The sequence below is a fragment of the Pantherophis guttatus genome, chromosome 2 (genome assembly GCF_059756535.1).
Source record: "Pantherophis guttatus breed Tessera chromosome 2, ASM5975653v1, whole genome shotgun sequence".
NCBI lineage: Eukaryota > Metazoa > Chordata > Lepidosauria > Squamata > Colubridae > Pantherophis > Pantherophis guttatus.
Genome location: NC_142064.1, coordinates 173,803,347 through 173,947,525, shown reverse-complemented (window position 1 = coordinate 173,947,525; position 144,179 = coordinate 173,803,347). Strand labels below are relative to the sequence as shown.

The 144,179-nt window shown below is 40.0% G+C and overlaps 4 protein-coding genes across 7 annotated transcripts; 2 read left to right on the top strand and 2 right to left on the bottom strand.

Annotated features, from left to right (window-relative positions):
• The first annotated feature begins 20,473 nt into the window (after window positions 1-20,473).
• Window positions 20,474-32,487, top strand: LOC117659043 (CCN family member 1-like). The gene is made up of 5 exons (XM_087887330.1): window positions 20,474-20,781; window positions 21,818-22,031; window positions 24,747-25,073; window positions 28,519-28,724; window positions 29,669-32,487. Exons 1-5 carry the CDS (start codon window positions 20,731-20,733, stop codon window positions 29,975-29,977), a joined length of 1,107 nt encoding a protein of 368 aa, XP_087743456.1. The 5' UTR covers window positions 20,474-20,730; the 3' UTR covers window positions 29,978-32,487.
• A 5,672-nt stretch (window positions 32,488-38,159) lies between these two features.
• Window positions 38,160-59,631, top strand: PRR36 (proline rich 36). The gene is made up of 7 exons (XM_034407180.3): window positions 38,160-38,983; window positions 46,021-46,109; window positions 46,643-47,133; window positions 47,620-47,674; window positions 51,639-51,793; window positions 52,666-55,242; window positions 57,303-59,631. The coding sequence occupies exons 3-7, from the start codon at window positions 46,716-46,718 to the stop codon at window positions 57,713-57,715; spliced, it is 3,618 nt and encodes a 1,205-aa protein (XP_034263071.1). The 5' UTR covers window positions 38,160-38,983; window positions 46,021-46,109; window positions 46,643-46,715; the 3' UTR covers window positions 57,716-59,631.
• A 3,850-nt stretch (window positions 59,632-63,481) lies between these two features.
• On the bottom strand, window positions 63,482-71,724 carry SAMD1 (sterile alpha motif domain containing 1). The gene is made up of 5 exons (XM_034407189.3): window positions 70,807-71,724; window positions 69,089-69,464; window positions 68,553-68,643; window positions 67,163-67,271; window positions 63,482-65,514 (listed from the first exon to the last, which is right to left on the bottom strand). The coding sequence occupies exons 1-5, from the start codon at window positions 71,521-71,523 to the stop codon at window positions 65,356-65,358; spliced, it is 1,452 nt and encodes a 483-aa protein (XP_034263080.1). The 5' UTR covers window positions 71,524-71,724; the 3' UTR covers window positions 63,482-65,355.
• A 4,636-nt stretch (window positions 71,725-76,360) lies between these two features.
• PRKACA (protein kinase cAMP-activated catalytic subunit alpha) lies at window positions 76,361-143,892 on the bottom strand. Of its 4 annotated transcripts, none has more exons than XM_087887328.1 (10): window positions 143,638-143,892; window positions 97,420-97,481; window positions 94,093-94,221; window positions 93,905-94,003; window positions 88,093-88,175; window positions 87,392-87,518; window positions 85,476-85,571; window positions 85,214-85,336; window positions 81,924-82,088; window positions 76,361-78,469 (listed from the first exon to the last, which is right to left on the bottom strand). In XM_087887328.1, the coding sequence occupies exons 1-10, from the start codon at window positions 143,660-143,662 to the stop codon at window positions 78,344-78,346; spliced, it is 1,035 nt and encodes a 344-aa protein (XP_087743454.1). In that variant the 5' UTR covers window positions 143,663-143,892; the 3' UTR covers window positions 76,361-78,343. The 4 variants fall into 4 exon arrangements, with proteins under 4 accessions (XP_087743454.1, XP_087743453.1, XP_034263089.1 ...); XM_087887327.1 differs by lacking the exon at window positions 143,638-143,892 and adding an exon at window positions 143,369-143,596; XM_034407198.3 differs by lacking the exon at window positions 143,638-143,892 and adding an exon at window positions 126,036-127,820.
• Window positions 143,893-144,179: the final 287 nt, after the last annotated feature.

Genomic DNA, 144,179 nt, shown 5'->3' with positions numbered 1-144,179 from the left:
AGAATTCCTCTGCTCACACAAGCATGTAAGGTGTTACTGGGTCACTAGTTCTGGGTTATGTAAAGTGCAAGTTTACAATTGCCACAAAAAGTGTTATGTCTGGAATTATTTTAAACTTGCCTCTCTTGACATTTGGCCTGTGGGAAATGATTGGACATATTGTATAGAGGTGATCCATGACTTGGTGCTTAGATACCAGACAATAAACTTCCCCTGGATTCTTCTCTGACTATTGGAACTAGATTTATAATTTTCTAGCAGTGTCGTATGGGCTGAATCCAATAAAACAGGAGGTTGAGGTTCAAAGAATCTTATGCAGCTCTCAAAACTCCCTTTCAGCTGGGAAACACAGGAAAGCAGTAGCTTTAACTTATCATCGCTAAAAAGAAAAAGAAACTAGCTCATACTTAGTCATGTTTGCATTTCTAATTGGCTCCTTTTTGCACCCTCAACCTCCTCCCATTCTTAAATGCAGCCTTGGTCTCCTGCGTTGGCAGTAGAAAATTAAATAGGTGCATACTTAGCTTTACCAGCTACAATCACTAACTTATGTAACCTGCAATAATGATTTTTTTTTAAAAAAAACAGAGAACTTACTGGACTTTTTCTAACATGTTTCATTTCATGTAGTGCTTAATGTGAAATATTAACATGAGTGCTTTTGAGAAATAAACCTGTTTAAATTGGAAGTTAAGCCCATTGACTCAAAGGTTTTCCCTTTCGAATATGTATGATTGGACTCACATTACTCAGAGCTGATAAAGCCCAGTTAGCTGAAATATTCATGGCAGGGAAATCCCCATATAGTCCCTGTCATCCAGGATAGTCCCCAAACTTAAGCACCATAGGGATGATGGATAAAATATCTATAGTAATGTTTGCATTGTGCATGTGTCTCCTTATGGCGTGATGGGCAGAAAAAAGTTAATAAATAATATGTGTTTATATATGTCCTACCTTCATTAAGCTTTCACAAATTTTAATATGGATCTGTCACAGGAATAAAGATCAACTGTGCCGAATGAGGCACTTCTGGCAGTTTCCATATTAAGTCTGTTATAAATGCAACAAGCTGGTAGATGAATAAATATAGGATCTTTCCTTCGTGCACAGATACATTTTACATCAAAATAAAATATAAAAATAATAGCTAAAAACAATAAATTAAAAGAAAACAAAAAACAAATAAACACAAAGGGCAAACTCAATGGACCATTAGGTCTTTTTCTGCTGTCAGTTTTCTATGTTTCTATAAGAAAAAAAAAATCCCAAATGCAAAGTTCTTACCGCTTTTATAACTTGCCAACCAGAATGTTACGGAAGCACGCATGCTTTCAGATTAGGTGATATGCATAATGAGTGTGACACAGAGACTTTTTTTTAATTAGGAGATTATGCTACAGAGAACACCTTTACCATGCAGATGTGGACATTATCCAGCAAAAGTGCTGCTGTGCATTCTGGTGCCAGGCTAAGACAAGCTTTGCTTATCTCAGTGATTTGGGTGTAACCAAAGGAGGCTCTCAGCTCCTTCTCCCGGGCGATTCGCAGGTTGCTGGCATGCAACTAAGACTTGGGAGCAGGAGATCAAGGGCCATTTCTGTTGGAGTGTGGTACATTTTTCAGTACATAGAACAGACAGCCATCACTGGTGCCACATCTGTAAGCTTGTCAAGATTGTTCGCCTTTTAAAACCAACCTCCTGAAATGCTTCTAGAGTTTTGATTTCCAGCTGGAGGTCTTACAGACATTTCTGTTTCAAGACAAATCCCATTTCCCCCCATGGCCAGCTGTGTTCTAGGCTCCCAGTCTTTCAGTGTCACTGTACAAAGGCACTAAACAGCATTCATCAGAACTGAGACTACTTTTTGAGGCTGCTTGTGGCTCTGGCTACCCAGATACCATTTAGTGCTGCTGAAACGCAGGTGCCTCTGGGATGAGGTATTGCGCAACCTCCTTGCAGACTTGGGGCAAAGGCAAGTTAAAATGATCCCTTCTACAGCCATTATACAAAATGTTTGTTGCATGCTTGCATAGGCGAATCCTGGGCTAAACTCTGCACTGGGTGACTGAAGGCAAGTGACCTATAAAAAGCCCTTATTATGTTCTCAGGAAAACTGATCGTTAGTTCTCTGAATGGACTCAAAGCCTTTCATTGACTTGGTGAAATTCAACCGACCCAGACTTACTTCTCTAAACAAACATGCTCAGGTTGTCCATGGTGTTTTTTGCAGTTTTCCGGTCGAAACAGACCATTTCTTCTTGTCAGCAATATGTGTGTGGGCCTGGGACCAGGGCTTGGTGATGTTGCCAATTTTCTCCCCCCCCCCCCAGGATTGAAACAGTACAGCTGTGTGTTAGGGCCCATGACCCAGAATCTGGAAGCAACCAAGGAATGAAAATAAGCTGACCTGATATCCAAACTCTAGATGGTTGATAAATGTGAAAAGTTACTACCGATTCTTTGTTTCTTTTATAACCATTGTGTGGCTTAAGTATTACTTTACCTGGCGTTTCATGCTGACCATTTTCCCAAGGGAAACAATCCAGCATTTGGCAAATTGACTGATATAAATTTATACTGTGGAGCTGAAATACACAACCTGATACTCCTATGTTTATTCAAATTCAAGTGCCGATTCTGTCCCTGCACATTTACTCAGAAGTAGGTCTCATTAGTTTAAGTGGAGTTTACTCCTGTGTAAATGTTCATAGTATTGCAGCCTGAGCTCAATGTTTGTTTATCATCCACTCAATCAACAGCAAATGAAGGAAACCAGATTAGAGGTTTAAGAATGCAGTTCTGTGCAAGCATAAGTTGCCCCTGTATTTCGATTTGGTTGATGAGAAACACCCCCCCCCGCCCCAATATTGACAAACTGGTTGCATGTAAGCTTTTCTTCTCCAAGGTGCATCTCAAACATTCTTCCTGGTTCATAGTAGCAACTTACTCAAAAATACATATAATCGGTGTGTTCAGTGATGTTTCTTCGTTTAGAAAATAGGTTTTGATTTGGAGCCTTTGCCTTAATTTCAAGTGAAACTGGCATTCCTTCAACAGAAAATGTAACAGGTAGAAAACAGTGGTGTTCCTCAGACCAGCCCTCCTAAGAGGCCTGGGGCAGAATGTTAATCTGAGACCCGCCCAAGTTTCTTCAGACTGTCAACATACTTCTGTTGCCATTTTTTAAAAATCAATTGAAGTTAGTGCAAACAGAAGTACTAAAGATTGCAAATGCAAAGATTGCAAATGCAGAATATTGAAATAACTCCTGAAGCTGTTTTAGCTGCCCTGAATGAAAAGTATTGATCCATCTAGTCACATTGCATAATGAGCAATGGTGGCATCTCCACATAAAGTTTCTAGGGCAATTGTCCCCACTGCTGCCCCATCCTATTCCAGGGTAAAATCCAAGTACAGCTGAAAACATCCTCTCTATACAGGGCAGGGTTTAAAGGGCAGCCTTGGAGGCCCCCTTCTGACCAGGATTAAGATTCAAAGCAGAGCTGTCGCCAAGGTGCTTTTTCAAAAGGCAACTGGACTTCCTTTGTTTTTGCTTGAAGACGTTTCGCTTCTCATCCAAGAAGCTTCTTCAGTTCTGTGTATGACTGAGAATCTCCACAGACATTTAAAGCAGAGAAAAGTAATTTCAGCTTGCAAGTTATATCTGGACCATCAGGTTTTATATCTGCTCCTCTTCCTCCTCTTCTTCTACGGAGGTCCATTTCCTCCACCATTCTGAAAGGAAAGATGAAAGAGAAGGAAACCCCTAAAGGAGTGCTTTTGGGAGGATCTTGAAGCAGCAGCAGCATTTGCCTGCTTCCCACTTTCCCTAAGAGGTGGATGCAGCCTGCTCCTGGGAGACTCAATCAAGGATATCCTGGAATCATTACTTTCTCGTGTGTTATTAGGGAGGGTGTTGAACGTACTCCAAGAGCTGGAGAGCAATTTCCTAAAGAAGGGTTGACGTCAGAAGGTGGGCTCTCAGGGAGAGTCTTCATGGAAAGTGTTTCCCATCTCCTGGCACTACCCATTCCCTCCAGCCAGGTGCATTTCCCCACCTCTGTTTTCAATTGTCATGTTTCATCCTTCTGATGTTTATTCCTCCTTTTTTGATTGCCCTCCTCCCCTCTTGCCATGGCCTAAAGCCAAGGCGTTTTTACTTTATACTTTCACACTCCTCAAGTGCATTGTGAGTGTCATGGAAACCAATGAGAGAAGTTATAAGTGTTAACAGCATCATAATTAGTCACATAACTAATGAAGGTTTAATAGCAACCAACCTTGTTGCCATACTGCCAAAACAATATTGATGAAAAAGGATAGGTGCATCAAGCAGGCACATCGTTACCCAGATGTGATGTTTTGGAGTACATTCTTGAACCAGAAGAACAAGAACTTGACAAGATATATCACCAGTAATTATTTTGTTAGAGCTGGTAGAAGAACAAAGTAATCTTCTAGGTTTATGTACCTAATTATGTGTGGATTTTCACTGTTGGCCATAATTACTACATCTTATTTTCTTGAAAATAATAAGGTAATAACAGATAACAAAAAAAAGTTACATAAATATGGAATAGCAAAGCGAGAAGAGAAAGAAAGAAGGCATAGAGAAGGGCAAACAGAGAGGGGGGGGATGTTGTCAGTGTTCTTTTGAAGATTAGAGAAAAGCAATCAAAATATTTTTAGGAGACAGAAGACCCAATCTGTAGTCCCCTAAGAGATATACTGGACACTTTGAGAGTCCATCATCACCTCTCACTATCCCTTGTTTTCAATCTATGGATGAGCCATAATAAAACACAGTGGTAAAGCACTTTCCATACATACAAAAGGTCTTAGGCTTTTTGGTGGAGAAAGACCACATCCCTGTCTTAACCAGTTGTGGTCGTCAGTAATACTAAGCTAAATATAGGCTAATATTCTGGGTAGAAACTAGGGCTATTATATACTAATGTCTCTTCCTTGGATCTTATGGGCAAAGGAAAGTCCATCTGTTGTGAGACTAGTAGACTTCCTTGGGCAGTTAGTTGGTCACCGTGAGAACATAGTGCTGGACCAGATGGGCCAGAGGTCTGATCTAGCAGGTCACTACCCATGCTCTTATGTTCTTCTATCTCTGAGCATATGGGAAGATAATGATTATACAACTAAACTGTGTGGAAAGCTACATGAATAAGGGCAGCAAATTTTAATGGACCTGTGTCCTCCATTTTTCTGCTCAGAAAAGCCCATTATGGCACAGAGCTAGATAGGGACTCCCTTTCCCTAAGGACATCTATCGATCCTACAAAATCAGATAGGATGGGTGTAGTCCAAGTCCCTTCCCTCTTGCCATCTGATGGGAGCTTAGAAGTGTGCTTTTTCTGTGGCAGCCTCTTCCCTATGGAACACTCTGCCCTCAGCCCTGTACTCTCCCAGCCTTCCATAAAGCTTTTAAGACCTGACTTTTCCCTCAATTGCTGGGACAAGATTAGATAATTGTACATTGGAAGTTTGATGGTGCCAGGTTTTTATGAAAATGTATGGCTAATATACATAGAAACATATATGGAAATTAATTATTCCAGATGTTATTTATTTGTTGAAGTCCATGCATCTTAAAGTTGCAAAATTGGGAACCCCATGCTAGCACTTCTCCTGCAGCATTATCCTATTTAATGAGCATTTAATTGGTCTCTGGTGCTTTTTTATTTGACAGCTGATCCACTATGCAGGTAAATTCCTTAATATTTATTTACCTATTTCAGATATTTTCTGTGAAAATGTTAATTTGTTCATTTGCTCATTTGATCTAGTGGTGAAGGTGGAATTCAGGTCCCACCTTAGCCATGAAAGCCAGCTGGGAGGCCTTGGGCCAGTCCTTCTCAGCTCAACTCATGGATTTTTTTTTATTGTGGGGGAAATAGGAGGAAGATGTGTTGGATATGTTTGGCACCTTGGCTTGTTTGTAAAAATAATAAAGGAGGGATACAAATAAATAGAACTTGTAAGTTTCTCTGTAATTTCTTTGGTCTTAAAAAGTTTCCCTTTTCTCCTTCCTTTTTATATTTTTCTAGAATATTGTTGACATTATTGACTAAGATATTTATCCTTGTCTCTTTTTGCTTAATATAAGAAGTTTGCATTCATACAAAGTTCTTACATACATACATACACACTTTTGTTACTTAAAGTCCTCCATCCTCCATCTTTTCCTAATTATGATGACAGTTTGTTCTGAAAGCAACCTACATCTTTTCTTCTTTGAAATATGGGATGTTTCTTTACATTATACTTATATTGTGAGGCATGTTCTCCAACTCTAATGGAGCCCATTTAGCTGCAAGATAAAAGAGGATGATTTTTTCCCCCTTTTAAATATCTAATTTTCTTGGTCTGGGATTTTGAAAGAGGAAATCGTTTGAATGGAAACTTCAGACAGATTTGTTTAGTTCAGATGAAAAGAGAAAAAGAAAAAAAATGATTTGTTTTGAAGGTTTTTTCCATTATATATTTCTAAAACTCTTGCTGTCAATACCTTTTAAGTTTTAACTAGGCAACATACAGCAACAATTTTTGAACCAAGGTACTAACTTACATTGGGCTAACTTACAGAATATGGCCAAAATCTGGGACACAACTCCTTAGGAAATGAAATTTGGGGAACTTTTGGCCACCTCACCTATTGGTTGTGCTGAGCTGCTGCTGCAGTCACATGATCTTCATTTTCAATGTTGTGTGACAGTTTCCCAGCCAGTCTTGCAATCCCTTGCTCCCTCCCCCAACCATCAGCAGCTGCTTACCTGCCTGTTGGGAAGGGAAGGGAAGGGAAGGGAAAGGAAAGGAAAGGAAAGGAAAGGAAAGGAAAGGAAAGGAAAGGAAAGGAAAGGAAAGGAAAGGAAAGGAAAGGAAAGGAAAGGAAAGGAAAGTTCCAATACACCCTGCCAAATTCTCACAAGGAAACTCAATGGGGAAACTGGCAGGAAGTCAGAAGTTGTTCCTGCTCCCACTGTTTTTTGTTTGCTCTTGGTCTTTCTGTTTCTTTGTTTAGACAGAAAAATATTTCTGAAACGATGATTCAATGGGGCATGAGCTGTCTAGTATTTACTATTTTTGTATTTGTTTTTGTTGGAAATGGGGGTAGGGAGGGTTATACTGTAATTTTGGCATTTCCATTCTGGAAATCTATGTTTTTCTAGTTGCTTTACTTTCTCCTCTCTTATTTTTATTGTTTTCCTTTTTTTCTGGTTATTTTTAAAAAATATATTTTTCAAATTTGCTCTAAAATACTTTCTAAAACTCCTTTTTTTCTTTTTATTCTATTTGGGAGTTTTAATTGCGTGGGTATAGGTGTTCATGTCTAATGTGGCCTCAGTCATATAAACATTACTTTTTTACTTCAGTCTTGACTCAGTTTTATATTATGTCATTTTTAGTGGTTTCCTGGACTACTAAAAGCCATAGGTGACTTTCCAAGAGTAAACACATTTTTAGTAAACTAAGTCATTTAAAACCCGAAGCTGCATTTTTACAAGAAACGCACATTCTCTCACAGGAAACCCAGGGATGAATCTGTCAATCTGGCCACTTCTCTGTTGCCATTCCTGTCCTTCTACTAGTATAGAGAGACAAAGGAACATAGTTTTGTCAATGAAGGCTCCCTGAAAAATGTGTCTTATGACCATTTTTCACAGTTACAACCTTTGCAGCATCCCCATGATTGTCTGAACAAAATTCAGATGCTTGGCAACTGGTTCATATTTATAACCATTGCTGTATTCCAAGGTCATGCGATCACCTTTTGTGAACTTCTGGCAAACAAAGTCAATGGGGAAGCCAAATTCACTTAACAACTGGGTTACTAAGTTATCCATTGTAGTGATTCACTTAACAACTTTGGCAAGAAAGGTCATAAAATGGAGCAAAACTCACTTAATAAATGTTTCAGTTAATTGTGGTCGCAAATCGAGGACTATCTGTAAAGTGTACCACAATCTATAAAGAATACATGTCGGTCCAGAAGGATGCCTGAGTTCAAGAAGATTTACTCTTGTCAAGTAAATTTATTTATTTATTTAATTCAACTTATATACCGCCCTTCTCCCCAGGGGGACTCAGGGCGGTGGACAGCCAAACTTAAAACACATATAGTACAAAAGTTAAGAAAAAACTAAAATAAATTAAATCATCAGCATTTCCAATTTAAAATCCCAAGTCTGCAAAATTGAAAAGTTCCCAATTTAAAACCCAGAATCAATAAAATCGAAAATTTAAAAACCCCATTAAAACCATTTAAGCTAGGCCAGCTTGTTGGAATAAATAAGTCTTCAGGGCCTTTCGGAAAGCGCGGAGGTCCGGGATCAGTCGTATTCCAGGAGGTAGCTCATTCCACAGGTTGGGTGCCCCCACAGAGAAGGCTCTCCCCTGTGGGCCGCAAGCCGACATTGCTTGGCCGACGGCACCCTGAGGAGGCCCTCTCTGTGCCAGCGTACTGGCCAGTGGGAGGTTATCGGTAGCAGCAGGCGGTCTCGCAGGTATCCCGGCCCTATGCCATGGAGCGCTTTAAAGGTGAGAACCAACACCTTGAAGCGCACCCGGAAGACCACTGGGAGCCAGTGCAGCTCGCACAGGAGAGGTGTTACGTGGGAACGCCCTGTGGCTCCCATAATCACCCGCGCGGCTGCATTCTGGACCAGTTGGAGCCTCCGGGTGCACCTCAAGGGGAGCCCCATGTAGAAAGCATTACAATAGTCCAGGCGAGACGTGACGAGGGCATGGGTGACTGTGCATAAGGAGTCCCAATCCAGAAAAGGGCGCAACTGGCGCATCAGGTGGACCTGATAGAAGGCCCCCCTGGCCACGGCCGACATATGCCCTTCCAAAGACAGCCGTGAATCCAAGAGGACACCCAAGTTGCGAGCCCCCTCTGTGGGGGCCAGTAACTCACCCCCAATAGCCAGTGATGGCACCAGCGGGCTATACCAGGACGCCGGCATCCACAGTCACTCGGTCTTGGAAGGGTTGAATCGAAGCCTGTTCCTCCCCATCCAGACCTGCACGGCTTCAAGGCACTGGGACATTACTTTGAGGGCATCATTGGGGTGGTCAGGGGTGGAGATGTACAGCTGAGTATCATCAGCGTACAGTTGGCAATGCACCCCAAAACCACAGATGATCTCACCCAGCGGCTTCACATAAATGTTGAACAGGAGCGGCGAGAGGAATGACCCTTGCGGCATCCCGCAAACGAGGCGCCTCGAGGTCGACCTCTGTCCCCCTGCCAACACAGACTGTGACCGGTCGGAGAGATAGGAGGAGAACCACCACAGCATGATGCCTCCCACCCCCAAGCCCTCCAACCGACACAGCATGATACCATGGTCGATGGTATCAAAAGCTGCTGAGAGATTGAACAGGACCAGGACAGAGGAGCAACCCCCGTCCTGAGCCCTCCAGAGATCATCCACCAATGCGACCAATGCCGTCCCCGTGCTGTACCCAGGCCTGAAGCCGGACTGGCACGGATCTAGATAGACGGTTTCATCCAGGTACTGCGGGAACTGTCGCGCAATCACACTCTCAACAACCTTCGCAATAAAGCAAAGGTTGGAGACAGGACGGTAATTTGCCAGAACAGCCAGGTCCAGAGAAGGCTTCTTAAGGAGGGGCCTCACCACCGCCTCTTTCAAATGTGTAGGATGCCTGGATTTAAAAATATTCTATTATTGCAGGCTAGCTATGCCTTCTGTTACAAAATGGAGATGACAAACACTGTCTGCTAACCTGCAGATAATCCCACAGGGAGAGAAACTGTACCTGTAGTAATAACCTGAGACTGGAAAAGACTCAGAGAAGGGATTTGCACCCAAGGTCTTCAATAAGGAGGGGAGGTTGTAATGGGCCAAGAAACTGAAAGGAAGTTATTAATCTTGAAACAGGACAATGCCGAAGAGGGAGAACAGCTAGTAGGCATACACTGAATTAGGCAATCTCGGATTGCCAAAAGATTCAGGGTCCAGGATGATTCAAGACCACCGAAGTGGAACTCCTATGTTAGAGAGAGAAGGAATCAGCAAGGGGTTCTGTCTACCTAGCATTGATACCCAGAGAGAGGCAAGAATCCAAAGGCATGAGAAAAAAAAAAGATAAATGTGTCATAGATGTGATAGAGGTTTTAAGTTTAATTGAAAACCCCTGACTGATTTTCTGGAGATTTATGTTGTTAGTTGTGAAGTTGTGTCCCACCCAACGCGACCCCATGGACAATATTCCTCCAGGCCTTCCTACCATCCTCCGGAGTCCATTTAAACTCACACCTACTGCTTCAGTGACCCCATCCAGCCACCTCGTTCTTTGTTGTCCCATTCTTCTTTTGCCCTCAATCTCTCCCAGCATTAGGCTCTTCTCCAGTGAGTCCTTCCTTCTCATTAGGTGGCCAAAATATTTGACTGGAGAATTTAGTAATATCCATATATTTTAGCTACAGCTTAGGATAGGCACACTGCCATATTGGCAGACTCAAGCAGGGAGATAGTTAACCTTGAAGTAGTAGAGCAATTAAGCCATTAAGTAATTCACTGCATTCCATTCTCCTTGGAAAGCAGATGCCAAAAGAGGGAGAGGGAGCTGATGTCTGGTATGGTTTGACTGAATCCACCTGCATTCAATTATGTGGCTGGCAGAATCGTAGAGAAACCAGTGTCTTTCTATCCCTGATATGCTACACATAAGGATTCACAAGGAAGACCTTGTGTGCTATGATGGTCTGATCAATCCTGAGAATCTATAATACTTACCATCAGATGTAATTCTGCATTCAAATTTTATTTCATACAGTGCAGTGTGCACATCTGTCAGAGAATTCATAAGTGAAGTCTATTAATTAAATTAAATTGATTTAATTTTGAGTTAGTATGCCTAGTAACTTTCCCAAGTTGGTTGTCTCGTGTGTTGAATTAAAACTCCTGTAACGTCTAACAGACCAGTTTATATTTATTTATTTATAAATACAGAAATAATAGTTCTAAATAGAAGTTAATCCCATGAATATTTGTACTAAAGGCCTATACTATGCTCTAGAATCTTCTCCTAGTAGAACTTTTAAACAGCAAATGTCATCTTTCTTTTAACCTTTTTTTTTTTTTTTTGGCTTCTATTTTGCCTTCAGTTGCATTTTTATTGCTAAATAAAAATAGCCACAAGGTGGAGACCAGGAGACGTGATCCAGCTGAGTGCTTCCCCCCCACACCTCTCTCCTCCCCACTCTCTCTTGTGTGTGTGTGTTTGTGTGTGTGTGTATGTGTTTAGGGAAGTTCTTTCCCCCAGGCTAAAAAAAATATTCTTAGCTTTTTCTGATCCTACTTAGCATGCAGAGAAGTGAATCCTCTTCCTCACCAAAGGCTGCATAGATAGCACACAATCACAGTGGCTGAAAATCACAGTGGCTGATTATAGTGTCCCATTTTTTTTTTTTAACAGAAGAGCAATGTCTCTTGCAAGTCCCTGATGGAGAGACAGATCCCCAAATCTGAACAGATAACAAAATAATAAAGATTGAAAATCAGATGGATTGTGATACAGGATTTCGATAAGAGAAAAGTGAGTAAATTGACATTTGAAATTAGAGAACAGGAAGACAAACAATATTATAAGATATGGGATTTATTTTATCAATGGCTCGATAATAAAACATGGAAATGAAATATGAAATGAATGTAATAATATAATATATGAAAATAATTTTTATGGGATGAAAATGCCGCTGATAAATAAATGACAAATGAGAATATTAATATAAAGATATATATTAGATTGATAATATGAGAAATTAGAAAATTAGTAAATTATGAACATGGGATGAAGCACAAAAGATTTGTAACCAACCGACACTGCTTGCAATTGTATTGGATGATGGATGTTTTATGTTTTGTTTAAAAATTAAAAAAAAATTTCAAAAAAAAGAGAGAAAAGTGTCGGGGACCAACACTATTAAAAGTGTTTGCCATGCTGTTATTAATAGGCAGCGTGTTTATCAGAGTCGCTTTCGCAGGTATAGGCATCTGGTGACCTGGCTCTGCCGATGGGCCACTTAATCCCAAGGGGCTTGTAATGGGAGCATTAGCCTAAACTTTCCATATGCTCCATTTTTATCCTGTTTGTAGGAAATCTCCACACACACAAACCCTTTGTTTACAATAGTTATTGAAACCCAAGTCAGAGGAGGGAAAAATAGAAGTTGGCAAAGGGCCATGTTTACAAGCTCTGTTAAGAATGTCGCTAAGGGAGCAATCCTATTCCTATTTATCTGAAGCAAGCCCCCTGACCTAAGCGGATCTTCTTTTAGAACAGCCATCTGTATGATTGCCATGTTTCTGGATTGTTGCCTATGACTGATCCACAGCTCCAAACCTCACCCAGCTCCTGGTCCTTAAACTGTTTCGGTAGCTGGAATGAGAGCTCAGACTAAAAGATGGAGAACTGGAAAGGGAAAAATAGTGTCATCCCATTTCATAGAGTTTCTAGCTCTGGCTGTGTAATAGCTCTTGCCCTGTTGCAGCCTCCTGTTGCGGTACACAAACCACCAGTCCAAGATCTGCATCTAGGAATACACAATTTGTCTCTTAGGTATTTATGCTGATTTGCACTCCCCCAAAGCTAACATCCACTGCTTTTGCTATGGTTTCCCGAGTGACAATCCAGCACTCTGAGTGGCGACAGACAACCTTTCCATTCTTCAGAATTCGGATGTGCACATGCATGGTACATGCACCTAGACTCCTCCACAGTGCTGTGTATGTGTGTGTGTGTCAAGGAACTGCAGGGCTGATGCAAAGAGAGCTGCTTGCACACAGGCTCCTTTGTCCTACAAGGAGGTTTGCCAAAAGGAAACTGCCTGAAGGTTCCACAAGCATCCCAGGAATCTACAGTGCACACAAGCTGATGGATATATGGATAGGTGAGCAGCAAGAAGGAAGCTTGGGGTGGCCTCCTAGTGTATATATGGTCATTTTTCAGACAGGCAGCAAAAAGGATCACACCACTCCACAGAATTCAGATACTCCAGGTTAGGTATAGGTGTCTGTTCTCCAGGTTAGAAACATGCAGCCTAGATGTAGCACTCTTTGGCATGGGGGTGGAGCAGAGGTGGGTTTCAGCAGGTTCTGACCAGTTCTGGAGAACCGGTAGCGGAAATTTTGAGTAGTTCAGAGAACCGGTAGTGAAAATTCTGACTGGCCCCGCCCGCATCTATTCTCTGCCTCCCAAGTCCCAGCTGATCAGGAGGGAATGGAGATTTTACAATATCCTTCCCTGGAGTGGGATAGGAATGGAGATTTTATAGTATCCTTCCCCTGCTATGCCCAGCAAGCCATGCCATGCCACGCCCACCAAGCCACGCCTACAGAACCGGTAGTAAAAATTTTTGAAACCCACAGTGGGGTGGAGGGACTTGTGGGTCAGGGGCGTTTCCCTGAGAGCTTCTATTTGCACACAGGTATACATTGGCAAGACAATTCTGGCTTCATCTGCTCTCAGCAGTAAGCAGGATTCTCTCAAGTTCCAAACCTCTCTCCCCATTTCCCAGTCTCTCCCTGCTCCACCCCCTACAATATTTTTTGACTTGCTCACTTTGTAGAGATAGATCACCCAACATTTCCTTGTTCCCTAAAGTTCAGCATACCATAGCAACAGCCAACATCCTACTGGAAACAGTAAACAGAAGAACTGTCTAGCCCAGTGCTTTTTGAACCTTTGCAACTTTAAAATGTGTGAATGTCAAGTTGCAGAGCATACATTCTTTGAGTTTGGGTGATCATGGGTAGAGTAAGATTTTAAAGAAGTTAAGGAACTGTACACAGGTAAATCACAAGATGTATTTGTAGTATAATGTTTTGGGCATATCCAGGAAGTTCTATGTTCGGGGATGGAATATTTCATCATAACCGACTGGTGTGTGCCCAATTCCAAGGCAAATATTGTGCTGTATAAGCAGGAAAACTGACGTATGGAGTGGTCTGTGAAAGTCCAATGTGTTTGGAATGGCAATGAGAAAGTAGGAAAAGGCAGATCATAACTTGAATGGGATGAGATATTGTTTTGTTCTCGGGCTGGGAAGGAATTTGGGATTTTTTGCTTTAAAAAAAATTGGTGTGAAGACTTATTTGGAGGCTCCCATTATTGAATGCATTTCTCATCTGAGACCAGGGGTGAAATGCTCCCGGTTCGGACCGGATCGTCCGATCCGGTAGCGATGGAGGCGGGTGGTTCGGAGAACCGGTAGCAAAAATCCTTGCCCTCCCCCCATGCCCAGCTGAACTGCACGATCATCAGAGGCTTTTTTTTTTTTTAAAAAAGCATTTTTTCTACAACCTCTTCGGCTGAAAAAATGCTTTTAAAAGTAAAAAAAAAATCCTCTGATGTTCGCAGGGCTCATCTGGGATCGTCAGAGACTTTTAAAAGCACTTTTTCTACAACCACTTTGGCCAAAGAGATTGTTTGAAAAAAAATGCCTTTCAAAGCCTCTGACGATCCTAGCTGAATTGCCTGATCGGCAGAGGCTTTTTTTCTTTTAAAAGCCTCTGCCTATCAGGCAACTCAGCTGGGAGATTGTCAGAGGCTTTTAAAAGAAAAAAAGCCTCTGCCGATCAGGCAACTCAGTTAGGACCATCAGAGGCTTTTAAAAGCATTTTTTTACAACCTCTTCAGCCGAAGTGGTTGTAAAAAATGCTTTTAAAAGCCTCTGACGATCCCAGCTGAGTTGTCTAATCGTCAGAGCCTTTTAAAATGGTTTTAAAAGTAAAAAAAAAAATGTTGGCCACGCCCACCCAGTCACATTACTCCCCCACCAAGCCACGCCCACAGAACTAGTAGTAACAAATTTTAGATTTCACCACTGTCTGAGACTGAAGAAAATTTGTACTTGCAGCTTTCAGCATCAAGAAAAGAGAAAAGAACAGATTCCCACCTATAGTTGAAGAGGTTCAAGATGCTCAACCCTGCCCTAGGCTTAAGGTTTGCATGTTGAAAAAATAGTACTTTTCTTGTCCTTTAGCTTTCTTATGTGCCTGAATTACATATTGGTATTATTTATTTTCTTTCCTTAATGTTTTCAGAAACTTTACCCCAAAGCTTTGTAGATCACTTGCACAATGTAGATAATCTTTAGAATTACAGTCAGTCATATTGGAAGTCTAAGTCTATGTTAAATAAAAATGGAATAGATTACCATTTTGGTATTTTTAGGTATTGCTGTGTTCAAATAAGCTACAAATGTTTACCTTCTTAAAGATAAATATTAATCAAAAGTGTAATCGCAAATCTGAGCTAAGTGCCATTGTGAATATTTCCTAGTATATTAAAAATCAGTCATAGATGAGCATCTATTGTATTCATGAAATTAATATTCAAGAATCAATAATCAGATAAAAAAGTAATTAAATACAGAGAATTCAAAATATTCTGACCTGTAAAAATGAATCAAAATGCCTAATTTTTAAAAGCACTTTTGTTTGGTAAGTAGCAATGGGAATGGCATTCCCTGGTAGGGCATCGAAAGTGGAGGAAGAGTTCCCCTTGTAAAGATTCTGACTTCTGGTTTTGATAAAGGTCTCCAGATCATTACTTCAAAGTTTACTAAAATTATAAAAAATGGTTGCTGGAACTGGGTATGTCTAGTTTAATGAAAAGAAGGACATGGGGTGACATGATAGCAGTGTTCCAATATCTCAGGGGCTGCCACAAAGAAGAGGGAGTCAAGCTATTCTCCAAAGCACCTGAGAGTAGGACAAGAAGCAATGGGTGGAAACTAATCAAGGACAGAAGCAACTTAGAACTAAGGAGAAATTTCCTGACAGTTAGAACAATTAATCAGTGGAACAACTTGCCTCCAGAAGTTGTAAATGCTCCAACACTGGAAGTTTTAAAGAAGAGATTAGATAACCATTTGTCTGAAGTGGTGTAGGGTTTCCTGCCTAAGCAGGGGGTTGGACTAAAAGACCTCCAGGGTCCCTTCCAACCCTGTTATTCTATTCTATTCTATTCTATTCTATTCTATTCTATTCTATTCTATTCTATTCTATTCTATTCTATTCTATTCTATTCTATTCTATTCTATTCTATTCTATTCAGCTGAAGAATGCATCATCTGGCTATAACATGTCTTCTCACCTGTTCCTTAAATTATTATTTTCTCTAATGAGCTGTTGGAGCACAGTGATTAGAATGCAGTACTGCAGGCTACTTCTGCTGACTGCCGGCTGTCTGCAGTTCAGCAGTTTGAATCTCGCCAGGCTCAAGGTTGATTCAGCCTTCCATCCTTCCAAGGTGGGTAAAATGTGGACTCATATTGTTGGGGTCAATATGCTGACTCTGTAAACTTAGAGAGGGCTATAAAGCAATGTGAAGCAATTTATAAGTTTAAGTGCTATTGCTATGTTCCAAAGGTACTGCATGTTATGTTTTATAAATGTAATTCTTTTCCAATCAAAATACTGGAGAAGTCATTTTAACAAAGTGCAATAGGGGGTAGACATTTCTCTTTCTCCCAGAGCAATATTGGACCATCTAGTGGAACATTAAATATACATGCACACACGTACATACGTACATATGTATCCCAGAGAGCAACACAGAGTTGCAGTTTGTCAACAGAAAAAAAGCCCAGAAGCTTGTGAATGAGATTTCACAGAACCAGGGCTGCAGAACAACTTAGTTTACGTAGGTAAAACCTGGCTAGAAAGAATATGTACATATGTATGTATGTACGTATATATGTATGTATGTATGTATGTATGTATGTATGTATAATCTCCTGTGCAGATGGAAAAGCAAATGTAGATACTGTATGGGAGTGAATTATGAAAGGCTTACAATATAATCTGCCCAGGAGTCTTCATTTTTCATGACGCCACAGGAAATTTTATTAATTTTTTTCTGAAACTTATTTTTAAAAGTCATTCAGAAATATCCATTTGGTATTACTGTTTAACTTTCTTTCCACTACTAAATTCAGGAGATGCTTTTTAAACTGGAAAGCTTAAGACAAATCTAAAAAACTTCAAGCAAGAAGTTCTTAGCAACTGTCCCCACCTTTTGGCCAGTTTCCCATACAGATCAAACATTCTTAGAAATGAACATCAACTATGTCTCTCTGATGAGTTTTAACAAATACAAAGTTTTAGACATGGAACCTTCTTTTTCACCCTCACTCTCACTAAACTCAGAGTGTAGGCTAATGTATAGAATTGAGAGCTAAGATGCAATAGAATTACAATTATATTAGCAGAAGACTCTTTATCTCTTAGAGACATATTATAAAATTAAAAAGTTTAAAAAATAGATCTTTTTTATCCCAGAAATGTAGGAAGAAGGCATATGTTTGATAAAAGAAGGTCCAATCTTCAAAGGCTGGGAGGTTTGAGAAAAGCAGAAACAAACCAGAGTATCCTGGGGTGAAATCAAAGTTGTTGGGAAAGGAAGAGTATTTGATAGGATAAATTGGAGGCAAAAGAGTATTACTTGTGAAAGCTCAAGTATGCCTCCCTAGATCTCTGGCTATGCCTAGGCATGTGCTTCAGAGAATTGCTTTGGAGGATGCTCTTTGAGTGGATGTGAAATAATTCCATGAAATCAGAATAGCCAAAAAGAAATATCTGAAAACAAAAAATGGTATAAGCCTTAGAAGCAGGGGTGAAATCCAGCAGGTTCTGACAGGTTCTGGAGAACTGGTAGTGGAAATTTTGAGTAGTTTGGAGAACCAGCAAATACCTCCTCTGGCTGCTCCCAGAGTGGGGTGGGAATGGAGATTTTGCAATATCCTTCCCCCCGGAATGGGGAGGGAATGGAGATTTTGTAGTATCATTCCCCTGCCACACACACCAAGCCACGCCCACCAAGCTACACCACGCCCACCAATCCATGCCCACAGAACCGGTAGTAAAAAACATTTGAAAATCACCACTGCTTAGAACTATAGACAAAAAAGGAAGGTATACATTTATTTTAGCTTGAAATGCCTTTTGTAGTGGGGGGGGGGAGAGATTATTAAACAGAATCTCTTCAGAATTTAGAAACCATTTTGTTGCCATAGTCATGGTACAAGCCCAGAGTCTATCCACTTCCATTAACTCTCAGTACCCAGGCATGGCAGCTGGGAGGAGCTGTCCAAACTAGTCGGTGCTGGATTTCTGATGGGCTCTTCTTATCTTCTCAGGTGCATGTTATAACAGCCTCTTGTTTTCCTTTGAAAGCTATAAAGCAGTATGAGCCAAGCTGAAAGATTCTAACATTGTGTAACATTTTGTTTGCAGTGTTGTGCAAGCAACTTGCAAGTGTTGTGAGATGTTGATTTGGCATGTTTCAGAAGACTAGGCAACAGCGGCTGAGCTGAGCATAGATTATAAGAAGTAAGGTTATAAGAGAAGGACACAATACTCATAAGTCACCAAACACTGGTTACAAGTTGACAAAAATATGCCCCTTAGTGTAAGTAAACTAATACATTTCCTTATGCATCAGCAAACATCGAGTCCTCAAGTGTTAAGTAATTCTAAATCCATGTTTAAACCTGTCCCAAAGCTTCAGTAAAAAGTGACAGATTGGACTCACTTCACAGAATCATAGAATGGGAAGGGTACATCAGTTGGAACGGGTCATCGAGCAAGTCCCTTGCTCAAAGCAAGGATCTAAATTAAAGCCACTCAATGGCTGTGCAGCCCCTACTTGTGGTGGTGGGAGGGAGAAGATTTCTTTTACTTCTCTGGCTAATTGCCTCCCCTGTTAAACTGCTCTTAAATTAGGAAGCTTTTTCTAACATCCAGTTGAATTCTCTCTTCCTGTAACTTAACTTAAAGCCGTTATTCCATGTCTTATGTTATGGAATGATGGATCAGAGGTCTTGACCTTCTGTGTGACACTATTTCAGCTATTCAAAGAATGCTATCATATGCACCCCCTGTCTAACATTCGGTTAACATAGAAGCTAAGAGCTGGCACAGTCCTTGTGCTGTCATGATTATTGGAAGCCAGATGAGTCTTTGGTTGAGAAAAGACTAAACCTAGCTCACAAAAGAACAAATTAACATCCACTCCACCCAGGCCTCTACTGGGCTCAGTTGAGGTCCTGAGGGCAGGCACTTTTGTCATTCTAATTCTAGTCTGCCCTTTACAAAGATATTAATGGATACCCATTTCTGGGTATGTGGAAAAATAGGTCAACATGCGTGGATGCATGGGGAAAATTGTATTTTGAGATGATCGAAGCTAGGAATAACCCCCAGGACTGTGCCAATTGTTCACCCAGGCAACTACTCTGTATAGCCAATAAAATCTAAGTTTGTTTTCTTAAAGTTTTTTAAACATTTGCAGATAACGGAATATCCTGTGTTTTATTTTCTTCTGAGAAATTGTTGTCGTGAAATCATTCTACATTTTATGGAAGTGGCAAAGGTTGTTTTTAAATTAGTTTATGATTTTATTTCCTTAGTTTAGAAATTTATTAGTCATCTTACAATCAAACATGCTAGGCAATAAAAGATATATATATATACATACATATATATACATATATACACACTCCAATATAATGAAGAACAAAGCCATCCTGCTTGTGGTTAAAACAGCAAAGAACAACAGACCATATTTCATAATTTCGAAGGTGGGCAGAGAGAGGGAAACTATTGAAAGGCCCTTCATCCCTCAGCATATGAGGTGCATTTACATGAAACAGGGACGCAAAGATTGTCATATGGCTTCATAAAAAATGAAAGTTGATAAATTAAACCACAGTGTGCAGATAACTCTAGGAATTGTATTTCTCCCTCCGAGGAGTTGAGAGCAGAACAGATGCCAGTCTTCTCCTCTTCATAATTGTGTTTTGCAGTACTAGCCCTCATTTTTTCTGGTGTTGTCTATGTCCACTTAAGATTAAACCAGATTCATTGGTATAAATTCAGCCTGACCTGACACTTGTGCATTCTCCCCAAAACTGCACAGAACACCTCACAGGCATAATTACATTCAGATTATCCATAGTAATTTCAGGCATCTGATGTTCCTGGTTCCTACAGCCTTTGAATCTACCTTAGAGTCAGATCAGAGATTCGCTGAGCGAAAGGCAGCGTTGGCCTCCTTCCGTTTATTTTTTCTTCTTCCATGATGTTTTCCTTCTGCCTAATTTGTTTTTTGGCAGGTCAGGAATGTTTGTGGCTACTCCTCACACTGGATTGCCTATGCGGCGATGTGCCCCATGGGAGTAAGAACCTTAATTCAACAGTTTGCATAAAAAGTGCCTCTCTGCTTAGCGGAACATCTTGGCCCGCGCATGACTAAACGCACATCGCCTCGGAATGCACTGGCTTTCTAATTTTATGAATGACTCTATTCATGCGGCCCCTCCTACCTTTCCCAAGTCCCACCCCTGGAATGTTTGGAAGTCCGCCACCGTTGCTATTGGCTGACAGGAGGTTCCTATTGGCCCTCAGCCCGGTAGGTGGGAGGGCCTGGGGAAAATATAAATACAGAAAGAACGGAATAGCACTGTAGGTACTGAAAGTAGCATAAAAGGGGGTGTGTGCCAGGGTCCTGAGACCTTATAGAGGCAAGGGATCTGGGAGACTATTTTGCATCAGCTCTCAATTCTGTCTCATCCCGATCCTTCATCCTTCAGGAGTTTGCTTCCCTGGTGCGTTTGCTTCTCTCCTTCAGCAATAGTCGCCCTCTTCCTGGCCGTCTTTTCTCATCGAACAGGAATGAGAGTGGCTGCCCTGACCCTCGTGGCTTTCCTGCTGTGTTTCTCTCCGGTGAGTAGTCTTAGCTAGACTAGCCCTTCGATAACTGAATTGGGGGTGCAACATTATTGTCAATATGACAGTAAATAATGCTGTCAAAACAGCTGAAATCATAATGGGGTTGGATCAAATAGCAATAGCACTTAGACTTACATACCGCTTCACAGTGCTTTACAGCCCTGTGTACAGAGGGTTTACAGAGTCAGCATATCCCCCCCCCCCGCCAAACAATCTGGGTCCTCATTTTACCGACCTCGAAAGGATGGAAATTCTCATTAAATCCCCAGTAGCAGATTCTAGCTTGCTTAGCCCCCAAGGCTTCCCTGCGGGGGAATTTGGCTGAGTCGGATCATACCAGGTGACGGGTTGGGTGTACTTCCATTCGTGTTCCGGCTTCATCTGGCCACCGAATTCGGCTTGACAAGAGTAACAGAATGACGGAAGGCGCTTTGGAGGTCGTCTAGTCCAACCCCCTGCTCAGTCAGGAAGCTCTATATATCATTTGACGTCCGAGCACTTGCTAGAGGTGTTCCGTAACACCCCAGGAGGGGATCCGGGGCCAAACTTCACCGCCTGCCTAAAGCCGGCAGCTCCACGCCGGTCGAGATGGGGAATAGCAACAACCCGTCGGGGGTGCGCAGCGGTTACGTTTTCCTCCTCCGTCGATTCCCAGAGGGGCAGGTCGCACGGCCTCCGCTGCCTCACGCTTTGATTTGTCTCCAGAACTGGATCCCCGCGAGGTTGACGGAAGGGAGACCTCGGCGCGGTTGGTGGAGGGTGGGGAGGAGAGAATGCCGGGACTGCGCGGCACGTAGCGCCCTCTAGGAAACGACTTCGGTGTCGCCTTTAAAAGCGGGGGTTGGGTGGGGGTGGGAAGCCACGGGTGGAAAAGCGAAAGCCTTCGCTCCTGAAGAGCCAAAACGCAGGAAGGGGGCTTCGTGGGTTTCTTCTGAACGTGGAGGCCGCTGGGAGTTGATTAGCTGGACGGTTTTCCTCCCAGGGCTGCCGAACGAACTGCCTTTCCCGGCCGCTCTCGCTCTTTTTGCAGGTCGCGGGCCGCTGCCCCCTCCCATGCCGCTGCGCACCGCGTCCCCTTCGCTGCCCTCCGGGGGTCAGCTCGGTTTTCGACGACTGTGGCTGCTGCCAAGTGTGCGCCCGCCAGCTCAAGGAGGACTGCGATAAGCTGTCGCCCTGCGATCCCCATAAAGGCCTGGAGTGCAATTTTGGGGCCGACCCCTTAGCGAAGCGGGGCATCTGTTGGGGTAAGAGGCGCGTTATAGCCTTAGCACGCATGTGACCTGGAGCTGGAGGAGCCGTTCCTAATTTGGTGCTTCTAGATGAGGTGTGTGGGGGACCGCTTCCTCCGTTCCCAGCGATCATGGACGGTGCCGTGCTGGAAGAGGGGTCTGGAAGAGGCCCTCTGAATGACAGAAGGTTGGAGCTCCAGACTGGAGTTGTTGTATGTCTAAAAATCTACTGTTGGGAGAGAAGTATCAGTGGGTTATTTTTAGCAATTTTTTTTAAAAAAAAGTCCTATAAAACAATTGTGTAAGCTTTTATACTGGGATTTCTGCATGTTTCTCCTATTAGAATACCCTGTGTTAATAATTAAGAATTTGCAGTGAAGTTTTAAATGATTCTGGTTCATAATATAGTGTTCACCTCAGTGACGTTTCTAGGTGATTAAACGCTGTAAAATGCTTGACCTAGTGAAAAACAGGTTAGTTACTCTCAGTTTCACAAGATGCAGCATTTTATTTGGGTAGCAGGGAATGGATTCAAAATCCATCTGTTTTAGAAAGATGCCTTCATTCATTGCTTTGTGGTTGATTTGATAGAGCACAATCTTTGCAAGCCAAAAGTCACAATATGCTAGATGACAGGTGGAAGGCTTATAGCACCACTGCTCATCAATGTGTGTAGACAGGTTTGGCTAGATGGACCAATGGTTTAACAGAAGGCAAGTCTGTTTGTTCAGGCTATTTAGCATATAAATCTGAGCTGGACTGATCTCCATGCCCAGTGATATTTTTTGAGAGATGTTAAGTGAGTTATTGGAAATAGGGAGATCATTCATAGCTAATGAAGATAACTTGTCTAAGTGTGATGGAATGTGCACCTGGAGGAGTAGTGGGAGAGTTTTGGCAACAAAGAGCTTTTCCAGAAAGAGGCCCAGATTAAGAGACTGCACAGTCCTGAGCTGGATGCGGAAAGGGGAAAGTGGTTCAGGATAATCACACCCTAGAATCTCTCAGGATACATCTGTTAGGTTAGAAAGTTACAGCTTTAGTTTGGCAAGAGTCTGTCCATTAGGTGCAAGCAAATAAAACATTGGACTTGATTGGATCTCAGTGTCTTGTCTCTGGACTTGGACCTTACAGTAAGTTTCCAAAATACTGTGTGTCTTATCCCACCTTCCTCTAGATTACTGGCAAATAAGATCACTATGTAGCACTTAGTAACTTCTGTGCTCAATAGGAGAGTAAGAGATCGGGGCAGTGATAAAAATCCAGAAATTTGAGAAAAGAGATATTTTTAATAACTATGCAGAAGTGAAAGTAGAAAAAATGCACATAGAAAACCAGATTGCCAGGTTTGATTCTTAGCAAGCAGAGCAGATGAAAATTTTTATTTCCATAGGTAAGACTTCCAGGATCTACATACTTGCTGGACTTGCAGACTTGCTTTAAAAACTGTGACTTCCAGATGATCTAGCTCAGGGGTGTCAAACTCAATTTCATTGAGAGCCGCATAGGGTTGTGTTTCACCTTTGGGGGGGGGCATGGCCAGGGTGGGCATGGCCAGCTCAACGTCACTCATCGAGGCTCTGTTTTTGGCCGCAACAGCTGGCCAAGGCTCCGTTTTCAGCCGCGATGGCCTCCTGCAGCTCTCTGCCAGTCAAAACAGAGCTCAAGGAGGCTATGTGTGGTCTGCCTGGGCTTCGTTTTCGCTGACAGAGGGTTGCAGGAGGCCATTGTGGCTGAAAACGGAGCTTGGGAGGGCCACATGCAGCCCTCCCAAGCTCCTTTTAGCTGGCAGAGGCACCACGGGTCGGTCTTTCGCTGTTTCTAGAGTGGGCTGCGGGCCAGATCTAAACACCCCATGGGCCAGATCCAGCCTGCGGGCCTTGAGTTTGATACTCCTGATCTAGCTATAGCTTCATATACCCAGTGGAAAAATATACAGGAAATAAAAGAAACCCTATAAGCGCATATAGAACAAGTGAAAAAAAGAAGACAATGTTGCAGAACAAGGAGATGAAGACCACATCCTTTTAGGCTAGAATTCTTCTCAGCAGACCCTCCAGCAGAAGGCCTCCAGCCCTCTCCCAAGCCACTGCAACCTGATCCCAGGCGGTGTGTGCTTTTCACATCCTGTTTTCACATGTCTATTTAAAGCTCAGAACACTCGCCTCTTGTTGACGTGGCCCCTAAAAACCCAGTTCTGCAGATAAATATTTTCCTCTGATTTCTAATGGTGATAGCCAGGGATTTGCTGTGTTTTTCACTTCTGCATCATCTAACTCTTGGGGTTTCGGGTACCACTCCCAGCTTCAACTGAGGTTGTATGTTAGCGCAGACCAATGGGATGTGACCTTGAAGTCTTCACAGTACCTCTTGGTTATTTTTCTGGTCTGTGTGAACAGTGCTCCCTGGTGACTATGAAGGTGAAATCCCAATTAAATATAGGTTGGGAAATCTTTGTGCTGAAGTTCAGGATGATTTAAGACTTCTTTCTGCAGCTAGATCAAAGGGTCACATGTATGTATGTTTGAAAACAGATTAATAAGAAATTACCTGGCCTGGGGGAGGAAAAAGGATGATTAGTGATAACTTGCTCCAACACAATACCTTGGTAGTTCATGCAATTTGTAACTTCTAACAGGATCCTCTCTTATAAATGTGTACGTCATGTATGATTACACTTTTAAACACACAACTACTAAATGGGAATGTCTTTTTTCTTCCCTTCCACAGCAAAGCAAGAAGGTCGGACCTGCGAATACAATGGCCGTATCTACCAAAATGGAGAGAACTTCCAGCCTAGTTGCAAACATCAATGCACTTGCATTGATGGAGCGGTGGGTTGCCAGCCTCTTTGCCCATTGGAATTACCTCTGGCTTCACTAGGCTGTCCCAGTCCCCGGCTCCTTAAAGTACCTGGTCAATGCTGCAAGAAATTTGTGTGCAGCAAAGGACCCAAGAAGTACAAAGGTGTTACCTTTGAGTACGACTCAAATGGAGAGGCCAGAAGCAATGAAATTATCTATGTGGGCAAAAGTGGACACTGGAAAAATCTGCCAGGTGAGTGGGCAGAAGACAAAAACTCAGCAAAATTGAGTTACTCAAGCCCTACCAGGGTTAGTGGGTATGTTCAGTTAGGAGCTTTAATATTTATATTGGTAAAATTGAGAAGAAATCATAGGGAAAGAGGATTTTGCAATTTATAATTGCTTCAAAGATCTAGATGGGGTAACTATAAGAGCACAAACCACCTAAGACTAACACCCACCTATCTCACGTGGAATGCTGCCAGAGAGCTAATTTCCAGACGCAGGGCAAGGCCAAATTTGGCACAGAGTCATAAACAGACTTTTCCAATCTTGAATCGGCCAGATGAACTAATTGCTTCCTGCAAAAGCTCAGGTCCCAATCACTCTTCTTTTATGTCTTATGGGAGGGGCCAATCATCTCCAAGCCTTACTCCCAAGTCGACCCTGTTTCTTTAATTGTTCTTGTCGTCTGGCAGCTCTGCGCATGTGCCCACTGGGAACAGACTCCCGCTATTCTTCTGCCTCGCTGCTGTCAGACTTCGGAGGCTGCACATAACTATCAGATGGCCTTGGCCCCCTCTCTGCCTCCGATGCAGAGCCCTTATCTGAGCTTTCAGGACTGGCCCAAATTCCTCCCCAACCTCCTCACGGTCCAACTCTGCTGCCAGCTCTGCTGGCTGCGGGCAGGCCACAACACTAGGCTCTCTGCATGGTGCTACTGTTTCAGGACAAATTTATTGTTTTTGAAGTAGTTTGTAGGAATACTTTCTTTTACGATTATATAATGGAAATAAGACTTTGTAGGCCTACAGTAGGTATTATTCAGATTAGGTTAATGGGCAGTACATGGAAAACCGCAGCAATATAATCTAAATGTGACCAGATATGAAGTCAATAGCCAAGGCAGGCTCCTAAATTTGTTTGCACTCTCGAAAGTTCGTGCTTTGAGACGATAGCATAGAATAGAATTCTTTATTGGCCAAGTGTGATTGGACACACAACAAATTTGCCTCGGGTGCAGAAGCTCTCCGTGTAGATACAAGCAAAAGATGTGCATAGGATATAACGAGCTGACCTTAAAAATAGTTTTGTTTCAACAACAAGAGATTAAAAAGCTAACCTTGTGTTGGGAGGTGAGCCTAAGTAGGATGGGAACATTAAACAAAAATAGGGGTAAGAATGGCAGTAGCCTGTTGCCCTTTTGGGATCTAAATCTGATGTTCCTCAGGGTCATGAAATGTGATACTTTATTTGCATTTTGCTTTGGTTTCCAGATGCTATTTGTATTAAACATGACTGTGGTGAGGGTGGGGTCAGAAAGCACTGCATCCAAATGAGGGTTTTTTTTCCACCTGATGTCCAGAGCATAACTTTCTCAAGATCTCAGTGGATTGCAAGATAATTCTGTGGGTTTTTTTTTTTAAATTAAATTTATATACCGCCCTACTCCCGAAGGACTCAGGGCGGTGAACAGGCACAAAATAAAATACATAGATACAAAAGTTAAAAACATAATTAAAACCAGATTAAATAATTTAGCCTGAGACAATTAAAAATCCCAATAATTTAAAACAGATTAAAATTTCGATTTAAAAGAATTTTAAAACAGGGGAGAAAATTAGGCCAGGCCAGCTTGCTGGAATAGGAGGGTCTTAAGAGCACGGCGGAAAGTGCGCAGATCCGGGATCCTCCGTATCTCTGGGGGGAGCTCGTTCCAGATAGTGGGTGCACCTACAGAGAAGGCCCTCCCCCTGGGGGCCGCCAGTTGACATTGTTTGGCTGATGGCACCTGGAGGAGCCCCTCTCTATGAGAGCGTACCGGCTGGTGGGAGGCTGTTTGTGGTAGTAGGCGGTCCCGTAAATAATTCATTCTCACATCCTGCTTGCTGCAGCACAAAGATGGCTGATTGTTTTGGTGGAGCATATCCTAACGGCATTACTTCCTTCTCATCTCCAGCCCATAATTGAGGCAACCCAGACCCATTCTTAGTTGGAAGAATTTTTTTCTTTCCCAGTGGAAAACTTCTTATGTAATATGCAGGCATGTCATGGAGTGGCATGGTCAGGGACATTGTCTGCTCAATTCCAATTGGCCCAGGTCAGCCATAGGAACACCTCTCCCCATCAATTGTTGGGCACTGGGCCTCCCTGAGTATTTTGGTTTTGGCTGCAACCTGGTCTTTTTATCTTTACAATATCGGACTCCCAGGACACCGATAGATCTTCAACCAGGAATCTTGCTATCTGGTATGAGTGTACAGTGTGGATATGTGTGTGTGTTGAGAAGATTGTAAATAAATATATAAATTAGAAAAAGCCTAAGAGGCACACATACCCTCAGGGAAAGGAGAATGGGAGGAAGAAAAGATCAAAAATGATTTGCAGAGGAAATTGGCTTCAGAGTGGGAAAATAAAAAAAATCTGGAGGCAAATGGTGTAAAGGCACAATAACATTGAGTTCTTTCTGGTTCAGATATTTCTGCATTTCCAATGAGCTCTTCTGATCTCTCAGACAGACTTTTTGGGTGGGGAGGCACAAATTCTTTGATGTAGGCTAGAATGTATTTTTAATTACCATTCTATAATGCTTTCATAGATGCTGCCATCTAGTGGTTAATTGGATCATTGCAGGCTTTATAGAGGATTGTGGATTTCCTGGGAATTTGATGTTTGTCAGAAGCATGTAGTAAAAGATAAAAATTAGATGCTGATTTATAACTCCACTCTGCACATGTTCAGGAGAGTGATAGATGGCTGATTCTTCTTCTGGAAAAACTAGCAAGAAATCCACCAGTCACTGTCCTGAAACTACTTTGTGTTGAAAGTTGCATGAGGGAGCATCACTCTCCATTCATGTTGCTGAGTCATGGTGAAGATACCATAGTTGGTGGGAGCAACACCATTTATCTCAATATAACTTCTTCCCAGAAGAAGGGAGCAGGAAAAAAAAACATGGCTGTTAAGAGTCAGCCCTGACTCTTGCTTAATTTTCCATGCAAAATAGAAATAAGAAATGTTCCCAGACAGTCTTAACATTATAGGAGTGTGGAAGAGGAAGGCAGATATGAGGTGGGCCCCAAAGTTTTAAACACAGAAAAGTTGGTACCTGAACCCTAGAACTCAAATTCGGTTTCTTTTGTCTTCTTTCTTCTGTTTTCTATGCTATAACCATCTGATGCATGGTTTGGTTTGACCTCTTCATGAAATGCCCAGTGGAGTAGCAGAACTGCCACAGAAGCTCTTCTTGGCATAAGAAGATTTTCACTGGACAAATCTGAACATCTAAATGATGAATTGCTCAGTTTCCGAAAGTGCCAGCCCTGAGCTACTCACTATCAGTGCACTAATGGCTGCCCACTACTGGTCCATCAACAGCATCTTGTTGTTTGTAGTCATTCCAGTTGCTGGGATGTTGTTTTGCTCCCTTGGGATCCCTATGATGGTGAAGTAATGAGATTTTTTATCTCTCTCCTCAGCATGGAGACCATTCTTCCAGGATCAGAATACCAAGCAAGAGCGCAAATGCTTGGCCCAGACCACACACTGGTCGCCGTGCTCTAAAAGTTGTGGTTTTGGCATCTCTACTCGCATCAACAGCAATAATCCCCAATGCAAGCTGATCAAAGAAACCCGATTGTGTCAGGTCAGGCCCTGTGAGCAGCCTGATTTTTCAAAGCTAAAGGTGAGATGGCAGAACCAAAAGAAAAGGAGGGCTAGTGTTGGTTACAGCAGCCTTCCCTATTGATCTTAAGCCATATATCACATCTGTGTGGAGTTGACAAGAGTTGCAGTCCAAATGGGGAAGAGACCTTAAAATTATAATCCAGTTTCTGGAAATCAGAATGTATATATTAATATATTAAGTATAAATTTTAAAATATGAGTTTCCTGAAGCCAGGTATTGAAGAGGTTCTGGGTAAGGAATGGGGCAGTGGTGAAATTCATAAATTTTCCCCACTGGTTTTATGGGCGTGGCTTGGTGGGCGTGGTGTGGTGGTCATGTGACCGGGGAAACCAACTATCACACTTTACACAAAAATAACCCAAAAGCTACACAACTGACTCACACACAATGAAAAAGCAGCTGGATTTCACACAAAATGGCCCCTGCAACAAGCAGGAACCTCACAGAGAGTTCAAAAACAAACTATCACACTTTACACAAAAATACTGGTTCGGGCAATAGGTAGTAAAAAAAATGCTTTAAAAAGTAAAAAAAAAAGTTCCCATGATCGCGCAGCACAGCTGATTGTCACAGCTGATTGCGGGAATCTTTTTTTTTTTTACTTTTTAAAGCATTTTTTTACTACCGGTTTGGGCGAATCGGCCTAAACCGGTAGCATTTCACCCCTGGAATGGGATATCTAATAATAGAAGTCAGCATTCCCTAACCAATGCTGATTTGTGGTTCTTACTTCAGGCACCCTAATTAAATGTTTGATTTTCTCCAGGGATATTTGGGAGAATATCTCCAGAGTTTTACTGGCCATGTTTGTAGGGAGTTTTGGATGGGTTGCTGCAGTGCACTACCCTGGGGAAAGATGTACTAATTCATAGCAGTCTGGGCCTGAGACAGGACTAAATGGGTAGCATTAAATGCTTTCTCTCCCCCCCCTTTTTTTTTAGAAAGGCAAGAAATGTCTGAGGACGCACAAAGTGCAAGAGCCAGTGAGATTGAGTCATGCCGGTTGCAAGAGCCCACGTCGTTACCAGCCAAGTTTCTGTGGGGCCTGCCTGGATGGCCGCTGCTGTGTACCCCTGCGCACTCGTACGCTAAATGTACCGTTCCATTGTCCTGATGGGAGCACTTTTAGCAAGAAGGTCATGATGATCCACACTTGCCAGTGTGGGGCAGCTCACTGCCCGCTGCTGAGTGAAGCTGCCATGGGCCCCCAGTATCAGCTGAATGGGGACATTCACAAATTCCTGGAATGATGGGGCATGCCGACCTCTCTGCTGGTGGCTCTGACGGAGTTCCCAAATTACTTTGGATCGTCCAGGCCCCCTGCTTGATCCATGAAGCTAAAACATGCTGTAGTTGCTCTGCTTCCCTGAATGCTAATCCGGAAGACAAAATGGCATTTGGAAATGGCCTAACCCTTCGGTATTTGGAAAATGCATTGAGCCATATTGGGAGTATGGCTTTCCAGTGACTGGGAACGGATCGAATGGCACTGATTTCAGTCTCTCTATTCAGTCCAGCCAGGCTCAGGCTGGAACTGAGTCTCATACTACTACAGTAGTAGAAGATCAAAGACTTCTGATTATTATTATTTTTTAAATTTCATGGCCCTCGTGCTGGAAAGGTTGAGGAAGCACAGTATTATGCAGTATTGTTAGCTGGGGGAAGGGTGTGTGGTTCAGGTTGCTAAATCTCAAATTGGGCAGTTTTGACAGTTTCAAGATCCCAGAATTTGGAGGAAAATAGTACATTTTAGGTTAAATAAGAGTCAGCTATGGTTGAATAAGCTGTCTTTCAAAAGAGCCATAATTCTGATGAGTTTGGGATCTGGCAATAAAACCTTAAAGCAACCTAATGAATGAGGAATGAAAAGGAGATGTGAAACAAAACTCAGATAACAAAGTATGTATTCCCTGCCCTCCCCCCCCCCAGGCTCCTGTGATTTTTCTGACCAACTGGCCAGAAAGAGAAGCTGATCGAGTCTTCTCTCCCTTATCTCACCATTGTTTACTTCTGCTCCTTGGTTTGCTTCCTCCTCGTCCTTCAGTTTGAAATTGGCTTGCTAGTTTGCCCATCTTTACATCCAAAGGCTGCCCTCCCGACTGCCCACAGTGCCCCCTAATGGCAAGATGTTTTCAGGAAGGAGTCACATTCAATGACCCAGCAGGAAGGGAAATCCGTATAAAGACGCTGCTCTCATCCATGGTCTACTTTCAATCTTCTCTAGTTTGCACTCTGTTAGGCTACCAGACTGCTGCTGCCAGTCTAGATTTTAAGCTTCACATTCATGAATCTCAAACGGGAAAAACGAAATTACTTTATGGGCATGTTTTAAAATGAGTTAAAGTAGAGTTGAAAGAGGTTTGTTCCATATGTGCAGCCACTTTAATCTCTGCTTGAAAAACTTTGTACAAAGATGATAGTTGCACAAAGAATTATGTGTTGGGCTGCAGCAGCGGAGACGTATAAAAAGCAGCATTTGAGATACTGTCCATTCTCCAATCAACGATTAAGCCGAAAAGCAACCTTTACAAAAGCACTTTTTAAAAAACAAACATCCTATTCCAATTCTGTTCCTGGTGAACAGCAAAAGTACAGCAAGGCTGAAAAAAAATTCAGGGCACAGTATTAGAAGGGACTTGAGACATTTTGGGGCAGTTAGGATAACCTATATTTATACGGGCAGCAAAGCTCTCTCTGCTCTGAAGATTATTTTATGGAATATTTTTTTTTATTTTGTTTGTTTTGCATAAAGAAAAACTTCAACAATAGACTGGAGTGATGGCTATTTAGCTTCATAATGAAGCCTTCTGTGCATTATCTTTTGTATGCAAAGCTTTTATTCCTATTTAATCTTAGGGTTGCTACAGTGATAGATCAATGTTTATCATTTTAGTCTCTGTTTTATGACCCTTCCTGCTTGATAGAAGGCTCTGTAGCAGAAAAACAGGATACTGCCCTTTCAAAATGATATTCCAAATGGGCTTGATGTAATGCTTCCAAAACAATCTTATGCCAGAGATAGACGATGGAATGGATATATCTAATGGACGTTGATTTGACTTTATCATTTGTAGGCATTTGATGCCCACTAAATCTATTCTGCCATAATTAACATCAACCGGAGTCAAAATGAATGGTGGCAAAGAATTGTGGAACCACCAATGGTTCCCAATCTGTGGAGGACAAAGGTCCTCCAGGATGGGTTGTAAGGTATACCCATGAACATATACGCACAGCCCAAATTTAGAGAGATTACAAAACCTTGTGAAAGGGTGTTACTGCTGACAACCACATGAGATTTTGACATTCTTTATTTTGGCTTTTTATTTTAAGATTAAAACTAATTTTTATTTTGTTTAGGGATCCCATGTACCATGTGTGTTTGGAGCAGGGGTCACATACCATGGTGAGTGCAGGCACTACGTGGCTGATCTGTGGCTTGTGTGGCAGTCCTCAAAAAAAACCCTTCCATTGTAGGGCTTCAAATTAAGGAAAAAATGAGAGTCACTTGGAAGGCACCAGCATGTTTTTGATTCTTGGAACCATCAACTCTGAATCTGCATCTCTCTCAAAAGGACTTTAGAGATGGTTATAGTACAAGTAGCTGACTATTCTTGGGCTGTGGAGATTTGAGCATTGCTATGCTACTTGCATTGGAATTGTATTTTGGACTTTTCCCCCAAATCTGTAAGGGAACAGGCAGGACCTGGCCTTATTTGGAATGCTTCTGCTATTTTAAAATATATTTTATTCAAAGCTATGCTGATTCTTTGTTTCAATGAAGATAATGTGGCTATAATTCTGTACATTGTCATGTCCACGAATGAAGGCAAATCTAAGTGTCCCAGGATATTGTTGTAAAATCCAATCTGAGTCGGTCACCAGGACCAGAGTTTTAGTCTTCCAAGCTTTCGGACTCCTGCTGGAGCCCATCCATTGTCATGTCCCTCTCCCTGCCCCTTGGTGGAAGATATACAACCCCTTAAAGAAGAAAATTGAGAGAAGTAAAATACTTCTGAATATCTGGAGCAGAGCAAGGAATTCCTGATTCCTTCCAGATAAACCTCTCAAACACCCCTCATTTTGCAGAAAACATCAACAGGTATTGACTAATTAACTGAGCAATCTCTCAGTATTTGGGAGCACAGCAGCAGAAGGCAGAGGCATAATTGTTGAAACAATGCCCGTTTGGAAAGACAAACCACCCAACCTGCTGATGAGTATTGCCAAGTAAAGCAGTCCTCATGAGTTGGAATATTCAAAGGCAATTTTGCATACTATTCAGCCAAACCCTGTGTGGAGTTTTGGAAGTCAGATTTAAATGTGTTTGCATCAGAGATGCAGGTTCAACAGTTTTTTTTTAGATCAGCCCTCAATTTGTGGGACTCATTGTGCTGCATTTCTGTAGGTAGGTTCCGCTGTGTACTTAGCAGAATGCAGACTTGCACATATACGCATGTGCTACTAAATTAGGCCCACAGACCCTATTTCTAAGGAAACATAGTTACCAGTATGTCCTGACATAGTTAGCCAGAGATTAGAAGGATCAATAGTAATGGAGTACCCCCCCCAACCAACACTATTAATACCACCTGTATACAGTCCCTACTGTGTTACAATTACCAGAATTCTTTAATCTTTTTTCAATTGTGGAAAAATAATTGGAAAATACTAGGCTGGGGAAGATGTCGTCCATCAAATGTTGTTGAATCAAGATCCTGTCAATTCTAGTCAACATGATAAAAACATAGGAATGAGTTGAGGTTATAACCCGACATCTATTTTTTTAAAAAAATCACAGCAGGATTATTTTGTCCTAAAATCTACAGAGATCAATGTTTCTTTTGTCCCTCTTTGTTCATTTAGTATAATGATTAAACTGTTGGATGAAGATAGAAGTTGGGTGAATAACATTATCTTCACCTCAAAGAGATGTTATGAAGATAATTTCAGAGCAATCCTACGTACTAAATGCAGCATAGAAACCAACGTGTAAATAGATAATGTTTACATGGATAGATCATTTATGAATTGTAATTTTAATTTTAAATTTTTCTTTTACTTTCTTCTTGGGTTAGGAAGAGATTGGGAAAGATGGCATAAATTATTATATTATATAATATATATAATTTTTAGTAAAGGAATTTTAAAATAATAAAAACAATATAAATTTTGAGAGAAAAAAGTAAGGAAAGTAAGGAAAAATAATAACTGAAAATGTGCAAAGAAAGAAAGAAAGAAAGAAGATAAAGGAAAGTTATAAAGAAGATATTTCTGATTTTAACAGCCATTGCAAATACCTTTATACCCTCTCTCTATGATTACAGCAGAATTTGCTTCTATCTTTTCCAATCATCAAATCCATAAAGCAGCAAAAAGTCCATAAGTGGTTTCCAGTCACAAATCAATATTGTCCTTTCCCTAGTCAGGCAACTAAATTTCTTGATCTCATAAGTCTGTTATCCTCACCAGCCATTCCTGAATTGTGCATATTTCAGAGTCTTTCCATTTTTGTGCATATAATCATCTTCTAGCAGTGATTGTATGCAGGGGTGGGTTCTACTTACCTTTACTACCAGTTCGCAATGGGGCCATGCGCTCTTCTGCACACGCGCAGAAGCTTCTGTGCATGTGTAGAAGCGTTCTGATGACGTCAGGGTTGGTGGGCAGAGCCTCCCGCCGGTTTTACTACCAGTTCTATAGAACCGGTCCGAACCGGGGGCAACCCACCACTGATTGTATGTAAAAGCAACTTTTTTTTTTAAAAAAAAAATTCTAATTATCTATCCATTAGTTCCAACACGAAAAGTTCTGGTTTCAATTGAACAGCAGATTACCAAGGATTTTCAGTCTATGATCCAGGTACCCAAATACTGTTCTTTGCTGAGTTCTTTACCTAAACTATACGTCAGGGTTCCAAGTAACACCCCTAAAGAAAGAACACTCTGAGGCTTGAGTTTCCTCAAAGTTCCATTTTATTAGAGATGTCATATTGGCACATATGGGAAAACCCGAATCTGAAAGTTTCCAGGTTTTCCCCACCCAAAGGAAAGTTCAAGTTCCTGCCCAACACCCACATGTCCGTCACAGGGCCCAATCCAAACACCGTGGCAACTGGAGATGCCTCCCACTTCCAGCTTCCAGATGCAGGGCAAGATGTCCTTGACTTTCTGAGAAAGGAATGTTATTATGACTATATATCACCCCTGCTCCATACAATCCCCCCTCCCAGTTTCCCAGTTGTAAAAGTGGCAGGCCTGAAGATCCAACGGAAAAGATGGCTTCCAGGCCTGACACTATATTTATGATATTGTGTGTTGATCTCCATGATCAATCAGGAAAGACAACTTTTAAGTATTCACTCTAGGACTGAGATCTGGTTAAGAGTGCTAATAGAACTTGTGAAAACTATTCTTTGCTATCAAAACTATCTCAAGAATCATAAAGAGGGAATAAAACAAATGAAAGGCTTTCAGCAAAGTTTTGTCTGTGTTTTAGTAGGCAGCTTCACCTATCATAACACAGAGGCCCCAACTTTCTTTGTCCTGACTTTGCATGTAGACCATTTAGTTTCTTCTCATAACTGCCCTCCCTTCTCCAATTATAACAGGAATTATAGCATAAAACATATCTGTTATATTATAGTAATTATAGTATTTATTATACCCTGTTACAGTAATACAAATCCTGGGGCTTCACTTCCTGCGATATTGCTCCCTGTCCTTGTAGAGGCAATACAGTTGCGCCCCTTTCTGGATCGGGACTCCCTACGCACAGTCACTCAAGCACTCATCACCTCGTCACCTCTCGTCTGGACTATTGTAACGCTCTCTACATGGGGCTCCCCTTGGGGTACACCCGGAGGCTCCAGCTGGTGCAGAATGCGGCTGCGCGGGGGATTACGGGAGCGACGGGGCGCTCCCATGTGACTCCTCCTGCGCAAGCTGCATTGGCTTCCGGTGGACTTCTGGGTGCGCTTCAAGGTGTTGGTGATCACCTTTAAAGCACTCCATGGCTTAGGGCCAGGGTACTTACGGGACTGCCTTCTGCCACCAATAGCCTCCCATTGGCCAGTTCGCTCCCACAGAGAGGGCCTCCTCAGGGTGCCGTCGGCTAGACAATGCCGGCTGGCGACCCCCAGGAGGAGAGCCTTCTCTGTGGTGGCACCTATCCTTTGGAACAATCTACCCCCAGAGATACAAGTGATCTCCGACCTCCGGACTTTTCGTTGGGCCCTAAAAACTCATCTCTTTCAGTTAGCCGGTCTCTCTTGATTTTATGATTTTATGGTTGATTTTAAATTTTGATATGGATTTTAAATTGATAAATTTTAAACTATGGGCCAAATTTAATTATTTTAAATCTATTTTTAATCGTACTTTATGTATAAATGTTTTATTTTGGCTGTTCACTGCCCTGAGTCCGAAAGGAGAAGGGTGGTATAGAAATTTGAATAATAAATAAATAAATAAATAATAAATATCTCAATCATTTTCTTCTTCCAATAGGCAGCAAGAGTTGACAGATTTTTAGGTAAGGTTGAAGGACAGTCAGATATAATAATGTTATATTGATATATAACATTATATGTATAATAACATATATAATGAATATCATGCTTTGGACCTTCTTCCAAACAATGAGATAATTTTAAGAAGCAATTTTGAAAACTATTTTCATTAACTCTTCTATTTTGCCATGTCAACAAAAAATAAATGTATTTATTTTTTACTATTTATATATTACATATAAATATTAATAAATATTATTAAATATTGATATATATATATAAATATATATTATTTATAAAAGAAGATCAGGATATTTTCTAAGATAAATAAGCAATTGGGCGGCTATTGTAATGTTTAGGCTGGGCTGGAGGAAACATTCTGTGATGGGAAAAAGTTCAGTTTAGCACAGGACTGTCAAATTCCCGGCCCACGGGCTAGATGTGTCACACACTGGCCACGCCCATGCCTGGTTTAGCGAAGGGGGAAAAAGTCATGCTGCATCACGCTGCCATGATGTGAGTTTGACACCCTGGTTTAGCATGTCTTCCTTTCTGCTAACATTTTAGCTTCTGGGTTACAAAGATGCGTAATTTTGCTCATATACTGTCAATAGTTAACATGTTTTCTGTTATCTTCTGGTTTCATGTCTGCCTCTTTTTCTGCTCATTCATATTCTCTCTTATGTAAATATTTGCAGTGGGGGGAAAACTACATTAAAAAGATCTGTGAAAAATGAAACATACGTAATGTAAGTAAAAATAAACTTGGAACATTTGCAAAACAGTTGAATCTCAGTTCCTTTGGCATTGTTGATATAATTAAACCTTATGTGTAATTCTTGAGAAATAGTATTAAATCTGATAAAATTCAAGTTCTGCTTTGAAAGCACACCTGAAATCAGTGAAAATGCCCTGGAAAGCTCACAGAGAACATGAGCCAGTTCAGAAGTGAAAAATTCTATATGTGAGTAAGTAAATGTAGACTTGACATTTTAGAATAGCAGTAGCAAGTTATTTACCAGTTTACCTTTGCCTTTAAAAAGGTAACAACAGGTGGCAGCCCTTAGCCAAATTTGACTAGCTCGGAATAGCAGGGCTAGTTCTTCAATGAGAGGCTATCAGGAATCTTGGTCAGAGACTAGACTTGGGAGCTGAGAATAAAATATTCGGAAGAAGGTACTGCTAAACCATTTCTGTCTCCTGTTGCCAAGAACACAATATGGTCATTCATGTTCACAAAGTCACCAAGATTTGAGTTTCAGTCAAAGGAGACTTTTTAGTTACAACAAAAACAGACAAAACTTCTACGCTAATTAAAAATGGTTAATTTTAAGTGATTACATTTGCTTCATCATGGGTTTGTAACGTGTGAATAATAATAATAAAAAAAGAAATACAGGAGGAGGGAAATGGAAGACAGCACACCTCTTTCTAAATGACAGTGGTTTAGTCTTTGTACAGGAAGCTATTGACTTATGAAAATAATCAAGTACAGCTGTTCTTCCCAGATTCTTTCATAGAACTATCAAAGACTAAAAGCTGTTGAAAGCTAAAGCTGCCTTTCAGCTGGAGGGAATACTTTGTGTTTTACCAATTAAATTTATGCAATATTTCATACTCACTACTGTTGGAAGACTTAAAAGACCAGGTTAGAGACAAATCCTCCCAGACAATATCTCTGTGGTTGCTAAGAGTCAACAACGACTTGATGGCAAATAACCAATCAAATAGTAACCACGCTAGTCCCTACTTTTTCCTAGAATTATACATGTACAACAGGATTGTAGTAAAGCCCATAAAGGTGTATCTAAAATCATTTGCAGTTTACGTGGAATGCCTTTGGGGCGGGAGTTATTTTGGACACGTCATTTTCCTTATTGCGGAATTTTAAATTAGAGAATTAACTTAGATGAATATATATTAAGGGAAAAAAAAGAGAGCAAAGTTTACGCGTGAAGGCGCCCGCAATATCCTGAGGGCGTGGATACTGATTCACCTAGGATCCCGTCTGGCCTATCAGATGAGCTCTTTGGCCGAGCCTCAACTCCCTTCTCCGGACAAGTAGAGCCTCCTCACGCAGCTCTGCCCCTGCAGGGAGGTGGGGATCCAGTTTAACCACTGAAGGCCAGTTTATTTTTGGGATTTGCGAAAAAACCCCTCGCCTCCTCCGTTCCTTTGCAAGGAATCCTGTTCACACTCCCAGCCACAGACCGCCGCGCTGTTCCCGGGTGCGTGAACCAGACCTATTTTCTACGCGACTAGGTTAAGAGGTCTTGAGAGGTCGCCTCCTCGAACTGCGGCAGCGGAAGGGTTAATGCACTCCCTCGCTTCTCCCCTTCCCCTTTTCCCCCCCTCCGGCTGAATTGATCTATTAACCAGCTGCCACATTAGCTGGGGTGGGGCGGGGGGGTGGGGCAAAGGGGGTACAATAGCTGCTTCTTGCAGCCGGAGACAATCGATCAGCTCAGCCCCGGCCTCTTCGCGGGAGTGACATCATCCCTTTCCAAATACCAACCGGCGCTGCTATTGGCTGGCCAGGTAACCGAGCTGGGCATTTCTGCTTTTCCCCCCGCCCAGTGCCTACTTTGCGGCGGCGGCGGCGCTGTTTGCTCGTCTTCTACACACGCCCAGTGCGAGTGGCCGCCGGCACCAGCAAGCGGCACCGACCGGCCTCTATTATTAGAGTTCTCTCACATCTACGCTGCACGAACGGTTAGCGTTGCTTCCCGCCGCAAGGCAAAGCGAGGTAAACAGCCGTCCACATGCACTGGGCTGGGGGTGGGTAGGGGTGGGGGAGGATGCCGAAGCCGAAGCTCCGGGGCTGGCGAGGCGGTTCCCGGCCGGAGCCGGAGTAACTGCAAGCAGGAGGAGGAGGAGGAGGGGGGAACGGAGGGACGCTGGATGACTCTCTGTGTCTTCCCCCTGGCTTGGCTTGTGGGAAGCGGGGGACGGGCGGGTGGCGTGGCGGAGAGAACTAGGCGGCGGCCGCCGCGCGTCTAGAGGCAGCTCGCCTGCAGGTGCAGCGAGAGACCGAGCCGCGCCTTGTTTTGGGTGGGTGGGCTGGGACTGTTGGCTTTGTTAAACTGGGCAGTTTTTGCACGGCTTCTTTGCCTTCCGGCCGAAAGGAAAGGCTTGCAATGGATCCGGAGTCATTTCTGGCCACGAACCCCGCTTGCCTTTGTGGCTACCCCGTTGGGGGGCGGGTGGGAAGATTCGCGTTTTTTTTTAACCCCGTCAGCTTCCATCGCGCCTTTGCCTGCCTTGGTTGCTGCCCTGCTAAACTTTAAAAAAAAAAAAAAAAGGATGGTTATCTGTTTGCCATCTGGGTTTGTGGCTGGTTTGTTGGATGGATTGATCCGGGGTAATTTTGAGAAACGGAATTCAGACGATAAGTGCTGAAAAAGGGGATGGGGGTCGGGGAGAAGAGTCTTGGCGGAGAAATAAAACAAAAAACAAAAAAGCGGGCCGCCGGAACAGTCCCCATCCCTCGAAGTCTCCATTGAGAGTATTGGGGGGGGGGTGTCGGTCAGAGGCGCGGTCGCCGGTCCGTTTTCTTTGTTAAGGGAGGGGTCTACGGTGGTAATGGGCGGCAGCCTCGCCCTATGCTGCTTTGTTGGAAAGAATAGTTATTTTTTGTTCCCCTCCTTTTTGAGTAAATCTCTTTAAAAAAAAAAAGTATGTATTCCCATAGTTAAAAAAAACAAGCTGAGCGAAATTGTTATTTGCTCATTCACCAGCATCCAATTGATTTTTTTTTTTAAAAAAAAAATCTTCACACAGGCTCTTGCAGCTTCCGTGAAACAAAGGAGTTGTGCTCTTCTGGGAGAGAAATATATAAAGGCTCTTCTAGTCTTAAAATTGCTCTTAAACTGGGGATATGTGAACATTTTGTATTAAAAATAAAAGAGTCCCTGCTCTTCTGAGTTGGAATAAGGGCTATAGTAGCTAAACTATAGTAATGATAATAACATGCTGAGTAGAATTGAAGCAAAATGGGGCTCTTAATGAATTAGCAGTTCTTAAAATGATGTGAGCTGTTCTGAAGAAGAAGAAGACACTTGGATGGTTAAAATAAATGGATGCTTCTTTAACCTTTAACCTCATATTTTCCAGCTGGCACTTCTAGAGGGCACTGGGTTGGGAAAAGGTGCCCTAACTTTGTTGCCAAAGAAACAGAATGAAGGATTTAAAAAAGCATTGATGAGGCCAAGAATGGTGGGCGATGGAAAAGAGGCAGTGTTCAAACAATTGATTTTAGATAGTGGTAGGAAAGAGAAAATGGTTTCCAACTGGAACTATTGACAGCAGATGATGGGAAAGGTTATAAAACTTAGTTCAAGAAGGTCATGTGAAGAAACACAGATATTGCAATGGATTGTGACTTAAGTGTAAGGAAATGGTGCTGCAGAGAAAGAGATCTATTAAATGCACTCTGTTCGCACTGAACAATCCTTTTACTGGCTCTGTTTTGCAGCAGCTCCCCCTCCCCACCCCCCAAAAAAGACAAGAGCTAATGCTTGGGAGTTGTTTCCACTGCAAGAACCAAACAAATGGATGAGATGATTCAGCTGACTCCTTTTAGTAGAGGCAACTGAAGAAAAGCAAATGCAGGCTCTGTTGCCCTTGGTCCTTCATGGCATTGAGTAGCTGTGTTCTCCCAAGTGGGCTTTTGGACCCAGTTTGCAAAGCCAATTAACACAGAGACTAGATGTTGGAAACATGGGGAAAAATATGGGTCCAGAATGTTAAATTTACACAGTCGCAGAATCTGAGGGAAAATTTTTATAAAATGTTTTATAGGTGGCATTTAGATCCTAAGAAATTATCGTGTATGTATCCTAATGTTCAACCAAAATGCTGGAGATGTGATTGCTTAGATGCCACATATTATCATATGTGGTGGACTTGTAAGAAAGTGAAGGCTTTTTGGATAAAAATTTGGTGGGTTATGCAAAATGTTTTGAAGATAAAACTTCAGTTTTCTCCACAATTGTTTTTATTGGGTATAGTCAAGGGTTTTACATTGGATGAAACAAAGCTGATATTGTATATGGTGACAGCAGCGAGATTATTGATAGGTCAATATTGGAAAAGTGATGCTATGCCCACTATTGAAGAATGGACTTTGAAGATGGCCAGTTTTGCAGAGATGGAGAAGATTGCAGCATATTTAAAAGACCGATCTCAAGAGTCTTATGTATGGGAGTGGAAAAAGTGGATAGATTATGTGCAGAATAAATATCAAACTAGGAAATATCAGATAGCTTTTAGCTGAATGAATGTATTATGTAGGGATAGATTAATTGAGTTTTATGAAGGTATAAATAGTATGGGGGTGGAGGGGTTTAAGTTTCATAAAATGTATTTTTGATTAGGATTTTATTTTGTGGAAGTCCTGGGGGGGGGAAAGGGGAGGGTTAGGGAGGGTTTGGGTTTTTTTGGGGGGGGGAAACTGGGGAGGAAATGTATTTGTAAAACTTTTCACATAAAAAAAAAAAAACACAGAGACTAGAGATTAAATGATTTTATTTATGTGAATAAAGTGTGGCAGGAAAAATGTTCCAAAGCATGTACACACTCTAAGCTTTGGATAAGCTTAGGGTGGATTCTTGCAAGGAAACAACATTAAAACAATTTCTTTTTCTGTACAGCTTTGTTCACAGACACTCATGCCTGTGTAACCTCTCATCTGGATTACTGCAATGTGCTCTACATGGGGCTGCCCTTGAAGAGCATGTGGAAGCTTCCGAGTGGTGCAGAATGCAGTTGCACCGGTAGCAAATGGTGTCAGATATTCAACACATGTAACACCCCTGCTGCTTGGGCTGCCTGTTTGCTTCCAGGTGCAATTCAAGGCGTTGGTTATCATTTTTAAAGCCCTTCATGGCTTGGGAATGGATTACCTAAAGGTCCATCTTCTCCCAGTGGTTTCTTTCTGTCCATCTCAGTCTGTTATGGGTCCTGTCAATCAAGGAATATCTGCTGGCAGAGATCAGGAGACCTGTCTTCTCTACTGCAGCACCATTCTCCCCTCTGAGATTAGGATAAGCCTGTCTGTCCCTGCTGGCCTTGAAGCCCTGGCTATATGCCAAGCCTGGGGCCTCCAGTGGAGTTCTTTTTAATTATTTTTGTGGTTTTTTATGCTGCTTAGGGTCACTTGTTTGAGGCTACATCTATGGAGATTCTCAGGCATCTAGGTCATGGTTGTCCCAAAGGTGCTTTTTTTCAAGAAGCAACTGGACTTTCTTTGTTTTCCCTTGAAGACGTTTCAGTTCTCATTCAAGAGCTGCTTCAATTCTGAAGTTGTTGAAACTATAGAAATAAGATGGATATAGAAATTATACCTGTCTGTCCTTCCATTCCCCTCCAGCACCACTATCACAACTGATGACGTTTCTTGGATGAGAAACAAAACATTTTGTCGTTCTTCCTCAAGGAAAAAAAAAGTCCAGTTGCTTTTTGAAAAAGCACCTTTGAGACAACTATGACCTGGGTGGCTTGAGACTCTCCACAGGCTGTAGAAATAAAATAAAATGCCATAAATTAGTAGGTCTTTGATCACAGTGATGTTTGTTTTACTGCCCCTCTGTTCTCACCATAAATGTTAATAGGAACCTACAATTAACTTGTTCTCAGCTTATCTCTTTCCTACGGAAATTGTCTGTTAGCTCCCAGTTATCTTGTTCAGTAATGGGCAGAACAATCACGAATGTCTTTTCCTCCTCCAATTCCAGCTGCACATGGAGCCATAACAGCTTCCTCCCTTTTTATTCCCATGTATTCTATTATCTCTGTTACCCTTCACAACTCTAAGCTACAAGGGCCTCTCGTTGCCCTTTCTGGATCAAATCTGTGAAAAGGTCATGGTTGAAGGATAGCTAAGTAAACTGTTTTACTTAGCTATCCTATCCAGCTAAACTCAGCTGGGCAGAGGAGGGAATAAAATACGTTCTTGATCAAGTAAGGGGGATGGTGTGGTATCTTGTGACCCTGGTTTACTATGTGTATAAAAAGCTTTATTGTGTTAATTAAAATTGCATTTCCATGTGATGTTCTCTCACTTCTGTATGTACATTCTGTATACTGAGGTTTTCCTGTGAATTTTCTTAAATTTCTGCCTTCTAATTACTTAACCGGTTTTCTTCAGTCACTGGTACATTTGCCAGATGCCTTTTTTTTCCCCCCACACAGCAGCTTTCTTCAGTCTTGGCCCATCCTTTCTCTAGAAGTAGCTAGGTTGGCTGGAAAACAGTGGAAGGTGCATTCCCAACACATCTACACAGCATGAAGATCAGGATGTCTTGTCTTTTTGTGTGCTGTATTAACAGTTGCCATGAATTATCTCAAAATTCTTGGGTATGCAGGTTGACCATGAGGCTGATCACTCAGATGAGGATTGGGGAAAATAAAAGAAAACCAGGGATGATGTAGTTCTCCTTTGGGTAGTCCTAGATGTATAAGTATTGCCCTTTGGTTACCAGGCTGACTTTGGGTACTTGGGTTTTTTTTTTTTTTTAATTTGATTTATATGCCGCCCTTCTCCGGAGACTCAGGGCAGCTTACAATGCGCTAAGCAATAGCCTTCATACTTTTGTATATTTTATACAAAGTCAGCTTATTGCCCCCACAAACTGGGTCCTCATTTCACCTACCTTAGAAAGGATGGAAGGCTGAGTCAACCTTGAGCCTTGGTGAGATTCAAACCCTGCAGTAATTGCAGGCAGCTGGTCTTAATAACCAGCTTAATAACAGGGTGCCTTAAACCACTGTACTACCAAGGCTCTTGGCAACTTGGGTTGGCATGACTTACTAGATCATATATTAGTAGCTAGCAACACTTTGTATTCTTTTTGAAAAACATTTTACTAGGATGATGGGCCAAAGGAGCCCAGAGATATTCTGGTAAAACTAGACAACAACTTTATTCAATACAATTTCCCATGAACTAGTAGAGAAGATGACAATGTGGGCTGGACCATGTTACGGTTTAATGGATACTAGAGCTGTTGAACACTAGTACATCAAAGGAAGCACTGAGTGGCATATCACAGGGTTCTGTTTTAGGCACTGTACTATTGAACATATTTATTATTTAGATGGTTATTTAAAAATTGTATTATCTTTGCAGATGATATTGGGGGGGTAGCAAAGTCTTTGGAGGACAATTTCAAGACTGAATGGGATCTTGTACAATGGAACATCGGGCGAAATTTTTTAAAAAATAAATTTCAGTAGAAACACATTTGTTTAAATTTATTGGCTGCGCAACTCTAGTGGACTCTGGGCAACATAAAAAATTTAAAAATCATAAAAACAGTGAGAAATGTTAAATCAAAAGGCAGCCCAGGATAAAATATTCAGAAAACAAAGCCCACAAAACAAAAGAGGAGAGCAATGAGAACTGTCAACCCTAGGCCTGGGACCAGTGCCAGGTTTTTAAGGCTTTCCAGACTCCTAGGAGAGAGAGAAAACCATCCTTATCTCTTGGGGGAGGGGGGGGGATGCTGTTCCAGTGGGTGGGGGCTGTAACAGAGAAGGCCCACTTTGTAAGTCCCACAAGATAACCATATTTAATGGAGGAGACCTCAGTGCACCTGCTCTGCTTCAATGCAATGGGTGGGCGGAAACTATTGGAGATAAGTGGTCTCACATATCCAGGCTCTATGCCATACAATGTGAATGAAAAGTGTTACATTTAGGTAGGAAAATTGGAGTATAGTGAAGGATGACAGAGACAGATGTAGAAATATATCTGAATGGCAGTCATGTAGAATATGTGACAGGTAAAGTTGGTCCAGAAGACATGGCACTAGAAAATGGTTTAAATTATATGGGAATAGATTTTGGTTGGACATCAAGAAAAATTTCCTAAGCTGCTAAGCAAGGGAAGAGATTGTTTTGGGAGTTTCAGGAAGGGCTGGATAACCTTCCTTTGGGGGGTATTGTAGTTGTTGATTCATGCATTGGATGAGAGACTGCATGTGATAAGGGTGATCTCTTCCAATCCTGACCTTCCGTGATTGTGTGATAACTGCAGCCTTGCTTATCATATCCTCAAACCAAATTAGAGACTAGTTAAGGAAACTTGTCCTGCTAAACCCCTCACTTGGAGTGCTTTGTGTTGAAGGGAAAGATAGGATATAAATGTGGTGTATTATTATCTGTCTGTGTATGAGTAGTAGTTGGTCCAAGCAGTGTACATGTATGTGCTGTTAGTGGCATGGACTCCTTTCTGCATTCAAGGTAGCCTGAATCCAATAGTTGCTGATTCTGCTTCTTGTTGTAATTAGTGATGTTTCTGCTTTATTTCATGGATAACAATTCACAAATTAGAGATACTAGGGGCATAAGTAAGATCAACACTAATCTAGGGAACTGTGCTGTGTGCCAGTTATTAAATTTGTATGCCTCTCACACATAAATATGCATCAATGCTTTCTGTGGTAACAATAAGAGAGAAGAAAAGCTCCCATTTCCCATTCAGAATCTCCTTTATCACTAATGTAGATTCTGGAAGGGTGAAGCCTCCTGATTCAGAAAGCTAATTGCTTCTGCCTCCCCCCATCCACCCGCCCCATATACACACACTCATGTTTGTATATATCGGACTGCTGGCTCAATTTCTTTTGCCGTGTTTTTTTTATAGGCAGTAGTACTTAGAGGAGAGCAGAAGTGTGAATATGCTGTAGATGAAAATGAATCGACAGTGTGTATAGGCATCTAATTTCAGTCTTTTAAACTGAACTTTGACCTGGGTCCATCTGTGTTTTTTTTGGAATGCAGCTCCTGACAGTGTGCGGTCTGAATGAGGTGATTTAACCTTGCCACAGCAAGCTGAAAGTCACTTTGCTCTGACGTGACCTCCCTAGAAGGTGAGTTTTGTGATACCCCAGCTATTTCGGATATGAATATTGTTGTAAAAGCCTGTGACAATAAAGTAAGGATAGTAGTATCAGTGAACAGATGACGGCATAGTCGGATTTCCTTGTGTGTTTTGTCAGTACTGACTTCAATCCAGTGGTGAAATCCAAATTTTTTTACTACCGGTTCTGTGGGCGTGGCTTGGTGGGTATGGCAGGGGAAGGATACTGCAAAATCTCCATTCCCACCCCAGTCCAGGGGAAGTATATTGCAAAATCTCCATTCCCATCCTACTCTGGGGCCAGCCAGAGGTGGTATTTGCCGGTTCTCTGAACTATTCAAAATTTCCGCTACCGGTTCTCCAGAACCTGTCAGAATCTGCTGGATTTCACTCCTGCTTCAATCCCATTTGTATCCAGTGTCATCTTCCACAATTGGCAAGGAGGATAGTCACAGTGCCTCTCTATATTCATTTACTGAGTCTTCTTGCGGGTCCAGCAGTAGGTATGGTTTGGGTCACCTTGGTCGTGCTCCTCTTTTTCAGGACCAAAGTGAAAACTGCAACCTGCCAAGCCATTCAGACACATACCACCCGCCTGGAGCCTGTGAATGTGAAGATGGATGACGGTGGCAGAGCTGCTAGCGGAGCCTCAGTTTCGCAGGCCAGTGGGGTGGCAACTGCTAGGAAGAATGTGCCAACTGCTTGTCCCCCTGCTACCAAGCAAAAGGCCAGCAAGCCCCCCCAGCCACCAAACAAGGTTCCCAACAAGAAGCAGCCAGCAGCCCCTGTAGCTGCTTCTCCTTCAGTTCCTAGTGGAGCTTCCAGAACACTTGGACATGGACCTGCCCGGAAGGCCAACATGCAGCAGCCCAAGCAGCCAGCATCCAAGACTAGTAACGTTGACAACTTGTCTGCTAGAGCGACAATGAAAAAGGCAACAGGGGACAAGGCAAGTGGACTGAAGACGTCAGAAAAGATGGCTGCGGAGAAGGAAGTGCAGCAGAAACCCCCAAAAGGGACCACACAGCCCATAGGTATGCTTTGCCCGTTTTTCAGCATGGAGTAATTAATCCTGGACTCGGTTCATTCCTGCATCTTTTGAGGATGGTTTGAGTCATGTTTTTCAAAGTGTACTAAGTGTTCTAAACTTACTGAGTTGTTTTTTTTATTCAGAAAAAAGCATTGAGAGCCATCTAATATTAGCGGTTGGGAAGAATGCAAGAACTATATGGATCTCTTTTCCTAGATCACTAGATACTGGGATGGCTTTTTATAACTTGTAACCAGGCAAGCGGTATTCCCAGCATTAAACTCTGTTAGCCATAAGACCAAAATTCTGAGGATGCTGCACCTTCTCTATTTTCTCTGATGTTTCTCTAAAAGCCATGAGATTCTGTTTTAATCCTGTGAAAAAGAAACCCTCCCTTGCCCTACATTCATTAGATGATTCTTGCATGTGTTCATTGAAATTTGTCAATTAATTGTTAAGCTGTTGCCTTTTTTTTTCTTTCTTCCATCAGCATCTAAAGCACCTTCAACAAAGCCCAGCAGAACTGAACAGACTAAAACTTCCAGGTATCGGCTTTGGGTATCAGTTTCAGATGCACGAGTCAAAGAGTTGGGATTTTAAATGTTCTGTATGAGTGTGCTGATTTGTGCAGAAATGCCAGGTTTTTGAGGTTTAAAGCAGAGTCTTGGTGGAGGGAATAGTTGTGAAATTATGGTGGGAGCAATTGTTTGTACATCAATATAATGTATTCCTTCAGACAGGTCAGGTTGCATATATGGAAAGCATACGCATGTGTCCTATTAAAGCAGTCCTTGCAGCATATGAGTGTCATGTCTGTATCTCGTTAGAAACCTGGATTTTTGCCACTCTGTGGCACTCTGTCCATTGCACCACTGTCTTTCTGACATGATAGCAATGTGATATGACCAGGGGCGAAATTCACTTATCTTCCCTACCGGTTTGCAAATGTGCTGCGCAGATTCTTGCGCAGTGCAGGAGAGCCGCGGCCCGCAGGAGAGCTGGAGCTCTCCCCTCCCTGCATCCGGCGACAGCGGCTGCTGTGCTGCTCCTCCCCATTCCCCTCCTTCCTGAGCCAACATGAAGGGGACCGCAGCTGGCGCTGAGCTGGCTGTGAAGGACACGGAATCACAAAAAGCAACTGGTTGTGGACAGTGCGGAAAAAATGCTAGGGGCGCTTCAGCCATGCAGCTCTGCAGAGGAGGCTCGTGCCTTCTCAGGGCAGATTGCGTGACCGGGTCAGTAGGGAGCCGCAGGAGAGGAGTCAAAGAGCTGCATGCGGCTCTCGGGCTGCGGGTTGCCAACACCTGCTCTATAACAAGGCAAACCGCAAGTGTACTGTACTATAGTATACTATTGCATACTATCACTGATGCAGTTGTAAATCCAATGAGCGCACATACAATCAGTGGATCATCATCATCTTGTGCCATATCAGTCATCGGACATTGGCGATCATGTTGGCAATCCTATTTTTGTCAACAGCCACATGAAAAAGTGCTGCTGAGTTTTGTCCAAACTAGTCCCTTAGGTTTTGAAACCATGATGTTCTTCTTCTGCCTGGACCTCATTTGTCTTCAATCTTTCCCTGGAGGATTAAATGAAGGATGCCGTATTTTTCTGGGTCTAAAATTTTTCACATGTCTAAAATATTCTAACTTTCATTTTTTAATGGCTTTGATGATTTTCCTTTGCTTTCCCGGGCGGCTTATCACCACCTCATTTGTGATTTTGTTAACCCAGCTTATACATAACAGCTGTCAGCATTCCAACTCCAATTAAAAACTCAGAGGCAAGCATTTTCTCAAAGTTCCATTTATTAGAGTAGGTATACTGGCACATCTGGGAAAACCCGAATCTGAGAGTTCCGGATTTTCCCTCAGTAAATCAAAATCCCCAAAACCAACCCCTCACTCATCAGTCCATCACATGGTCCAATCACCATCCGTCCCATCTCGAGACATCACTCCAATCACTCCTCCTCCAGATGCATGATTGTCCTGACCTTGACCGAAAGGAAGAATGCTATTTTGTCTAACTACATTCCCTCTACTAAATCTCCCCCCTCCTACTTTCCCACACACAAGAAGGTGGCAGCGTGGAAGCTTCTGGTCTAATATGGGTTCCAAAGCTGACAACAGCCATCTGTAAATCCACATTTCAAATGCTTCTAGTTTCTTCAACTTCTGTGACCAGGAGGTGATGGCAATCATGAGGTTATCCGAGGAAATTTTAGGCCCTGCACATGCAGAAGGATAGATATGGTAGGCCTTGTTTTACCTCAAAGCAGCTGTCCATACGTAGAGGGAATTTCTATTATCCCTTAGCCATGATTAGATCACATCCTGGCCTAAATGAAATTGACAATCACCCTTTTGGATTATATTGCAGTCTTGCCATGTTAGTTGAGACTCCTTTTTGGCCTGTGACAATAAAGTGGATAGGATGCTTTCCAGGGGATAGCCTCTGCCACTTGGGGTCTGGATCCTTGTCCTTCCTGCATCTGTGAGCGACTGGGGAAGAGGTGCTTATGTGAATCTAGGAGGTAGTTAACATTATTAGGGGAGTGGGACTGCCAGTAGTTTGAAAGAGGAGTGAGAAAGGGGGGCTGGGGTCAGGAGGCAATGTGTCAGACAGGAAGACCAGGATTAAACTGATTTATTGCTCATGCCTATGCACAGGAATCTAGTCAACTAAAGATTAGCACTATTTGGGTACTACAGGAGATAATGGAATTCAAGGGAGGTTGGATTTAGTTTGTGGCTACCTAGAATCTTTAGCGGTGAGCTCCCGTTCCAAGCTTCTGCCAACCTAGCAGTTCGAAAGCATGTAAAAAATGCAAGTAGAAAAATAGGGACCAGCTTTGGGGGGAAGGTAACAGCATTCCGTGTGCCTTTGGCATTTAGTCATGCCGGCCACATGATCCCGGAGACGTTTTCGGACAGCGCTGGCTCTTTGGCTTTGAAACGGAAATGAGCACCACTCCCTAGAATCAGGAACGACTAGCACATATATGCGAGGGGAACCTTTACCTTTAGTATCTCTAGGCTGATTTCTTTTTTGACTCTGCCCCCATGTTCTGCCACTCCTTCTCTTACACAGTCTCAGCACCAGCCTTTTGAAATGGCATCCTGGTTAGAATTCGAGTAGCTTTTTCTGTCAGAGCCTTCTACAAACAGGTTAAAACAAGAGTTTTTTCATATAATGTTTGAGGATCGACACCATTGATAGTTACATTTATTTATATTGTTTTTCTATTATGTTATTTTTTACTTTGAAAGGTTTAATCATATATATCGGGTGGGCAAATATGGCCCCTTTATGTCCTGTGGACTTCAACTCCCAGAATTCCTGAGCCAGCTTGGCTGTCTCAGGAATTCTGGGAGTTGAAGTCCACAGGTTGTAAAAGGGCCACAGTTGCCCACCCCTGATATATATGTATATCTCTGCACCAGTATGAGATCTTAATTGGATTGAAGTAAGATATAAATGAAATGAATGGCTTAACACTAATTAGTGGTACGGTATTTAGCCTCATAGTCTCTAAAGCATTATAGTCATTCTGATAAAGAAGGAATATGTAATTTTGTCACGTTTGGATTCCTTAGAGAAGCCCATCAGCTCCTCTATTAGCTGAATAGCTAATTCAGCCTTCCTGTGACTTTTTGTCTTTCAGAAATGTTTCTGACTATAGCTTAGAATTCTCGATCCCTATGCAAAACTGGAGTGATAATTAACACATCTAAAGGGCATCGGGTTAGGAAAGACTGGATTAAACCACACCCTGAACTGTATTTGGGGTTGTGTTAGTTGCGTAGAAGTGAGGTGGTTATCTGAAAGAGAAATCTCAGTCCAGCCTTAAATGCCAGTCTCGGAGAATGCAGTTGGAAACAAAGGTTTGGGCAGAGATCAAACATTCTGAAATTCTACTTGCTCCAAATTAAGGATAATTGAATATGCACTCTGATTATATTGCTGCAATCTCACATTTTTAGCCTCAGCGAAAATTAGGAGGAGGAGGAGATGGGTGAACAGTAAAGGAATGAGAGTAGGTTAGAATATATGCCAGATGCAGGGAATCTGAAATGCATCCAGTTCAGATAATTGAAAATAATTGGAGGAAATGGCTCCATTGCTATTTTGTATTTTTTTCTCCCTTGCCCCAGTTTATTTGAATACTGGAAGATGCCATCCGATGCAAGAGGTAGGTGGGTAGCTAGAAGGAATATATTTCAAGCTATTAACCAAAATGGAAACATCTTGTCTGGTTCTTGATCTAATGGCTGAGATAATTGAAGGTTTTTTTTTTTTTTTAACTAGTCCTTTTCTCTTTACTGCAAGTGTTAAAAGCTGGTACTTTTCAGATAAACTTGGCTCATAGACTCTGAACTGGCAAAAGCTTCAAGTGCATTTGTATTGAGGCACTAGATTTCTGAGACAATTGTGCCTTCTGTTTTCTAAGGGTTTGGACAAGGTTTTCTGCTGTGCATAATTGTTTGCTGTCTGTTTCAGGACTTGGTTGCCAGGAACAAAGAATTCAACCTCATCCTCTTTAAACAGAACTGCGACTAATGATAAGAATGTGGGCAAACATAAGCCAACACCACCACCTGCTGGTCAGGCCACGTCAGCACAGCAGCAGAAAAACACTCTGGCAACACAGAGAGGTACATCACAACACAGAATGCCTTACCAAAACCTGAACTTTGCAATGTCTAAATGGGAAAGGTCATACTTCACAGAAATATTAGATACTACATATAACTGGGAGTGATCAGGCTAAAGGCAGGTCATTATATAAATTTTTTTTTCAATATTTTTACAGTGATTTTAGTTTTCAAAACATAGAGCATTATTTTACAATTCAAGGATCATAACTCTCTAAGATCAATCAGAATTATCTACGTTGCAAATGGAGTATCAGGGCGGCAAAAGGTAGCTTCACTAAGCACACCTAGTAAGTTCTTGGCGGGGTTGTTCCACCCCTTAGAGAATTAGAACTATGTTTCCATTTAACCATTTTCCCCTAATGCTTTCCAATGTTTTTTTACTTCAGCTTAATTTCCAGTCATAGTGGCTTTTGTTGGCACATAGCAGCTTTTGTTGGTGTGACTTGCGAAGAGATTGTGCTGAATTCTAACTGCCATAACAATTGGCTAGCAAAACCACAAGGGATTGGAATAGTTAATATTCCACATCTGGAGAAGTTAGGTCACACTAAGCATTAAATACTTTAAAAATAGCCGCTTATTCCAAAAAACAGACTTGGGGCCTGCTAAGTACAAGGAGCAAAAAATTACATCATCGGTAAGCCCATTGAGAAAGGTAAGCCACTGAAGCATGACCGCTATATTATTCTTATGAATGAGCCAGTTCTACAATGGAAGAGCGTGTTCAATTGCCAAGGAATATGAACCTTAAATAGCAGAAGGGCAGAAATAGGCCTTAGGCTGCTGGAGGGGTTTCAGATATTCTGCATACATTACATGTTAGTTTTCTGAGTCCAAACAAATATGTAAGATGTCTTTTCTTACTCCAGATGCCTCTAGAGCTGCCACAGTTTTAAAGGCCAAGGTTTCAAGCTCCAACTCCTCTGTGAAGATAACACCTGCCTTAAAGCATCCCAAACACTCAGCCTCCAAATCACAATCTGAGCAAAATCTCGGAGAGAGGAATGTGACTGCACCTGTGAACAGCAGGTTTGCAACAAAGAAATTTTCAGACCCCAGTAAGCCCCAAATTCCAGCCAAGGCAACTGGTGGGAGTCTCCATCCAACCACTCTTCCAAGAGCCTTCGCTTCTTCTCCCAAACCTCTGCCTCCTTCAGGCAAGAAGCTTCTGAAGAAAGATAGTCTTTCCAGTCGTGAGCAGGTGTCCCCCCAAAAGAAGCCTCAAGAGACAATTGCCAAGGAAGGGAATGGCAAGAAAACCATCAAGGAAGCAGAAAGTGCTTCAGACAAGGATACAACGTTTCTAGAAAAGTTGGAATCTACAGCAGCAGAAGAAACTGTTGACCAGCCACTCTCCCAGGAGACTGCAAACTGTTGCATAACAGTAGTAGGGATGAAGCAGATGGAACCAGGAGACTTGGAAGAAGACAGAGCTGAACAGACAAACATTAATGCTTCAGAAGGGCTGCCTCCAGCACTCCTTGAGGCACCTGTGGTCTGCCCTGGACCACAAGATATTGGTATATCTTCTGTTAGTGAGATGCCTCACTTGACCACTCCTGATGTCCTGGAGGTACATTGTGATAGTAGTGATGAAACACATAATTTAGAGCCAGAACTCCCTTGTGAAACATCTCCTCCCATTCAGTTGGAGCTCTCTCACCAAACTTCTCCAGCAGAAACCTTATGGCATGAAGAAGGAGGCATGGACTCTGAGCATCTCAGAGAACAAACATCTCATTTTGATGCTCCAGTGGCTATTGAGCAGCCCCATTTCTTGCACAACCCTGACACATCATCTCTTGATGTACATCATATTTCAACAACATCCTTTCCAGCTGAGGATTCCCAGATTTTAATAAATGAGTCCATTCCTGTGCTTGAGAGATCTCCTTCTTCTGAGTCCTTGACCTTAGAGTCTGAATTGCTTGAAGAGACTCAAACTATAAAGCTAGTAGTTCTGGCTGAGCCACAGGAGGATCCCAGTCTTTCAGCAGAGCACTCTCTCTCTGTTAGCCAGGTTGATCCAACCTTAAACACTGTAACAGAGTCACTAGCAGTGGGCCACAATGACAGCAGTGAATTGGAAATGGTGAATAGGGTATTGAATTTGTGTCAGAACTCGGAGGAAGAACTGCAGAAGGAAGTGGTATCTCTAGAGGTAGGAAATGAAAGACATGAAAGACTGAAGAGCCCCCTAGATCTTGCAACTAAAGATAGTGAACTTACACAGAAAGTAGTCACTTCTCAGCAGATGGAGGATGTGCATTGTGTCCCTATTCGTGCTGAAAATGAAGAGCTAATGGAAGTTCTGCAAGTAGCAGATCATTTAATAATGGGAGCAGCTACTCAATACCAAACCCGCCTCCCTGTGTTTGTGGCAGCAACCTCAATTCCTACACAATTGCCTGGAGAGCCTTTTGAAGCCTATGATGATCAGTCTAGCAGCTTAGATGAATACCCCACCATTGGAGAACTTGAGGATGATGCAGTCATTCCAGAAGAATGCATGAGTAATGTGAAGCAAGAAGAGGCCACCCAATATGAAACTCCAGACTTCTTGTTTCATCCTTCAGGGGAGCTCTCACCAAATAGTGGTACTGCTCAGCTGTCAATGCACAAACCTCAGAGCTTGCCTTTGAAGAGCTTGGATTTGTTACAAGAATACCCAACTGAGTTAACTGAAATGCCAGAGTTGCTGTTAAGTAGTACAGAGCTGAAAGCTCTCTCCCCAGAGAAGGGAGGCTCATCTTCCAAATCCAGCACCCTAAGTGGGCCTGATCTAGCAGGTAAGAGCAGCAGTGAAACTAGCACACCTGAAGAGCTACGGGAGTATGACAGTAGCTCTGGAGTTGAGTCCAAATCAGATGAGAAATTGGAACAAACCTGTCATCAGCTCCTGAGTCCCTTGGAGGACCTCCCTGGTGAACTTGATCTGGGCATCCACATGGAAAAGGGAGATGATGAGGCAGAGACCCTGCCAGCAGATGAAGTCCTTGGAGATCCACCTACTGAACCCACTGTATCCTCCGAAGAGGAAGCCGAACTGGATGCAGATCTTCTGAAGGAAGCAGGCTTTCCCAAAACAGTATGCCTCTTGACATCACCTCTTCCAACCAAGTCACATTTGCCCCATTCGGTAGAGGAGTCTGATGAACCAGGTTCTGGTGATGCTGGCACAGAAACCCCAGCCTCAACCAACTCTGCAGCTTCGTGTGATGTTTTTGGTGCCTTCCATCTCCATTCAACTGACAGCTGTGGCAAAAGCCCCGGCCTCTCTTCCCTGGACAGCGAAGAACATTCCACCGAGGGCACTAAGGAGACCTGCAGCAAGATCCCCATGGATTGGGAGCAACACTTGCACCTCACCCCAACGCCCTTGAAGACTGGAGGGCACGAAGAAGAATCATCACAGCCTTTCCCTGCCGCTCATAGTCTGGCTGCAGGTAATGTATAGAAATCCTGCCCTGTCTGTGTTGGATGGGCCAACCTGTGGTATGTTAATGTGCAATAGTATCCTGTAGGGAATGGAGATGGCTTCCTTCCTCCTTGTGTATCTGTTCCATCTGTGTCTCTAGCCAAATGGGCATTTTCTTGTTTTTGTGTGTCTTAAAATCTTTTCTCTCAACTTCTTACAGACTTCTTTTGGGAAAGTTGTGTATATTTTAGTGCTTTTCTTAGTGGTGGTGGTGATGGTGGGAATAAACTTCTTAGCCTTTCAATATGTAAAATAAAGCATCACTTTGTCTATCTGATGTGGCCTGTATTGTTTTTCCAGAGAATCTGTCTTCTCCACCTACCTGTCCATACAACTTGCAGTTTTTAACTTGGAAAGAGGGGTGCCAAATAAAATAGCTGTAATGATTGGTTTCTGAAGTCCCACCAGGATGTTGTGGCTATAAGAAAGAAAATAACAAATCGTACCTAGAATGCAAACAGAAATTATGGGGTTTGCTATATATGAACTGGACAAATATATGAGTGGCATATGGGAGAAGCAAACTTTATTTAGAATATATGAATAAGTATCAGGAAAGTTTGATCCATCAGAATAGCCTGACGTCCTCATCCTGCTCAGCAGCCATGAGCTCCTGGGGGATGTCTTCTTTAATTATCCTTTGGTAAAGGTTCCTTTTTGCAATTTCTTCATGCCATCGGATTTTGCATCTTTTGGTGCATTGGGCTCTGAGAACATTTAGAGCAGGGCAGGGACTAAGCAGCATAATAGTGTTAAGAGTTCCACAAAATGCTTGGGCTGCTAGATGTTTTATGGGGCTCACAATCAATTTGAACCAAGTTGTCCGGCAATCTGAACCTGCCTTTCCTTTGGAATCATGTACATTTCTGTGTTTAGGCAAATATCCTAACCTTGGGTGGATTCATTAACATACTAAGCCAAAACCAAACATGCCATACTGAAGTTTAGGATAATACAAACCCAGCCATAAAAAGCATATTTATTGTCTATACCCTAGAAATCGGGGCTAAATTTAATAGATTTTTGATTGAAGAAAAATATTCCCACAACAAAAAGAAATGAGCATAAGAAATAAGTCATTGAAACTATCATGTTTCCATCACAGGAAGACTAGACAGCCATTTGTTAAGAATACCCTGCTTTCATGGAATGAACAAAAGGTTGATTAGCTTAAAAGTCCCTTGCTAATTAACCAAGGAAGATTTCCTTTAATGAAATCTCAGTCATTAAATGTAATAAATGATCGCAATTATTCTACAGGAAATAGACTGCATCTAGATCTTTTCAGGCCATAGATATTTTGGAATAGCAGGAAGGCCGTTGAGGAAAACTCACATTGCAATTTTCTGCCTGGGCATGTTTGTATGCTGAAATATTCCTAGATTCAAAAATGATTCAGCTTTGATATCTGCTTTAGTATTCATAATTAGATAAATAATTTCAGTTTACTAATTGGTTTGCTAATAGAAGCTGAGAAACAAATTAAATCCTCAAGTCCTTCAACTTCTCTTTGCTTCATTATTGCTGGTTGATTGAACCTGGAACCAAGCAGTCTATAGATAAATTAGATCCTGATAAAATGAAGTTTTAATCAGTCCTTGCATCTCTCTCTCTGACTCTGAGAAAATTTGAGATGATCGATGTGAACAGTTCCTTGGAGGGAAGCCATTCAGGAAGTAAAGGGTTAACAGTTCTCATTCCAAAGCCAGTGGAGCCAACTAGCAGTACACAAGCATGCAAAAATTTTCTAGTACTAGAGACATGCCCCAATGTAATCTCTGAACCCATTTTAAAATGAATTGGTTGGGAACACAACATTTTATCAGCCGAGCATTGGCACTATAACTGCAATGGAATGTATTTCTTGCAAATCTGAGAAGCATCTCCTTTTTTTTCTTTAAAACCTAGCCTCTTTCCACTTTCCCTTTTCTTTTTTGTTCTTGTCTGTCACTTCCTTTTTGTCTGTTGTGACCACTACCAATCCTGAGGGCCATCCGTTCCAACCCAAGCTCCTTGCCCTATTTGTAGGTGACAATGGGGCTGGCTTGCCCTTCCCCTGGGATCCATGTCCATCAGAGATCCTCTCCACTATCTATGAAGTAGAAAGTGGTGCTGAAACACCTGGCCCAGATGAAGAGGATGGGAGCCGTTGCTTGCGTGCCACCTCCCGAGAACAGGCTCTTCAGCTAGGAAACATCCAGGCTACAGTCGTACAGCAGCTAATCAGCCGAGCCCTGCTCTTCCCAACAGAAGCACCTCCTGGGGCTGTCAGTGGGAAGGGGGCCATGAACAGCGAAGCAGAGATTGGCAAATGGACAGAACTGATCTCCCCTTTGGAAGAATCTCGAGCCAGCATCACTTCTGTGACAAGCTTCTCCCCAGAGGACATGTCATCCCCCCATGGGGATTGGACTGTGGTAGAAGTAGAATCCTTCCACTGATTATTTCCCCCCTCACAAGTTATATATATAAGGCATTTTTTGGAGGTCATCCGAGTGTATCTATTAAATGTTCAGGAAGGGTAAGTATTAGCTGACTGGAGATACTGTTCTCCCCTTAATCTTCAGCAGCTAATGGTATGAATAATTAAGCACTTGTGAATCATAATTACTTTTGCCCCAGGCAGTTTTAGGCCTTAGGTTATTTTTGGTTCAATAGACTGACCAACTTTTCATGTTTGGGACTTCCAGGCCATACATTTATTTCCAGAGGGTGAGGCCCATCTTTATTTAGTCATAACATGTGATTGTGCCAACTATCGATATCACTATCTGTCAAACATGATAAAAATAAATCCCCTCCACGTACTTTGATAAGCGCTCATGTTCTTCATTAATGAAAGCTATCTAACAGAAGATGCTAGTGGGCCTGATTACTGATACCTCCGCATGGAAAGCTATGAACATTTGGTTGCCAGGCTGCCAATATTTGATTTTTTTTTTTGGTCATGGTAAACTTTGACAAAGTTTACTTTGACAAAAACCAAATTTCCTGGCAAAGGTGTTTTACCTTGAGGTTTTTTAAGGAAGTAGCATTTCGAAATTTGTGCTCACACAATATACTTAGGATGAGACCTAACAGATGAATTTGTATATTATCAAACAGCCTGGATTTGCACAATATGTTTGGTACAAGGACATGGATTAATTCAAAAAGTAGTTTAAATGGGTTGTGTGAATGTAGCCAGCATGGAAGAGAAATTTACAAATGAGGACATCTTAGTGTTTTTGAATGATTAGTGTATCTACTATTTAGAATGTGGTCACTCTATGCCTCTTGTCTACTTCTATGAAGTGGACAACTCAGCAACATATGCAACCTTATACAGTGGCTGGAAGATACCTTGGATTCAAAGGGAGATGTACTTTAGCATCCTAAACAAGACTAAGTATGAAAAGACTGCTAAAGAATCGGTTTTGGAATTTTTTTTCAAAGATGCAATTTTCAGACCACTTAAACTTCTTATCTGAATTGGAAAAGTTTAGAAAATGTAGGGACCAAGTTTCATTTTGATGCAATTGATTCTTATACTTGCTCTAGCCCAAGCTCCATGCTTATGTAGCTGTAGGCAACTCCCCTTTTTTTTTTCCTTTGTGCCAAGGGTTATGCCTGGCCAAATAGAGCTGTATATGTGTAGTTGTGAGGGGTTTTCCTGACTTGATTGGGGCCAATGCAGTGGTGGGATGAGGAATATCTGGCATAACTCTTTTAAGTTGTGAATTACAATTCCAAGCAGCCTCTGTCAATTTGTGTAACTGTTTAACGTTAAGACATTTTTCAGAGAGTCATAGATTGGCAGTGAAACCATGCTAGTTTTGCTCTGGCATTTGTTAGTAAGAGTAGTATGAAACTACGCAGCAGCTATGGGATGGTGTCCAGCAGCAGCATGAATAGATAAACTGACTCTATCACACAACAGCAATTGCTTAATAGTTCCCTTTAGCCCTGCCATATTTTTTTTTGTTACCACATCTGAGAATCTACATTAAACTGCCTAAATTCAGAGCAGAGATCACGATCTAAAAGTTAGACTGCCCTTCTAACCTACTACCAGATAAACAATGTGAAAAAGCTTTTTCTAATTGCCATATTTAAGAGGTACTGTACTCATGAAGCTAATCTGTTGCAATACTATCTTTCTCCTGAAATGTGAAATGTGTTTTTAAAAATGTTCATCTCAGTAACTCTGCCATCTTCCTATACCTACCTTCCCAGTAGTTCGATTAGTTAAGATTGATATAGAGCCTTATTGTCTGTAACAAAGTATTGATGTGTGCAACTTTTTTTTGTAACGTAGCAAAGTGTGATATAGATTTTTTTAAAAAAATAAAAATAAATTTGAGGTTATTCTGCTGTCCCTCTTTGAAAAGTGTTTGGTTTTTAATAGTTGGAATGCAGTGCAAAATCGGTTACACTTTTAATGGCTCAGGGCCTCTTGTGTCTACCTAAAACAAGGTAGTTGATTACTTAACTAATTCTTGAGAAGCCACTCTGCAGATTAAAGTTCTGCTGCAGAACCAGAGCCTTGTTAAAAGATACAGGCCAGGTCTACTTTTGTGTAGAAAACAAATGGCTAAACTGCAATGGCTGTAACTGCTTTAAATTCATAAACATTCTAGGTAGGCTCGAAGAAGTTAACGATCTGAGTTTCCAATGCTAGGTACTCATGATTGCATAGACATGTGGAATTAAGTCTTCTTCCATGGTAGAAATCTCTCTTTAGCCCTTTTTCACTTAAGCTGCTGTACAATCGTAACAAATGTCACTTGCCGAGCAAAAGTAGCTGAAATAGTTCTAATTCTTTAACTGGGATTAGCTCATGAATCAGAGAGTAAGGGCGAGTTTAAAAGATTATACCAAACACACTAAACTTGATACAGCATCTCCACCTCAGCCTGCTGATAGTAGATGAGCATCTTGAACTGCAAGAGGAGTGGACAGTACTGGTAGTCCTTGACTTGCGACCTTTTGAAGTTACAGTGGACTCCCCCCAAAGATACAACCCAATTCCGAAGTTTTAATGCCCTGCCACGACTGCATTTTGGCACTTGGCAACCGATCCATCTTTACAGATGTTTGCAGTGCCCCATGGTCACTGCAGATGGTTACAATTTACTTTTTTTGCCATGAAAGGGGGTTTATTGCTGGGTTTTGGCAAAAATGTCCAGTTAGCGAAAAATAGGTTTGCTTCACCACCACCACAAAAAAAGATGGGGTTGATGACATGGGTGAACCACTTTACAATCATTACAACTTATGACTCTTAATGGGCAGACTCCATTACGGTGGTTAAATACAGTACTAACTGTACAGAAATATTCCGATCTTTGCTATCCACTTTCCTGTACTAAACTATATTGTGGTAAACTTTTGCCTGGGACCTAGAAGAGTTTTCAGCCTTCCAGTACTTTACAGTATGTGTAAATCATACAACAGGTGATATTCACATGTAGCTTGCAAAACCTAAGTATTTTTGCATGTTCTGCTACTAATTTTGTGCTCCATTTCCAAAATGTGTTCTTTAAAGCATGTAACATGCTACATAGCCTTTTAGTCAATTGGTATTCTCAGTGAAAAGCTCTCCATAACAAAATAGGAGTTGTATCATGTTTCCCTATTCCTTGCCTTTTTCTCACTAATTGAGTACTGTTAATTCTGAGCTGAGATACCCAGAAAGTTCGGTTCAGGAGACTAAATCTATAGTCTGTGAATTACAAGTCAGGCTTTATTAAGGAAGATAGTAGGTTTGTCTGGCTGCTTAAAAACTCAATCCTGTTATATAAGGCACAAAGAATTGTATAACCAAAAAATTTATTCCACTCCAGCAAGGGGTCATTATTGCCCAAGGTTCTGTTCAAACACTTGAAGGCAGTTTCTCAAGATGGCTGCAAACACAATCCTACACCTGAAGCTGATTTCCTATGGAAGCTTAACAGGCATATGAGATGAGTTGAAAGCTCGGAGGACCAGTCTGAGAAATGAATTATATGTTTGAAGTGGAGTTTACCTTTGGAGGCACAGCAAAAGTATTTACTGGAAATCTTTGCAAGAAATGGCATCAGCCCTACTATTGTCCACATTGAAAAATAAACTCATGAAAAGGAACATTAAAGAGTTCTGATGGATTATGTCGTAGATATGCCTAAATCAGCATCCTATTTTTGCACGCAAATGCTCCAAAACAATCTCCCATTTCACCCCCAACATCCATGTTCTGCTTCCAAGTTGGAAATTCTTTTAAAGTTATCAAGGGGCTAACAACAAAGAAGAGTCCTAGCCTCTCTAAAGGTGGCACATTTTAGGAAAGGAAATTCAACCAATTCATTGTAGCACATGGTAAAGTAGTTCTGAACAGCATACACTATCCATCATTACAATTAGATGCCTCTTGAGTAATTTCGGAGGGAAATGCCAATTTTTTCCATCCCACAGAGAATTAACAATTTTTGACCTCCAGTTCAACAAGAAGTTGCAATGCTTTCACCTTTCCAGCATAAAAAAAGGATAATTCTTTGATCAAGTTGGCTACTTAAAATGTTTTTGTAATAAGGCATAGCATGGTGCAGGGACATCTTATAGAACCCCCAAGCCAATTACTATATATCCAAAATATTCTTGCTGAAATAAAAAGTAAATACACCATTATATTAATTGGGATAACTTCTGCTAGTTCTGCATTTATACACAATGCGCACCAGCAACTGAAGTTCTGTAGATACCCATAATTAACATCCAGGATACCTTTTTAAATGTGATTTTTTTAAAAAGATAAAAGATAGGTTACTTAGGTGGAACCAAAGATGGACACTTAACAGGAACACACAGATCAGTGGTGAGTTGCCCCGAACCGGTAGTAAAACCAGGAGGAGGTCCCGCCCACTGACCCGGACGTCATCATAGGTGATCTGTGCATGCACAGAAGAGCACACGCATGTGATGCAAACCAGAAGTAAAGGTAAGTAGAACCCACCCCTGACCCAGATGAACTAGAGATAAAACTATTTAAGACTAGACCCGTGACCACCTATGGGAATAAATTCTACTAAACCTGAGATTATTGGAGGAGGGGGGGAATGCAACAAGTGATAGATGGTCCTAATGCAATTCCAGCCCTTGTTATTTGCACATGGAATACTTATTCAGAAATTGATCTTAAGCACAGGTGCAGTTTGTTAGGTTCATGTTCCTAAAGAGCCACCATCCACTTTTGTGTAGGAAAGTGAGCTTGGATGGCATTGTGGCTTCACTATGGGTAGTCACATTTGACCAAGGTAGCCAAGATTCACATATCAAAGATGACCACCACCCAACCACCACTCCCCAAATGCCTCTTTCAGCATTACCCTGAAATGAAAATAGTTCGGATACAATTGTGCTGACCTGACCTTAGCCAATGCAGGGAAGCAACCTTCGTAAATTTTTGAGTAGGTAATCTCAAATATTTAAAATTTTCTGCTAGTGATTACTATGCCCTCAAAGGTGCTATAATAAAGTTTTGCATATATCATATAAAGTAGCTTCCTCTGTGGAAAGAAATGAAATGAATGAAAAAATCAACACGTGTCCAACTCACAATTCAGTAACAGATCTTTGGTCAAATCTATCATTTCATATTTTCAAGGTTTTTTATATTATGATTTGGGCACATGATGAAACCAAAGTCATTTATCATGCATATATATATATATATATATATATATATATATATATATATATATATATATATATATATATATATATATATATATATATATATATATATATATATATATATATATATATATATATATATGAATTTTCATCAGTGTATGACGATCATGTATTATATACAGTCTTAACTCTGAGAAAAATTCATGTATGTATCCACAAAGCTGCTACCAGCTTTTTAATCTTTCATTGCAAAGGTATGCTTTAAGCTGCTCCTTAAAACGTTTAAGATACACCAGTACAATACTCACTTCAATTTGGCCTCACTGAGCTTTCTTTATATATATATTTTAATTTACCTACTGCAGTTTAATCTTTCATTTTGTCTGGAACGAGTAAGAGTGAACCAAGAGCTCCATATCTATTACCAAAAGGAGTGAGCAAGATCAAAAGCCACTCCAGCTGCTGCTGGATCAGCCAGAGTGTTCTACACTGTATTGTGTATTACTTCTTGCACACAGCAAGTTTCTAATAGACAAAATACAAGGGGTTAAGACTGGTTAGAACTTAAAAATTTTGGTTTTTTTATTCCCAGCTCTGGACAAAAAAATAGGGCCTAGTGCAATAGAGAGGAATGTGTTGCCAGTATGTAAGCCCCTGAGGCACTTATGTGCTAAAACATCAAGAACCTGTGTTATCAAAGTTCAAAGTATAAGTTTCTAGCCCTCGTGGGTCGAAGGAAAATGTTGAGAACATAAAATTCAGTGTGCTCATATCTGCATTCTTCCTTTTAAGCAAATTGAAGTTTCCTTCTCTCTGCAATTACCGGTATGTAGTTTTCTGTTCCTAATGCACAGCTAAACAATAGGTATAAATTTTTCTCTCTCTCAATAAGATCCCCTTTACATTCCTAATTTATATCAGTTAAAGTGATCTGTCATGATTCTCCAATGAGGAGTTTTGGAAATGATGTTCTGTATACAGTCTAAGAACCTATTCTAGAGTTGTCCGCATCCTCAGTTCCCATTGTTTTTAATGCAAAACCGAAACTGACTTCCAATTGTGAAATAGATGTTTCCTAGCCAAGATTAAGTACAATGTGTCTTCAAAACCACTGAGAATCTGAAATGTTGAATAAGGTGCCCACCATAATGCCTCCATCACCTGATTTTTACAAGTTTACCACGAATAATTCTTAATATTGTATAGTGTCCTCTTGGCATTGCAATCTTTTAGGATTTAGCCTGCTTAAACAGGAAGAAGCCAATCCTAAGGACAGGAAAACCATCACCTGGATTTTTGATAGAAAAAAAAATGGTTCTGACCAATTCCATTCCCTATCCTTTTCTATGTCCCCAAAGCATTAATATTGGTGGTATTGTCTATTATAGTCCTCATATAAGAACACTCACTGCTAATGAAAATACATACACACGCACGCACATAGTTATAACTCTCTGCCCACTGGAAAGAGCCCATCTATAAATCCTACATTTATTTTAGACTTTTTGGTGATTATGTAAAGGTTACCGCGCTTTTATCCCACGGATTACAATACTGAAAATTAAGGTGGAACCCTTAAAGTCTATTCCCATCTATGGACTAGACAGAAGATAATCTACTCCCACTTGCTTTCTTCTTTCCAAAACTTGGTTACCAGATGACACTTCTCCCTAGAGCAGAACCCAAAATCTGGAGCCCTCTTGCACTCTTTTGCCCTTTAAACATAGTCATTTCAGCTGTTCCATTACCCTTTGTAGAGGGCTAAGGTATCTGGGAATACTAAATCATTTTTTTCCAGTTTAAATATTTATATTTTTTAAAAACGGGGAAGAAAAAAAATAATAAAAAGCAATCAACTCTGGGCAACAATCATGAAAATTGGAAGAAAAGGCTACCTGAACAGAAAAGAGAATAAAAAGCTATTTGATTAAAACCTCCTGGCACCTCCAGCAAGCTCTTTTTCTTGCCAATCACCGAAAGAAAGGAGGAGCAATCAGGGCTATCAAATACTACTGATGGGGAGAGGGAAGGGAGAAGCCATTTGGGTGCTGAAGCATAAATTATTTCAGCTCAGGTGAAGATTGGGAAGAGGAGGAAAACCATATTGCCTCATCTTTCCCCCAAACAGACAATGCACTATGGTGAGTGAAAAGCTTGGGGTCGGGTCAGATAGGCAAGATGAGAGAAGGAAGTGAGCTTTTAGCCCACTGAGCCCAGTCTTTTGGATCACCAGATAACCGGGATAGGGATGTCACGAAAGCTGGGTCATCATTTCTGCCTCCCTCCTCTCACCAGATATAGTCCAAGCCCTTCTCCTTTCCCACAACATTGTCTTGTTTTCAGAGGCAAAGGAAGGCTGAAATGGCTGAGACAGTAGCGTTGACAGAGTCCCTGTTCTCTCCCTCCCCCTCACTGGCTTGGCCCGTTCTTCTCAGCCCATGAAGGAGTCGCCCTCGTCTTCCTCGAAGTGGCACTGCTGGAGGGCCTTGATGTGATACTCGTAGATCTTGAGGGCCGGTCCCAGGCGAATAGAGAGGCCAGTAAGCACATCAGTGCGCTGCATCAGCAGCAGAGATTTCCCATCAATCTCCTGGGGAGGGGGAGGGATACACAAAAACAGAACGTCATGAGATCAGTGCACCGGCAGCACGCTAGGAAGAGATTTCTTCCTTTCTATAAAGCAGGAAAAGTGTTCCAAATCTAGTTGATTAAAACAACACTGAGGCATCCAGCCATGCATGCATATGTACACACATGCACTGCATATATGCATTATCTCTCACCAGTCTGTGAGTTGAGAAGAGCCATTACAGAATCACCACTGCCTAATTTGGAAGGGACTCTGTAAGACATCTAGTCCATTACTCTGCTTAGCACAGGGATCTACTAAAGAAAATGTGTTCTAGAAATAGATATGGCTGCAACTACTCTCTCAATAATACAGGTATTTTTAATTAGATTTTTATATCACTTTTATTAATCCTTCTTTAGTGACCACACTTGATACCAGCACCTCTTTTGTTAAACAAAGCAGTTGCTAAGCAAAACTATGACTCTGCTTATGATCTTACCGTATTTCAACCTTCCTTTGCTTTACAGATCTGCAAAGATTGTCAATGAAATCTTAGTTACCGGTACTTTTATCTCTGTCATAACTGCAAACGGTTGCTAAATGAAAATTATACCTACATTTACATTTTATTCACTTGCTAATTTCAAACATATTTATAATAAAACTAAAAACAGCCAACCCAATTGCATTGGCTTGGCCAATCCACCATTAGGCAAAGTAAGGCAGGTGACTGGGGCCCAATACACTCCCTAGCTGCTTGTTGGTGCTTGTCATTCTATTCCTACCTCTTAAAGTAACCAGGCACCCCAGGTGTGCTGGCAGATTTTGCCAATGTGGAAGTAAAATTCAATAATCAGTTCTACTGATTTGTCAAAATGGAATTCAGAAGTGCATCTATGATTCCTAGGCATCAAAATGGTTTACTTGCCCAGCACCTAAATGTGAGATGGAAATAAGATCTAAAAGATTTAAAATCTAAGCTTTTAGAAGGCCCAAAGCTTTTTACAAGCCTTTATTGCAAACTGAAATTTGTATTTTTGAAGAAGCCAAAAAAAGGCTATCTAACAAAGAGCATAAGCCACAGTAAAGAATTAGGGAGCATGACTGTGGGTGGCTGAAATAGTTTGGAGGCGCAAAAGAAGGATGGGGGGATCTTTCTGAAAACATGTTTTGGTGAGAGGTACCAAAATCTTGTCACAGCCTGAGCTCAAGAAAACTAGTTATAAAAAGGAGGACCACAAATGTCAAATGACATCCAGCGAGAGGCCGCTTTCTCATCTCAGTTTTACCATGTTTTAAAGGGAGGTTTTTTTTTTAATGAAACGGAAGACATATATTGTTACCGAAATAAACCAGTGATCACGCAGTATATAATTACTTTTAAGCAGTTTGTTCTCTTGAAATACCGAGAGCCTGGAATGGCATTGAGAATCACAAGGGTAAGAAACAGACAGAAGCACTACATGAAAGAAAACTGAACTTTGGATGTACCTTTACCCAGATTTTTAAAGCAATTGCCCCGGTCAAATGGGACCAAAACTAAAGACAGAGTTCTAGCACATCCCCCATCAAAATAAGAGATCAAAACTTTTAGGACTTATTTCATAAGCACTTTAGCTGAAATATAACCCTCCAATTCCTTTTCTTGGGATCCCCAGGCTCTCACCTGCTCCTGAAAGGCTGAAGCTTGCTCAGCAAACCCAACTTCTGTGAAATAATCCACAACGTCACTGACAGTCCATTCCACAGGGTCAGAAGGCCTCTCTTTCACTGAACTGGAGGAGGGGGAGAAAGTGAAATTGAGATCAGAGGCATTGCACAGTTTCTTCTCCAAGCCAGGTATTCCTCATCAGCACCAGATCAGGGGTATTGTTCATGTGTGCTTATGCATGTACACTCATACTACACTGTAAGAATTCATCACAAGTGAATTGTATAGCATCTTTCTGTAGAAGTTTAAATCTGCTTTAAAGCATCTACTTCAGACACAGAAAAATGCACCAATTTATACCCATGTTTTCAATCACACTGTCAGGAGAGATTATAACTTAAGGTAAAAATTAAGAAAATTAAATACCACACATCAGAAAATTGTAAGAGTTTCAAAAAACTGACAACCAAATGTAACGGCCTTAAAAACTCTGGGAATATAAAAAGTTATTGGCTTGAAGCTGAAAGCAGGTGTTAAGACAATTCTCTCTCGGGTCAATGTTCTACAACTGGGAATGACTGAAGATACCCTCTTTGCTCACAACTTTTCATTTTACATTACTGCTACCCAAAGGAGGCAATGTGAAGTTAAGCATATATGAGGCAGAGTGGCCAAATACTCTGATTCTTAGCTCTAACGATATCTAAAAGGTAATGAATAAAATAGTTGGCACAGTACAGGTGCATTACAATTGTTAACATCCAGCCATGCTTGGTAAGTTTGCAGTTGGAGTTTACATTAAATGCTGTTTCTGAACAGCAACCAAAGCCAGTCCAATATAGAGGGCATTAAAACAAATAGGCCAGGGCACAGAGAACTGAAGCCAGGATAGTCATGAGTCTCCTCGAACAACTGGAAGCAACCACCACATCAAGAGTTCTAGCATGGTATGACATTTCAAGGATAACAAACAAAACAACCCCAGTGTGGATATTTCAACCCCACAGCTCTTATTTTGCAATCTAAAAGGAAGAGGAGGCTCACTTCCTCTAACAACCATCACAGAGACAGTAGCCAAAGAATCCTTATAGCCTTTTTCCTGTTCAGGCCATCTTCCTCTTGTACACCAGTTTCCTTTCCCAAGGCAGGGCATATTAGATCCTTGTTGCCATTAGAACTAAGTCAATGTGTGGTGGCAGTGACCGTTATGAAAGTACAGAACAAGTAAGATATGACCAAGCTTTCTGAGATACCTTCAACCTACATTAATTGCTGAAAACACTGCTCTAGATTCTAAAGACAAGTGATGTAGCAGAAGATGGGTTCAAATGTATCCACTTTTTCTTTATCATAAATAAACCAGGTATAATTGAAGAATAGGTTGTGATCTCTGCACAAAACTTACACGCAACTGAATGGTCTCCCATCTGCCTGGATGCCAGGTCTCCCAGGAGATGAGGGCACAGAGGGATCAGCCCCTGCAACAGCTGGTGACACTGGAGAAAAAGCAGAGAAACAAACAGAGATAGGTCTTGTTCTTTATCAGTATAACTGGAATTGGACAGTACTGTGTTTTGGGTCCTTTAAAAGCAATGAAAAATGTTATTATCAATAGAACATTTTAATTTCCAAACTAGTCAATACCACTAACCATATTCTTGCCTTTCACTTGCCCCAGCTCTAGCTCCAACCTACTCTAGAATGCCAGTTAATAATTCTTAAAACTGAATGAGTCTCCATATTTATTGCAGAGCTACACATATACATTGGCATACAATGCAAGCATGCAATACATTAAATTATCATTAAATCCATGTATTAACGCTTAAATGACCTCCAATCTCAGATCTTTTGCCTTACTATCTACTAAATTTCCCAGAAAAGCCAAGTTTAGCCAACTAATTCTCCATCTTCTGCTACTTTTTCCCGCCTAACGCATACCTGCTCTGTCTGGTTGCTGATAGGCACTGCCATCTTTCTTGCTGCCTCCCAGATGGTGACAGGCACTTTCTCCAGGCCAAGAGGCCTTTGTGTGACATTGCTCATTTCCTTCATGCTGAGAATGCTCCAATCCTTTGTTCAAAGATGTTTCCTCTAGGGAGTGCAGGTCTCTGGGGGTGGCACTGCTGGGTGGGATCTCTTTCCCACCATGCTTGCTGTCCTTACAGTCACCATTCACCTGGCCTGTCCCAGGTCTGCTGTAGTTGCTGGCCTCAAAATCTTGTGCCACTTCTGAACCTTCAGACATAGTGGAGACTTCATCCTCTTCTTCGTCTTCGTCCTCGTCTTCTTCGCCTTTGATCTCCTCCCCTGCCTTCTATTAATATCACAGAGAATAAATAAGAACAGCAAACACATTTTAATTTCATCTATCATGAAGGCAGGTACAGCCACACATGGGAGCAAGCACAACTACTTTTGAGACACATCACTTCACTGTTAGTTACTTTGGATAAGACATCTCAGATCCCAAACCCAGACAGTTTCTGAGCCATTTTGTTTCACTTTCCCTTACTTGTACACACCCAGATATCTCCATGGGCAGTTGATGCAATCAGACTAAGTGGTGCTGGGATGGGAAACTTCTTAAATGTCTCCACTACTCTAGCAATGTGCTTAAAAGCTCCTCGAAGCAGGAACAGGAAACTTTTTATCCAGGGAGAATTTCGTGCTACTAAAACCACTGCCTCCTCCATCTTCCACCCGCAGCTTTTATGAAAATCTGTGATCATTCTCATCAATTAAAGATTGCAAAAATAATGAAAGAATAAAAAAAGGGGCCGGATTTTTCACCCCCTACTGCTAATCCCTCCTGGGTAATTTCAAGGCTGCTAACTTGAACTGGATAACATTCTGAGGGGATTGCTTCCCGACCCACACTGCATGATATTTTCCTCCCCACCTCCAGCTTACCCATACTCAAGTGATCATTCACCACTGCTCCCACCACCTCTTGACTTTATTGGAGGTTACCAAATTCTTTAGGTCAAGCACAAACTGACTCTTTGTTCTGTGTTTAGATGGAGCCTGGTACGACTGGAGTGGGGGTAGAAGGGGGCGCTGTTCTTGGCCCAATGTACACCAATGGCAGTTAAACTAACCTTATGGAAGGACCACACACACACAGGTGAGCTAAGAAAGCACCCTCCTATGTTGGAAGAGTGTCGTCCGTCCCGCCGCCCCCCCCCTCCCGAGAGTCGACCTTGAAGTTCTCTGGGCGCCAAAAGCCAGCCAGAGTCTGTCTTCCTAACCTTGCCAAAATACTTCGGAAACGTACGAGGGAATATTGCCCCGTTTAAAACCACGCACCAATCCTAGCGCCCCCTCCAGTGCGACACGATTTGATTGGGTGCTGCCCTCAACTCTTCCTTCCAGACACACGCACACCTGCACGGGAGCCCACTGACAACATCTGGGGGTTGGGCGCCGTCCGCCCGCCCCCAAACTGGCGGCTTTCTGGCGCCCACTGGCGCCCCTCCCCTCCCCCCAGCATTCGGGCACCCCCCCTGCGCGCGCACTCTAATCGGTCCGTTTCCTTCCTGGAGAGCCTCACCTGTTCTCAGCCGGTGCGTCCCCTCCGCCCCACGCCAGACACAGCCGCCGCCGCCACCCGCTGTTGCCAACCCATCCCCCCAGAGCGCGCCCCGGCGCCTCCTCACCTTGTTCCTGTATGGTCTGGCGTTGGGGGCCCGGGCCTGCGCGCCTCTCTCCGCCCTGGGCAAAGCGACGCTGTTGCTGCTGCTGCCGCCGCCACCGCCGCCGCCACCCAAGCGGGTTCTTTCCAGCCTCTCCTCCTGAAGCAGCCCCTGTGCTCGGCCTCGAGTCACTCGGCCGCCCCCCGGCGCGGCGCCGTCCCCGCCCAAGTAGCGCACAATCTCTCGCAGACTAACGGGGGAGGATTCCTCCTGGACTGCGGGCGGCGGCGGTCGCTCCCGTCCGGTCCGACGAGGCGGAGGCGGCGGCGGCGGTGGCGGCGGCGGCGCGACTGGCTCCGCGCGAGGCGCAGCACGCTGGGAGGACCGGGGCGTCGCGGTGGCGGCGGGAGCGCTGGGCGGGGAAGTGCGGGCCGGGCGCTGCGGGGCCGCCGGACTGGCGGCGGGCGCTCCACCTCGCCGGGGAGGCTGGACCCGCGCAGCGTTGCGGTACGAGATGCTTCCCTTGTAGCTGACTCGGAGCACGGCGCGTTGCTGGATGAGCTTTTCCAGCTCGGCGCGGGTGCGCTCCGGCTCCGGGCCGTGCCGCCGGCGCACCATGCGGCAGATGCGCTCCAGGTCCGGGCGCGCCTTGCGCGAGCGCAGCGAGTCGATGGTGTCTAAGATCCACTCTTGGTAGCGGGGCGCCTCCTGGCCCGGGGGCGGCGGCGGGGGGCCGGCCATGGTGTTGCCGCCTCCCCCGGGGCTTTGCTGCCCCCGTGCGCCGCTCCGCCTTGGCCTCAGCCCTTGTCCGCACGGCGCGAACTGGACCCTCCACCCGGCAGGCGCTGCTGCTTGCTGGAAGCGGCGGCGCGCGGGCTGGTCCGGGCAGCGCGAGCTCCTCCCTCCCCTTCCCCCAGCCGCACGCGCCGCCGCCTCCAACACCGCCCGAGCGGGACCCGCAGCCGCTTAAGGAGGCGCTGTTGCCTCCCGTAGTCTCCCTACACTTGGCGACTTAAGGTGGAGCAGGAGAATTCTCGGGCTTCCTTAGCGGCCGCACGGAGGGAAAAGGCGCTCTCAGGCCGCCTCCGTCAAAACTCAATCCCAATCCTACGGGAGAGGTCCAAGTCTGTGCTATTTATAGCGGCAGGAGTTTGCACCGTGTCCTCCAGCGGGCAAGTAGAAGGGAAGTTTTCCTCCTAGCCGTTATTCTGCAGTGCTTTGCTTTCTCGTCCCACGCCCTTCTTCATTAGTCCAAATAACAAATCACAAATCTATCCCCCGCCTCCTCCACAGCGAACCGATTCGGCAGCCCTGATGTCGTCTTACTGTCATAGTTACTTCCTATTCCACGGAAGTTTCTCTTCTGTGATGCCCCAGAGAGTCCACCGCTGGATGTAATGAGGTTGAATTTGGAGTAAATGCCGTAGACAAAGAATGGATTTAGAGGTCTGAACAGTTGACGCGGGGAACTGCCTTTCTTTTACAGAAAGATCTGCTGCCTTAAGTTTGCATTTTTCCCCTCTGGTGAACGTGGCCTTCATTTTCTAGATCTGAAGCATATTTTCTGTCTTGCATTCTGATTACTTTTCCTTAGGACCAAGGCCTAGATGCCTCGTATGAGAAGAGGAACAAAATGAAAGCAGCGATTTGTTTCTGATTACAAATACGATCAAAAAAAGAAAGGTTTCTGTAAAAATATGGATTTTACTGTAGTGCTGAATTTCATATCCTGCTCCTAGCTTCTTGAAAAATATGTGTTCACCCATTACCCATTATTGATTTAACCATGGCTTACTGAATTAACAGTTACTGAAGTATAAACTAGCGATACTAGTTGGGAATCCTACAATAAATTAAGGTAAAATATGGTTGGCTAGTTTGTGATTCAGTGTAGTGTGTGGACACAGTCAAAGAGTAGAGGTTTAATATATCTCAGAAGTGAAACTATACTATATAAAGACTTTATAACTGCTGCATTTGTCAGATATACATCTGTTCTACCAATCATCACAACACCTTCAAATAAGGAACCTATACATAATTGGTGACAGAAACAAAATCAAGATATTGAGAGTTTTGAATTAATATTTTCATCATAACCACAGAAAGTTGAATACTCAAATCATTTGGCATATCAAGTTGGATACACAAGAGCAATTGAGACTTCCATGTATTAACTCTGTATTCAGTCTATACTTCTTTGTAGCTAGCAACTTTTTTCCAGAGCTTTGTCAGAGGTAGAATTGCTGTTTCTTTTCATCAAATTATTTAGTATCTAACACTGATCAAGTTATGTTAGCAGTTGGGGAGGAGGGAAATTTGCAAGTATTTCTTCTTAGAATTTGAAATACAATTAAGACTACAGTATATAAAAGCTGATATTCCAACTCAGTTGTTCAAACTTCACATGATATAGGTGGCTCATCTTCACTTTAGCATATCAAGAATTGCTCGCAAACTGGATATATAGACTTAGGGTCATTACTTAGATTCTGGGTTGGGCGAAACCTCCGGCACTGAACTAGTTTGTTGGCAACTTTCTAACGTAATCAAAACTTAGCAACCGGTTGAAAACTGCGAAAATTGGAATTTGGTCCAATTGGACCAAAAATTGGAATTGCAGATCCAAAACTCCACCAGCCTACAGTAAATTAAAAAGATGCCATACAGATAGTCTTTGTTTAGCAACTGTCTCGTTAAGCAACCATTCACTTACAGTAATAATGAAAAAGTAACTTTGTTGAAAATTATAAATACAGACATGGTTTCACTTAGCAAATGTTTTGCTTAACAACTGAGTTGCCAGTCTGAATTGTGGTTGCTTACCTGTAATGAAACATTTATTTTCTGAAAGTGTCTCACTTTACTACCAATAGATCATGACTAGCAGAAAATAATAAGATAATTAAAATAATTTGATTTCATGCCGGAAATAAGATGACATTCTGTGATACTTAGTAATATAGAAGTTTCCTTTGCTGCATTATTATCACCAAATATATCCACTGTAGGATGAATGGCTTCTTCAGTGAAAGTTATAGACCCACATTGAGTTGTCCAGTGCAGGTTGCTTTTTTAAATTATTATTTCCCAAGCTAGGGCTGTGAGATAATGATTAACCCAATGTTATCTTGCCATCTTCCATGCCTAAGAGAGGAGAAGAACCTGAATCTCTTCACTACTAGATTATTTTGGGTTAAGTTAAAAGGCAGATCCAAAATTTTCTTTCTGAAATATGGATTCTCTGGTACACTGTGAAGTTTCCACAATAATTTTAATATATTTATACTACTAGAAGTTGAATTATAGTAGAGTCAGGATTTAGCAGTTATGAAGGCTGTGAGCAACAGTGGTTATATCGACCTACACACAGGAAAAGGAAATGGGTCCATATTCAAAAGCTGATTCAGTGGCAGGAAGTGGTCAAGAGTGAACTGCCTTTCAGTTGTTTTTTTGTTTTCAAAGATGGGAATAAATACATTTTTGTTTAAATTATCAAAATATCAATTGAAATTGACATTAACAGCAATTGTTCTGAAAGGGTGCTGTAGGAATTTTTTGCTATTCTAATACCACCATTTCTAATTTTAAATTTTTCTTTAAATTCCAGATTCATACCTAAATATTTAGTGTTAGAAGTAAAAGTTTTCCAAATATAAACAATTTCCCTTTCCTCTAATATAATGTTCAAATTTGTTTAAACATAAATAAAAAAGTTCAACTCAAAGTCTTGTTCCCAACACACACACACAACCCGTATTATAAAAGTTTTGACTATTGTGATATTGTAATTTGGACATACCAGTTTCTTAATAGCTGCCCCTCTTAGTTCATTTTACAAAATAGGAAAACACTCAAATTCTCAAAATGGTCTGAAATCCTGATAATCTATGAGATAATCAGTAGCTTTGAAAAGCTGCTGGAATGTTGGCCAGTTTTAGTTTACAATGCTAGCATCACTGCCTTTCTTTGTAGTTTTTGATCTTTATCAAGAACAATCCATCTTTTTCTTTTTGAGCAATCATTGGACTAAGGCGTCATTCTCTAGTCTATCCTACACTCTAGCTCACCTCTAACAAGATCTATACAGCAACAGAATTAAGTGTAAGAAATACTTCAATTTCCAGACATAGGATGGTGTTCTTGAACTAGGCACCAACAAAATGTGTTGGGATATAGCTTCCAAATTAGCATGGTCAGTTTCCAAAATCTGTAAGTCACTAGGCTCAGAAAGGTTGGCATGTGTCAGCTTCCGTTAAATTATTTTCGTGTCTTTTTTAAATAATACAGTTCCAGAAGCAAAGCAGAATTAATTTTCCCACAGTTTGGGGAAACCAGTTTTCTAATTTAATTTTTTTTAAAATGAAAGAACTGTGAAGAATCCAGTAGCTATTATTTTCTCCGATAACTCTTACTTGTATATAAACAGCCAGCTTGTTGCATTTACTGGCTGAGATACACTGAAAGTAGTAGTGCACTCAGCTTTTCAGTACACCTCATTCTATTCCGTTGAAAAAAGTCCCCTCTAAACCGATGTGGTAAAATTGGACTTATAGATTGTAATAATGTATATACCACATTACAGAATTCAATTTTTAGCATATACAATTTAGCCTTCAATATGTTATGATTCTTTGTAATTTTATTATTGGGATAACTTAACCAATGATAAGGCCTTCTTTCATGGAAAGAAGAGCTCTTCAAATATGTTCAAAACCTTAAATGCAGATGTTCAAAGACCTTGTAATAGAATTGTATTTCCAGTGATGATTGTGAATTTTCTTATAAACAGTTTTTACTACTAACCCATAGGAACTCAATTACTTTTGTTTTCAAAAGTGATTTCCATTTTGTCTGCCTAGTCTCAAGAGTTTGAGTATCTGTCTTATTTAGTATCTGAATACATTGCACAACAGCATCTTCTTAAGATAGTGCCTGCCAGATGCATTGGGCCACCACTCTCAGGATATTATAGGAATAGTAGTCCAACATATTTAGAGGGTATTGGTTTGGGGAAAGCTATCGTAGAACATTATGTAACTAGATACATGCCTTTATTTGCTCTGTATAAGTTTTTAAAAAAATACAAACAGTGGAAGAGCTTTCCATGCACATTAACATGACAGTGTGTATGAAATTCTAATATAGAAACTCAAGAATCTGACAATTCTGGGTTGCTCACATAAATTTTAGATAATTGACGTGTTGATTTCACAGCCATTTGATAAATTGCCCCTTCCATTATCAATACTCTCCAGATATAATTTAAAAGCTTCAAAATATAACGTATATTTGATTATAAAACAAATGCATTTGTTTTTCAAAAAGCTAATACTTTTCATTGAGTGACAACTTCAAATTAAAACAGAGAGCATTCAATTCACATATCTTCAGTTATGTCAATCAGTTTTAAAGCTTTATACAAAGGGTAGGCTGTATCAATAGTTAACGAAAACTGCATTGTGAATTCCTAAAAGTTCCATACCTTTTTATTTCATGTTATCTTTTAGCACCGGCCATCATGACTCAAACTCCTTACTGCTGTTTCCCATCTTATACTAAATTTTAGGAATTAAACTTTATTTTTTTAAACAAAACTTTATTGGTATAGTTTCAAATATGTTTACAACAAAGCACACTGTTAAAGAGGAAGTAGGGTTTGTTTTTTTTCTCAGTGAAACAAGTTTTGTTGGATTACACAGAAGTGGTTTTTGTTTCTTCCAAGACTGGGAGCAGATGACTTTAAGTCTACTCCTCCCCAACTTCACAAAAATGGGACTAAGGAGCTTCTTGGTGGGAAGGGATGATGAGAAGTTGGGGTGGAGGTAAATAAAGCTTGTCTGATCCTAATAGCACTTCTGTGCAGATTACATCTATCAATCCAAAGACGCCTGCTCTGCTCTCCAGCCATGGAAGGAGAACAGAAGAAACTTAAACTGTGAATTTAGAAAGAGTGTATTTGGAGTCAGGTAGGTGAAGACAGAATACAAGGAGGCATTGCATTGGAAAAGTGAAGGGGAGTATCAGAAAAATTTAGGACAAAACAACAAGCTGCCTTCCCTCCACATCGTTTGAGTCCAACTCCAACTGCTTCCATCTTTTCAGAGAAAAGACACTAAACAGATGCCACTTTGTATTTCCAATCTCAACAACAGACCAAAACTGGTCACTCCCTTGTCTGCATGGCACAAGTGAATGGGTTTTGTCTATTTTGTTTGTAAATCTCACCATCTTTATTATCAGGGTTAGGTTTGCCATCCTTCTCTTGTTATCTTAGCATAAAACCAGAGCAGGTGTGTAGAGATCTTAAGGACCGAAGTAATGGAGAGTCCACACCCACAGATCCATTTTTCATCAACACTGAGGTTTGGGCTGGAATAGGAAGAATCATATCCAGCCAATGTGTCTTGCCAACATCTTTCACTGCGCATGTACTTTATCCCCATTTTAATTGCTACTAAGGGGGACAAACCTCTTCAGACAGTGACAAATAGCTAGATTCTCATCTTTCACAAATCCTGCTTGTTTCTCATCCATTCAAATATTCCAGCAGTTACCTTATGCAGTAGAACTGATCTTGAGATACATTTTGGAGGGGGTGAGGGTAGCTGAGAAGCAAAATAATGGGTTTTGGAAATACACATTCAAACAGTGTTTCTTCCCATAGTATTCCTGCCCCAGCTGCAGCCAGTCATTGTCCCCCTTCTGCAAGTGTGGATATTATTGCCTCTTTCTTTCCCAAAACTAGGGACAAAAACATGAAATCAAGTGTAGAAAGAAAGAAAAGAAAAGAAACCACATATTCTTCATGCTAAAATCCAGCTGTTTTTACAGAATTAAAATTCCTGCTGAATTTCATTTAACTGTGCTGGAAACAGAGCATATAAAAGCATTGCCCCCACCTAGACTGTTAAAACCTTTTTTAAGCCAGTCAACTATGTCTTTAAACTTTTTCTTTAATAAAATGAGCCTTGGAAAGGGATAGGGGAGGAAAGGGCTATTGATAAAAGGATAGGGTGGTCTCACAGTGGGAGGCGAGACAATTGGGTTGGAACCCATTTTATGCTGGTCTAAACACCAAAGTGCTGTTGTGGATGTGTTTACTTTCTGCCTTCCCCCCAATTCCCTTCCCTTTTTTTTCTTTTTCTTTTTGCAATGCCCCATGAACCAAATCATTAGAGATGGTGATGAATTACAAAGTATTCCCTTTCCCTTAAAAATAAAAAGCCACCAAAAAACCAGGGACTGTCCAATTAGGGTTTCTGTTATTGATTGGAGTCAATGTGAGCAGGAAGGGAATTTGTTTTAAAAACTGCCTGAGAGTGGCTGGGAGCCACCTTATAGCTTGCAGTGGATGGTGGATGGATGACATTCAGACTACTGTCTTTTCCACAGCTTCAAATGAATTCCCCTTTTCTCTTTTCTGCCCAAACAGATCCAGGTGAACCCCAACACTCTCCCACCTCCCAAAATTAACAAATAGGCAAGGAACTCTGGCCCTTGAGGCTGATCAAATCCAGCCCTTTCTTTTCCTGGGCACACAAAGCAAAGGGGGCTGGCCCTAAAATTCTGAAAACTCTTTGACGCATTTTTCAGTGATGGACACCCGGATCTCCTCTTCCTCATAGTCATCAAAGTTACTTGTGTCGCCAGGTCCTTTGCACTTTGGTATAAAAGGAGCTTCCACCTGTGGAGGAGATAGCACTGTTAAGCATTATTATAATATGGGGATAGTCATCATGTGTTTATCATCAGTTGATCAATTATAACATGAGGCATGAAATAAGGCTACCATATTGGTTATTAATCTAAGTATTTTTTTTTTTCATTTTCTCTCTTTTTAAACCGGAACATAAAGGGCATAGTGATCCTGATGAGAGAAAGTACACCACTAGGTCAATTCTGTTGGCATGGTGAGTGGCACATCCTCAACAACAGGTCTTAACAACTTTTACACTCAGATGAATCCAATGAATACTGGACTAAATGTATAGATCCAACAAAAATGCTTACTTGTTTATCTATAAAGTGGGGTTAAAGAGGCCCTGCTTCTCTATAGAAGAGAATAAAACACACAGCTGCTTAAAGCTATTTGCGCTTAGGATAGCTCACTTCTAATATTAACACAGGACTGGGAAAATTTGCTTAACGTAGCTCCTGCACACACACTCATTGATGTAAGGATATGCTTTAAGGGTTTTCTTCACCAGGTAAAGCGGCGCACAAACAAGTGCACTATTACTTTGTTTCAGCTCAATCGGAGTTCTACCTTACTCCTCCCCATGTCTGCTACTTAGCCATTTCTTCCCAAAATACAGGTTTATCAGCTGACTCTCCCATTTCTTGTTTCTAATTTAGGAAAAGTCAAATTAAAAATTATCCAGAATTACTTGGTGTATATGCTTTGTTTTAACTAACCACAATATGCTGATTAATATATTGTGTTTGGTAAACTGTAGATTTGGGTTAATTTAATGTAAAAAAACAATAAAGCAAAATAGGCACTATGTCTTGCTTAGAAAGTTCTGGTTAATACAAACCCTGGTCTAACACAATGTATAAACCAAGCCATTGTTTATAAATCAATCCAGCAGAAAACAGAATAAGAGAGTTGGAAGGGACTTTGGAGGTCTTCTATTCCAACCCCCTGCTTAGGCAGGAAACCCTTCAGACAAATGGTTATCCAGTATCTTCTTAAAAACTTCCAGTGTTGGAGCATTCACAACTTCTGGAGGCAGGCTGTTCCACTGATAAATTGTTCTGTCAGGAAATTTCTCCTTAGTTCTAAGTTGCTTCTCTCCTTGATTAGTTTCCACCCATTGCATCTTGTCCTGCCCTCAGGTGCTTTGGAGAATAGTTTGATTCCCTCTTTTTTGTGGCAGCCCCTGAGATATTGGAACACTGCTATCATGTCTCCCCTAGTCCTTCTTTTCTTTAAACCTGACATACCCAGTTCCTGCAGCCGTTCCTCTTATGTTTTATCCTCGAGTCCCCTAATCACCTTTGTTGCTCTTCTCTGCACTCTTTCTAGAGTCTCCACATCTTTTTTACATTGTGGCAACCAAAACTGGATGCAGTATTCCAAGTGTGGCCTTACCAAGGCATTATAAAGTGGTATTAAAACTTCATGTGATCTTGATTCTATCCCTCTGTTTATGCAGCCTAGAACTGTGTTGGCTTTTTTTGGCAGCTGCTGCACCCTGCTGGCTCATATTTAAATGGTTGTCCACTAGCACTCCAAGATCCCTCTCACAGTTACTACTATTGAGTGAGGTACCACATATACTGTACCTGTTCATTTTGTTTTTCTTGCCTAAATATAGAACCTTACTTTTTTCACCATTGAATTTCACTTTGTTAGATAGCACCCAATGTTCAAGTCTGTCAAGATCCTTCTGTATCTTAAGCCTATCTTCCGGAGTGTTGGCTATTCCTGCTAGCTTGGTGTCGTCTGCAAATTTGATGAATTCCCCATCTATCCGCTTATCCAAATCATTGATGAAGATGTTGAAGAGTACTGGGCCTAAAACAGCGCCTAAAACATACCCCACTGCATACTTCCCTCCATATAGATGCAGTTCCATTGAGGACTACACGTTGAGTGCGGTTGATCGGCCAGTTACAAATCCACCTGGTGGTGATGCTGCCTAACCCACATTTTTCTATTTTATCTAGTAGTAGGTTATGGTCTACTTTATCAAATGCCTTACTGAAGTCCAAATAAATTATATCGACAGCATTCCTCTGGTTCAGCAAATCTGAGGAGGATCAGAAGTGGAGTAGCAAATACAAGAACCTATTTATTTGTATCTAAAATAGTTCTTTTTTCACAAACTTGTTGTTTCTTATACCACATTCAGAACCTTCCAGCCCCATTTTACACCACTAGAATAACCAGTGATAATTGTTTGGCAAACAATTTTCAAAAGGGGAATCATTGTCACTGCTTCCGTTATTCTCTTCTCCTTCAACTAATTCACTTCACATAAGTAACCATACAATGTAGAGCAATGATGGTGAATCTTTTGGGCTTGGCATGTCAAAAATTTGGAATATGGCCTAACTTGACTCTGCTGGTATATCATGTCTCCCCCAAACAAAAGGGAAACAATTCTCTATTTCTTTATCTATTTGTATCCTGCTTTTATGATTTTTACAAATAACTCAAGTTAGTGAACGTATCCAACGTCCCTTCCTCCTATTTTCCCCACAACTACAACCTTGTGAGGTATGTTAGGCCAAGAATGTGTGACTGGCCCAGCTGCTTTTATGGATAAGGTGGGACTAAAAGTCATGGTCCCCAGCTTCTAGCTTGGTGCCTTAGCCACTAGACCAAACTGGCTCCCATTCAGGTCATCCTGAACTATGGCACTTGGTGACAGCACTGAGGTGGGTTCTAAATAGAGGCCTGGGCTTTGACTTCAGTCCTATTGCCACTGCTACCACTCAAAAAGGCCACCTCATGCCATTCTCCAATGAAGGTGAACCTTGGGGACTAGCACAATTGTCCCTGCAGCCCAGTGCTTCCCAGAATCTGTCACATCCTAATAGTGGTGTTCTCTTTTGACAGGCTTTTGGGCCTACTTGAGACTGTTCTGGGTTCACGAAGCCTTCGCTCTGAAGTGACTTAAAGAATGCTCTTCTGCATTTCTATGGTCTCCAAAAACCATAAGAAAGCATGCCCTGTCCTCAGGCGATTTTTGGAGGCTCCAGAAGCAACACAAGAGCAGAGCCCTCTTATGTGACTTGAAAGAAAACGCGGAAGCTACACCAAAGCACAATCCATTCTCACACAACCTCCACAGCCTCCAGAAATCCCATTTTTACATGAGTTTTGGAGGCTCTGAAGGCCATGCAAGAGCATGGTCCTCTCACATAACATTTGCAGCCTCTGAAAATCACAGACTAGGGTATGCTTCCAAGAATACCGTAGTTATCAGTTGAATTCTGGTGTTTCACTCAAAACATTGTGGTCTGTCACCTTCGACATGTGTGTCATAGGTTCGCCATCACATAGCAATAAATGCTCCTTTTGTATATGTGCAAATGGCAGCCTTAAGCCTAGTAGGCAATTGACATTAATGCCTGATAATAATATGTACTCTTTATTTTAAAAAAGCCTGTTGGCTGCAGTTGTTTACCTTCCGTTGGTAGATGGCAATCCAATCGGTGGTTGCAAACCACTTGTGATTCTTGATGTCGTTGACTCCGTTTTTGAGGTTGCCGAAGCGTTTGGTGAGGTCTACCTGTAGCAGGTTACGCAACAGGTCCTTCAGATCTGAGCTGAAGTGGGATGGGAAGCGGACCTGGATGCAAAAAACCCAATATTTTTTTCTGTCTCCAGAAAGACATCTCAAAGTTACAGGAATAGGGTAGGCAGTATGATGTCTCATACTATAGTATATAGCAATCTATTCTCAAATTTGTGCCCTCCTGGAATATTTGGAATGACTAGGCTGGTGGAGAGCACTCTATAGCTTAAGACATTAACACACTTTTGAAATTAGAACATTTACCATGTAACTACAGTTCCATGTAGGTTTTCCAGTACATCTTGTTTTTGAATTCCCAAGCCCTTATTTTTACAAGAATTTCTGCCTCTCGGGAACTTGAAGATGGGAAAAGTACAGATGGTATAATAAGAATTACTGACACAAGAGAAGCAGAAGGATTAAAAAAAAACCTAGCAAAAATATTCCTGCATAAAACTTATAGATTGCCAAACTACTTTACAGAGTAGAATTTAGTATTTAGCTTTCCCTCAGGATAAGCAGAGGGCAGATTGTGTGGCTTGCATTATTCCTGACTCCCAATTGAATGATAATAATCATCTAACATACTACTGAAAAAAATAATTTATTTGCCTGAAACTATAAAAGCTCTGTTAAGTACTAATATTCAAAAACAAAAGAAAATAAATATTTTGAATTCAGGGTTTTAAAATGTAAATGTGTATTTTTACCATTTAGATCTTGGATTCCAGAAAAATAAAACAAAATAAAGCAAAAGTAGATCGTTTAGATTTGAGTTTGGCCCATCTTTTCTCTTTTTCAAGTGGACAAACTGTAGTGGAGAAAGAGTTGCACCAAGTCTAGAAAGCTAAATGTCTTAAGCCAAATCTAATATATGCAAGTCATTAAATTAAATATTTGCCTAATGCGTATAACTGGAATATTTTAAAGAAATATCTGTCATACTTGCAGAAGTTGGTTACTTGATTTATTTAACTTAATTTGCCCCTGCAATAAACTAAGGTGTCAAACATAAGTATTTGAGCAGAATAAAAAGGATTTTTTTTTTCAATTGAGAGAATAACTAAACCAAAAATTCAATTGACTGGGGTTGTGGCAAGGAATTGAGAGGATAATGTTGACAAACTAGCTATTGAAAGATAAGAATGTTTTACATCCTATGCACCACCTACTGCACATCTGCACTTTCTCCAAAATATATTTTGTTTTAAATTGAGAATATAAAATGCAGTTCAGAGATGATAGATAGGAGACTCTAACATAAAAAAGAAAAATTTTCACTGATTAGATTGAGCTGTTACAGTTCAAAAGTACAGCACTAAGTTCTGATATATTTTATATTAACCCAATAAGTTAAAAATAATATCACATGTCTAGCCACAGTGTTAATGTTGTTATTGGGAAAAACTACTAAAACTATTTCTAAAATTTAGGATACTGCTTTGCTGAATGACGCTGTAGGAACTTGTAATACCCGCATGAATTTCAAATCAAAAGCAAATCAAGACAATGGTCCGCATTAAATGAAGCAATAAAACATTATCCTTGATTGTTTATCAATAAAGGTAAGTTTCCTTATAGTAAGAGTTGTACAGAAAGGTTGAAACAGTTTAACTTTTGGCTTATATTCTGCCTCATATGGCAGATGTTTTCAGAGGTAATTTTTTTTTAGAACAATGTGCATAAGCAGGGCCCTTCGAAACTTTTCCAGAAAAGTAGTAAAGGAGGGAGAAGGCAAAAAAAGTTAGAGGCAGATGAACAAAAAATTAGCATATGAATTTTGTTGGGAGTATAGGTTTTTTGCCTAGGATTGGAGTTTCTTTTCTATTTAGTCCTTCCCTGAAAACTCACACCTTCATGGTTACAGTTCAATAAGATTACCCTTTGCCTGGTTTTATTTTCTTAAACATTATGCAGAAAAAGGGAACCCATGCAAATTTCCATACATTTTGTTACTACAGTGAAAGCTGTGAGTAATGCCAAAAAGATAAGTTCAAAATGTTGTCAAAAAAATAGTTTAAAGGTGTCCACTTGCAATCTACAGAACTATAATTACTCTAGCATTTACTTGGCAGGGTAAAGTTATATCCAAGTTTTAGTGAGTATTATAGGTAGTCTTTGAGTTACAAATGGAATGGACCCTGCCCATTCCATTCCTAAGCCGAGGATTTGTGGGAGTGAATCTCATACCTTGAACGGGATCGCTCCCTCATTTTGCCCACACATTTGTTAATTGAATGCGAGGCTCATTAAGTGCACATGAGGTATTTCAGGGGTGGGAAGGCCATTGGAGGCCCAGTGATGGAACAGGCCACCTGCCTAAGACCATCCAAGGCTTCCCCAACCCATTGAAATACCTCATGCTCCTGAACAATTGCTTCCCCCCCCACCCAACCTGCTGTGCTGAGTCACTTACCATGCAAAGATCTAGCAAGCAGTCTCCTTTTCAGCCTCTCAGCCATGTGCACCCCTCCAATGCTCCATTTGGACTTCCGGAGGTCTCCCCTGGCATGTTGCAGGCCAAAACGGAGTGCCGGAGGGGTGGATCTGCCCCTCTGGAGCGCCTTTTCGGCCTGCAACATGCCAGGGGAGGCCTGCGGAGGCCCAAACGGAGCATTGGAGGGACAGATCCTCCCCTCCGGAGCTCCATTTCGGCCTGCAATATGCCAGGGGAGGCCCGAACGGAACTCTATTTTGGCCTGCAACGTGTCGGGGAGGCCTCCGGAGGCCCCAATGGAGCATCAGGAGGATGGATCCGTCCCTCTGGAGCTTCATTTTGGTCTGCAACATGCTGGGGGAGGTCTGCAGAGGCCCAAACTGTGCATCACAGGGACTGATCTGCCCCTCTGGAACTCCATTTTGGCAACATGCAGGATGAATGTTGCCGAGCCTCTGTGATTGTCGTTAGGGCAAACAACTGCCGTGGTGCTGCAAGATTTGTATTTTTGGGACTTATTCGTAAATGCTAGGGGTTGCTTATTGCATAACTTCAAACGATCACTGTGAACACTCAAAACCAGGAGATTACCTGTGTAAATATATATATATTTTAAAAAATTATTTAATATGCACTCAAGGTAAAGTCTGGATTCTATTCCATGAAAAAAATGACCAATAATGTACAACAGGCGGGTGTAATATCTTGCATGCAGCAAATAAGGCATCTGCTGAAATATTACCTTCCCAGAGACAATTTTCTCATAGATTTGAATGGGCTGGTCTGCAAAGAATGGAGGATAGCCAGCTGCCATCTCGTAGATGAGGACACCAAGAGCCCACCAATCCACTGCTTTGTTATAACCCTGCAACAGGAATAAAAACTCAGATCACAACCAGAAGAAGTGGAATATTCAAAGAGCTGAGGGGTTCCCCCAGCCCTCCCCCAATTTGACCAGGCATAGAACCACAACATACTGTTCATGGACAATGCAGATCACTCACCTTACTCAAAATGATTTCAGGAGCCAAATATTCTGGAGTCCCGCAAAGGGTCCATGTTCGGCCTTTCACTCGTTTGGCAAAGCCAAAATCCGTGACCTGAAGATGAATTTTAAAAATGAGAATTGTCAACAATAAAGGTGATGAGAATGAATGTTAAACACAAATCCAATCTGGGTAAAAGGAATATTTAAGGTCAGAACAGGTAGATTAAGGAGATTTGTTTTGCAAAGATCTCTTAAGAGCAATACCAAGATTTGCAGTACTTTCCAAGATAAGAAAAATGCTATACAGTATTCTTCAGAGTACATTCAATTAGACAGACTATTGTTGGACTGATATATTTCTATTAATCAAATACAAATAATTGGAGGACATGTATCTGTTGTTTGCCAGCAGTTCTATTACATTCATACAAAATTGCTTATGTATAGCAATATTCATTTACTTATACAGTAGTTCCTGCTTACTGACTATTTAGAGACTGCTTGATGTGAGAACAATTATGAAAAAATAACTTTACAGTCCATTTATAACCTTTATAGTTGTCTCTGTCAGCTGGAAAGACCAGGACCACATGTGAAGTTCCAATTAAACTGATTTATTACTATGCATGCCTAGGTATAGGAATCTACTCAATTAACTAGCACTATTTTGGCGCTAGATAAGGGTCAATGGAATTCAAGAGGGAACTGGACTTGTGGCTACATAGATTCTAGGCTGATTCCTCTTTTGACTCTGCCCCCAGGTTCTGCCATTCCTTCTCCTTCCCTTAGTCACATGATCATCATTACAATCGCTGCATGTCCTGTGCCTGACTTATGGTGTTTTTTTCTCTTTCCCCCTTACTTGTTTGGAGAGAAAGGGTTTTGAAGAAAGGAAGCTATTCTGCTCTGTGACGTGGTGGTGGGAGAAAAAAAGCAAGTGATTTTTGTAGTAATCTCTCCTTTGCCTGGTCCTTCCCTGCTTCCAGTGTGATCACATTGATGTTGATGTGTAGAAGAGCAAACAGTTTACTTTCTTGCAATCTTGCAATCAAACAGCAGGAAAAGGTCAGGCAAAGAAGACATTGCCTACAGAAATCACTTGCTTTTTTTTCTCCCCATCCCCTTCATTAAACAAGGAGGTTGGAGAGAAGGAGATTTAAAGAGAGTACTCTAGCCTGCTCACAGTTGCCAGTCCCAGGCTGTGGCACGATTGCATTCCTTTCAATGCGTACAAGACAATAAGCAGGTACTTGAACATTCCAAAGGACAGGGGATGGTTTGGAGGCAAACAAAATCAAAACAAAACCAAAAACCAAAACAAAAGTAGTCCTGTCTCTTTCCAGCAAGAAAGGACTCTTGCAGTCACACGATTTCCCACATAGAAACCCCTTCACTTAGCAATAAGGTTACTTATCCCAATTGGGGTTATTTATTTATTTTTTTTAGAAAATTTATTGGCCGCCCTGAGTTACCTCAGGGTAACTCTGGGTGATTTACAATCATAAAAAAATTAAAACTGTACAAAGATAAAAGCATAAGTAAAATTCATATAAAATAAAACACATAGAGCAGCCCAATTAAAAGATGGGGAGGGTGGGAGCAGGATGGGGGCAAGGAGGGATCTATTTTTAATCTATCAACCCCCTCCACTGTGATGTTATTAAGCAAGCACACTACCTAAAGCTCCAAATAGTCAGATGCAGAAGCTTCGTTCACATATGCTGAGTCAATTTATTTTATTATCTATTTATTTTATTTTAGGAAATTTATATTGCTGCCTGCTTGCACATGGCGACGTTGTTCAGTCATGGCCTGTTAATATAATCTAGTGGTCAGATTTGCATATAATGTTCACTGTGCCAGATTACTGACATGGATAGCAATTCTTAAGAATGCTGAATATGAGTATGAAATTGATAGAAATAGTGCTACCTCAATATAGCCCTGCTGGTCAATGAGGAGATTTTCAGGCTTCAAGTCTCGGTAGATAAGATCTAGTGAGTGCAGGTACTCAAAAGTCAACACAATCTGAGCGGCATAGAACCGGGCATGAGGTTCACTGTAAAAAACAACAACAGGAAAATAGAGAAAAACGTTTTTATTACTGATTTCCAAACAATGTCAGGTAGGCTTTCATTCTACACTGTTCACCAGGGCACTAATAAGGAGCCAGATGTTTCTTTCTCCTTTTTCAACTTTTCAACTTAACTTTTCCATCAATTGTCTTACAAGAGCAACTCTAGACTAAACCTGTGCTGAAGCTTTTTTCTTACTCTGACTTTGCCAATGTTATGCCCAAATCAATCGATAGTCATTTGATGAAAAGTGTTAAGCTCCAGTGACCCTACCAGGCTTGGCCATCTAGCCATAAAACAGTTTCCATCCTATCTTTTGACTTTATCTCAAAATGCATAACTCTGTATCAAAGATTAGCAGGGTATGCAAAAAAAAAAAAAAATGTATAGATTTTCCCCAGATATACTTAAGTAGAAGGTGAAAGAAACTGGAAAAATGATTACTGGGTTAGCTTCCTCCTTTCATACCTGGGAATCAAATATAAGAACTACAATACCCAGTTCCTCTATTCCTACTAGCATAATCACGTCCTTGCAGTGATGAGGCAGCACACCTACCTGAACCTGCCAATCCGTCGTAGATGGGAGAACATCTCACCACCTGGGATGTATTCCATCACCATGTACAGATTTGTATTATCCTGTAATTGAATGCAGAAATAAACTAAGAGTAATAATAACAAGCAGTGCTTTGTTCCCCGCTTCACCTCTGATGATTCCAGGTACACAACTAATCAATTATTACAAAAAGACAACCGGCTTTCTAAAGTAATGCAGTAATGTGCAGAAAGCGGAAGGAAGAAGAATTTCTTGTAAACAGAATTAGTTATCTTGCAAACTGGTGCAAGAAATTAATCCAGGTATCTTGCTTTACAGTTGCAAAGGAATCCCCCCTCCCCTCATTATTTTTACAATGCCTATGGATCTGAGCTGGCTACAGAGCAGATTTTACTGCTTAGAATTCAATATCAATATGTTTTACCTCTTTTGTCATGACTAATTTACTAGAGATATGACAAACAATTCAATCTTACAAATGTTCCAATTCATGAACTAGATCGATCTGATTTTACCAGAAACATTCCAAGCTAATTTACAGAGTACTCCAACCTTCATTTTGCTGTTGGAATAGCAAATTGTTCCAAAAGTGGAACATTTTGCATTGTTTACTTTTCTCCAATCTTTATACTTATTTAATTTTACTTTACTTATTTCCATCTATTCCCTTTGTGTATAAGTGCATTGTTCCTTCCCCACCAGCAATGTCTATACTTGAAAACCTGAAATACACACACACACACACACACACACCAAAAATATTTATTTGTTTATTTAACTTATATGGCCACACAATTCAAAAACAAGTCTGGGCAACTTACAAACAACTTAAAAACAATAATAATGGGAGAAGCAGAAAAAAATTGCCAGAGGACCCCAATCAATATACTACAGTGCCTTTAGAGATGGATTCATTCAACACTCTGGCCCATCATGCATAGTTTTTCCACAACCTTAATAAAAGCCAATAGGGCTATTCAATTTTGGGAGGGTTTTTTTGGGGGGGGGGAAGATATGCTGTTCCATAGGGCAGGTACCATGTCAGAGAAAGCATTCTTCTTGGAATTCATTAGTTGTCATGGCTTGATGGAAGGCACCAAGAGCATGTCAATTTTGTTGGATCTGGTGGACTGAACAGAATTAATAACAGATAGATAGTCCACAAATATCTTGTGCCATGAAGGGCTTTCAGAGTAATAACCAGCCCTTTGAATTGTCCCAGAAGCCTCTGGAGCCCAATGTAGTTTGCATATGGTGGTGTAATATGGATACACTGGGACATGTCCAGTCTCTAATTACCCACTATCCAAATTCTGAACCAGTTCAGCTTCTAAATACAGTTCAAGGAGAGCCCCATGTAGAGTATATTAAAGTACTCCAAGCAGGAGGTGACTAAACCATGAGGGGCTAAAGTTATTTTATGGCTCAGTTGTGCTGATTCCTGGATTGGAAGGTATCCCAATCCAGGAATTAGCACATCTGAGACATAAGATAAAATTTGCAAAGATTCTCCTGTCCACAGTTGCCACTTGCTTTTCCAGGAGGAACTGAGAGTTCTCAAACTGCACATCACTTCTGCCTGGGGGAATGCCACTCCACCCCTAATGAAAGATGGAAAATCTGCATAAAACGCCTAGCCACTGAATCTTATTGGAGTTAAACCAAAGCCTGTTTCTTCCTATCCAGATCACTATAGCTTCTAATACTGAGTCAAACCTTGATAGCATCGCTTGTTGACCAGAGGTAGAGATGAGTAACCAAGTATTATCAGCATACAGATATGGTGATCTTACTCCATGCCAGCAGATGAGTTTGGTCAGTAAATTAATGTAGATGTTAAATAAGAGCAAGACTCCACAGAGCAGGAGACTAGGCATTAAACTGGGGCCAAATTAATATATTCTTTTAATTGTTCTTAATGTTTGTATTGTATGTATTGTATGTTTTTATCTGGCTGTACACCGCCCTGAGTCCCTTGGGAGAAGGTGCGGTATATAAATTTGAAATTAAAAATAAATAAATAAATAAATAAATTAGAATCAATCTTGGGGAAAGAAGAAGAATCACAGTAATTTAAGTCTGTCCATAAGGATACCATGACGAATGGTATCCAAAGCTGCTAAGAGATCAAGGAAGGTCAGGATGAATGCACTATCCCTCCAGAAGTTATTCACAAGTATGATCAATGCCATCTCATTATTAAGCTCAGACTTGAAACAGGACCTGAATCCATATCATCCAAAATTCTCTGAAGTTGCAGCCTAACCACCTTCTCTACAACCTTGCCTAAAAAGGGAAAACTGGAAACAAGATGAAAGTATCATTGGGCCCAATTATTGTTTCTTGAGAAGGGGACAGGCCACTGCCTCTTTAATGGCAGATGAACCACCATCTACTTCATCCCGTGGATGAAAACCAGCACTTGGACTCAACAACACATCACCTTCAAGCAGCCTTAGCCACCTAGGAATGATACAGATGTTAATACACAGGTGGCCAAGCTCACAGTCCTGACGACTCTGTCCACTTTCTCGGGACCAATGGGCTCAATCTCTTCCCAAATCACAGTCAGACAGACCATGACTTAATCAACTCCATAGGAACTGCACTACTAGAATTCAACTTAGAGCAGGCAACTTCACCCATTGGATGCTTAGAATGCAGCCCTGCAAACTGTTCTTCGTCCTTATTCATTTATACCACATATGTGCACAAACTAAATTCTGGCTTGACAGCAGATTGTATTTAAAAGCAGACATTTTACCTTCATTTTCTATGAAAGATATTTTCATACTATTACAAGAGTTCTAGAAAAATCTCTTTAAAATGAGTCACTAATTAACCAAACGGCAAACTCAGTTCTATTTAAATAGTGTAAAGTGGTGTGCATTACCCCCCAAACCAGTAAATTTTCTTATACGGAAATTGGGTCTGAGCTGTATGCAACTAACAACAACAAAAAAAAGACTCTAGAGGTTGCAGATAAATGAAGGTCAACTAAGTCTGTAGCAGCTGTGAAAAATGCAAATTTTCTACTAGGAATCATTAGAAATGATACCAAAAATAAAACTGGCAACAATTGGGATATTGCTAGGAGTCAAGCAGCATATAAATTTAATAAAAATAGTAATATTATATTTTACAATTATAGCTGCTATGTTTAAAAAAGTGATATAACAGAGTTGGAATAAGTACAAATGAGGATAACTAAATGATCAGAGAATTCAAATATCTTCCCTTCAAATTGATCCCTAAAATCAATTGAAAAGAAAAACAACTATATTAGATTGTGTAAAATCAGGCATGGCATGGACAAAGCAGACAGGATTTTTCCTCACATTCTCAAAACGCTAGAGCTAGAGGTAATCTAACAAAGCTGACTTAGAAAGTGACTAGAACGGACAAAATAAATACTTTTTTTGGTCAATTGATCTGTGGAATTAAATATTATAAGACATGATCATGGCCACTAGGAACACAAATAAATAAACAGACAACAAATCTAGTATGGGCTATCAAATACCAGTTGTAGAAGAACAATGGAGGAAGAGGGATATGTTGCCCTCAATTGTCTATGTCACATCAGTGATATATGGAGGTCATTATGAAAAACAGAACGTTGGACTAGAATAGACCTTGGCTTGATAACTACAGGTAGTCCTTAACTTACAACCATTCGCTCAGTGACCATTTGAAGTTTCAACGGCACTGAAAAAAGTGACTTATGACCATTTTCCCCACTTATGAGTGTTGCAGCATCCCCATGGTCACATGATCAAAATTCAGATCTTGGCAATTGACTTTTGTTTATAACAGTTGCGGAATCCCTAGATCATGTGATCACCTTTTGCAACCTTCTGACAAGCAAAGTCAATGGGGAAGCCAGTAACAAACATATTACTAACTTAACAACTGAAGTGATTCACTCAACAACCATGGCAAGAAAGTTTGTAAAATAGGGCAAAATTCACTTATCTTGCTTAGGGATGGAAATTTTTGTCAATTGTGGTTGTAAGTTGAAGACTACCTGTATTCTATGTCCTTAATGCTATTGCAACCTTAAGAAGTAACATAAGAACCTATTGATTACCACCTCTATTTCAGTTCTATACATTACTACACAGTTCAGTTCTACACATTATTCTCATCCGCAATGGGACAAATTAGATATGCACAGATATGTTTTAATGTAAGACTTCAGTCCTAAATATTGCTGTTAGGAAGTCACTGCCATAAGTTTAAAAGTGACTAATTACTAAATAAACAATTGTTTAGAATCAACTTTCAATTCTTATCTCTAGAATCAACACATGTTATACAATATACAAGGCTTGTACATCATGTGTCTCACCAAGGAATTTTGTGCAGCCTGGAGGGTGTTTTTAACAAAGTAATAAATTCACTATTACCCACTGTCCCAAAAGATGCACTGCCAAGCATCTCTAAGCTTTATCACCATTTCCAGCATTGCCATTACTTAGTTAGTTATGGAAAAGCAGATTGGCAGGAAGATATTCCTTTAGAGTTCATGGTGATTTTTAATTTATCAATGTGGCCCTTTCCCTTCTACAAGTTGTACAGTTCTGATACTGCATAAACTACGTACAACATCTCAGGCAGATTGAGTCATTAACACTGGTATTTTATTGTCAAGGACTGCAATGCTTGGGGAAATATCTAGCACAGATCTCAATTGGGCATGTTTTCAGACAAGTATTAAGCTCATAATCTTAGCTCAAGGTTGTGCAGAAGGTAGATCAGGATGTTCTGGTAAGCCTTTTGGTGATTTCCAATAGAAAAAAGATGACTCGTTGCTCCTAGATGTTTAACACCAGTAACAACTCTCCTTCAATCATAAATTAAAATATTGGCATAAAACAAAGTTTGGACACAGAAAGTGATTAACCCAGAGAGGATTTTTGTGTGGGAAGGTCATTAGCTTGTTATTCTAGTGCTCAGGACACATTCTTGGACTCATAAGTCTTTCATGTTAGATCTATTCTTCTGCATCTGGTGGACCTCAAGGGTTTTTTTTAGCAAAACCCAGACACAATACAAACACAGCTTAGCCCATCTTATGTTATAAACATGGAGAATACCAGAAGGATTTTAAAACTCATTTTGCACTTTACAGCAAAGATAGGTTGAGTTTAATGGCTTTTTATAATCTGGTCTGACAGGTGTGTTAACTAACAGAAACTCTTAGAGCAGGCCTGTCAAACTGGCGGCCCGCAGGCCGGATGTGTCACACACAGGCCACACCCACCCAGGTTCCACAAAGGCAAAAAATGTCACGATATGTCACAATACATCACGTGACATGATCGAGTTTGCCATCCGTGCCTTAGAGCATTTGGAATGGCCAAGCCTTTAAAGCATATGATCTTGTGTTATGTATCCTAAACCTATGTGCTCACTATAGCAGTTTCATATTGGTCATTTCAAAGTATTTTTTCTAGGCTGCCCCTATGAAATTGTCACTAAGACAGTTTATGCACATTTCAGAATACTGCACATTCATTTCAGGGGCAGACTTATTTCCAGGACTGGCACTTCAACACTGAGAGCTGTTATTTCCCTTCTACTACATGCAGAAAATTTATGATAAGTATAAGTTTTGCTAAGTGTTTGTATGTGTTTTAATTGCAAAGGACACTACATGAAGATACTCACTGTGTTCATCTGCTCATTGCCTCTAGAAAGGAAAATTCTTCCTTGGAGCCAAATTTCTGATCACTTTGGAGCAACAGATGTTCAGAGAATTAGAAATCCAGCAGGTGAGAGAGAAAGACTGTTACTTGACATCACCTACCTTGAAAGAATACTCTAGCCTGACAAGGAATGGGAAGTTCACAGCCTGAAGAATGCGTTTTTCATTGAGGGTGTGCTCAATCTGCTTCAGTTTAACAACCTACAATACAGAAACGAGATCAAGTCAGATACAACTTTCTCTTCAAACCTGCTTTGCAAAGCAAAGATCATCAGCACATCCAGACTCACTTTCTGCTTATCAAGGATTTTCATGGCAAAATAATTTCCAGAGTCCTTGTGCTTCACAAGCATCACCCGCCCGAAAGAGCCTGTACCCAGGGTCTTGAGCCGGTCGAAATGATCCAAACTGGATGTGTTCTGCAAAAGGAGAAAGAAAGGGGGGGGAAATGGCTTTGTATAACAGGCTATAGCTATTACATTTGGGGAGACAAAGCTTCAAGTTGTGAGATGATTAGGTTTTGTCTGATTGATAGCCCTCTTCATATCATAGGGGATTTCAAAGGCCTCTACTTTTATGTTCGGGCCAAGCGTTCAACTATTACTTTCATCTATTATCAATATCTTATGTAGGATTTGGAAGAGTTAGGATTCCACCACTAGAGGGCACAAGATGTAAATCCTTTCAGTAGGCTAGTAGCACATACACTACAAGCAAACTTAATCCACCAAGAGTAGATTAATATATATATTATCTCTAGCCAACAACACTTATCAAAAAGTAAAATAACACCACCAAAACCTGGAGTTTGTAGTCTAACAGTGTAATACTTCCCCAATGTGCTAGTTAGGCAACCAGGCATAAAGCAGATAGTGGAACAGAGAAAGAAAAAAATACTGCCTATCTTAGACTCTGAGGTTGAGAACTACATTTTGCTACTTAGAACATGGTCTGCAGGCGACAATATTTTTGAACAGTTTGTATCATCTGTCCACTTGTGGTACATACAACCATCCTGATAAACACTGCTGATCCTTAGTGATAGATAGCTTCCACAAACTAAATTTATGGAAAATAATGTCCTTCAAAGAGAAAAAAAGAATAGAATAGAATAGAATAGAATAGAATAGAATAGAATAGAATAGAATAGAATAGAATAGAATAGAATTCTTTATTGGCCAAGTGTGATTGGACACATAAGGAATTTGTCTTGGTGCATACACTCTCGGTGTACATAAAAGAAAAGGTGTTATATATTTCAAGATTATTTACATATAAAACACTAAACAAACTTTAAATTACAAGATCAGGAATCTGAACTATGGGTAAATTTCTAATTATACAGTAGTGAGATTGAACATTTAACACTGATTCAAAGCTGGTTCCCTGGATAGAGCAATTTAGTGTTCATATTAACATCAAAATATTTTCATCTGGTGTAAGTACTAGTAACCGAGGTTTCTGACGAGTTCTTTCAAAGACTAGCTCTTTGAAAACAACAACAGCCACAGTTAAAGAATCAAAGCAAAAAGTTTTCATACCTCTAAAATTAAAGTTTTGTAAAAAAAACTATTTGCCACCTTTCAGATTTTCTGAAAACATGCTAAATACCAGTATGAAATAATAATCAATGTCCTACATTCAGTAATTGCATTACAATATCTTTAGTTTCTATAAATGCATTCAAATGTTTCTTGTAATTAGTCATTAAGGGTATCCCATTCCTGGGTTTATTTCTTCATGGCAAATTGCTTCTATTCAACAACATTAGATGATTTTCTAGCATAAAATGTTTGTTTCAAGTGTTGCCACAACAGTTCGGTGGGGTTTAGGTCTTTTATTTGACCATCTACAACTGAATTTGTTCTCCTTCAATCCATTATCTTGCACACTTGCTTGACAACTTTAGGATTACTATCTTCCTGAACCATTTGTATTTCAGTTTTCAGACAGAATGTGGAATTATGAAATACAAATAGAATTCATGCTTCTTCCATGGGTGCAACTTGTCCTAGTCCTGGGACAACAAAATATTGCAAAGCCCTCTACCACTCTAGGTCTGACAGTTGGCATGAGATTCATGAGATAATCATGAATGCAATGAATAGTAACCACCATACTTACTAGCACTTAAATAGCCCGAAAAGTCTCACTTTTGACTCATCTGTGCATAGAACATTCCTCCATTAAGTGTGGACAGTTATCTAAATGATTTTTTTTGCAAAACTATAGCAAATACTGATGTTCTTCTTAGTGATCAATGGCTTCTGCCATGTTACATTCCCATTTGTACTTCGTGCTTTTCTGATGGTGAAACCATGAACTCTAATTTTAGACAAGTGAGAAAAGCCTCTAAATCCCTTAATGTTCTTCTAGGCATTTTTGTGACTTGGTAAGATTTCGCTATTATCTCAAATTCAGTCTTCAAGACTAGGTTTCCTTCTGTGATTTGGTGAAATTTCAGAGTTTGAAAATGGTTTTGTAACTTCTTCCAAACTGGTTGGGTAAATAAATAACTACATTTTACTGAGAATTTTGGAAATGTGAGCATATTATGATGTATCTCTAAAATCTATGTAGTGAAAACTTCATAGGGTGATGGGAGCCAAAGTTTGTCAGATTGGACAGAGCTGCTCCCAAATAGCCTCAATTATTTAATGTAGAACTCACTCCCATATAGCCTTTATTTATTTAGGAAATTTATATGGCCACCTATATATACAAAATTCTGGACTGCTAACAATTAAAGCAGAATAAAAATAATAAAAACAAGGGGAATAAATAATAACAGAAATAGCAAAAAACAGCAGCCAAGAACTCTCAGACTTACCAGAAAACAGGCTCACTCCTAAACACTCAGCATAACCACAAACAGGCTTATCCATATTTATCAGGGCCCCAGGCTTAATAACAAAACTATGCTTTTAGTGACTTGTGAAAGGCCAGGAGGATCATTTCTGAGTGGGTGATGTTCCAAAGGATGAGTCCCAAAGCAGAAAAAACACTTCTTCTGGGTCCCAACAAATGACTTTTTATCATGGATGGGACCCAGAGTACGCCTCTCTTGCTAGATCTAACAGGATGCATAGGCCCCAGTGGAGAGAGATGCTCTTGTAAGCCTGGAAGGGTTTTTTTAATAGGTAACCACCAGCAACTTGAAATGCATACTGGTATCCTTTCAGCTGAACTGACTGATGGAGGTAGGATGATTATTTTTTCATATTGACTATATTACACGTTGGATGATTCTGTTATGAAATAAATGAAACCATTTCCAAACTTTGGCGGGTTTTGTTTCCTTTGAGTATCCGTTGGACCCATATGAAGCTCTCATAAAGAGAATGCAAAGATTCAAAATATCTGAAAGAAGTTTTATAAAAACTGTACATCTACATCATAGCACTGGTTTTTAGGTGTGCCAGCATTTTACAAGACATTAGAATTCTTGACAAACTTGTTTAAATGCAGTTTCAGTCCAATGGAAATTTAATAATTTGTGGTTCCCTTTACACACCCATTGTCATTTTAAAATTGGGCTGAAGAACAATTTTCATTTCATTATTCCTACGGGAAAAAAAGAAGAGTTGACTATGAGAAATGCAAAGGTATCACCATACCTGTGATGGATTCTCCCATTTCTTAAGGAATTCTTCTTTGGCTTTTGCAAGAAACTCCTTCACTGTAAGAAAGCAGAGGGGAAGAAACAATGTTGAAAAGTAAGAAAGATGCTTGAAGACCTCAATGGTTGAATAATATAAATTGAGGAGGCTTCAATGGGAAGCAAGAGTCCCTTTTTAACAAGGATTTGTCTCTCACTCACTCCTTTGAGTGGCATATTGATGAATACTAGATTCATTCATTAGACCAGAAGGAGCTTCTTTTAACAAGTCTGACTTGTAAGGAGTCATTGTTTCCAGGATTGTAGAAAATAGCATACATACATCTCTCCAGGATTCAGCTATTATACTCTGGATCAGAAATGATCAACGATTGATTAATGGCTGAACACATGATAAAAACTTACCTATTAAATCCATATTACTCTAAGAGCCAATCCAATCCAAATAATTTAAAAAGCTACTGTCATCAGCTGTTCTAGATTACAATTGCTCATAGGCCTAACAGCATAATACTTAATAGGTTGAATGTGTTGCAAAAATATGGATGGCCATTAGATGGCAGGAAAAAGCTACAGAAAACATTAATTCTTTGGCACTGATTTTTGCAGCTCTAATGTAATGTCCTAATATTGGGGAGGTATCATCATTTATTTATTAGAAACTTCCCCCAGAGATGCCACCAAGATGATAAATTAAACCAAAATACAGGTAGTCCTTGACTTACAACCACAATTGTCCCAAATTTGTTGTTGCTAAGTGAGACATTTGTTAACTGTGAGTTTTGCCCCATTGTACAACCTTTCTTGCCACAGTTGTTAAGTGAATCACTTCAGTTGTTAAGTTAGTTATATGTTTGTTACTGGCTTCCCCATTAACTTTGCTTGCAAAAGGTGATCACATGACTTAGGGATACTGCAACTGTTATAAACAAAAGTCAGTTGCCAAGCATCTGAATTTTTATCACATGACCATGGGGATGCTGCAATGGTCATAAGCATGTAAAATGGTCATAAGTCACTTTTTCAGTGCCTTGTAACTTTGAACGGTCACTAAACGAACTGTTGTAGGTCAAGAACTACCTGTACATTAAAACACCATTTAAAACTACAAATAAAATTTTTAAAAAATTAGGATTGCCTTACTTAAAAATTTAATAAATACTAATACTTGGTTTAATAAATACTAATAAATACTAATACTAATACTTGGTTTGCAAAATGCTGAGAGAACAAAGACCAATCTTATCTCTTTTTATATGCCACATACAGTTTCAGGGATCCCAGACATTTAATTGAGAGCAGGCAACTGCTACAGTATGACCAAGTGAGGTACAGACCAATGGTGGGTTTCAAAATTTTTTACTACCAGTTCTGTGGGTGTGGCTTGGTGGGCGTAGCAGGGGAAGGATACTATAAAATCTTCATTCCCACCCCACTTCAGGGGAAGGTTACTGCAATATCCCCATTTCCTCCCGATCAGCTGGGACTCGGGAGGTAGAGAATAGACGGGGGCGGGGCCAGTCAAAGGTGGTATTTACCGGTTTTCCGAACTACTCAAAATTTCCACTACCGGTTCTCCAGAACTGGTCAGAACCTGCTGAAACCCACCTCTGGTTCAGACACTTTGAGCTCTCATTCAGGTCTCAGAAAACAAACAAATTAACAGAATTAAAGATGCAGCGGTGAACCCACTAGCTATTAAGACTAAAAAGCTTTTTTTCTCAGATGGCAATTTCCAAATTCAAAACTTGGAATTTGGTACAACTGCTTTTATCACTGGAAGTTTCATGCATACTCTCTAGTAGCTGCACACGCAAACCAGATTATATCCAAGATTTAGCACTTCCCCGTTCAAGGTGTGCAGTTTGAAGATCATCCTGAACTCACAGCCCCTGTTCAAAGAGCAGGTGGCAGTTGTAGCCAAAAAGGCCTTTGCACATCTCTATCTGGTGTGCCAGATGCACTTCTTCCTAGATCAAGAGGTCCTTCAGGCAGAAGGATGCCCTGGTAACCTCATAGCTTGAATATCACGTTTCTCATGTGGCTCTTCGCAAAACCATTCAGAAGCTTCAACAAATCCAGATGCAAAGGAACGGGCAGTGGTGGGCATGTTTTGGGATGAACACATAAAAGCTCTATTTTGTCACCTGTGTACTTCCAGCTGATTCCAGCTGCTGGTTATTATCTACAAAGCCCTACACAACATAGGGCCGATTATTCAAGAGACTGCCTATCTCCCAAGGTTTCTGGCCAGCTGCAATTCTGTTACATTGGCTATCTTCTGGAATAAGAGCCCTCCTGAGATCTGTAAGTATTTATTATCCCAGCAATGCTTCAGTTGAAAAAGCTTTTCTATCAAACTATAAGACCACACAGTTAGGACTCATTGACATAGATTAATTTTGAGAAAGCCTATTCATAAAGAAAGATAAACTCCCAATAAAATAGAATCCTGGAAGAATCAGGACAGACAAAAGGAAGATTTTTCTTTTTTATACTGCACATAATTAAACTTTTGAATCTGCTACCACAAGCTTGACTGGGTGCAAAAATGGTTTGGACCAATGGATAGAACTAGAAGTCATGGGAATCAATGTCTATTAGCCTTGATAGCAGTGGGGGTGCTTCTGAAGGCCATTCTTGGAAGACTAGTGAGAGTGGCAGCTGGTTGGCCACTGAGTACAGAAAGCTGGACGAGTTGAGCCAGAGATCTCATCTAGCAAGCTATTTGTTATGCACTTATGTTTCTAAGGCAATGTCTACAGTAGTGGGAATTCCAGAGCTAGACAGGCTTTCCAAAAACCATTTGAGGGTATGATGGAGAGATCTTTCTTCCTAAATAGTAGGAATCCAAAAATCCCAGTCCTTTTTCTCTGCTGTAATTACACCACAGTAAAATAAACATAATTAATGTTGTTACCTTCATGTGCAAATCTGGAAGAGAAATAGAGCCCACAACTTAATTACTTAAATTATTTAAAACTACTATTTAAACAATTTGGATTGGTTATAAGACAAATAATCATATCCTCATTCTGTCCGTTATGTAAGCTTTATATAGCTCTTGATTATAAACTTTTGGGTTTTGCCCTGCAATAGCTCAAAGTTTATGGAGATCTGCCAACATAAGAAGAATAGGCTTTAGAAAGCAAAGGGTGTAGCTCTAGGCTGAGTCTGTACAGCTTAAGTGATCAGGCAACTAACTCCTCATGCCAAAGTCTCCATCTGAGCGATGGCATCTTGCCAATGTTACAATTAGGAAATGGAAGACAAATTTTACAAGACAAAACTAAGTAGTACTGCTTGAATCGTAAGGGGTGGGTGTCTATTTACGCTCACACTGCTGTATTAGGGAAATCTCCAAACTGTAGTTATTCTAAATATATTAACTTACAAGTTGAATCCTCAGGGGCCCACTATTAGGGACAAACATATTACAGTTTACTTAAAATGGGATGGAGCAGTAAAAAAAGCCCTTCCCAATTCTATACTAGATACAGAAACATGGCCTGGAAGTACATTCCCAGAACCCTGACCCTCAACTCTTTTTCACACACATACATTTTCTCTTCACTTACTGAAAGAGGTTTGTATGACCATTATTATTGCTAGAAAAAAGGGCTTTTCATTCTTTCCTATATCACAGGACTGCCTTTTCTTCCAATATGAAACCCAGAAGGCAAATAAATAAATTTTTAAAAAAATCCTAAAATACCTGGTTTTGCAAGAATTGCACTAAGCCACCTGGCTGCTGTAAGAACAATGCTGCTGAGCACAATCAGTGATGTTTCCACACCAGTCCTCCCAATTCCTTCACAATGCAGCAGAGAAGTTTTCCTGAGCCACGCAGACATGTAATTGCAGTTCACAGCCTGTCTGACCTACTTTTATCTTTTTTACTTACAGAGAGACACTAGCCTACTTTCTTGCAGCCTTTTTCCCACTCCTCACACCAATTTCTTGTGTTACAGAGAAAAATCGGGCATTTTGTTCTCTTGTGCATGCTCTCCTCGTATTATGCTTAGGCTCCATATGACCCATCCAGATTAGCAGTTCCCTTCTCTACCTCAGGTCATTCGCTTCTTGTATAACCAGAGGGGTCTGAGTTTATGGAAAAATATCACAAGCCTTAAGGCCAGATTCAACATTGGGTCTAATTTGACCCCCACATTAGGCAGGCAGTCATGCTGGCACAACATGAAACAACTTCCAACTAAACCCTCACATATATTCCCTTATTATCTTAGCAGGGGAAGAATCGAACCATTGTGAATCATAAGATTCAGCAGTATATAAATTTTAAATGGTAAAATCCTTAGCAGCGACTGTATTCTTTAAGCAGAGCAGTTGGACAGAGTGGGAACGTTGGAATGAAAGACAAACTCTTCACATTTGAGTTCAGTCCATGACAAAGTTCATGCTACTTGCTCGTAAGAGCTTCCAGGTTAGAGAAAATTAAAAGTTCATAAACATTATTGTATACAAAGATGTGTCTTCATAATAGAAATACATTAATAAAGATGAAATGCTTAAGAGTCAGATATTCCTTTTTCCTCCCTTATATATGAGTCTGAATTCTTAGAATTCAGATGGCCAACCAGGACAAACTAAAGTTACCCCAGAAATTTGATGTGAGCAACTGACCCCCTGCTGTTTTTTTTTTTTTTTTGATTTATATGCCGCCCTTCTCTGGAGACTCAGGGTGGCTTACAATGCGCTAAGCAATAGCCTTCATACTTTTGTATATTTATACAAAGTCAGCTTATTGCCCCCACAATCTGGGTCCTCATTTTACCTACCTTAGAAAGGATGGAAGGCTGAGTCAACCTTGAGCCTGGTGAGATTTGAACTTGCAGTAATTGCAGGCAGCTGATGTTAATAACAGTGCTTTAGTCTGCTGCGCTACCAGGGTTGTTCATTTGTAATTTATTTTTTCTTTTATTTTGGAACACAATCTAACCTTAAGTCATTGATTGTGATCACATAGCCCTCTTAAGCTGGTTCCTGAAAAATCCCTTTTCTTAGTTTGCACATTCTCAGCCTAAGGGAGAGGTCACTTGTTAAAGCTACAGCCTTATCCTAACTTCTGAGTTTTGGATGACAAAATCTGTTCATCTTGCATATACTGCCTTGACTCTGGGCAGGATAAACATGTTTATACCCTTATTTATACCCTTATTATACTGCACCTGGGAAAATCAGAGTCTTCTCCCAAATGAAATATGCATTGCAATTAAATGTGTAATGTACAGTATCATTCTATGTGGCTACAATGCATTCCTAGTACTCAGACACAAATATGTTAAGGATTGCCTCTGCAACATTAAATATCCAAGGGCCACAGCTGATTGTCGAGTAAAGCGCTGCGAGGTTCAAATAATAATGGACAAGGCCAGAACAACAATTATATTTTATTGTGACTCACAACTGCACACTCTGATCTAATCCGGTATTGTTTTTCCAACAATGGCAAACCAAAGAAGATAGGCTCAATAACTATTTCATACTGTTTGTCCACAGCATCTGGCAAGCAGAGATATAATGTGTTTGTTTACAATCTTATGATTTACAGCTATTAATAGTTTTACCTGCAATACATGATACTGTTTTAAAGCCTTTGGGAAACAGCTAGCCAAATTTCCTGCAGTGAATCTCTTGAGTTCACTATCCATTGCATAAAATAGTAATTAACTAAAATTTGCCCTGAATTTATTTGCTGTCATGTTACTGTTCAGCCTCAAGTGATAATGTTCTGAAACAGGAATGCTTACTACTCTCTCTTCACAGCATTAGTAAATGTTCTTTAAGACTTTCTTTAAAGGCAGTTCCTACCAAAATGCATGGTATATACCTATATTTCTAGTATCTATGCATTTCTTTATTTTTCCCTATACATTCTTCTACAATATATATATTCTGAAATTAGGCTTGAAATTGCATGGTATTCTGAGTAAGCAGACTACCAATGTATAATGTTAGTTTCATTTGCAATCCCTTTCATAATCAGTCCACTGTCTGGTTTGTCCTTTTCAGCAGCACAATGAGCTGACCCGCAGGTCCTACCTCTCTGTAATTTAGATCCCATAAGTTTATGTACAGAGGTAGGGTTTTTTTTGGTCCTATCAGGGAATACTATGCATTTGCTCACTTTGAATCTCACTTACCACTAAGCAGCATGTGTGAATTATCCAGCTTGAAGACTGCTTTGCAGAAACATTCAAACAGGCTCTATTTGACTTATGACTGGTTGCTTAGCGACGGTTCCAAGTTATGAGGGACTCCCAAAAGGTACTTATGACCTGGATTCAAAGTTTGTAATTCTGCCCCCCCTCCAAGTTATGTCATCACATTTTGGGTGCACAGCAATCAGCCCACAGAAACCATTATTTACACCATCTTGCTGCCATGTGACAGCGATTTATAACTCCCCCCCCAAAAAAGTAGCATTTACGGCCGGTTTCCAGCAAAAAATGCTCACCATGGCAATGGGTTTGCTTACAACCACTGCAAAAAATGTCATAAAATTGTGTTGGTGACATGAATGCTTTGATTTATGACCGTGATGACATCTGACAGAAATTCCAGGCTCCATTACAGCAGGAAGTGGACCTGTACTCTTTTGTGACCTTTTCCCTAGATGTTTTTGAACCCCAATAGTCCATGCTACAATACAATAATAGTCATCTTTTTTCCCCTTAATCTAACAGATTCAACTTTAATTCCTTTTATTTCCCTAATTAATATCCTAAGGTTTTATAATGTTTATTTTTGACACATCTGTTTTAAACAATTTGCTAAGTGATTTACTAATAATAACTTATAATTTACTAAGTGATTATTACCTTCTGTGTTAGTATCTTATAAATATTTTCTGAGCAGCGGAACACAGGCCCCGCTTTCTATCACAAAAATCAGAACCCTGGTCCATCTAACACAGTACTATAGCTAACTAGTGCAAAACTCTGCAATTTTTTATATTAGTCTTTCTTGGTCTATCTGGAGATTTATAGGATGAAAGAGACATCTTACGTGCAAAGAATGGCATATACCACTCAAAGAATGGGATCTACCACTATAGGCAGCCATAGTCTTTCCCTCTATTAAGGAGTTATACACACACACACACACACACACACAGAGAGAGAGAGGGGGGGGGGACAGACATCCTAGAGAACAGAATTGTCATTAGCAAACAAATGTAACTCATCTGTTTAGATATTGTTTCAAGAGAGCCCACATTCCTTATGAGTTGTTACTTGACTAAAATTTCTAAAATTCTTAGTTAACATCAAAAATCTCCATAAATCTAGAGGTGTCCATTTGCAAGAAGGCCAGTGGTGATATCATATAAAAACCATGCAAGTCCTTATAAAACAAATTTTGCATTGTATTTCTAGCTGTAACAGATAAAATTGCTGTGGTTTTCTAACTACGCCAAATAATCCCCTGCTCTACTAAAGACAGGATGATTGGGACTGTTTCCAACTTGGAATGCAAGGTTTTGGATTCCTATAGTGATCATTTAATCATTGCCAGTAACCCCATTGCTTTATATGTCTGTATGTGTTAGTTTCAGATAGTTTACTAATTCTAGGTGTGACTCCTTTCTTTCCTCCCCAAGGGAGGAGAAAACAATGATTTGAATTTTGGAGGAGGTTATTAACGGCTTATCCCATATTAAATGTGCAAAGTCCAGTTGATGGATTTCCACCCATATTTAAAATATAGACACTTCTGGATATTAGAAAGCAACAAAGGGTAATTCGATAGCATTTATATGCTTAATAAATACGTATCATTAAAACTAGATATATTTTAAAAACTAATTATAGAACAGCACCAATACATTTTTAACTATAGAAGTCTAATACGCAAATGAGTTGCAAATGTACTGGTGCTCTTAGAGGCATAGTAGTGCTTTCAGAGTCCTACCAGAGACTGAGATAATATGCCTGTGGAAATAAAATTTATTTGCCCACCAGAGGGCTCTTGTGCTTTTTCAGCTAATTTTTTATCACTATCCAGTGATGGGAGGGCCCTGAATAGGATCTGCCAGCCATTTCAGTTCTAACACGCACCACACATTTTCAACCACTGCCAGAATTGCAAGCATTAACAAAGGAATAACAGTACAACAAATGTTTCAATAAGAGATTCAGCAAGGAAAAGAGCAGAAACATATAACATATGTCTCATTTCAACAAAGTTGCAAATAAAACTTTCCATAACACAATGTTCCCTTGCCCCAGTGAAGTTGGTGGTGCTCCATAAATAAAGGAAACAAACCTATTTCTGTTGGTTTGGCGAGACTCAACAAACCCACCATATGGATTAAACTGATCCTGTTTAATCTCACCAGAGCCTAATATAGTGACTTACCCTAAATAAGCATCAGGAATAGTAATAATAATCCTTCAAAGCCACTGCTATCTACTTCATGTTTCTAAACACAATAACTAGTCCATATACGGATAGACAATGCAATCTAAATAAAAATACCAAGCAATAAAGCAGAATAATCACCTTTATTGCATTGATGACCACACAATCCTGAGTTCATGTAATATTCCCCATGTATATATAAATAATCTATATATAGATTATACATATATATGTGTGTATATATATATATAATCTATATATGATTTTAGGGTTAATTTTAAAATTTTAATATTGATTTTAATTGACAAGTTTTAAATTATGGGCCAAATTTATAAATTATTTTAACTTTATTTTTAACTGTGATGTTATGTATAGATGTTTTTATCTTGGCTGTTCACCGCCCTGAGTCCGAAAGGAGAAGGGCAGTATAGAAATTTGAATAATAAATAAATAAATAAATAATCTCTCACTGCACAGAAACTGTGGCAATTAGATATATAATTTCATCCCTTCCCTTTTGTTCAGCAAAAAAACAAAAAAACAAAGCAGGAGGTTTTTCAAGAGAGAGAGTATCTGGTTCAGCATGCAGGGCTACTCCAAGAAAGCTGTTGAAGCTGGTAAATCACCAATAATTCACATGTAATCTGAACGTGATTTTCATGAACCTGATCAATCGAAAGCATAATTTACAGACTTACTTCATTTTCCTGCAACTCAGTTTGGAAGAATGTCTTTGAGGAGTGAGGAGCAACCTATCATACATTTATGAAACCTGCTGTCCATCTCGCTATAAGGCGACTCTCAGTAATTTACAACATTAGAATAAAATTATACACGTGTATGTCATTGTGTATGTGTGTATACACACACCACACCGATAAAAACCACATTAAAACTGCAATAAAATACAATTTATAATTAAAGATGGGGAGGAAGAGAGAAGTATATATTGGGGTGGTGGTGGTGGAGTGGGAACTGCTTTTACATCAGTCAACCACCTCTAGTGTGATATTCCCACATTGGGGCCTCAAGCCAACTGGCAGAGCCAGGTCTTTAGGTTCTTGTGGAAAGTCAAGAGGGCGGGAGCCAATCTCATCACCATGGAGCACCATGTTCCAAAGAGCAAGGGCCAAGACAGAGAAGGTTCTTCTCCTGGACCCCGCCAGTTGGAATTTCTTGTTGGGACCTGTGGCATTCCTCCTCTGCCAGCATGGGTGGGGAGGGCTTGTCCCATAGGGGTGAGAAGGTTCCTCAAGTAACCTGGACCCATGCCATGCAAGGCTTTATAGGTAATAACCAACACCTTAAATTGCATCTGGAAGCAAGCCAGCAGCCAGTGAAGCTATTGGAACAGTGGTATAACATGGGCCACTTTAGTGGCCTCAAAGACTGCCCACGGTGCTGCGGTCTGCACCGGTTGAAGCTCCCGAATGCTCTTCAAAGGGAGCCCCATGTAGAACGCATTGCCAGTAGTCCAAGTGTGAAATGACTAGGACTTCAATGTCTGGAAATTTATGTTCTTGCACTTAAGCTGATGAACTGCTTAAAAGCTGTAATGTTCTAGATAGCATGCTGTATTTGGTTAAAAAAATCAAAAAAGAAACCAGCAAACAAAATGAACCTTGCACTATTAATAAAAGTCTTAGTGTTCTTTAGAAAAAATAATTTTGTAACAGAGAAGCAGCTGACATCTATATATCAAAGGAAAGCAGCTTGTCTTATTCTGTGCAAACACATCTCCTGGCTATTATGGTATTTAAGTTCATGCTCTATTTTGAGTCTAGTCATCACAAAACTAAATTAACTAAACTAGAGTACTAATTATCTGCAACGAACCCCCCAGAACAGATGCAACAGTACATTACAATGCATCTGAAAAAAAGAGTTATTTTTATTTATACTGGTCTGTTGCCTATTTTTGAGATGGGGATGTTCTTTATTCAATGCTGATTTATAAATTCAACTACATTTATTAAACACTTTGCTCATTCCACTTCAAAAGTAGGATTCATTCCTAAGGAAGCTCTTACTGTGTGACTATTTCTAAATTTCTGGCCGTTTTTCTTCTTCAGGTTTTTCCTGTGTCCAACTGTTTCCTTTCAGTCCAGTTTAGAAACTATTTAGATAAAAATCCAGGAGGAAAGATTGTATAAATACCCATCTGAATCCTATTTTCTATCACTGAAGTATGCCACAGGCTAGTCCATGCTCATCACCTGGCAAAGGTGCAATTTGTACAATCCTCAAGGAAAAAAACTGATTTGCAAAAATACTGAAGTCAATTCTAGTAATTCAGCATTAAGTGACATTACTCTTGATGTAGCATTACTCTGGAACAGAAATAAGAACTTAACATCACTTCTCTACTGTTGGCACCTGGAGGGTTAAACAAAGATATTATTCAGCACTGGGGAACATTTCCTCCAACAAGGTTTCCAAAACAACACCTATAGAAAGTCAACATTTTGGCTAACAAGTCTCTTGAGAGGCAAATAATGGCAATGGTGTATAACTATTGTTTGATCTCAGAGGGGTGTTTAAACAGCTAAAGAGCTTCAGCTCAAAGCAAGCAAAAGTCAGCCTTAGCATTTGCAAATATTCTTAGGATTTTTTTCTTCCATTCAACTGTGTCTGATTCTGAGACTGCCTAAACCAGCAGTCGCCAACTGGTGGTCCGTGGACCAATGGTGGTCCATGAGAAAATTTTGGTGGTCCACAGAAAAATTATTTGCATTTTTTAATATTGCACTAAATCAGGGGTCCTCAAACTATGGCCCCTGGGCCTGATTCATGCAATGAATGCTTTTGTTACTGTGTCTCTCCCCCTTCAGGATCTTTTTGTATGGGTCGGACGGGGGCAGAAATTCCAACTTGGAGTTTGCTTCAGCCTCCTGGTGTTGGGCTTTGGGCGAAGGCTGGGGGGAAGCACTGCTGGTGGCGAAGAGCCAGAGGGCCTCATTCCAGTGGGACTGAATCATGGGCTGGAACTGGCTGACCATCTCCGCTTGCTGAGCCTCCAGGCGCCGGTACCTGGCCTTGCATTCCTGCAGGTCTTCCCTCTGCTTGAAAAGCCTATCCTCATAGTCCTCAATGAGGTGCTTCTGCTGAGCCTCCTTCTCAGTCAGATCCAATTTGAACTGAACTGTTTGGCCAACTCTTTCTAGTAGTGGCTGCTTACCTCCAACAACGGCTTCCTGTTGGGGCCCTAAGGAGCCCGAGTGGGCAGGCAAGGAGTGGCTGGGAGAGGAGGGGCGAGTAGAGGCTGGCGAGGTATCCCTCCACATAAGTGACATCAAGTTGGCCACGCCCACCAATCACATGACCATCTAGCCACAACCACCCAGCTGGTCATTAGGCAGATCATATTAGTGGTCCACAGGATTTAAAATTATGAATTTAGTGGTCCCTGAGGTCCGAAAGGTTGGTGACCCCTGGCCTAAACAACTCCCTAATTTCATGATTTGAACCAGTGTTTGCAGTTCCAATCAAATTATGTTAAAAACTATTTCTATTTGCAGACTTCATTTTGGAATTTGTAAATATTTTTAAAAAGTAGCATACAAGTGTAGAACTTATTTTTTTCAATATCACTGATATCTCACTATTCCTATCAAAGAACTAAAAGTACCATACCTGATTCAATTCACCTATACAAAAAAAAAAATGTACTGTAACATAGTTTAGACTAAATATATAGCTAATATCATGGGTAAGGGTGTACAGGTAGTCCTCAACCTATGACCATAATTGAGCCCAAAATTTATGTTGCTAAACGAGACAGTTGTTAAGTGAATTTTCCAACATTTTATGACCTTTCATGCCATAGTTGTTAAGTGTTATCACCGCAGTGGTTAAGTTAGTAACACTGTTGTTAAGTGAATCTGGCTTCCCCATTGACTTCATTGTCAGAAGGTTGCCAAAGGTGATCACATGAGTCCAGGACACTGCAATTTGCATACACAAGCCAGTTGCCAAGGTGTGAATTTTGATCACATGACCATGGGGATGCTGCAATGGTCATAAGTGTGAAAAACAGTCATAAGTCACTTTTATTGATGCTGTTGTAACTTCGAACGGTCACTAAATGAACTGTTGTAAGTGGAGGACTACCTGTATTTGAGCATGTCAGTCCTCATCCAATGCTCTAACCAGTGCTAAATAAAGCAAATACTGGCTTTATTTTTTAAATGAGACTAGTACAAGAAGTCTACATAATGGAAGCTGGAATTGTTTAACATGAATTTGATCTTACTCATTAGATTTTTGAACACAGGCCCAACAGGTTAGAAGATAGTACCTAGCAGTTTCCTCACTGCTGAATATACATAGATTACTTCACAGAACTGTTATTATGTTCCAAGGCCAGAAGATGCAACTTTCAGATAAACATAAGCAGATATTATTAGAAACATAAAAAAGCTTTCTTAAAAATCAGGACAGAAATATTCATCACTGAAGGCCAAAATAGATGCAGTGCTAAATAAAAATTAAAAAGACAGACAATATCAATAGTAGACAGAGACAGGAGTGATTTTTAAACCTTCTCATTCCACTATTATCCCAAATAAGGTTTTTGCCCACTACTATTACCTTTGGAGAGAGGGAGAAAAGTACTCTATGCGCCTGAAATAAGTGACAAATATTAGAACTTTAAAAAGCAGAACCTGCTACATTACAAAAAGAACTTTTAAATGCAAAAACTCAATGCATTAATTATTATTGATACTATGTTCTTTAGGAAATAAAGGAGATAAAATCAAGGATAAGTCCTACACAGGCGAAGATTTAAATAACTCAACTATGTATGACAATATACCTGCTGCAGGCAAGGAGTATAGATCCCTTTATTTCCAACAATCTCCTGTTCCAGATTCAGATCATAAATGGGATTATAAATACGCATACTGTTTTAGCATGCTTGTACACATGCTTGCTTTTCAGCATGTTCTGCAAGAAGAGGAACTGGTCTGTGGGGGGGGGGGGAGGAGGGAAGAGGTGGGGCAGCGAGGAGAAGCAGAAGCCAATGCACTTTCATCCCATCTGGAAACCCATTATTCCTTACCATCCATTTGATAGGCTTCAATCCCAGGATCCCATCAGGTGACCCTGCTGTTTTCGAAGTCACCACTGTATAGTTCACGGTGGGTTTTGGGAAGGGCTGATCTGATGGCTCATGAAGGACTTTGCTCTCGGAGGCAAAAGCAAACAGGGCCCTTGCCTGCAACATAGCTATTCTGCAAGCCAAACGGAGCACCTTGTCAGCTCAGAACTAAGCGCAGCAAAGGAGATCTGTTGTGCCTTCCTTCTTTTCCTTTGATTGCACCAGTATGGACTTCCATGTAAGAAAAGGGAGAAATCCGCCATCATGGTTGTAAAACCACTTTGCAAAGGCCAGCTGGCTCCTTGAACTAGGTAGGTTCTTCCTGGAAGATACACCATGTTTCCTATTTCTATGACTTCATGACTTGGAAAGCCGAGATATAACTTGGCGTCATGGTCTCAATTTAAACTTTAGACAGATCCACCGTGATTGCTGTACAATCATCTATACATCAATGTAAAGCTGTACATCAATATCACTCTTTCACGCAAGTTCTGAAAACAATGCTTCTGCAAGTGGGGCACAGTTAGTTATAAAAGAAGGACGGCTTCTATTAGCATATCTGCAGAGGTGGCGGGAAAGGGAATTGCATGATGACAATTCAAAGGAGAGAGTTTTGTTGCCAGTCACAGGCAGTTCATTCACTGGCCTATCACAATAGTTGTCTTAGATCCTCCCACACTCCCTTCAGATTCACCAAGCCAAGAGTAGCTGGCATTGTTAGGCAAACGACATTTGCTTGTTTTCAAGTAATGTAATACGCATCCCTTTGTATTCTCCAGAAACAGAGCAACAAGAACAAAAGCACAAAGAGAAAGACAAGCTTCATGCTGGTACTGGATCTGGGTTTTTTCCCTATAAATGAAAATAGCAAGAAATCTGGTCTGTAAAATGCCTTTAATCTCCCCCCCCCAATAGAAATTGTTCTGGAACCATCTTTTCTCTTTGGTTTTTGAATACTGTCGCTAAGGTTTTTGTTTTTATATATCAAGTGAATTATAACTGGCCATTGCTCAGATAAGAAGCCCCTGAAAATTAAAAATGAAAATAGAAGAATCCTCCATAGAAGCAACGGTATCAAAGACAGCTAACTTTAAATCTCATTTGGGGGGGGGGGGAAGAATAGCATAGATTTAAGATTAATGTCTTTAGGATCAATTCCTAATTCATAAGAAAATGTCAAGGAATAGGTACAGCAACTTGTTTAAACCTTCTTCAACAAAGGCCAACAAGATAACAAGACATGACAGATATGTCTTGACAGACAGATGCAATTGCCAATTTACTATAAACTTCAATGCTTGCAATACTCACAGTCCAAGTTGCTAAAGCAAGATCTTATGTGGTAGAAGTACAATGTAAATGCAGCTAAGTTATGGAAATGAGAAAAGCTTTAATTAGCTTCAATACATCCTACAGGTAGTCCTTGTTTAGTAATTATAATTGAGACCAGCAACTCAGGTATTTAAGTGAAGTGGTTGCTAAGTGAAACTGTGACCGTGCTTACCTTATTTCAGCTTTCCTTTCCTTTCCAGACCTGTGAAGTTCATAAATGCAAGGATTGATTGCAAAGTCACTTTTTCATTACTGCTGTAACTGTGAACAGCTACTAAGTAAGGATTACCTGTACTATCTTGGAATAATACAAAAGCATGAATTTACACCAACCAGGAAATTCTGCATTAAGCTACGATTTGAGAGATGAAATATTTCAGTCTTTTCTGAAATTAAAATTGAAGACTCATTCCTGAACAATAAATGCTGAACTGTAATTAGTGTCTCTAACTGTTTGACATGGTATTCAGATAACCAGAGGATGCACAAACAGCAACCAACCTCTTATTCTGAGAAAAGTGTTTAGAATATTAGCTGACGAGTCTCTGCTAGAATGGCAACCAATATTTGTTTATCAGTAGCACATAGGAAGTAGGGATGACACGATCAGGGACCAAGTTCAGAAGGCATATACGCAAGTGAGTAAACTCCATCAGTGACTAAGATGGACAATTCACACAGCCATAAAAGTTGACAAGGCCACAATAAAGAAGGAATATTTACCATATGTGGAGGTTTTGAAAAGAAAAAAACCCTCAAAAGTACTAGATAGAAATATATCAAAGCATCCAGAAAATTCTGAAAATAAAATTAGAATTAAAACCACAAATATTTCTATTAGGTAGAATCCCAGAGAATATAAACAGAAAGTATCACCATTTATTAAGATATCTGCATCTGGCACAATGAAAGATTGCTGACAATGTAAGACTGGGAAGCTAAAGTTGGAAAATATGCAGAAATAACTGTATATCTTCACAGGCGGCTTTCCAAATTTAAGTAAGAACAGTTCTCACATGTACAACAAATTACCCAGCAAGATAAGCTAAGGCCTTTAGAATACCTTTATTATTTAGAGTATAAAATAGTTTTTGAAGAAAAAGGGAAAAATTTAAAAATAATTATAACAATACAAATAGAAATGAACAATGATTGCCAATATTGAGCGCACAGTATATTTTATCTGAAGCAAGGTAAAAGTGATGAAATATTGGTTAGTGAATTCTAAGGAAGAAGGAAAGGAAATAAGTACTAGTTGATACAACTATCAATTATTTGATAGTGTTCTTTCTTTCTTTGGTACTTTAGTAACCGAAGTTGAGCAAGATGACAATTTTCATCATCTCAGTTCATTATCTCTTCACAGACAGTAAGCAACTTTGTGGTCTTCTGATACCAATATCAACACCAGGCCCAGCATCCGCCACTACTTTTCATTGGATGTCAGTATCTTCAGGAGGGCCTTCCAGCCTTCCACCTACCCACTTACAGATGACAATTGTAGCTTTCCAATATAGTTACATTAGTTGTATGCTTTGTCTAACACCCTAAAAATATGATATAAAATTGTCAGACAATCTATGCTGATCAAAGCATAGTGCCATAGTATATAGGTCCGTGATGGCGAACCTATGGCACGTGTGCCAGAGGTGGCACGCAGAACCCTATCTGTGGGCACGTGCGCCGTCGCCAGCTGCTCTTCTATGCAGTACATTATGTACATTATGTGATGCATGTGCATCAGCCAGCTGGTCTCGGAGTTTCTGGGGCTTCAGCGCATGCGCACATGCGTTCCAGTTTGGGCACTTGGTGCTGAAAGGGCTCGCCACCACTGATATAGGTAGTCCTTGAACTTATGACTGTTTGGTAACTGTTTAGTTATGAGAGCCCTGAAAAAAAATGATTTATGGCCTATCCTTGCACTTAAACCATCACACTCCTTCCCATGGTCATGTGGCTCCAAGTTTGGCACTTGGCATCTAAAGACCAATGTTCAAAATCAGCCCTGATCGCTTACAACTTTATGGGCACATATATAACACCCCCACCATTGCTGTATATTTTTAAAGTCTTGTATACATTCTCATCATGATTCCAAAGTACAGATAGCTCTTGTTTAACAACCACTCATTCAGCAATGGCACTGAACAAGGGATGCTTACAATTGGTCTTTGGAGTTCCAGCCATAGTAGCATTCCCACAGTCAGGTGATTGTGATCCAGGTGCTCATTCCCAGTTCATGGTTATGACATTGCACTGTCAAGCAGTTGCTATTTGTCGACTTTTTTGCCAGCTTCCAACAAACAACCAATGGGGAATCTGGCGGGAGGCTGCAAGTGGTGACCATGTGACATCCTCACTTAAAGATCTGCAGTAATTTGTTTAATGAAGGCAAGTGGGAGTGCAGGAATTGCCATCTTGCTTAATAACTGCATTGCTTAGCGATGGCAATTCCAGTACCAATTATGGTCTTTAATTGAGGACTACCTGTACAATTGTTAGGGCCAGCCCCATGACACATCAGGGTGAAGCCATCTGTTGGCCACCATTTGAGAGGTGGTGTTGAAGTGTGTTGGCTCATAATTATAGAGGGGAAGGAGACACATTTGGCCTCTACTTCAGGCAGCAATATATCTTGGATTTGCATTACATACGTTTCTTGCTGGCCAAGTAGTCTTTCCTTATACCAACTGAATACAGATGTTCTGGGCAGCTATGAGTTGTCATGGTGGAAATTCTTTCTTCCAAGGATCTGACAGTCACTAAGCTTTTTTTTTTTTTTTTTTTTTACAAACAACACAAAATGCCTCTGTTTGCATTCCTGTTTGGTAACCAAAATCAAATTAGTTGGATTTTTTTCCTCAATTTTGCTTTAAAGATTCTATTTTCTGTCCTGATCACTTTGAGAAAAAATGTCAGGTTTTATTTTTGTCATGTTTTCTTCTCTCAACATTTTTTTCCATCCAGTAAAATTTGATTGTCTAGTTTTTATAATTGTTAACAAAAAACATTTGCTTTTATTTAGCTGCTCTTCTTCCTAGTTTAGTCATCATAGTTCATAATGCTAACAGTTCATAATTACTTTCTCTTAACTTGGAATAGTTTTTACAGTCTCAAACATTTCCTTCCTATTAGTCAGATTCTGATTTAAAAATAGCACACTCCAATTATTTCCTTAACTTTTTGAAAAATACATTTGTTCAGAACAAATAAGAGCTGTATTTATGCTCCATTAAAGAGAATTTCCAACAGATAAATCATTTCTGATAACAGATAATTTGTCTGAAATGCTATAGGGCCAGGATGGTGAACCTATGGCACATGTGCCACAGGTGGCATGCAGTACCATATTGGTGGGCATGCAAGCTTAGCTCCGGACAGCTGATTTTCGGGCCTTCTGGGCCCACTGGAAGTCAGGAAACATGCTTTTTCCGGCCTCTGGAGGGCCTCCGGGGATGTGGTGAAGGCCATTTTCACCCTCCCCAGGCTCCTAGAAAGGCTCAAGAGTGGGAGAGTGAAAAATGGGCCTACCGGGCCCACAGTGCCATTGTGTGCCAAAATTGGGGGGAGTGCAGGGGGGGGGTCATGAACGCATGCACGGGGGGGCATAGAATTAAGGATGTGGGCACACAAGCGTGCGACCCCCCCGCACTCCCCCCACTTTTGGCACACGATGGGAAAAATGGTTAGCAATCTATACGGTTTCCTGCCTAAGCAGAGGGTTGCACTAGAAGACCTCCAAGGTCCCTTCCAACTCTGTTATTCTATTCCATTCCATTCTGCCCTAATGTTATGTGTTCTTAATATTTGTTTATAAGACTATTTTATCCCCAACGGGAAGAGATGTTAAATGGCTGGACACTATACATTTTACAAAGACAGTTGAAAGAATTTATTTCCTAGTGACCATTTCTAGTTTCACAAACAGAATGAAGGCCAGCCAGATTACAATTTCCACAATTCATTCCGGCCCATCTAATTTGACTGAATAACTAGATGTTATTCAGAGCACAAGAACATTATGATCTGATTCCTATAATGCTATTTATTTCTCTTATAATCCGAGTTAAATTCCTACTTCCTACTGAACACTGCAGAAATCTACTTAATTTTAATGCAGTACTTATGCAGTTGTCCACACTTCTCTTTAAATATATTATTTGACAGAAATCACAAATTATCAAATATTTCATTCATCTTGTAATTTATCTTTGTTTCAGTAAATTCCATTTCTAGTACTGTTGCCAAGGAACAGCTGTAACTTGGAAGGAACTATATTATCTAGTCTCCATTTCAGTGTTATTTTCAATCAAGCAAACCAACATTTTTATAGAATTTGAGAATCATATAGTTGGAAAGAACTTAAGAAGTCACCAAGCCTTTAGCAACTTATTCAAATTTCCCCTTTTTCAATATCAATAGACTGATTAATAGATTAAGACAGTTTAACAAAATTATTTCCCCCTTATTACCCAATCTACAATTGTTTTAGAGTCTTTTCAAAGTTTCCTGTTTCTTTTCTATATCTTTCCTTTTAAATCCGTATTGCATCAGTCTCCATCTTCTCCACAATATTATCTCTAAGTCTTTCGGTTTATTCTTGTTGTCTTCTATTTTCTTCTGTGCCTCTTCTTTATTCTCTACTCAATACGATCTTCCTTTTGAGTCCAAGATTATAAATCCATAGCTATCCACCAAAATATCCGTAAGTTTATTTGTGTTTTCTGTCCTTATTCCGCCCTTAGTCTGACATTTCCAGTCACTAGTCTATATTAGTTCTTATAATCTTGTTTAAACCAGTATTTATGAGTCTCTTGCTCTATTTCCGCTGAATCCCCTTCGATGTCTCCTTTCCTTTTCATGCCCTCTTCACTTTCCTTTTTGCAATAAGCCTTTGGCTCCAATCTGAGTTTCTCTCCATTACTTTGTATCCACTTTATGGAATCTTCTTTTCTATTGCACTAACCTCTCTGCACGATCCTCTCTCCATCTTGCGCTCTTTCCTCTCCGTCACCGCCTTTCCTTCTTCTCTGCGTCTCTCTCTCCTCTCGTGTCTCCGCTCAACCAGATTCCGCCTTTCCTTTTTCTGACTCTTTCACGACCACCATCTGATGCTGATCTCACTTTTTCGCTTCGTCACTGTGCGGCCATCACTCTTGGTCTGCCTTGAAGATGAACTCTTTCCCCGCTGGATTTAAGGGGTTCGGTCTTGTCCTCCAGGACGATAGCAGGTCGTCTGAAGTCTTCCGACCTTCCCCTTTTGTTTTTTGATCTCTCCGGGATCAGAAATGCCCTTAAAGGGCTCCTTATCAGGGATAAATTGGGATTTTCGGGAGTGACAGATTGCACCCTCACCCACTTTGCTCTGACGTCACCGCCGAATGCCTCCTAGATGACTAGCCAGCCTCTGTTTGAAACTTCAAATGCAGGGAAAGGAATCACAGTATGCAGTAACCTATTCCACAACATCTAGGATTCAATTCTGAATAGGAGCTATTATTACCATATGACTTCTCAGACTGTATTTCTTTAACAACTTTAGTGATAAATTTGATAGTAGTGACAATGGTATTAAAAAGTAATCCAGCAGTGATGAACTTCTATAATTTCTCCAGGACTTTATATCTGAGCTCAAAATACAATCTTTAAATGTTAAAACGGTTTTCTTCTACCTAGATTTACTCACACCATCTTATTACTTCTTCCACAGTAGTGATAGCATTGTCTTACTGCTTCTTTTCTCTCTCTTAAGAGTTGCCCAAATTTTTGTCCTTGCCAGTCTCTTCTCTTACCTTTCACATTTCTTTCAGATACATTATGCATACCATTACAGATAGTGTTGTAACACTATGGGGCTTTCAAGTAGCCAAATGCAAAAACTCTGCTGGTTTGCTTAGTTTTGCAAAGAGATTGTCAACTGCAAGAACCTTTGAGTCAAAGACTGAAGCAAGTTATTTTTTTCACTTCACTTTTATGTATGCGTTGAGCTGCAGTAAAAATATTGCTGTTGCTTCTTATCATAGTTCTGTAGTTGTTTGTGAAGGCAGGATGCAAACAATACATTTAAATATATCTTGCATTATTTGCAATATGAAATCTTTTTTTTTTCTTTAAATGTCACCCGTTGACCAATTTTTTGTATATAGTATTCAGATTGTCACCCATCAGTTTTTGTGGCTCCAGGGAGCAAGGACTCATTTCAAGTGTCCACTGTTCTTATGGTGGAATATTCTTGTATGAATACAACCTGCTCAAAGTTATTCTGTTGGAAAATACTGAGAGCGGCTGTTTTGTTTTGTTTCAAATTCAGAACAAAATGATTCTTTCATGCATTTTCTATTAAATACTGTTTTCAATGTAAACATAAAAAGCAACAAGCAAAGAAACCATACTATAAAGTATGGGGCTTTATAGATGCAGAAAAGCACATGCTGGATTTATTATTTTGTTCACATGGAGCTAGTGATTGGAAAAGTTAATGTCTCTACTATTATTGACAGATCACTCTCTGGTCAGTTTGAAATTAGTGATGAGTATAAGACTCTGCAGAAAATGGCTAAAATATTCCAGCGCCAATCAGATAGGTTCAAATGGCTTCCCACTTTGTCAGAGATACTACTGTCATTCTAGCTAATCTATGGAATACAAAATTAACCCAAAAGATGAATCCAGAAAGTTTCCTAACAAAAAGCTTGACGTTTTTCTTGAAACTCTAATTTTCAAATATTCTGCAACTCCAAATGCTTTGACCAAATTGTTTAAATTTCTTTGTCCACTACAATGGTTTTCAATACCAACTATCATCATTCTTAGTATTAGAATAGTCTTCTTCTGGATTACTGGGTATTTTTTTTTTTTTGGATATTGTTTTACTGTTATTTCAATCATTTCTGCTAAGCTTTGTTCAGAAGATAATACTGGGAGACTACTGTTCAATACAAGGCCACTGATCTACAGTGTCCCGTATTTATATGAAACTATTCAGAAAGATATTCTATTGAGAGTATGAGAGCATCCTCAGAATAATCATGATACTCAGCTCTACTGCTCTTTACCATTTGATTTCAAAGATGTATTCTGAAATTCAGTAACTGTCATCTAAAACCCTGAGTAAGATTAAATTAAAAGACATAGTTAGGAAACTAGAACCAGGGATAGAGAGTTTATAGCCAATTTTATGCAATGCTCCGTGAAAAAAACAATTCAGTGGACTGAGAGTGCTCCATGATCTTCAGCTGCCAGTGAAAACTAGGGAACTCATACTTCCTCAGAAGTTGCATCTAGACTTAGAGCATTTAGAAAATCTGTAACATGTCTTTCCTACGCTTTTAAATATTAATTCAATTTAGAGCAGTATTTTTAAAATGTTTTCATTGTTCCCTAATTTTCTCTGCTGATCAAGAGCTTATCTCAGCAGAAAGGAAGGTATATTTCAAATAAGTAAATGAACAAATACTGTAAAAAAATTTTTTAATAAAAGTTTAACATTATTTTGAAAGAATTCAGCTCATGAACCAGGAACAGCCCCTTCCTGTTACAATTTTCCATGCTTGGTGCAAATCTAATATATTATGTAAGGGGTTAATTAAATCTGGTATTTATAAACTTCAGCTGGTTCCATACCCAGTGACAAGTTTTCTAAACCTATTTTGTTTGTGATAAAAGTCTGTCAAAACTGACTTCCAGTTTGTTTCCAAGTGCAAAGGCCATAAATAGAGAGGGAAATGCATAGAGTGAAGCAATGCCATGTAATACAGATGCAAACTGCAATAACTTCAGATTTGTTGTTTTAAAACAATCACTGAAAATTTGCCAGGAATGGTTAATACTTGAATATGTACCATAGTAACATAATTTTGTCAGTATGTTTGGAAGTTCATCTACAAGCGAAGAAGATTGCATACAACTGCCAACTTGCCCAGGGCCAGTATTGGCCAGCAGGCTCAGCCCAAGAACAGAAGAACTGATTCTGAAATAAATCTCTAAGAACCCCAGAATTTCGTCATATGACCAACAAGACAGTTCTTGTCAGTATAGGTGAGAAAGAACATTGAGTCTACCTTTAGAAAGAAGTTAGATATCATATCCTCTTCAGATAAACTATTGCTTAAAAATTGTAGACCTAGCTATATCATTTCCCTGACTGCCTCTTTTTAAAAGTCACTTTTTGATTTATATAATCATAGTTTACATTGGAACTAACAAACGGTGTCATAAAAGGATCACCTAAACCAGTATGTCAAGTTTATCACAATAAAGTAATTCATGGAAGCCCAACAGCCACTCTAAAGATTAATGTTATGACCCTGTGAATCCAATAGAACACAGAAAGTAAAACCTGAGAATAAAAATTAACGCAATGTATTTGTTAGAAATACTATTAAAATTAGTATTTTCATTATTGCTTCAAGTTAAATGAATAAGATGGGTAACATCTGGCCATCATGCAGTCCTAACTGCTTTTTTGCAGCTGAATAATTACAGCACAATTTTTTTTCAGAGCCAGTGAAGTAATAAATGAATTAAACCTCCAATAGGCTTAACATTTTTATTTTTAAAACATCAAAAAAAAAAAAAAATGGAAAAGGCAAGATATTCACCTAGGCCCATCAATAATATGATTGCAATTTCTTCTGGTTCTCAACCACCAATGTTACATATTAAACAAATTAATATGTTAAGACCAGAGAAGTCAGAAAAGCTTGGAATTCTTCAAACTAGAATCTTTGTTGTATTGATAAGTTATTTTAATTTCAAATATTTTTGCTGTCTATGAAACTACTGTACCCTCAATTTGTAATAGTGAATTACTACCTTTGAAACCCTCAGCCATGATACAGCAGCTTCATAAAAAATGAAAGACAGGGCAATTTTCTCAAAGGAATAGCACATAGTGACCCTAATAGATTTAAGAATAGAATTAGCGTCCATGTCCTCAACACCACAGTCTCAATTGACACCACAGTCTCAATTGGAATCCTCAACACCACAGTCACAATTGGAATTTGGCTCAGAATCAGCTAACAAGTAGAGTAAAATATCACTGTTATGCAGTTTTAATGAGAGAACTTCCTTAAATTAAGCTCAACAATTGGTGATTAAATGAACTTGTCAGTATTGTTTCTTGGTACCAGATGGGAAAGATTCACCATTGTTTTTAATGGGTTTTTTTGGGAGGACTAATTAAAGTATTAACCAAATCCAATTCTGCTCATCCTTTCAAAAGTTGAACAGATACTGTTAAATGCTATGACCTCTAGCTTACTTCTAGCTTTTGTAGCTTGAGGGGAGAGTGCCACACAGAAACGTCGCCCCTTCTCCCTCTCTATTGCTGGGCGATCCTGTGCGAAGAAGGGGACTAGCAGAGAGGGGAGAGTGCGAGGTTATTGCTTCTGGGATGAGGGGACCCAGGACACTTCTGGGTCTGGCTGACTTGGCTTTCCTTCCTCTTGCAGCCAGTTTTTTTGGGGCTGTTTTCAGGCCATTTTTCGGGATGTTTCCAAGCTGTTTTTTGGACCGTTTTCAGGCTGTCTTTTGGACTGATTTTGGGCCGGATTTTGCCCCCAAAATGGCCTGGTTTTTTAGCATTTATCAGGCTGTTTTCAGGGCCGATTTTGGATGGAATAACGGCATGAAACGGCATGAAAACAGGCAGGGGCAGGGACAGCCAGTGCTCCAATTTGCCAGTTCTCTGAACTGTGCAGAATCGGAACAACCGGTTCAGGCAAACTGGTCCTAAACGGCAGCAGCCCACCTCTGAATTTGTTTCTGTATTACTGCAATTCCCTGGAAATTACATGGGATTTTTTCCCCTTCCCATCTGAAGAGACCTGTTAAATTATAAAATGGCTGAAGAGAAGAGGGGGGAGAGCTTTAAAATGGCTACATTTTTTCCCAGTCAGATATTTTTCTAGCTCTCTCTTTGCTCTCCCATTTCCAAACAAATACATTTATTTATAAATTTATCAAAATTTGTCTTTTTATTGCTCAACCTATTTTATCTGTTTTACCCTCTGACTTTTTGACTTATTTTCATATCTTTTTATATTGTAATTTTATGTACTTGTCATTTTCATTTCATTGCTAGTTAGCTTAAGTTTGTATGCAGAATACAAAACGGGAATAAAAAGTATGAACGTATATAAAAAACATTTCGGAAGCGGTAGAACACAACTTCCAAGATCTGCAAGTGGCATCGCATATCGCCCAGAGGCTACCATATGACGAAAAATTATGCATTGTAAAGATTGCTTGGAGGTGGAAGATACTTCCAATATAATTTACTGGATTCCTTGTATGGATTGCCTCTGTGACTATGTAGGACAGACAGGGAGGAAGCTAACCACTAGGCTGCAAGAACACAAATAAGCAGTCAGATGAGATCTGAACTCACTGAACTCACATTACAATGAACAATGTATTGAATGACATACATTCAATGTTGTAGCTACTAAGATTGTTGAATGAGCAGGTACAAAAACAGCCAGGGAAGTGATTGAAGCCTGGGAAATGGGCCCCTCAACGGTTAACAGGAATGCTGATTTACCACCAGCTTATCAAATACTGAGGAGGTGAGGATTTGGAAGCAGAAGAAAACAACCAATGACTTAATAGCCAGCTATCAACCCCACCAATCAACAACTAAAAAGCCACATACAACCAGGCAACATATAAATACCACACACAGAGTAGTCCAAAGCACATACTCTACTAGACAGAAGTTCCCTGAGGATGGGCTCCTGCAAGAGTTTAAAAGCTCGGAAGACTAACCTCTGGTACCAGTGACTGAACCAGATTGGATCCTGTAACATTATCCACATACTGTATATTTGCCTTCATTTGTAATAAAAATATATTTTAGGAATGTAGAAAATCCATACTGCACCAAAACAATGATGTACAATAAGCCATTGCAAAAGCAAAGATAGACTGGTTATCCAATTAGTCACAGAGGGGCTAATGAAACCTACAGTTTAATGGGAAAAGGTTCTAGGAAAGAAATCTAAAAAAATATTTGAATTGCTTATACCTATGTCCCCTAATGCTGCCAATCATGAACTTCAATTTTCAGAACTTCTATTCAACTATTCTCCACGCATCTAGAAGTTACCAAGTTTGGGAAACAACGCTAGCTTAAACATTGGAACATAAATTATATTACAAGTTATTGAGGAAACAGATCATACTTCACTGTGATAACTTTTCATAAAAGTGTTGTATTAGTTGCTTCGTGCAACTTTCTCCTATAATCTTCTTAAAAGATTTGGAATATACAGTAGTTCTCATTTAACATACCACTTGTTCAGTGATAGCGCCAAACAAGGGGATACTTACAATACTTTCTTATAGTTGTGGCCAGCACTTTCTCCTATGGTCATGTGATTGCTATTTATAACATTCAGTGCTCACTTCCAGTAGGTAAAGTCAATGGGGAAGCTGGCAGGAGGTTGCAAATGGCAATCATGTGCCCGCAGGAAGCTGTGACCATGTGGTATTCACCTAACAATGGCAACTGGATGGCCAGAACTGCCACTATAAATCAGTGCCATCACATCATGTCATGCCTTATGACTTCGTCACTTAGCAACATAGTTTTCAGTTCCAAATACTGTACAGTGCTACTTGTACAATCTTATTTTCTGTCATGACAGCCATCTTTGGAACATCCACCCAACGGAAGATTGGATTGGCCCCAACCTTGCTGGCTTTTTGTAAGTTCTTAAAGACATGATTATGTTAAGGTTTAAGGTTTAGGTTTATTTGGATTTATATATATAAATGTATAAATTATAGCACACACTGCAATAGTTACATTGAGTGGTTGGCTGTTTTATTTTCTACCTAGGCTGTCAATTATGTGTATATTGTTTTAATTGATATATGCTTTATGGTGTTTTAACTGTTGTTTACCCATCCATGAGTGCATTAGAGATGGGCAGCCATATAAATTAATCAAATAATAAATAAATAAATTTGAAGCTAGATTTATAGAGTGCAAGATGTGCCAACAAATAAAGAAAATTTTTTTCAAACTCACTGAATGGACATCTGAAAAACCAACATATTTCCACAAGGCTTATCAGAACCAATCAGATATAGTATCACATTCTTCTCAAGAGAGAATAATAGACTCAGTTGAGGGAACTTACAGTGAATTTAAGAACCAAAAAGAAAAAACAAGTATTGTACTTCTTTAGCCATATAAATGAGCAATGAAGATAAAAATTATCTCAGAAGGCACACAGAAATCACTTTTTTAATTCATATCCCTAGATTCAATAAGATCTTATTCCTGGATCTTTTGCCTCATATGACCTCCTCCCTTTCTAAACCTGCTGTTCATGAACAACAGGCTCAAATGCAGGAAGGAGTACGTACCAATGCCAAAAGATTAAAGGACCAAGACATCTGGCATCAGATGTTCTGCAAGCTTTGTTTTAAACTAATGGCAATAAAAAAATTTGATAGTGACAATTTTGTTTTAACATGTTTGAGCATCGAAGTTTGCATTCACTCCTTCCTACATAAAGGAGTCAATGAATAAGGTATAGGCATTGGAAGACCTTGTACCAGTGGTGGGTTGCCCCCGGTTTGCACTGGTTCTATAGAACTGGTAGTAAAACCGGCGGGAGGGTCCACCCACTGATCCTGATGTCATGAAAATGCTTCTGCGCATGCGCAGAAGAATGCGCATGTGTGCGCAAAGCGAGCGCGTGCAGAACCGGTAGTAATGGTAAGTAGAACCCACCTCTGCCTTGAACCTACTACTATCCCATCATCTGAGATAGGCTACTCTAGAAATCAAGACTGAGCCAATGAGATAAATGAAGTACAATTTCAAATAAAATCAAATAAAAATTGTAATTCAAGTCACGGATGACAAAGGAAACAATAAAAACACCATCAAGACTATGTCTCTATGGTGTTTCATCTGCCTTGAACTAAAATTGCTATATCAAAAAGTCAGAATAGGTACTCAGATTGAAACACAATGAAGTGCTTACTTTTTGCTACTTAAAAGTGGTTTGTCTGCCAATGAATGGAAAATAACCAGAAACACGCATTATTCTCAGATACATATTAACATAAGCCAGAGGCCATTATAGAATTGCTAAATCGTTGACTGGGAGCATGTGGAAGTAGAAATACAAAAAGCAAATATACTTTTTCACCCATATGCCCATTCTCCAAACCATTACTTGACAGAAAAAATTTAGGTTAGAAAACGGTATATGAAACAGAGTTCCATCTTTGTTTTCTTGTCATAGCAATGTATAAGCGGCTTATCACCTCTGCATGGAGATACGTATTTGGAGCCTGTCTTCCATTTCCCACATGGCAAGTTACTTATATATTTATCTGAATCACATTTTCATATTCCAAGCAGATTACACGTAGAGTATTGGATCAATAACAGTTAGGTTCTAGTAACAGGATGGTCAAATTTGAGCAAACGAATCCTGTAGATTTTAGAATAAAATGCTACACAACAATAAGCTCTAGTGTTATTAAGTAACCTACCTACCTTTAAAAACTGGGTAATTTGATATAATGAGGTGGTTCCGTATTTAAATCCAGAATGGCCTCCACAGTAGTGCTATCCATATTTATGGGCTAGACTGGGAAAGATCAGAGGCCTGTTTTAATGTTCTGCTCCACACTCAGGCATTAATACCTTCACATGTCATTATTAAAGAGCAGCAACATCTCTAAAGCTTCATTTGAGGAGCAGAGGTGTTGGAAACTCTGCATCCATTCCCACTCCCTTGGAAATCATGCTCAGTTTGTCAACTCACTTTGCTTATTCCAGGCAGCAGTATGCTCTGATTCAAAGACAGCCTCTCCAGAGCTTGGTGCTCCTGCATCACTCCATGGCCCCCAGTAAAAGATCCGCCCTGCAAGATTCTCCAGTTTCTGTAGCGCTGACATTTTACTCCCGTTGTTCTTGTTGGAGTCTTGACTATTTATTTCAGCTCCATAGCTCATGTTTCTCTTAATTTTATCAGTAATTCTTTTGTCATTCCCGGTCTGCTCTCAGAGCAAACACAATCAGGCAAGCTCAGTCAGGATTTAGGAGAGCGCTTTCTTTGATCATTGCTATTTACCCACTGGTAGAGGCAAGCAGGGTGTTTTTCCTGTCCCAAAATGTGAAGTGGAGGCTAAAGGAAGCAACTGGAGAGCAGACACACTTCCAGCAAAGCTCTTTACATTCCCTCTCAGCTGACTGATACAGACATTTGGCTTGAACTGATCACTCTCAACTTCTAACAAGGACAGAATTTCCAACAAACCCACCTCCTTGGACAAAAGCACTCATCTCAGTTCAGCAACAGCTACATAGCTCTCCAGGGCAATCATCCATAAACAAGCCAGATTTTCCCAACCCCCACTATGCCCACAAAGGCTCCACGATAGTCCATTCCATGTTGGAAGCTTGATCAGTTATACAGCTGGTTAGAGGGAGAGCGGCAGACAGATTTGATTAATACAGAAAAAGGGAGGTCTGCCAGATCGAGGGTAGCAAAGGCCATGCAATAAGGCTTAAAATAGCTCAGAGATTCTTTGTATCTCATTTGCTCTCAGAGTTGAAGGCAGGGCAAATAAGGATCTCATCAGGTAGGGAAGTCCCATTTAAAAAAAATATACGTTAATTCTTTAACAGGAACTAATTTCACAGAGATATTTAAATAATAATAGCAGCCCCAAACAAAGAACTGGTGCAGTAGATGGAACAAAACCTGGTGCAGCCCATAAGATACAAGTACAAATTAAGAGACTGCCCAAGGTCATATTTCTTTGGGCGCTCTATATTCTAGAGATGGAAATTTCCTTTTCTAAATGCTAAATTTAAATGTAAAGAGCTTAACTGCAGTAGTGCTAACCACAACTTTTGGAGTATCTAAGCAATTCCCAAGAATTTACAAGGAATTAAATAGAAGTATCTATCTCTAATGTATGTATGTATCTCTAATCCAGAATACGCCAACAACTAATCAAATATAAGCCACTGTCCTACTTTTGAAATTAACCCCAAGCTTTAAAAATCATGCTTAAATAAAGTCATCCATAAAAGAGAAAAATGGGTGGGAGAGGAAGGGAAAGAAAAAGATAAAGTATAAGGCAGGTGTCCCTTTCTAAAAAAAGGCTTACCAATAAGATTCAGATTAAAGATGATAATTAAATATGACAGTAGAAATCTGAAGACCAAACTGATTAAAGGGCCAGGAAGAAGTCATTACTTTAGCCCTCTGAAGTTACGTAAGATATAACTGACCAGCCGACCAAACAAATATATCCACAGAAAAAGTTGGGTCCAAAACTGGAAACTGAATTCAGAGTCACCTTCCCATGTATTTTGAGGACTGCTGGGTTTAGAATCCATATTACCACCTCCAGATTACAGAGAGTTAACACCCAGTTGATCCAGATTCAGGCTGCAAGATCGGTTCTTCTAATATTGGATAACCCCATCATCTCCAACACAGAATTAGTTTGTAATTTTAAAAAACTGCATGGCAAGGCTGCACTTCTTGACAAGGATAGCATGCAGAATGGCAGAGTAGTTTTGCTCTACTGTTTCAGAAAAAACCCCCAAAGGAACAGCCTTGAAGCAAGAAGTGGCTGGGCATGATGCCAACTTTGTTCAAAGAGTTTAAAGGAACAGACACCCAATTTCAGATCTTTACAAACAAACTTAGTTTACAACTGCAAGAGGAAATTTTATACAGTACATCCCAATCATTTTACTATAGGGAATAGGCAAACTGCAGAACGCAAGTCTCCCCAGCAATATCTACACAGCCATAGGCCAAATCACAGCCATAGTACAGATCATACTAACAAATTCTGACAGGAGAGAGATAGTTGCAAAATTTTGTTTATGGACTAGTGATTAGAGTAACCAAGTAAGATGATCAAAAAACATGACATGGCTAGAAAATACTTTAAAGTTATATGTGTTAGCAAGCAGTTTCTGGAAATCTTTGTGCCTTGTTTCAACATTGACAGAAATACAAAATTTTCAAAATATTATTAATATCCATTAGATTATATGATAATGAAGTATCTTGATAAAATTATTATAAACTGCAAAGCAAATTTAACATATATGTAGTCAAGTATGTAAAATAAAGGAACAACTAATTCCTTTCTTAGAATTTGATGTACGTGCAGGAAGAGACTTCAAGTGTGGATAAACAACAGAAGATACACATTTCTTAGCTGAAAGAATTAGAAATCTTAATTGGTTGCATTAAAAGAAATGGATTCTCACTTCCAAAAAAAGGGTTAAAATTGTACAGGTGAAGTTTCATTAGTTTTTTTAAAAAATTCTGTATATTCTTGGAAGGTAAATCTTTGGTGGATTCAGCACAAAAGCTCAAAGTATTTTTCTAATGATCATGCTGGAATGAATATATTGAGCTAGAACAGCAGAAAGCAAAGGTTGTATAAGTCAAGAAGTGGGACACAAGTAGGACAAACAGAATAATAATCCTTAAAAAGCTTTGCTTTCTCAGCAAGTCTCTGATTTCCCATGCTTCTAGAGGGTTATTTTATTTTATCACTCTAGCTTTGGATATACAAGAAGACTAGCAAGAATCTACCTAGAGAAAGGCTACTTAAACTGGAATAACTATAATCAGTTTGGGAGGAAATCAAAAATATCTCTTTCCTATAGCATTACCAAGTATGGGTACATGCAAACTCTAATCTTAGGCTCTCCCACGAAAATCCTATGAAGAAGAAAATTATGCTAAATATTTTCTAAATTTAGTAAAACTGTTGAAAAACACCACTAATTACTAATTAAGAACATAGTGTTACTTTCATATATTCTGTTGAGATAAATATGGATATTATAAAATTTAAAAAATACAAAGTTGTTTAAAGAACTGGTTGTACAAATTAATTAAAATTATACCCTAATGTATACAAAATTCATCCTCAACTGTACAGCAGGCCTTTTTCTACAGATGGTACAGAAATTATAGTTGGAATTCTGCAAGAGAGTAAAAATATTCATTAAACTTATCTTCATGAATCTCAGTACAGATTTTAAGAACAAAATAGTTGCTACTGCTAGTAAACAGAAATTTCCAGATTTCATAGGAATTAGTTCAGTTGGTAAACTGTTATCAGAAAGAGTCAGTTCTATATCAACTATTAACCCTACAGAACCATTTTACCTTATCTGTTGCTTGCTAGATATCCAAGTTTAAACTCCCATAATTTCTCAACCTCTACAATCATGCAGGGTAGGAAGCTGTGGAAATTTATGACTGTAAAATTTATGTGCTGTAAAAACTCTTCATATATCATAAAGATAAGATTAATTTATCTAGGAACATGGCATCCCAAGGCACAATTACTGCATTTTAAATTTAAAAAGTCATCAACATTTTTCTCATTGGTGTAAATCTTCTAATTCAACCAATAATCAATAAAACATTTTAATTATGTAAACTCAGTATTACAGTTCCTCCAAATTTATTTTTTTCTTTAAAACAAAACAATGACTAGCAGAAAATGGCAAAAACAATAATCTTGGAATATTCTAAAAATTAATATGGTTAGAGGTTTGCAGCCTCTATGTACAGTAGAAGTTACAAATGTAACATTGAAAAACATTATCAGAAAATAAGTTAATAAGGTGGTCCAGACATTATAAATCACCATCATTAGAAGAACCAGAATAATAAGCATTAAATAAAAATCAAATAAACACTAGCATTAAATTACCTTAAAAACAGCAGGAAAAGACATATATTTACAAAGCCTTGCTGAGAGAAGACCTAGCCTATATTTTCCTTTCATTTATTTAAGCATAATAGTAATTAGTATGACATAAATTGATACAGACAACTACCAAGAGTTATCTCATTGAAACTTTGCTGTTGGCTTCATCAGTGGAATGTGATGAAATATGGAAACAGGATACATTTGGAAGACCAGTGGGTCTTCCATATATCAAGTCATGAATATCCTCGTGTACTATTAACTGCATAGGTGTCAAAATCAGCCACTTGTCTTTATATTTCATGCATAACAAAACTAAGTTTAAGAAAATATCTTTAAAGAAAATTTATGAAACTATCTTTTGAATTTGTTACCCACTAATGTCCAGCAATTGAACAAGACTGGAGTACAGAGCTATACATTTCATATTAATATACTATGATATTCCAAATAAAGGTTTCTGCACAGCATATCAAACGTACTTTCAGAAACACGTGAAGTGTTACTGGAAGCTTTAACAGTAGAAGATATATAAATTTTCTCAATTTAGTTTTAAAAATGCTAACTTTTATGTAAGTACCACAGTCAAGCATAGAAATGGTTTCATCAATATTTCATACCATTGCCACCATTACAGGAGAAGAGTTGTCAATGTTCTGTAGAGAATTGTTATAGATTTTCAGCAAACCTTGCTTATTGCATTACTATATATATATGCTTACTTCAGCAAATAAATTAACAAGTAATACAGTATTGCTTACAATTCAGAGATTTGGTGAAAACATATAGAACTCCAATTCTAAACTAAGACTTTAAACATTTTTTTAAAGATACCTAAAACAGACAACAAAGTTAAGAATGAATACTTACCCTGAAACTTTTTAGAAATACTTATCCAAGCATACATTTGCAATATCAAGTGCTGCAGTGATTCAACATAAAAGGAACCCGAGATGAAAATTTGGAAGTCGGGATGCTTTGCCTTCTATTCAATTATTTAAATCTGATTTTTTAATATCACTAGTGTACTAGTATTAAGGGTAAACTAGCTTCAAAGATCTGATAATGAGAAACATATTCAATACTAGTCAGAACACCACAAACCAAATACTGTTTAAGGCACCTGGTTTACTGATATGCATTCCTTTAAAGGTGTGTTGTTCTGTAAGAAGTAGCATGCTGTAGTTTATCTGCTTTTCTATGAACATTTGGAATCATTATTATAAGTTAGAACATACTGCATCTAACCATCACTGTTGCTTACCTGCCGCCCTAAATAATAAATTTTGCATAGTTAATTCAGATTTGCAAATACATCAATAAACAGCTGTAGCAAGCTGTATCCTTTCCTGGAATAGTCTGCAAAGTGTTTAGAACTTGTCAGAATCTAAACAAACTGTTTACAGCATAAGGCAGAACAGTAATAATGAAAATACATTTACACTTAATATATTACAATAATTTACAACTAAGAAATCAGAAAATGTATGTTTTGCTTTTGTGGTACATTTCTGTATGTTATATCTTTTCTCCTTATGATTCTGAAGTATAGGAAGGAGCAGGAAGCTATTATTTTTGCTGACTGATGAGGAAGGGTTCAATTCCAAGTTGGACTAATCCAAATAGTAGCCCCACCCCACTTTCAATGCCCATCTAGCTTTGTCAAGTTTACATATTAAACAAAACCATTATTTGTTCTTAAAAGTAAAAAATCAGTGTGCCAGACTGCAATGCTAACCAATAGCTTACTTCCTGAACTTTCTGTTCCTTGTTTGCACTTCATCTTTTTTCTAAGTATATACTTGTAAGGTTATATGTTGGCCCTCACAGTCAATTTATTTACTTTTCTCAGCGTGAATATTTTCTAATTTATCAGCATATTTGACATCTTTGGTATGAACATTTCCACTAATTGTAAATGTCTGAAATCACTCAGGATTTAGTACAAATGTTTTTATTCTTTCAATGATTCTACTGTGCTAATGATTGATGCTGAAAAATATACATTACTTATATACCAGCAAAGGGAATCATCACTATTTTTTTCTCTGTCTTCAATAACTATGTTAAGATTAAGCAAAGTGCAACAACAAAAATAAATATCTGCTCCAAAGCTTGTCTCATTAAGAGGGAAGAAAAGAGGGTTGAGTGAAGAGAGTCTAGGACTGGAAAGCAATCTTCAATAGAATAGCATGTTTGGAAATAATGTATAATATCTCCCTCTAGTGGCTGGACCATACAGAACAAGACCAAAGTGTAGTACAGTTTGTAACTATAGTAAGAGCAACGTATCCTCCTACAAATTTTTAAATACACCAAATGTTTTAATCTTTTCATCAAAGAGGCTTGGGAAGAACACAGTTTGTATTTAATAGTGTTCTGGATTAATAAGTTTAATTATATTTACTAATTAATAACAAGCTTTTAATAAAAGGTTATAGTATGTAATTTAGTGTTATGTACACATCAGATAATGTAGTGAAAGGATTATGTTTCACTCTTTCCATGTATTTAAGTGGACCCAGAGACTGTTGGAAATTATGTGAAAGTCAATATGAAGATTATATTTATAATTATGTCCTTATTAGATTTGCTCAAGGTACCATATGTAGTACTTCTTTCTCACAATAATCCCATGAAGTTGGGTTCTGAGTCTCTATAAATTGAGAGGGAATAACTAACCAAAAACCACCCAGTGAATTTCTATGACTAAGGACGGATTTAAATCTAGGTCTCCCTAGTTGTAGTTTAATGTATTAATCATTTACACCATATTGCCTCCCCAACCTTTTTGGCACCAGGGACCAGTTTCGTGGAAGAACATTTTTCCATGGACTGGGGGTGGGGTGGGGGAGAGGGATGATTTCGATTTCACTTGCTTGCCCACCACTCACCTCCAACTGTGTGACCTGGTTCCTAATAGGCCACAAACTGATACCAGTCCGTGGTCCAGGGGTTGTAGTCTATATGAATACTGAAGTACATAAATTCTTCAACTGTTTAACATTCTGCAATACTTCCTCATATATCTGTATTTATTCTAGCATTACATTGACAATTACAAGGTAACATAATTATACTAAACAGTTTAAAAATCCATATCAGTTATGCTTTATATAATAAATGTTCCTAAATTAATTTATGACCTTAAGTTAAACAAGGTATTTTCTGTGGACCTTGGTGCCGGAAAAGTTGCCTGTGTAGTATTTGTTGCATAATATATATCCATACATACACTAAAAATAATCTGCATTATATTGCATTAGTATAAAGAAAAGAAGTCAAGAGTTGTATAAGGCAGCTTCAGTTCTTCTGGAAGTCATATATACCTATCTTTTCATTTATTCCATCTGCTTTCTAAGTATGCTGGGTAGCTGAGGGGGGAGTGGGGGAGAGCTGTTTGTTTTGAACTCACATGAAAATATATTGAACAGAGATGATCCACAATAAAGGAAGCACTTCCCAAAAACTCACTGAAAGATAAAATATTTGTTTTAGGAAAGTAGCACCTTTTTTCCTCTTTGAATTGTTATTATCTTAATGCCATTGCTTCTTTAATTATGTAATTTCTGTTTCAGTTTGCGAATACTGTAATTACAAACTACTCCTTTTCCCATAGAAATTGGATTTAATATCACACATTTCTGAATAAAACAAATTTTAGTCTATTCCTTTACTGCAATATTTTTGCAATCACAATGGAACTGCTCCTGCATTCCATGTTCAAATCTGAACATTGTTAATTCCTGGTTTGTAGAAAGGAGATTCCCTCATAATAGTATTAAAATTCAAGTGTGTGTGTGTGTGTGTACACACACACACACATTTACTTAGGGACATGGCAAATAAAAATATTTAGATTTTTAACAATATACTTCAGAAAGATCACTATTAAAATTATTTAATCCAGAGAATGGTAGATGCAGAGAAAGTAGATAACTTCTATGGATAGGTATCTGATAGCTTGCAGCAGCTCTGAAAATTCATAATCTCAGCTGTTTTAACTACTTCAACAAAATATCTTCCCCTCCAAATTTCTGAAATGAAAAAGTACAGATGACACTGGTAACCAAATTGGTTTTTCACGTGGAAGGATAATTCAGCAATCCAGGTTGACCTCTAGAACTCAAAATACTTTAATGTTAAGTCTTTTACACTAACTTTAGCTAGTGAATCTCAGGGTTACTAAAAACACTGGCGATCCACGTGAAAATGAAGTCTGGGCCTAATGAAGTCTCCAGAGCCATTAGCGCTTGCCTCCCAATCATCTGCATTGATACACTGAAAAAGTGGGATTAAGATTTTGAATTCCTATGTTTGCTGTGCTCCACTTTCAGAAAGAATGCCCAGGGAACAGTTCACTGCTGTAAAGTTTTAGCTCCTTAAGCAGGTTGTTGCAAAACAGTTAAGATCCCAAATCTTCATTAAAGAACATAAAGCTGAATTAGTATAATTTCCAACCCAGCACAAGAGCGAGTCCATAGAGGCCAACAAGATAAGGAAGGATAAGATGACAAGATATAGTAAGCTGAATTGAATGGCACCGTATAAATCAAGAGGCCTACCTTTTTTTTAAAAAAAAAAAAACCGAGTCTGTAGAAACCAGAAGGCAGCCAGTTCCCCAAAACCATTCTTCACTTTCCTAAACTCCTTTGCTGGGCCCAGATTAGATCCACCTCAGGGTAATGTGGAAATTTCCAATCAAACCTCCCTCCCAGGACATTATGATCACAATTACCCATTACTAGATAATACTACGATATACTTCCTTTGGCCTCCTCACAAACATCAGGCCTACCCTCACAGGACCAGGCAACCTGTTACTCCTCCTCACCTCCAGCATCCATCTTGCCAGCCTGGAATGTGGCTTCTCTGCACTTGCCTACGGCTCCCCAGAAGGGTCAATCCACGCTAACTGCTTGCTGGGGCTGTTTTAAGAAACCAACTCCAGGAGCAAGACTGGAAACACACACACACACCCCGCAAGAGCAAGCTATGGGCACACAAAATGGGATGGACCGTTTCCCCTGAGACCATATTTGTTTGCTTCATCACATACTTCTATGAAATCTAAGCTAAAACACACTGACTTCTAACTCTCACTCATCTCTGTAAATTAGAAAGAAGGGTGTGACCCAAATGGGCAACTCATCCTACATGCCTACGTTTACGCACTTTAACAGACTTTTTTCCGTTTGGATGAGAAAAAGGGATGGATTTCTTCATACTTAGTGGCACCTGTAATTGCCTAGCATGTTAGCTATGGTATTTAATTCGGCCAGCTAAATCCCTGGTCCGTGAACTGGCACTGGGCCACACACAGCATGTCAGAAACTGGGCCATGCAAACAAGCGAAGTCCCATCTGCAGGATGCAAGCAGCATGCGAAATCATGCTCCCTCTGGTCCACAGAAAAACTTATCTCTTCAGAACCGGTCCCTGGTGCCCAAAAGGTTGGGGGCCACTGACATAAAGGACCGATTATAGCAATGTTTTTCAGTAGTGTCAGGAATTTCAACTGCACAGAGAATAAATGCAGTGACTTAGGGAAACCAGGTTCAAATTTTCATGAAGATATATAAGCTAGATATAACTCACATAATTATTGTAAAGATACATGCCAGCTATAGTGGAAGAACCATGCACCAGGTCTTCAGTGCTTGAAGAAAAGGAGAAAGAGATGGCTTTAGCTAGCTTTGATAAGCACTGGTTACCGAAATCCACTCTCAAATGTATTTGGATTCATTACCAGTTTTTATCTCAGCCCAAAGGTTTTTCACCTCTAATTTCAACACCCTAAACTTGTCTCATTTTTTTTTGAAAATTTATTACCTTCTGCATGTGAACCCACACTTCTGAGTTTGCTTAAAGGAGTCATGTTAATGGTTTCATTGTTTATTGTGAAGTTGCAACTTCTTTGGGACAAAACTTTGGAAGTTCTTTAATGAACTCTCAAGTTATTTGTTTAGAATCTTCATTCTTACATGTTTGAATTGGCATTGGAATACCCAAAGGTTGCATTCTCTTTATTCTTAGTGTTCTGATTTTGCATTTTGTCAATATACACATTCCTTTTAAAGCCAAACAAACCATAAGACACCTGAATGTTGCCTCAATGATGCTAACAGCAGCATAATTTTTTATCTAAAATACTCACAATGACTTCATTATAAAGTTGATATTTCATGCTTTGATCAGCATGTCATAATAGGTTAGCTGAATTTGATAAATAAAACAAATTCACCAGCTGTGAGTGCTCTTTTTGTATTTGACACTTTCTCCACAAAGTGGCATATACAGTATTGTCCACCATTTTATTTGTGCAATCATCATGTGAGATGAGTATTATGATTGGAAACTGTCCTAACATGGAGGTGAACTCCATAGCTCTGAAGTCCTATTCTAACATTAATAATACTGGCTCTGGTTTTCTCTTATCTCTTTTTCTCTTCTCTTAAGGAAATATTCCTTATCCCACATAAAAGACCTTAAGTGGCTAACAGAAGACTAATTTTGTGTTTTCTTCTGGCAAGAATTTTCTACCAACTTTCCACAAATATACAACTATTTAATCAACCTATAATAAATGAAGGAAGCACTTGATCTAATCACCAGAACATTACCCTCTCCTTTTAATACAGGGCCATTTTTATTATTGCACGTCTAGAAGTTTGAAAAAGATGGGTACTCAATACATTTCATTTAGATACTTCCTATCATAATTTAATAATTATGGTGAAAGGAACTAAGGCCATGTCTGATTCTATGCAAAGCAACATTTGTCACACAGACACACTCTGCAAGTCACAGCCTGCTCTTGATCTACCTGTTTTGGAAAATAAGGAAAAAGTGATGCTAAACCTATTGGTGAAAAGCCTAAATTGTATTCATAAATGTTTGATTCCAAAATGTTAATTACCAGGAAATACTCAATCAATCTCAATATTGTCTTAATTCTATACCACAGTTAATGAAATTATGTTCAAAAAATGTGGTTTCTATTTTAGTGTTACATTTATTTGAAATAAAGTTTAATAGTTTCAAATTTACTTTTAATAGCATATTGAAATTGCTGAGAAGATTGCAATGATTTAATATTAAATGAGCATCTTCCCTATTCAGGTTTTTCTTCTTTTTGGGTAAATATAGGAATAATATCTTGAATTTTCTATTATATACAATATCTTAAAACTTTACATTTTAGCAATATCTGGAGAGCAACAACTTTTAACATTAAGCATTTTGTTAATTGTTCCAGCAATTAAATAGGAATGTGAAAATGTTGATGTGAGCTACTTTGACAATATCTACATACCTTTGGAAAGTGAAATCTAAGTATTGAGAAGAGGAACATGGAACTCCTAGTAACAGCACCCAGCTTAGTCAACTAGTAATAAGGCAGGAGGGAGAATTGAAAAGAGGATTTTCCCAGTTATACTACAAAAGGTCTGGCAGCAAGGAGAAAAATAGGAATATGGTTTCAATATCTTCCTATCAGTTGGCACCTAATGTAACCTGTAATAGGCTGGAAGGAGGCCTCTGAAAGGGAGAAGTAATGAGCACTGTTTTATATTCAGAATCATCCTGGAGGATGATTTTCCTAAGACATTCAAATATTTTCCTTACCAAGAATTTGAACCTGGATCTCCACTGTGTCACAGGTAGATAGTATCATAGCTAGATAATATCAAATAAAAAGCTGGGTTGATGAAAAACAGAAGGTAGTGTTTGCTCTGTCCTGCAATCTTCTTTCTGGTACATATGAACCTATCAGGAAGCAATTAAAAATATGTGGCCCGATTTCATATTTGCAGCAGAGCATAAAACAACACTGTGAGGAAAGACAGAAGGAGAAAGATATTTTTGTGTGCAAGAAGAGATGCCTCTACTGCCCAGGCTCACTATGCTACGAGAGCACTAAGCTCCACCAAATAGACTGAATATAAAGACTAGTAACCCATCTTTTAAATTTAAAATCAAATTTTCACCCCGCAGGTTGTAAAGTCATGTTTAAAAAATGATCTCAGAAGCTTGGAGAATAAAGCATGCTGAAGCTATAAAAAGTATAAGCATATTGTAAATTTTACTGCATTACCAACAGACCTATGAAAATGACATAAAATGAATGGCAATTAAATCTGCATAATTTGTAAGCACTGTGAAATATGATTGTATGCAACAACTATAGATTATCTTTCAGGAATACTGGGTTTGCGAAGAATTTACAATATGCATAAATCAATCACTAACAATTCTTTCAAGCTGCATTTATTATTACCTGTATTAAGATAATCACATTTGCCCTAAAGTTTAAATGGTGCCAAACCTTAAGGAATGCTTCCCTCAGGAAGATTTGATTGCAACTTGGTCTTCAGATGGCAAATTAAAAGCTCTCTTGGGTACATCACTAGTGGTTAGATGATTTAACTGCTAGGAAACGTGAATGTAAGCTATAGTTTTATATTTATTACCTATTCATTTAATTCAATAATATTGATATTTATTTTTAACACAATGTAGTAGGATTTAACTTCCTAAATCCATTCTACATTGAACTGCAACTCCCATGAGTCCTTGAATGCATAACCAAAGTTCATGCCAACTGGAAACAATCACAGTTGACTTCCAGTGAATTTGACAGATAACAGGTCTCATCCAGAATAAAATAACACTTTTTACAGTGACTTGACATGCTAGCAATTTCATTAAAAAAGCTACTATCAACTCTATCATAAAATGCACATTTTTCTGACCAATATATTTTGTTGAAGAGATTGTCTGTGGTTGCTGATTTACATTAGCAGGCAAAACTGCAGACATCTGGATGTTCCATTTAATTATAATAGTACTGAAACAATTTAAGCTCTGAAAAGCTTCAGGCACATCATCTATATTTAGCTGTTTAAAAGGCAAAAGATTATTAATACAGATCCTTCCTGGATCAGATAGCACATCTGTAAGGAAGTTCTATGCAACAACAACAACAAAGAAGGATATAATTCTTTTTTCTTTACTCAAATTTACTGAGAGCAGAATTGGATGTACTGAGTCAATAACGGAGCCTATTTTGTACTGCTGCAAATAAAACAGAAATCCAGACAGACCAACATATATATTTTCCTGTCTAGCCCAGAACCTAATTCTTCCTACTTTGATTTTTAATTTTAAACAAATAATGCTAAATTTTAGATGCAATTCATAAACTATATTTTATTTAGTTATACCTCGCCTTTTTTTCTGCTCATGTAACAGTTTGAAAGGATGCAAATGTGAATAACTAGGTACCACTTCAGTGGGAAGGTAACAGCATTCTGTGCATTTCGGTTTATAGTCATACTGGCCACATACTGACCATGGAAATGTCTTCGGATGACATTGGCGCTTTTGGGTAAGAAACAGAGATGAGCACTGTCCCCTAGAATCAGACACAACTGGACAGGGGAAAACTTTACCTTTATCCTGCCTTCATTTTTCCAAATAACTCAAGGCAGTGAAAGTGCCTAATGCTCCTTCATCCTATTTTCCCCATTTGTACAACTAGCTGTAAAAAAACACTCTTCTAATCCAGATGTTTTTCTTGGCGTCCGATCTACTGAATAGAGTTCTATAGCAGAGCAAAATATAGAACAGTGAGAGCAACCTAATAATATGAAGTACCCAAGTGTGATTTGCTGTTTCTGGAGTCCAGTTTAACCACACTTAATGATTACTGGTGCGGTTGCTTGCCATTTGAAACAGCAAACACACAAAACAATATATGCTGTAAGCTAGAGCTAACATATTAGTATAATAACCTACTTAAACTATCCCTAAATAAGTCCAAGAAAATAAACAAAGCTGGTTTCACATGTGCATGACATTTCCCCCGCCTAGTATATAATCATTTCCCCTATATTGGGCATTAATTATATTGCTTGGCATGTAATGTAGCTCAGAGCAAGCCAAAAGTTATCCATTTATCATACAGAAGTTTTGAAGCGCTCATATTTTGCAAACTTCGTGTAATAACTTCCAAAGGAGGTTATGTTAAAAATGTACAGATTTGATTGCATAGATTAGGAAATGGTTATTAGAATATGAAAACTAGAGGACATGTATTTTGTGTATACACACACACACACACACACACACATACACACTAAATTAAAAGACAATTAATCTAACAGGCATATAGGATTCAGTTAAAATAACCCAAATAAATTTTAAATTAAAATGCCTACTTTCTCTAATTAAAAAATTCTTCAACTGAGCACTGTAGTCACAATGGAAAAATTGTGATGTGCTTTTTTCTTAAATACACAAAACAGCCGAGCTACTATCTATCCATATTCTATAATTCTACACATAAAATACTTTGTAAATCATTTTTCTATTAAAACATTTGAATTTAACTTATTCAAATTCAGAACTGAGATATACACTTTGCAAATTTAACTGTAACTAAACATATCATTGAACTGTATAATTTATTTCTAATAGATTTGTTATTTTGCTCTGAAAACTTTGCTTGAGGTTAATAAGGGAAATATGAATCAGAATATTGATATTTAGAAACTTTTAAAATATGAACTCAACTTGGTTTATGGCAGTGAATAAGTGCTGAATAGGGTAAAAGCAAAATATTGTGTACATTCCAAGTCCATAGTAATAAATAGTATGATTTTCTTAAAACAATGACTAAGGATAGCAAATGATATACTGGATTTGTGACCTATTATGTAGCTGCTCCTTGAATAAGGTTTGCTTCAGTCTCAGCACCATTAGGTAAATTGAGTAAGTTAGAAAGTTTATTCCTAGACAAATAGCCAGATATCTGAACTCCACCCATAATTCTGGGAAGAATTCTGAGATGATATACTCAAGCAAACACTGACTCAACACCTGCTTAGGAGCAGCAAGCAATAAGCAGAGCTATTACTGCACTGCATAGAGAGATGTGATTTAGTACTAGTTTACAAGCTCGTTCACAAAGTTCTGATCATCTTCTCATGTGAGGAGAGATGGGCTCTTCTATCATACACTAGCACCTAGAAGTTCTGATTGATCTTCTAGAGCAGAGGTGGGAAATGATGGCCCTTTTATGACTTGTGGACTTCAGCTCTCAGAATTCCTGAGCCAGCTGGCTCAGGAATTCTGGGAGTTGAAGTCCACAAATCATAAAAGGGCCATCCATCATTTCCCACCTCTGTTCTGGAGCAAAGTTCCCCAACCTTTCTGGATTTGCGAACTGGTGGAGGGGGAAAGGGGATGGTTCCACATGAACGGCTAGCAAGCGTGTTTGTGTGCCCAGCTCCATTTGCCCACTGCTTCCACAACCTGGTTCCAAATGGCTCACGGCCTAGTAGTAGCCTACAGCCTGGGGGTTGAGGACCTCTATTCTAGAGTACAGAGACTTAATGCAAAATTGCTTGTTATTCTTTTGCTTGTTCTTTCCAGATAACTTTAAATCAGGAGTGTCCAACCTACAGCCCATGAGCCGCATGCAGTCCAGGACAGCTAGCATTAGGTCCCACAAGATGATATAAAGAAATGAAGTTTGTTATTTATATAAACTATATATTTCATATGCAGCCAAATCCTCTTCACTCAATGCAGTGCAGGCAAGCTAAAAAGTTAGACAACCATGCTTTAAATTAAACCTAGTTTTAAGAATATTAATTTAGTAATTGTACAGAGAAGTATCAGCTGTATTTATATTAAAGACATTTTTATTATTAATCTAGTATGCTTCCAGATGAACAGCTCGGTGCCAACATTCAAAAGATATTCATCTGTTCATGCAGCATAGCAAGCCACATTATGATGTATTAGGTTCAATGTGTTGTCTTGTGAAGCCAGACAAGGTAATTTGTAAACTATAGCTGATGATTTAAAATAGTGAGAACATTAGCAGTGAGAATGCAAATAGCTGTGGCTTATTCATATAATACAACTATGATTTAGCTGTTCTGTCTTTCCTCCTTAAATGACATTTTCCAGTCAGAAAGGAGAAAGGAAAACTGACAGAAAAGAATAAGTTGAAAAGTAAAAAATGATTTTTGAACCCCTGTAAAATTCCATGATTGAAGAGATAATCATGCAATATAAGTTTTATCTGGAATATCCTGATAAAAACAAAAAGGCAAATTTGCATGCATGAACAGCATGCATGCCACTAGTTTCTTAAAATACAGATAAAAGAAGTCAGTCAAAAGGAAAAGGGGGACAGAACAAATTTTTAAAGTCTTTGAGATCTGGTCATCATCCTGTGAATATACTCTTGGCTAAAAGATTCTGTCTTCTGCTTCCAGTATAAAACTTACGCCGAACTCTCTGCCTTCCACCTAGATATGCTACACACATTGCTTGTTGTTGTTAATACTTCCATCTGAGGGCTATTTTCCTTCCTTCCTGCCTGCCTGCTCAATTTGCCAGTCCAGTTCTGCATCTTCCTTTAGGGGTGGGAGGAATACTTCCGGCTGTCTTTCCTGAATTAAGTAGCCTTCATTTGCGTTTTAACAGAGCCAGCTGTCTACAAACAGGAACCTCTCATACCTGCCTAGAAGCAACAGCAAAAAGTGTTAGCAACAGTATGCAATGTATATCCTTATCAGAAAAACTGACCTAAGCAACCTGAATAAAACATTACACACAAATGTTTCTATACACTTGTCACCTTGGGGCAAGGTAATTAACAAAGGAGAGCAAAAAAGCCGTTAAGAGTTTTAGGGGCAGAAATGTGACCAAAGGAAACGGGCATCGGATTTCGGGAACGCATGGGGGAAAAAAATGAATAAAATCGCATAGACTGGCTGTCCTTTCCCGCGAGCCAACCCGGGCGCAGACAGAGCCAGACAAAGCATCCCGGGGAGAGAAGGGTTTGCTTTGCGCCGAGAAGCTCAAGAGCGGCTCCATGCGGGAAAGCTATTCCAGCTGAATCCCAAAAGGAACCGAAAGGACCGGGAAGCCTAAAAACACAGAAGCCGGGCCGGTCGGCTTGCACGGCTGCTTTAGCCAGGCAGGTAATTCCGGGAGGCCACGAATTAGATGTGAAGGCAGCGGCCAGATACCCTTGGAAGGGCTTCGGCAAAGGCCCTAAAGGGGATTCGGTGGCAACTTAGGCTGTCTGTTCTCCCGGCAGCTGCCAGCCAGGGAGACCCTCCCTCCCTCCCTGCTTCTCCGCACCCCCGTATTCTTCGCCGCTCTCCCAGCCCGATTTCCCCAAAGAGAGAGAGAGAGAGGTCCGATGCATCGGGACCCCGCATCCCGCTTGGCAGTCAGTGCCGAACACGGGCTCGCCCCCGACAGCGAAAGCCCTCGGGCCCGGCTTCCCCCGGTGGCTCCTACCTCGCCCAAACCCGGCTTGCAGCAATCGCTATTCCCCCCCCGCCCCCCCGCCAAACACACACACTCACCGCTCTCAATCTCGCCGCCTTTCTTGGCCGTGGCCGCGTTGCCCATGGCCAGGCGGGGCCGGGCTTGGGCTGGGCCCACGGGGAGGGGGCGTTCTCCCCGCACAGACGGTCCAGGCTGCAGGAGGCTCCGGCTGGGCCCAGCCAGGCCCAATGCCCCCCTCCCCGGCAGACCCGGTGTTGCCTCCGCCCCCTCTGCCCCCCCCTGGCAGCGTTAGCTGAGCAGGCACCGCCCCGACCTCGCATGCTATTGGCTACCCAGCTTCGCTCACCTTCGTTCACTGGTCTCGTCGGCATGGCCCGAGCTGTTATTGGCCCTCAGATCCGTGACGGGTTCCTCATATACGGTCGCCTCCTTCCTGCGCAAACGTGCCGGGTTGAAGCGATTACGTTTCTATGATTGGCTAAGTGACGATGTAGAGACCCGCCCATTCCCTGGAGATCCTCTCGTTGGCTGGGCCGGGGAGATGAGGGTCTCAGCTGAGCGCTCAGGCTCTCGAGATGGTCCGAGTTCCAAAGTATAAAGGGTGGAGCTCGAGGTGGGGGTTGGAATGTATTTTAGGAAGGCGCAGGAAGGGGGCGGAGCGTCCGCGCTCTAGATTCGGGACGCGTTCGGAAGGGAATATTGAGCATGAAATAAATGCAGGGTTCCATTCTACTGCAGGGAAAAGGGATTCAGGGATTTTTTATTTAATTTTTTTTTTTTTGCTTTAAACTCTTCCCGTGTCCTCAGTTGACCAGTACAGTAGGGTCATTTTTTCAAATGATGGTCAAAGCGATCGGCGTTCGGAGTAACAATTGATGCTCGGTTGAG

Excerpts from the sequence above, each read along its gene's own strand:
- LOC117659043 (XM_087887330.1), top strand. The coding sequence starts at position 20,731 with ATGAGAGTGGCTGCCCTGACCCTCGTGGCTTTCCTGCTGTGTTTCTCT. Across the intron at positions 20,782-21,817 it reads TCCTGCTGTGTTTCTCTCCG|GTCGCGGGCCGCTGCCCCCT; the intron begins GTGAGTAGTCTT and ends CTCTTTTTGCAG. Across the intron at positions 22,032-24,746 it reads GAAGCGGGGCATCTGTTGGG|CAAAGCAAGAAGGTCGGACC; the intron begins GTAAGAGGCGCG and ends TCCCTTCCACAG.
- PRR36 (XM_034407180.3), top strand. The coding sequence starts at position 46,716 with ATGGATGACGGTGGCAGAGCTGCTAGCGGAGCCTCAGTTTCGCAGGCC. Across the intron at positions 47,134-47,619 it reads AGGGACCACACAGCCCATAG|CATCTAAAGCACCTTCAACA; the intron begins GTATGCTTTGCC and ends TTCTTCCATCAG. Across the intron at positions 55,243-57,302 it reads CGCTCATAGTCTGGCTGCAG|GTGACAATGGGGCTGGCTTG; the intron begins GTAATGTATAGA and ends CCCTATTTGTAG.
- SAMD1 (XM_034407189.3), bottom strand. The coding sequence starts at position 71,523 with ATGGCCGGCCCCCCGCCGCCGCCCCCGGGCCAGGAGGCGCCCCGCTAC. Across the intron at positions 69,465-70,806 it reads CCAGACCATACAGGAACAAG|AAGGCAGGGGAGGAGATCAA; the intron begins GTGAGGAGGCGC and ends TGATATTAATAG. Across the intron at positions 65,515-67,162 it reads CTTCAGCCTTTCAGGAGCAG|GAGATTGATGGGAAATCTCT; the intron begins GTGAGAGCCTGG and ends CCCCCTCCCCAG.
- PRKACA (XM_034407198.3), bottom strand. The coding sequence starts at position 126,225 with ATGAGCTATGGAGCTGAAATAAATAGTCAAGACTCCAACAAGAACAAC. Across the intron at positions 94,222-97,419 it reads AATGGGAGAATCCATCACAG|AACACATCCAGTTTGGATCA; the intron begins GTATGGTGATAC and ends CTCCTTTTGCAG. Across the intron at positions 82,089-85,213 it reads AGAAAATTGTCTCTGGGAAG|GTCCGCTTCCCATCCCACTT; the intron begins GTAATATTTCAG and ends TTTTGCATCCAG.